General features: G+C 39.3%; 1 protein-coding gene across 2 annotated transcripts; it reads right to left on the bottom strand.

The window, feature by feature from the left end:
- Nucleotides 1-27,820: 27,820 nt before the first annotated feature.
- CXIP1 (CAX interacting protein 1) lies at nt 27,821-127,794 on the bottom strand. 2 transcript variants are annotated; one of them, XM_089403009.1, is made up of 4 exons: nt 127,421-127,790; nt 95,140-95,409; nt 28,379-28,443; nt 27,821-28,121 (listed from the first exon to the last, which is right to left on the bottom strand). In XM_089403009.1, the coding sequence occupies exons 1-3, from the start codon at nt 127,665-127,667 to the stop codon at nt 28,388-28,390; spliced, it is 573 nt and encodes a 190-aa protein (XP_089259135.1). In that variant the 5' UTR covers nt 127,668-127,790; the 3' UTR covers nt 27,821-28,121; nt 28,379-28,387. The 2 variants fall into 2 exon arrangements, with proteins under 2 accessions (XP_089259135.1, XP_089259136.1); XM_089403010.1 differs by lacking the exon at nt 28,379-28,443 and having other exon boundaries at nt 127,421-127,794.
- Between the last annotated feature and the right edge of the window lie 16,385 nt (nt 127,795-144,179).

The following is a 144,179-nucleotide window of genomic DNA, read 5'->3' as shown; positions in this document are numbered from 1 at the left end:
CTATGATCCTATGATGACATTGATAATAATGAATAAGACAAAGAATGAAGAAGCCACGTTTTCCCAAACATTCATCATGTTGTCCCAAACTTTTTGTGCATACAATTTAAGGACAGTCACAAAGAAAAAATATTTTGGACACCTTGGAGGCATCCTTTCAAAATGGATCCTAGACAATCTTAAAAAGGATTTTTTCCTCTTTCTAAGGAGCCTTTATTTGCCCTAAAAATCCCAATTGTTCGTGATATATTTAATTTTTAAGTTAAGGAAATTATTCCTAGCAGTGAGCTAACCTACACTCAATCATACTAGTTTGCCTCACATCAAATAGAAGTGTCCCTTCAATTATAAACGAAATCTCTATAAATAAACGTCTAAAAACTTCATTTTGATTAGCAATTCGGGTAAGAATTCATAGATACGAAGTACAAAAGAAGAAAGAAGGCTGAGGAGAACAAGGAGATTGTTGTTTAGGACGAAAAAAAAAAAAAAAGATAATCCTGTTTGGGCATAAAATTGTTGCCGTGGTTGTCGTGGTTGAAGTTGTCGTAGTTGTCATGGTCGAAGTTGTCATAGTTGTCATGGTCGAAGCTGCCATAGTTTCTGTGGTCGAAGTTGTCGTAGTTTCCGTGGTCTAAGTTGTCATAGTTTCCGTGGTCGAAGCTGTCGTAGTTTCCGTGGTCGAAATTGTTGTAGTTATTGTGGTCGAAGTTGTCGTATTTGTCGTGGTCTAAGTTGCCATAGTTGTCATGGTTGAAGTTGTCATGGTCAAAGTTTTCCTAGTTGTCATGGTCAAAGTGTTGAATTATTGGGATTGGACAAATAGAGCTTGTTGAAGTCTTCTCTTGGGAACAGAATAGGGCAGAGTTGGAGAAATTTGTGAAGCAACATATTGAATATTTATGGAGATCATTGAAGACCATGATGCATTGAAGCCATCATGAGGTGAACTTGAAGAAGTTTTGTTTGGTTAACATGAAGAGCAGTGGTGACACCTTCATGTGAAGAACAAGGTTGTCATTGATGACGAGACATGGAGACTAAAGTGAAAGGATAGCTGAAGATTGATAGGGCTCGTTGAAGAAGACATTGGGAGCAGTGAAGTATAACCAATCATACCTTGACAAAGTGAAGTTATAGGATTAGATCCCTTAGGGTTGGTGCCTCAGAATTGACAAGGTTGGTGCCTTGGAAAGTCCAAGTTGGTGCTTGGAAAATATAATATTAGTGTCCTTAGAGTTGCTGCTCCTAAATTGAAGTTCGGTGCCTTGGATAAGATAGGATTGGAGTCCTAGAGATCGGATTCCTCAAGAAACCAGCTCGGAGCCTGTACTAGAGAAGGGTTGGTGCCTTAGGGGTTGGAGCCTCTAAACACAAGGTCGGTGCCTTGAGAAGATAGGGTCAGTGCCCTAGAGGTCGGAGCCTCACAAAAGTCCAAGTTGGTGCTTGGCAACAGGTTGGAGCCTAGGAGATTGAAGATTGGTGTCTTCATCTAGGGTTGGAACCCTATATATATTGTACTTGATTTATTGTGAAAAAGAAATTAATAAAAGCGTTTATTATTATTGTTCATTTTGTGTTCTAAATATAAATGATCTAATTGGTAAAAGTAACAATTGAAAATAAATATTGATTCACCCCCCTCTCAGTATTTCCAACAATTGGAATCAGAGCCAGTACCTTCACTCAAAGCCTAACAGCTTGAAGGCTGATCATTAGAACACAAATGGTGAAGCCAAGGAAGAAAGTCTCCAATCCTCCTAAAGATGTGTCTCCCTCAACCACCGAAATTGAAGGCAATCAACTTTTGAAGGCTCCATTGTTAAATGGAAAATTTTATATATGGGAAGCAAGAATGAGGAATTTCTTAAAAACTCAAGGCATTGAAGTCTGGAAATCAGTGATTGTTGATAGCATGATGGATGGAGAATCCAAGGAACATAATACAAGAGAAATGAAAGTAATCTTGAATGGGCTACCTGATTCTATGAAGGCCAATTTTGAAAAAATTTCGTCATCAAAAGGCATATGGGATAAGCTTCATGATCTTCACTCAAAAGGATCAATGACAATGATCTCTAGTCAAGAAAATGATGGAAAACAAGAAGGAAATCCAAAGCCCATCAAGGAAGCTGAAGATAAGAGTGACAGCATCAAGGCTAAAGAAGACCTAGAAGATGAAGAGAATGAAAAATATTTTGAAGAAGATCTCCTCACTAAACTTTTGGCTTCCATGGAAGAGATTAACAATTTAAAAAGGAAAATGAGGAACTTAAGAAGAAAGTGCAAGTTGGTGACCAGGACAAGACAAGGAAGGAAGTTGAACTTGTCAAGATTCAAGTACAAGAAAGAGATGAGGAGCTCGCCAAGACTAAGGAAGAATTTCATCAAAACAAGAGAAAGCATCATGAAGAATTCATATCCATGAAAAATCAATTGGATAAGGCAAAGGAATGGGAATATACCTTGTCAAAACACCTTGAACAAAGGCACAAAATCTTGAACAAACTTGCAGTAGAGATTGGTCAATACAAGGAAAAGGTCTCCTCCCTTAGATCTCAACTAGAAGAAGCAAGGAAACAAGCACAAGGAGCTGAGAAGGTGATGGAAGCTTTGACATTCATAGAAGGACAAGTTGATGAAGCAGAAAAGGAAAGAAACACCATGATATGCCAACTAGAAGAAAAGGATGATGACATCACCAAGTTAAAATTAGAAATCACTTCTCTTAAGGCCCAATCATGTGAAGCAACCAAGATGAAGGAAGAAATGGAGATCATTCTATCAAATAAGGATGAAGAATGCAAGAAAATGAAAGAAGAAATTGTCTTTCTTAAAAAGGAAGTTGACTTACTGAATAAGAACTTGAAAAGTTCTCAAACCCTAGATGACATCCTAAGTCATAAAAGGTCTCCCCTTGATAAATGAGGTCTTGTTTATGCAAGTGAATCCTCAAGAAAGAATTATGAAAACCCTAATGCTTCAAACAACAAGGATGTGAGGAGGCCTATAAGAAATGTTTATGCTCCCAGTTCCATCAAAGGCAACGAGAAGAGTCAAGACAACTATGGAAGAAACCCTCCTCCAAAAAGAAATGCAGATGGTGTCAAGGATGCAAGAAGCAATGGTTATCATCAAAGGATCCCAAGGAAAAATGACTTCAGAAGTATATCAAGAAAACCTTATTTTCCCATGTACCAAAGTATATTTCTTGGTTATTTCTATTCTTGTACAAACTTTGGGCACATGGCAAAAGATTGTAGGGCATATCACAAAGATAAATATAATGGTCCCCATCAATCTCCGAGAAGAAATTTTGCAAGAAGTCATGAATTCTTATTCATGAAAAACATAGAGTTTTTCAAGTGTCATAACATTGGACATATGGCATGTGATTGTAACTCGACTTGAGCCCCTACACAAGCTAGAACCGCGCCAGAGAAGAAGGTACACAAGTATGGAGAAGGAAGCAAATTTAATCTAGAATTCTCTTGAACACTCCAACCAACAACACATGTTGTTTACCTAATGAAGGTATCCTTGATATTCCTAGTATTTGATGGGGAGACTCTGCCAAAAGGAAGACCATGCATACAGTTAGGGGGATCTTATGATGATTAATCATTCTTGTAGAAGCTATATGTGAATGGGCCTTATGAAATCCTTAATGAGCTATATTGACAATCAATCTTTGATAGATCATTTCTCAGGAACACTCCATTGAAGAACATGATCTCTTATCTATCTAATGGATTGTTGTTGAAGATGTATTCCACTTGATCACTAAGCGGGTAATCTTTCCTAAGCTAGAGGAGCTTCTGTAGACAGGGGAAGTTGGTTCATCATAGAAAGGAATGTAAGCACATATATCATTGGCATAAAGAAGAGCACCATGACAGGGGGAGTAATATACCTATGAAGAACTACTATTCGTGAAGAAAAGAAGCAGATTGACTGGGGGATTATTTGGGCACCCTGTTTGCCATTGATGTCAAAAGGGGAGAGAATGTTGGAAGGGAAATAATATTGCCATCAATGAAAAAGGGGAAGATTGTTAATCAATGTTTTCATTGATGTCAATATGGCATTGGCCGAGATGGAAAATATTCTTGAGATGCCTACTGAACATCATGAAACCCTAGAATGTGATGATAAGTTTGAAGACAATAGATGCATGTTTCTAGATGATGATGTCATAACTCTTGTTTGATAATAATTTCATCAATTAATATTTCAAGTCACTAATAAACAACTCTTAAGAAGTGCTACATGCCAAGTATTTAGAAGCCCTTGATGACATATGGAGGACTACATTTGATGATGTCATACTCTTGATGAATGACCACAATTGATGATGGAACTTGATGAGGTCTTGATAACATGGTTGAAGATCATTTGATGGTTGGAAGAATATATTGGAGTTCTCCTAATGATGTTGCACTATGGATACACTAGTATATGATGACATAGTTGATGCATCATGCTACATGGATGTTGCTCTCACACATAATGACTCTATGATCCTATGATGACATTGAAAATAATGAATAAGACAAAGAATGAAGAAGCCACACTTTCCCAAACATTCCTCATGTTGTCCCAGACTTTTTATGCATAAAATTTAAGGACAGTCACAAAGAAAAAATATTTTGGACACCTTGGAGGCATCCTTTCAAAATGGATCCAAGACCATCTTAAAGAGGATTTTTTCCTCTTTCTAATGAGCCTTTATTTGCCCCGAAATTCCCAATAGTTTGTGAGATATTGAATTTTTAAGTTAAGGAAATTATTCCTAGCAGTGAGCCGACCTACACTCAGTCATACTAGTTGGCATCACTTCAAATAGACGTGTCCCTTTAGTTATAAACGAAATATCTATAAATAGATGTCTAAACACTTCATTTTGATTAGAAACTCGAGCAATAATTCATAGATATGAAGTACAGAAGAATAAATAAGGTTGAGGAGAACAAGGAGACTGTTGTTTAGAACGAAAAAATAAAATAAAAATAAAAAATAAGGAAGATAATTCTGTTTGGGCATAAAATCGTTGTCGTAGTTGTCATGGTCGAAGCTACCATAGTTGTCGTGGTTGAAGCTATCGTAGTTGTCGTGGTCGAAGCTTCCATAGTTGTCGTGGTCAAAGCTATCATAGTTTTCGTGGTCGACACTGCCGTAGTTTCCGTGGTCAAAACTATCGTAGTTGTTGTGGTCGAAGTTGTCGTAGTTGTCGTGGTCGAAGTTATCGTAGTTGTCGTGGTCGAAGTTGTCGTAGTTTCCATGGTTAAATTTTTCGTGGTCAAAGTTGTCCTAGTTGTCATGGTCAAAATGTTGAATTGTTAGGATTGGACAAATAGAGCTTGTTGAAGTCTTCTCTTGGGAACAGAATAGGGCAGAGTTGGAGAAATTTGTGAAGCAGCATATTGAAGATTTGTGGAGATCATTGAAGCCCATGATGCATTGAAGCCATCATGAGGTGAACTTGAAGAAGTTTTGTTTGGGTAACATGAAGAGCAGTGTTGACACCTTCATGTGAATAACAAGGTTGTCATTGATGATGAGACATGGAGACTAAAGTGAATGGATAGCTGAAGATTGACAAGGCTCGTTGAAGAAGATATTGGGAGCCGTGAAGTATAACCAATCATACCTTGACAAAGTGAAGCTATTGGGTTGGAGCCCTTGGGGTTGGTGCCTTAGAAAGTCCAAGTTGGTACTTGGAAAATATAAGATTGGTGTCCTTGGATTCGGTGCTCCTAAACTCAAGGTTGGTGCCTTGTATAAGATAGGATTGGAGTCCTAGAGGATCGGAGTCCTTAAGAAAGCAGGTTGGAGCATGTACCAGAGAAGGGGTGGTGTCCTAGGGGTTGGAGCCTCTAAATGCAAGGTTGGTACCTTGAGAAGATAGGGTCAGTTCCCTAGAGGTTGGAGCCTCACAGAAGTCCAAGTTGGTGCTTGGAAACAAGTTGGGGCCTGGGAGATTGAAGATTGGTGTCTTCATCTAGGGTTGGAGCCCTATATCCATTGTAATTGATTTATTGTGAAAAATAAATTAATAAAAGCATTTATTCTTATTTTTCTTTTTGTGTTCTAAATATAAATGATCTAACTGGTAAAAGTAACAATTGAAAATAAATACTGATTCACCCCCCTCTCAGTATTTCCAACATAAACGTCCCCAGAAAAACCCAATGCGGGAAAACCGGTGCAGCAACTCTGAGGATTTTCTATTATTAAGCAGAAGTTATGAATACAAATGTTGGTTGCCCTCCCGGAAAACCAGTGACAAAGAAATACAATGGCGGAAAACCTGAGAAAGTTTTACCTCACTTCACCCAGCAGAATCTAGCTTATCCGACAGCAAAATTGGTTGGCCTCGGCTACAACTGTGTTGCCCCTTCACAGTGATTGCATGAACCTGCGTGGAGCTCTCTAAGGCTTTGCATCAGCTCTTCTGCCCATTGCGTCAGCTTTCCCAGCTGTTTCAGCAGTTTCGGCTCAAGGCTGCGTGGGCTCAGACTGGCCCAGCGTCAGCTCTCCTAGCTACTGCGTTGCCTCCAAAATATTCTCTCCACCTCTATGTCAGTATTCTCAAACTATCACTACCCCTCAGTTGCAATATCTCCCCAATCATTTTTTCTCCTGAGATCTTCTCACCTCAAAAAATCGATTTCTTCAATCTCTTTATGTGTCTTCTCCAACTGACCCCAAGCCTCCATTTATATTTTTCCTATTGAGAAATCAATGACCGAGATTAAGTCTCTAGTCAACGACTAAGCTTAAATTAGACTTGATCCTCGTCTCTTAGAAGCTTCTCACCCATATTTTTATTAATACCCATTAATATTTTAATTTTCTTAAGTTTAGACTTAGGAACCCCATTAAAAATATTGATTATTTTAATAAAATAAAATATGGGTGGAAATTCTCCAAACGATTTATGGGTCTTGGAGATCTCATGTGCTCTATCCCTTCCACAAAATTTTGGAGCTAGAGCACATCTAATGCTACCCAAAAATCAACAAAGAGGAACTCCTTGAGGAATACTACTAAACACCTTGCTATGTTTGGATAGGAACCCCTCAATATAGAATGGTAATTGTTCTTTTTATGGTCTGACGTTATAGAGACTATTAGCATGATGAGAATCTCTATTTCCCACTCTCCCTAGTCATGTCTGATTAGCCTCTCCATCCTCAAGTGAAACCACTTTAAGCCTCCATTTGAAAGTCCTTGAAGTACTACTTTCCTACCTTGATGTTCAAACTTCCTTTTTAACTTCTGTAGATTTAAATAAAACTCTACAAGGTACACCATCCATGCCATTCCAAGAATAACATCATTGTCCCCCATGTCTACCACATAAAATTCAACTTGCAACTAATAATCACCCATATGTATACTTAGATTTGAAATTTTATGAGTACAAGGATTCTTATACATGTTAAACCTACTATGTTCTTTTTGCAAGCCCCTCTTAGTCACAAGCCTTTCATCAATGAAATTATGAGTTTCCCTTATATCAATCAAATCAACAACTTGCTACCCCTATACTACACCTCTTACCTTGAATGTGATTTCCTTTTGTGCACTAGATAGTTGTGTTATGGTCCTATCATCCTAGGACTCTTCCTCTGAAGTGTCCTCCTCATCACTATTCTCCAAATCATATTATTGATATGATTTTTATAATGCAAATTCTTTAGCAAAAAATTACTCTAACTACTTATCTTTTCATTTCAAACTACATTTATGTGATGGGTCCCATGGCTCTCTACAATGGAAACACAACTTCTTCCTTCTAAGGTCATTTAGCTACTCATTATCTAACCTATTAGAATCATTTCGTGGTTGTTTTGATTCTCTTTGAAATTGTTTCTTGTCTTTATCCCTCTTCTGTGGGAACCCTTTGGGCTAGAACTTACTTCTAAAAGTAGAAGCCTTCATGTCCCTTGCTTTTTTTATGGCTTCCTGCAAGGTAGGTGGATTGAGGGCCTTAATCCAACCTCTCAAATGTTATGTCAAACCATCCATGAATAGCACCATGAGTATTTTTTCTGAAATATCAATGAATAGCAAGCCTCTAAAAAGCTGCAATATAAGTGTTAATTGAACCCCACTACTTAAGTTGTTCCAACCCTTTTAAACGAAGCTTTGAATCATGCTTATCAAATCTCTTTATCAACTTCTCTGTCAAATCTGTGTATGAAGTGATCTTGTCATGTCCATGGTGATCACCCCATGATGCCACCACTCATGTGTTATGCCATCAAGGTGTATAGCTACATATTTGATGGTCTCTTCCTCTAGCATTGGGTTGAGTTAGAAATAGGCACAACCTTCTAAACCCAAGCTCATGCAAATGTCTTCGCTAGACCATCATAATATGGAAGGGTCAATTTTTCCACTTTCTTCTACAAATAATAATTTTGTGCTTTGTCACATGTGCAAGGGATATGTTTCATCTTGACATCAATATGATCTCTAAGTCATATAGTTGGCTGAAACTATAGGTCACTATTTGTCCAATATTGCATAAATTAATTATGGAAATCAGATACTTGTGGCTCATTTTCAAATGGTGTTGGTGCTCTAGGTGGGAAGGTAGGCATAAGAATCCTCGAAATAATGGTTCTAGTTAGTTTATTTTGACTACCCCCGTGAGCGGAATTCTCTCCCTAACCTTTTTTGCCTCCATTATTTGCATTGTTACCACCTATATTAACTCCTAGTTTTCCAGCCATCAATTGTATCAAAAGGACCAATCGTTGATTCTATGCTTGGGATCTTTTCTCTACAGCTTGTTGCCCTCTAACTAAGGCATCCAAAATATTTAGAAAATGTTCTTCACAGGTTATGATTTCCAAGGTCTCTATCACCCATATTGCCTATATTTTTTCCCTCAACTTCCCTCTATTTTTCTGCAACCAAATTTGTAGCAAGATTATTTCTATAAGTATTGTAATGGTGTGTATAAGGTTGTTGGTCAAATCCTGACATATCACTATACTATCATATTGAACCCTTCAAGATGGAAGGATGCACTGCTCTGATACCACTGTAACATACGTCTTTTTTTCATTTTTCATTTTTTTGGTTTTACGTTTGAATGTGTTTATAGAATACAGGGATATGTAGAATATTTTTTTGACAATGATAGTACTTGCAACAATGAAATAACTCAAATAATAATATTTAGGAAATCCCCCAAACTTATATAGCTCAGATTTATTTTTAGAGTTGGGATTACAATATATGATCAAAATGAACAATACCCAAATAACCAAAATGCTTTAAAAACACAATTCAAACATACTCATTAAATCCATAAATGCATAACTCTAATTCTGAATTAAAATTTGCAAAAGCATTGTAGCAATAATATTATAGTGAGCTCTAAAATCCTTTTTTTAGCCACAAATATCCTCAAATATGCTCTAAACTATAGGTATCAAACCAACAGTGAAGCCCAGCTATGATCTCTATATTAAATCACCAAGATATTCTTCAATTATATATCTCAATAACATGGAGAATGTCACCTCCAAGGAGTTTCATCCTCACAACCAAGAAGAAGTAATCTCCTCCAGAAAATGGCAATATCAAATATCAAAACCAACTTATGAAAACGAACTCCAAAAATTTACCTTTATAACTCTCCTAAGACTCTTTCGCCCTCTTCATCAAGCCATGTGGGACTAAATAAATCACTTTTAGTCTGTAAATTAACGGCCTCATTATTTTCTTTTATTTTTTCTATTATTTTTCTTAAAAAAAACATTCACTTTATAACTAGCCCTTATAGTCCCTTCAATAAAAATATTAAAATAATAAATTTTATTAAATAATAACTTCTCGTTATTTTATTAAAAATCGCCAGAATATATTCCCAATTCATGGATCTAACCATTGGGCCATCTGTCTTAGCATGGACATACAATCAAGACCTCACAACCAGCCATTCTGCTTTGAAAACTTTTGGCTTCAACATGTTGATTTTCAAGAGAATATCAAAAAATGGTCAGAGGATAAGCAAGACCTAGAAGGATACTATATGTTCAAGTTGCAGCAAAAAATAAAGTACATCAAATGGAAATTGAAAGGTTGGAATAAGTCTAAATTTGGAAACATCCTAAAAGAGAAAAACAAGCTCGAGCAAGTGGCCATTCAACAAGAAGCTATCTCAAAAGGTAGATCTAACGCCCTCATTGCAGAAGAGGCTATCACCCTCACTCGGCTAGAAGAGCGTCAAAAATAGGAGGAACTCCAATGGAAGAAAAATTATAGAGTTCATTGGTTATAAAATAAGGCAAAATAAATACCGCCTTCTTTCATAAATCTATGTTGCAACATCGGCACCATAATAGAATTGCCTCCATCAAAAACCTCATCGATGAAAAGCTACACAATTTTTGGGACATCACTTAGGAACTCATCCAATACTTCCAAGGAATTATAATGGAGCTTGATATTCACAAGACAGAAGTGATACGCAACATCACAACTCAAATACCAAGCTTGGTTACTACGGAAAAAAATGTTTCCATGCTCCGGGAAATAAAAATGGAGGAAGTTGAGGCTATCATCAAAGGGATGTCGTACAAAAAAATATCTTCGGCTTGATGGTTTCACCATTGAATTCCTCCAAGCCTAATTGCCAATAATAGGTGAAGAGGTATGGTTAGCAGTGGAAGAATCTCGATAATCCTAATCCATCTTAAAATCCCTCAGTGCCACATTCATTTCCTTGGTTCCGAAGTAAGACAATGTGGAGGAACCAAGTAGCTTTAGACATATTTATCTTTGCAATGTTATTTATAATATTATTACAAAAATTATTTCTAACAAGTTGAAGCCCCTCCTCTCCAATCTTATATCTCCTAAACAAATAGGGTTTGTGCAAGTGTGACAAATCCTTAACGAGATCCGGTAGCTCACAAAGTCATACATTCTTTAAAGTTGCAACGAAAACTAGGGATCATCCTAAAGCTTGATCAATCGAAGGCGATAAGCTCACTTGGAGTTTTTTGCTCCAGATTCTTTGGGTCTTTGGCTTTTCCCCTAAATGGAATATGTGGATAAAAAATCTCCTATCATTTCCTTCCTTTTCGATCCTTGTAAATTCCTCCCCCTTAGAGCAATTCAGACCTACTCGAGGTATTGGGCAGGTGATCTACTATCCCATTCCTATTCATTTTATGATGGAAGGTTTAGGACAAATCCTCAAAGAAATGGTATGTGAGAACTAGCTCAAAGGCCTCCAACCATTTGGTGATGACATACTTCTCACCCACCAGCAATTCATATACGACACAATGGGCATGGGAACGACTATTGTCTCAGAAGTCGGTGCTAATCTTCGTTTATTGGGGACTTTCTCTCTTGCCTCAGGTATGGAAGTCAACAATTCTAAATCCTTAATTTTATTCTTTAACATGCCTATTCATATTCAATAAAATATTTCCAATCTTATGGGCTTCCAACATGGAAAAGTCCCATCAAAATATTTTGGCACTCTGTTGGTCGACAACTCCTTGAGATGATGAGTATGGGAGGATATCATGACAAAGATCCACAGTAAGTTATCTGTGTGGGATTTTATATCTCTAAACATTCGAGACAGATCGATTCTTCTAAAACCAATGCTTCAATCCCTCCCCATTTACATGTTCTTCACACTCATAGCTCCATCCTTAATCCTCCAGTAACTCAAGAGAATCAAATGTAAATTTATTTTGGGAGGTCCTAACCTAGAGCTCAAATGGGCTTTCAATTTCTTGTGACAAAATATGAAAACGAAAACTAAAACTAAAAGGTGGTCTTAACCTTCAAGACCCCACCACCATGGTTGTGTTCCTTGGGGCGAAAATCTAGTGGAAATGGATTTAGGGAGGAGCGGACCTTTGGAAGCGAATCTAGTAAAAAAAATATGCCCTCCAAACTCGAATTCAAGATTTGATAAAGTTAAATTCCTTAGTAATTGGCTCATCCATTTGGAATTTGGCTAAAAAATGTGCATCCTTAATCCAACAACACTGCTTTTGGGAAATAAGGATGGGAATTCTACATTATTTTGGGATGACTCTTGGTAGCGGCTCCCTAAACTGAGGGATAATCTGAAAATGCATGAAATGATGGAATACTTGAAAGCCCAAGGATATAACACAGTTGCACTTTATTGGTCCCCTGATGATACATATTCCCAATGGCATCAATGGAATCCCTCATATTTCTACTGTCCTAAGCTAGAGGAAAACCAATGGCAATGGTTTTGGAATTCCCTATAGCACAGAAAAGTCTCCATTTCCATTCAACCAGACAAGCTCAAATGGGGTTACTCTTCAAAAGTTACCTTCTTTGTCTAGGAAGCTTATCATTTAGCATCAGGGTATCATGCATTACTAGTGGAGGAATTCTGGACAAAGATTTGGAAGCAACACTCATGGCCAAAAGTAACCTTTTTCCTTTGGTTGCTTTTCCAAAATAAAGCTTTGACCTAGGATAATCTTATCAAACATAACAATGAAGGTCCATATAACTTCCCCTTATGTTTGCATCACTCAAAGGACATGCAGCACCTATTTAACAATTGATCTTATACTCTCAGGCTAGGGACGCCCTCAACCAAATCCTCTCATGCTCTGACAAAGACCCCCTTAGTATCCAAAATACTATTGCTAATTGGGATAAAGGAATATTTTCCAATCCTATTCTAAACCGCATATGGACTCTCACCACTAGTTTCCTTCTTTGGGTTGTCTAGAAAAACAAGAATCATCTAATATTTAAAAACTTCTATATGCCTAAAATTTCTCTCTGGAATATCATACACACTAACATTAAGGAATTGATTCTTGCCTCATCTTAGTCCCCTGTTGACTAGAAAGCTCAGGGCTCTAAAACCATTATCCTCTAGCATTGGCATCTCGCTCCATCCTCCCTTCTTCCTCTCCCTTCCTCCCCTCCCCCCCCCCCCCAAGGGATTTCCTTAAACTCAATTTTGATAGAGCATCAAAAGGTAACCCAAGTCTTTCTGGTTTTGGTGGCATCATCAAGGACCATCACGCATCTCCCCTTCATCGTTGCCCTGGCTCCTTGGTGTTGATACACATACACACACACACATATATATATATATTTATTTATGTGTGTGTGTGTGCGTATATATATATATATATGTTCATATATATTTGTCTTTTACATTGATAATTTCTTTTGATGAATTTATTCCTTTACATATTCGTATCCATGATTTCATCATTCAGTAAATTACACAAAAGACATCAATAGTATAATGATTAAGACATTATGATTATAAAGACACAACCACACAATGAACACAAGAATTTACCCATGGAAAACCCACATGGGGGAAAGCACAACAACCTTTTCAATAGAGAAATTCTTCAAGTCAATAGAGATACATCCCAGTCAAACACTAGGTCAAACCTAGTCCATCCTCCTAGTCAAGTCAATTAGTTGGCCCATGAAACTTTCTCTGGTCTGCTCTACTAGGGTAAAAATTTTCCTTCATCTTTAGTCATAAACTTGGTCCTTCATTTCCATTGTACCTCATAAATTCGCCCTTAACAAAAGAGAGTTTCCTTATAGATTTAAATAACTTCATCAGAAAGATTTGGTCTTGTATTAGGGCTTCAACAAAGGGAGATATAAATTTTCCTTCAACAGAGGGAGATTTGAATTTTCCTTCAATGGAGAGAGATGTGAATTTCCTTCAAGAGAAAGAGAGACGAATTGCCTTCAAGGGAGAGAGAGAATTTCCTTCAATAGACAGACTTGAATTGCCTTCTTAGTTTCTTCGCTAGCCGTAGAGAAATATATCACAAAAAACCAAAATTCATCTTAGAGAGGAGGCCAATGCCTTAATATATAGTGTTTCAATGAGCCGAATGGGTGTCTTCCTTTAACTGGGCCAACTTGACTAGGAGGAGGCTGACTTTAACTTTTTGGAGCCAAAAAAATCAATTTCAAAATTTCAAATTTATTTCTTTTGAAAATAATATTTGTATTTTGACCCAATAATGAAGAACATGTTATTCAAATACATCAAGGACAAAAAATATAATTATGAGGATCGACCATAGTGACAAAAATCAACACTTGGGAATAAATAGCAATAATGCCACAGATGGCTTGTTTCAGGTTTAGAATTAGCTCGGTCTCTAAGATTCACTAAACTCGTAGAAGGAGAATTTCAAATTATCAGTAACATGCTTAGGGAAATTCATAATGGTACCCTTGTTTCCAAAATATCCACTAGCTAGAGATTGAAGGACCTTCTCTGCCAAGCCTCCTACCCTCATAGTCCTTGTTCCTGTCACCATCCCTACACATGTTTGTCACACAAGTAACAAAGTGGTGGATTTGTTGGCTAATCCTGGATGGGTGGCTTACCAAGCCACAATCTCTTCTCCTTGGAAACTTCTAATTGAATCCCCTCTCAAAGAATATTTCGGGCAATTTATTGAAAAGGATATGGAATCCCTAAATGACATATCTCGGCCCACGGATGGGGTGGCACATGCTTACAAAATGGCGGGGGGGTTCGACTTGCCACCGCCCCACCTGGAAATCACACAGGAAGCAATGGCAACATGCCCCCAACTAAAGTAAATGTTGGTCTGTGTGGCCATTAAGCCCACCTTCTAGTTGCAAATGATGAGGTTGTGTCTAGGATTAATCAAGAAGCTTAAGGAAGTGAAGTGCGTGACTCCCATGGTGATTTAGCTTAACTGTCTCAAGCTTGATGGGGGGCTTGTAAGTGCAGGTCTCCAAGTGGGATGTAGTTTGATGGATGGAGATCGTTATATTCAACACACTAGCTTTCAAATTCTTATGTTAATTGGGATTAATTGCAACAATCTCAGTAAGAATTATGGTCTTGGGCAGCTGCAGGGGATGTTTCTATTTCTTTCTTGACTTCTGGTGTGCTATTTTTCCTTAATTCTATGGTCTACTTCTTGTTAATCATTTCAAGCCCTAAGTTCTCCCTTGAGAAGTGTGATCCTATTTTGATTTTAGTTCTAGTGGTGTTCTTTTCCCTTGCTGGAAAGCAATTTTTGCATGGGCTCTCTAGGTGGTTGTTTGTCAGCCTGAGGCAAGGTTATAGGAAGTTAGTCGAAAGATAAGTACTTCTAGCTCCCCCTCATCTTGTGTGCATTGCCTTCTCATCACGATTTCGGGCACTTCCTTGTTCACCTGGTTCCTGAGAAAATTTTCCTGCTAAAAGGTGGTTTGTTGCAGCGTCAACAGTGAGTGGTATTATATAGTCCTTATGTCAGTGCACATGTGACTCTGTTGGGCCCTTAGATATTTCTTCCTTTGCAAGTTGCATGGGGATATCAAGATGCAAATTTGGTGCCTCGGTGGTGCAGAGAGGCTTTCTGGGTAATTGAATATGGTGTTGGTTCGGGTTTCTCCCTCTGTTATTGTCCTACGGGACTAGTTTCACTATTGTATTGTCATAGTGGCTCTACATTAGATAATTCTTATGTTGTGCATGTGCTACATGGTTGGGCCCTTGGAAATTTCCTCCTTTACCAATTGTGTTGGTTTATGAGGTGAATTCATATGCCCCTCTGTTTGAATTTGGTATTTGGGTTCCTGAGTGGTTCCTCTTTTGCAATGTTTGTAATTCAAAGCCCTAGTGGTGCAAAGAGGCTTGGCAGTTTAATCAATCTTGTGTTAATTCAGGTCTCTTTTTAATATTCGAGTCAAAGGGGTTTCTTTTATTATTTCCTTTTCATAATGTCTTTTTACTTACACTGTTTTCAAGGGAGATATTCAGGCAAGGGGCTAACAAGTGGTCTACATCATTTTGGTGGAAAAAGGTGCGGCTATAGACATTGTTTAATTGGGTTATGGTACTAATTTATGTTCTAGCTTACTCATGTAACCTCTACAAACACTATGTAATTGGGTTAATGGATTGGTTTTCATTGTGTTGGTATCATCCTTCCCAAGCCCTCTAGTGTCATTACTCGTTGGGCAGGCAAGATTGCTCTTGGTTTCTTGGCAGCTATGTCGCGTCAATGAGCTCAAGTTCGAAGAGGGGCTACTTCTTATCATGAGCGAGTCTACTATGGGAAAAATCGCATGCACCATAGGATTCAAGGCTTTGCTTCTCGTTTTCCGTAACTGACCCCCAGCCATGTTCAAGATGAACTCGCGAGTATGGAGGATGAAACCTCTTCTCATTGGTCCTGCTTTTCAAACATAGAAGCCATAGTTGAATGGGATGACTAGGCCCTAGACACGGTGTTAATTTTAGATAACAATGGCATGTTCTATGCTTAGCTCAATTTACTTCAATGTTCCTTTAGTAGCCCAATAACAATTTCTAATTATTTCGAGTAGCAGTCACATTAACCATTAATCACATTGACAGTAAATGCAAATAGAACATAAAACAAACGAAGAAGACAAGCCAAGACAAGAGGACACCAGATTTGGCGGATGCCAAGGAAAAACCCTAACGTGGGGAAAACCCTTTGATCAAATCTTCTTATTATTATTCAATAGTTCAGTGGAGAGAGAGTATAAAAGTCAAATAGACTATCCCAATACAAAGTCAAATCAGCCCTGTCAAATTTTGCAATCAACTGCAATCAAACTTCAGCCCTAACGAGAAAGTCAACGTCGGTCAAAACAACAGAAATTCTTCCTTGAAGCAGCTCGATCTTCCTTGGTCAAACTCGGTCAAAGGAGAGAGAAGGTTGTTATAATTTTATGTGGTCAAATAATAGTCAAACCTAAAGTCAACGCAGGTCAACCAGCCCAGAATATCTCAATTTTTGTGCCAGCAATGCGGCTTGAGAAAATCGAATCTTTGGCCCAAAAACTGAAGTCAAATGCCCATTGGTCAAGGCTAGTCAAAATTTCCCCTAAAGTCTGAAATTCAGCCTATAATTTTCTGCCCAGAAAATCATCCTCCTTGCCACACGTGTGAGAGAGAGAGAAGTTACCCAAGTTGTATGAACCAATCTGATGAAGAGAGAGAAGAAATGTGTGAGTGAATGATGTCCAAATGAGGCGTGAGGTCTCTTCTACTTATACACTTTGTTGTGGGTTAATAGACACATCCATTGGGCTTCTTGAGCTACATTAAGCTAAGGCCGACCTAAACAATTTACACGTGTTGTCGTAAATTCAAAATAACACTTTTGCTTTTCCGAATGAGATGATATTTATATCAATCTTGGACCTCTCGAAAAGAGGAATCTAATGCAATCATCTTCTCCATCAAATGAGTTGTCCCAAGGTGGAATTTAACCCTAGATGCGAATTTTAACACTCCCTCTCAACTAGGGAGAATTCCTCTTGCCAATCCATTTGTCATCATCATGCCATCATGTCGTCATGTACCATATTTTTCATCTCTTCTCTACATTGTTGAACCATGAATTAATAATGAAGAAGAAGTGCACGAGAGTGACTCACAAGACCTTACCACTCTCCACTAACAAAAGTCAGTCTAGAGGTAGAACCTCAAATGATCCCAAATCAAGTTGTTGAACACCATGCATTATAGCCATAGGGAGTACAGAAGTACACGATGTGTCCATAGGTAGTGCTATGGTCCCTAACCACTTTTCCCAACTCATTGGACAGATGAGAGGTACTTCCCATGAGTCCTGGACTCCATGGGTAGGATGTATGTTGGGCATCGACAGGAGAAGGCGAACCACTCATCCTAAAGGTGAACCACTCACCCTACACACATGTCAACAATTATGGGGTATCACAAGGGCAGGTGAACCACTCACCCTATACATAGCACACAACTAGGGAAAGTTGAACCTCTCACCCTACAGTCGCTCATAGCTCCAAGAAGTATCCCAAGCCCCGTGGAGCACCCAAAGCTCAATGTCCAACTCATGCGGGACCCCCATAGGAGGGTATTTCCACGACTCCAAGTCTCTCTCGAAAGGTTAATAATTTGACCTTCCCTAAGGGCTTCGTGAGAATGTCTACGACATGCTCATCCATCCTGATGTGTTGGAGCCTTATTTCTCCTCATTGTACCATATCCCAGATAAAGTGATACTTGATATCAATGTGCTTGGAGCGGTTGTGGAACATGGGATTCTCTAAAAGGAAAATCCCACTTTGGTTGTCGTAGAAGATCACGGTGGTATCTAGCACATGCTCAAATAGTTCACTGAAGATCTTCCTCAACCAAACAGCTTCACAACAGGCCATACTAGCAGCAATTTATTCAGCGTCAGTGGTGCTTAAAGCAACAAATTTCTACTTCATACTCATCCAATATATTGAAGCAGACCTCAAAGAGAAGAAAAATCCAAACTTTCTCTTACAATCCACCACACTGCCTGCCCAGTCAGCATCAGTATATCCAAGTAGCCTCAAATTCCTGGCAGTGTATCTCAAACCATAGTTGATTGTGCCATGGAGATATCTCAACAGATTCTTGGCATCAATCCAATCTATGTGATGAGGCTCGACCATAAATTGACTCAATATATTCACAGCGAAGCAAATGTTCGGACGGGAGTTTACCAAGAACATAAGGACCCCAACAAGTTGTCGATACTCGGAAGGATTTGTCAATTCGGGCCCAACAGTACTTCCACATAGCTTCTTCAAATTGAGTTCCATCGGAGTAGACACGAACTTGCATTCCACCATCCCACATCTCTCAAGTAGCTTCACAATGTATTTTCCTTGAGAAAGAAAAATCTCACCTGGATTTTGCCAAACCTCCAAGCCTAGGAAGTAGTGCATCAAACCTAGGTCCTTCATCTCGAATTCAGAAGCGAACTCCCTCTTGCATTGATAAATGAGAGGGTATGCACCTGTTAGGGAAATATCATCCACATAAAGGACCAAAATAAGAGGCATGTCCTTTTCAACCTTGAAGTATAGGTTCGATTCAACTTCACTCATTATAAAACCCAACTTCATAAGGTAACTATCAATCCTCTTCTACCAAGCCCTAGGGGCTTGCTTCAACCCATAGAGGGATTTCTTCAACCTGCATACATGTGTCTTTCGGTCTTGAACTTCGAACCCCTTAGGTTGCTCTACATAGACTTCCTCCTTAAGCGAGTCATCCAAGAAAGCAGTTTTGACATCCATTTGGTGTAGGATCCATCCTTGAGAGGCAGCAAGAGCAATGATGGACCAAATAGTGGTGTATCAGTAAACCGATGCAAATATCTCATCATAGTCCACTCCTTCCTTTTGAGAGAAACCTCGAGCAACGAAACTAGCCTTGAACTTTTCAACACTCCCATCAACTCCATGTATGATTTTATAAATCCATTTTGAATTGACCACTGACTTGTCCTTGGGACTAGGAACCACATCCTAGACATCATTCTTCATGATCGGTTCATATTCTTCATTCATTGCATCCTTCCATACTTGGTGCTTCGCAGCTTCTTCAAACGTACATGGCTTAGATTGAACAGTGGTACTCATAGCAGCTAAGTACCCTTGGTACCTATTCAACTTCTTGCTTTCACGAAATGTACCCCTTGGCGCAACATGTCTTTTATCATCTTCCAGACTATCTTTGAGCCACAAAGGTCTTTTCCTTGAGGTAGAGGGCTCACCAGGAGGCGGATCAATAGGATCCATCAAGCCTTCAATATCGGCATCGGATCATTTGTCGGAGATTCACCCTTCTTTTTTGCATCATCATCATTGTCCTTCCTAGGGATAGGAAGATCTCTGACTTTTCCAAGGGTAGAATCTTCATCGAAGGTGAAATCATGACTTATTTCCACTTATCTTTGCCAAGCACGTAGATTCTATATGCCTTTGAAGTTTCATTATAATCCACAAAAGTTCATTTCTTCCCATATGCATCTAGCTTGTTTCTCTTCTCTTTCGGCACATGAAAATATACAAGACAACCAAAAATTCTAAAATGAGAAACATCAAGTTTCTTATCGGTGAAAACTTCTTCGAGTGTCTTGAAGTCCAATGTCAATATCGGGCATCGGATCATTTGTCGGAGATTCATCCTTCTTTTTTGCATCATCATCATTGTCCTTCCTAGGGATAGGAAGATCTCTGACTTTTCCAAGGGCAGAATCTTCATCGAAGGTGAAATCATGACTTATTTTCACTTATCTTTGACCAAGCACATAGATTCTATATGCCTTTGAAGTTTCATTGTAATCCACAAAAGTTCATTTCTTCCCATATGCATCTAGCTTGTTTCTCTTCTCTTTCGGCACATGAAAATATACAAGACAACCAAAAATTCTAAAATGAGAAACATCAAGTTTCTTATCGGTGAAAACTTCTTCGAGTGTCTTGAAGTCCAATGTTTTATGCGGGCACCTATTTTGAACATATACAGCAGTGTTGGAAGCTTCTCCCCATAAGAACTTCGGTAGGCCTTGGTCATGAAGCATAGCACGGGTAGCTTCTATGATTGTTTGATTCTTCCTTTCAGCAACTCCATTTTGCTCAGGAGTATATGCAGTAGTGGTCTCCTTCTTAATGTCGGCTTCTCTACAATAGTCATTGAATTCATTTGACTCATATTTGTTTCCATTATCGATCCTCAATATTTCGATCTTCTTCCTTGTTTGATTTTCGACCAAGGCTTTGAAAGAGCGGAACCATTTGAACACTTCGTCCTTATTCTTTAAGAAGTAGATCCATGTTTTGCAAGAGAATTCATCCACAAAAGTTGCATAGTACAAGTATCCTCCTAAAGATGTTACAGGAAACATACCTGATAGATCAGAATGGACCAATTGAAGAATATCGGTAGTTTGACTTTCACTTCAAGGGAATGGTCCCCTTGTATGTTTTCCAGTGGTATGTGACCATCTTTTTTACATCGGGTAAGGATTTTTAATGAAGGTGAGCAAATCTTCAGTGCCATAATTCAGATTGAAGAGAAGTATCGCAAGTCATAGCTTCCAAAGGACTTCCTCCAACCTAATAGAGATCTTCAACCCTAAATCCAAGTGTAAATGCATCTTTCGGGTTCCTTTGCCAAACATGTACCTTCCCATCAACGAATGTCACCTTGAAACCTTTATCTTCCATTGCAGAAATAGATACCAGATTTTTTTTCAGATCAGGTACATACACTACTTCTTGTAGATGAAGGGTTTGACCTTGATTTAAGTGAAGAGTGACAGTCCCTATCCCTTTGAAAGTATGATCTCCAAATTTGTTTCCTTTTCAGTCAAATTTGAGAGGGATTCCTTATACCCAATGAAGTGCCTTGAGGCATCACTATCAATCAACCAATGATCCAATGTATCTAGAGGAGAGGCAGTGGTGAGGGCAAAAATAAGATAAAATTATTTTTGCTTATCTATAACATTAGTTTCCTCATACCTGGAATTTCTCGATCTTTTGGGGGGATAATCATTTCCATATCGAGCAGTGGGAGCATTTCTCTTTCCTTTGTTGTTGAACTCGTTTTCCTTTGATTGTCATTGCCTTTGAAGTTGTTGTGGTTGTTGTTGTCATCATCCTTTGGAGTATCCTTTTTGTGAGGACACTCTCTAGCAAAGTGGCCAAACCTGTTGCAATTGAAGCATCTTCATTTTCTTCCTTCTTTGAATCCCAGCTTAAACCCTTGACCTTGTCTTCTTGGACCAGCATTGTTCTTCCTTTTAGCATGAGAGGAGAAAGCGATAGGATTATTTCCATTTGAGAGCTTATCTCTTTCCATCATCCTTATTTCTTCTTGAGTGCATCTAGTCAATAATTCATCAAAACCCAGAGTCCTGTCATTGTTGAGGATGATGGTGTTAAACACGTCTCATTCTCTTGTAAGACCTCCAAGTGAAATAAGAGTAAGCTCCCTATCACCAACAACTTCTCCAATAGATAGGAGATCATTCTTGATTTCAGTAATCCTCATGAAGTAGGATTGAATGGACTCTCCTCTCGCCATCTTGATGTATTTCAACTTGTTCTTGAGAAAGAGGACTTGATTTGCATTGTTTACTTTGAACATCCCAACCAACTTGTCATGCATCTCCTTAAATGTTTCCAAATCAGAAATATAGGCAACCAAAGGCTTGTGAATGGAATCAACAATAATTTTCTTAACTTTGACCTCACCTTTCTTGTACTTTGTTTTTGCAGCAATAGGTGCATTTGAAGGAGGATCCACCACTCATCCTTTGACATAGTCCATAGCATCATTCTCTTCCAAAGTCAAATCCAAAGACATATTCCATGCATGATAATTGGATTTCTCCTTAATCTTGTCCTCAGATTTGAAATATGATGTAGTCGTCATTAAGGCTAGCTCCAAATTCTTGTCCAACAGCGTCCCTTAGTGATTTCTTTTCTCACTCTTGCTTGGGCTTTTTCTTCACCTAGGCTTTGATACCATGTTAATTTTAGATAACAATGGTATGTTCTATGCGTAGCACAATTTAATTCAATGTTCCTTTAGTAGCCCAACAACAATTTCTAATTATTTCCAGTAGCAATCACATTAACCATTAATCACATTGACAGTAAATGCAGATAGAACATAAAACAAATCCAAAAGACAAGCCAAGACAAGAGGACACTAGATTTGGCGAATGCTAGGGAAAAACCCCAATGTGGGGAAAACCCTTTGATCAAATCTTCTTATTATTATTCAATAGTTCAGCACAGAGAGAGAGTACAAAAGTCAAATAGACTAGCCCAATACAAATTCAAATCATCCCTATCAAATTCTGCAGTCAACTGCAGTCAAACTTCAGCCCTAACCAAAAAGTCAACGCTGGTCGAAACAATGTAAATTCTTCCTTGAAGTAACTTGGTCTTCCTTGATCAAACTCGGCTTGATCAAGAGGATAAATTCAGCCCAAAACAACTCGGTCAAACTTGGTTAAAGGAGAGAGAAGACACTGTAATTTTCTATAGCCAAACTTGAAGTCAACGTAGGTCAACTAGCCTAGAATTCCTCAATTTTTGTGCCTAGCAATGCGGCCTAAGAAAATCGAATCTTTGGCCTAAAAACCGAAGTCAAACTCAGTCAAATACCCCTTGGTCAACGTTGGTCAAACCTGTTCCTAAAGTCTGAAATTCAGCCTGTAATATTCTACCCAGAAAATCATCCATCTTGCCACACATGTGAGAGAGAGATAAGATGCCCAAGCTGTACAAACCAATCTGATGAAGAGAGAAGAAATGTGTGAGTGAATGACGTCCAAATGAGGTGTGAGGTCTCTTCTATTTATACACTTCGTTGTGGGTGAAGAGACATATCCATTGGGCTTCTTGAGCCTACATTAAGCTGAGGCCAACCTGAACAATTTGCACGTGTGGTCGTAAATTCAAAATCACACTTCTGCTTATCCGAATGAAATGATAGTTATATCAATCTTGGACCTTTCGAAAAGAGGAATCCAACGCAATCATTATCTCCATCAAATGAGTTATTCGAAGGTGGAATTTGGCCCTAGTTGCCAATTTTAACACATTGTCCACACAAGAGGGAGGTACAATCAGTGTATACAAGCAATTGATGTATATTGGAAAATGAAATTTCTAATGGGTAGAACTATCATAGATCACCATGAATCTCATTTGGACATCCTCCAATCCCCCGAGCATATGCACAAGCATCTCAACATCTGGACAGAAGAATGGAGCAGATTGAGCGGCACCTTGGCATACCCCCTGTAGTAAGCAAAACTTCAACTAACCTAGCATCACCCATTCTAGTAACAAGATCTGGTTTGGACCCCTTAGCATGATGCCTAATGGTTTTGATGTGTGAACGAATTGTTGTAGTTTCTTTTGTGATTCGTCAACTAGGCCCGAATATTAGTAGTAGCTTGTTTATTTTTGTAACTTTCAAGTTTCAATTGGATCTCACTTCCTTAAGGAGATTCTATTTTTGGCTTTGGACTGGTCTCCGTTGTGAGAAACTAGCCTGAATTTTGGAAACTGCCATTTAATTCCCAAGTTTTTCAATTATTATAATTTACCTCACAAAAAAAGAAGTCACCACACTATATAAAATGTTGATACGGTCATCAAAATCGAACCCACCGACAATAATAAAAATAGTAACTCTGCTAGCTAACCCTGTCGATGCTCGAAACTAACATATTAAAAATAGTAAGTATTGGAAAATTATCCTGAAATCATTCCAAAAAAGGCATCCTGCTCATAATCCCTATGAGATCTCAATTAACCATCAAATATTGCCAAATTGTTGGATTAATTTCAGAATTATAAATGTAACAATACACATGAACTAAGGAAGAACCATATAGAGATTATGCCATATGGGCTAAGAACCATGTGGGGCTTAAGCCATATTGACTAAGGAAGAACCATTTAGGGTTTATGCCATCATAGGGATGAAAAACATGCCAAGGGTATTGTGCATTTTTTCAACACTCTATTTTAATGTAATTGAATAAGGTCAACATCAATTTCCAACACAAGGCATGCATTTTTCTTCATTCCCTATTTTCACGCATGTTTACATATGCATTTTTGTGCATTTTTTTATTTACAAGGTAGTTTTTTATAAGCCATGCCATAGTAGCATCATCATCTCATAATGGTTACCATTCATATGGATAAGAAAGAAGCACTTAGAGTTTATATCATTTTGCACAATATTTCAAGGACATGTATTTTTATAGTGTAAGCATGCATTTATCCTTATCAAGGTGTGTATATTATTCCTTAACATGTAAGGAAACCATTCCATGCATTCATCATGCATTTTCACTTAAGGGTGTGCACTTTTACATGAAAGGGCATGCATTCTCCTCAATGCCCTATTTGCATGAAATTTCATAAGGATGTTGTGCATATTGTGCATAATTCATGTAAAGAGATGAAATTTAAATAAGGCTATGATTTCAAGAAGTTATCATGGCCAACTAGATGGGGTGCACAAGAAAAAGGTAATCAGAGGGTCGAGTTAGTGACATAGGTGCATTGTAATGGGGTTAGTGGGTCCATACAAAAAGGCTTACAAGAGAGTTGTACCAATGTGATTAGTGCAACTTTCTTGGGCTATTGAGATAGGTAGTTGGTTATGGGACGACTGGATCCACACAAAATAGACTTATAATAGAGGGGGACCACTGCAATCAATGTGAGATAAAGAATCTATTGAGATAGGTCCCTAATAAAATTGTTGGTGGGACCATTTTTTTTACTTCTTTGGAATTATACTCTTCTCTGAAGAATATTGTAGAAAAAATGATCAAATTCTAGATATTGAAGATTATGCAAAATTTCACAAACTAGATGTAGGGAGCAATGTTTCTAGTGACTGAACATTCAAAATTTCAACATAGCCCCTTATTTTATAATTTTATAAATGGATAGCAAGGAATAGTGATTCAAGGGTCATAAGGACAAGGGAGTACCCCATGCTATAGATCTATGATAAACTTATAATGTCTAACAGTAGTACTTGACCCAATATCTCAAGGCTCTAACCATGCAAATTTGACCATACCCTTAGCCATACTACCTAATTACCTAGATACAACAGGGTAATCTTACTAAGCGTTGTTCTCAGTGCCCCTATAGCAATGAAGCAGTTGAGTGGTTAATCTAAAGTTAGTTTCAAGACAACTATAGGACTTTCAATATACATGAGGGTACGTGGAAGTGAAATTGCTCATATATGTGATATTGGATGTAGTACTACTCGAAGAGGTACCAACAAGTGGTTACAATGGTTTCCAACCAGAATAAATCTCTTGCATTTCTTCCATGTATGCTTCTCCAACCATAGGTTTACCTACTAAATGACATATCTATATGTTATTTATAGATGTTGGAACATGTCTCTAACCTAAAGAGGTTTCTCTAAGAATATGCTAGGAAAGAGCTCTGATACCACTTGTGATGTACCAAATATAAATATTCATAACAAAATATTACAAATATTACTCAGGTATATTGCAACAAAATAAGAATTATGAATGCAATAGACAATATGATCTAAAATATTATACCTTTATTGATATGGAAGCAAAGTTCACTTGCCTCTTTGACGAGGCAACCTCTAATAGAGTAGAGCTTAGATTACAAATGATTTCTAAGACATGTTATACAATGTTTCTACATCTTTATATAGTACTTTCTATCCTCTAGGAACTTTCTAGTAGGCAAACCCTTCTAGCAAACCTTCTTACAATAATTATGTTTGCACTACTACATACGTCTTATTTACAAGTGACGACCTCCATACATAGCAACACATAGTAATCTATCTACTTCGGGGGTTTAGGACCCTAACACGTTCTTAATGGGACCAAAGTAACCAACTTTGCATCAAATCTATTCCATACCTTTACAATTCACAAAAAATGACTACCCCACTTCTTGCAAACACATTCTTGACATCGCGAAGGTATCTGTTTCTAAATTGCATCTTTCAATCTTGGAGCACTAGCGCCTACCCATATAACTATTTTCTCACTAAAGCAATTTTTATATTTTGAATGTTTAGTTTCTTACCATGTCCAATAGCTTAATGTGCTTGCCTAGTTCGTTGTTGATATTACAACTCAATATTAAAGAGAGATGGTTAAAATATTTCGAATCCACTATTAGCCATAAATAAAATATCTCGATGTCCAAATGAAGTAAGATAATTTTATACCACTTTAGAAAGAGAAAATAATTTAAAAAAAAAAAAACATATTTTCTCACTTTCAAATATGAGAAAGTTGTATAATTCTTATACTTTTTAATATTTTAATGTTAAAAAACAAAAAGTAATTGAAAGTAAAAAAATCAATTACTTCTTAATAAGAAAGAAGGAGATGTGGAATTCATTTCATTCTTATTATTAAAAAATAAATAAAAATTAATGTCACCTTTAAAAAATATTATGAATAATAAAAAAATTGAATGTAAATAATAAATAAATTATTTCAATATGCAAGGTTAAGTAATATTACCTGTATTTAGAATATATTAATAATAAAACAGCATTTAATATGGAAAATGTAATTCATAAATAAAATATTTCATTACCTATGTTAAGCAAAATATTTCAATTTGAAATATAAATATATATAAAGTAATTAAAAAAAAAATCTTAGTAATTTCATTATTCTACATTTTGGTCATTTTAAGCTTATATTTTTGGATCAATTTTTCAAAAATGGAATTTAAGCAATGAAAAATTAGATAGTGTGTATGTATATAGATCCATCTTAACCATGGATCTAAAGGGATCAAATCTTTCAAGGCACAAATCTTTAAATTTTGCACTCTAAAAAAAATTTACATGTCAAAAGATTTGATCTTCTCAATAAATCCTTGATTAACATGAATCTATATTAATTATAAAAAAAAACATAATTCTTCATGAGCTGCTCTCTGACTATAGAGATCATTTGAAGCTCTGCTCTCTGACTATAGAGATCATTTGAAGCTAAAATTAGAGGATCTGTTAACGATAAGCTAGTTTATAAAAATCCCACATATGCACGACATCAAACATGTTGTCATTTTCACAAGTTAAAATTTGCAAAGTTGTACTCCAATCATCAACGATAAGTTGCTTTCATCCTTTCACCAAGTTGACGAGTGCCAAGCTTTCTCTCTATTTTTTACCGCTAGTATATTTTCTGCTATCTACTGTTTGGATGCTTTTAGGAAAATCTGCAAGGAAGGTACTTCGTATATCCATCACGATGCTTTTATGACACTACATATATCCATCACGATGCTTTTAGGAAAACCTTTCAAGAGGAAGGTACTTCAAAGTCCATATATCCATCACGACTTATAGTGGGAATGCGCTGCGTACAATTGCATCAAGCCCATAATAAAGGAACACTGACAGATTTCGCACAACGAGGGAATTAAAGGATTCTGAAAGTAGCTTCCTAGATAACTTATAAGGAATGGACATCAATTATTTAGTACTATCGTTACATGTGTTTTGGATCATGTTTATCAAAACAGAGAGAACAACTACTGTATAGAAGAATGCTGTCTGAAACCAATTTCAACGAATTCAGACATCAGATTCCAAAGATGTTAATAAATCGACAAAAGATGTGTAGAAATAGTATGTATGCATAAACAACATGCCAGATATTATCAAGAGCATATTGCTTTCTCCAATGACTCCTGTAGCTCTCCTGATTTATATGCTTCTGTTGAGAAAACAAGAACAGATTCAGAAGTTACAACATGAATAGAAATATAACCAAAATCAATATTTTCAGCTATTGACTTGAGGATTATTGCTAAAGTTAAAGTTGTGAATATTGTAATAAAACAGAGAGAACAACTACTGTATAGAAGAATGCTGTCTGAAACCAATTTCAACGAATTCAGACATCAGATTCCAAAGATGTTAATAAATCGACAAAAGATGTGTAGAAATAGTATGTATGCATAAACAACATGCCAGATATTATCAAGAGCATATTGCTTTCTCCAATAACTCCTGTAGCTCTCCTGATTTATATGCTTCTGTTGAGAAAACAAGAACAGATTCAGAAGTTACAACATGAATAGAAATATAACCAAAATCAATATTTTCAGCTATTGACTTGAGGATTATTGCTAAAGTTAAAGTTGTGAATATTGTAATAAATAAAGGCGTTGTCTACTGAAGCAACAAATTGCTCGGAAAGTCATTTTTCTCTGGAATCTAGCGATATTTTCTTTTCAAAAAATATGATTCAGTGTTTGAATGGTAGAAATGGATTGAGCACCATCAAAAACTCCAGAGCATCAAAAATCCTGAAGTTCAACAACTGTAACCCAAATTTCTCAGAAAAATCATGCTGGAATTTCCACAATTTTCTGGGCAAATTTGTGGCCTCATTAGACTACTCTATAAATAAGTACAAAATTCCAGAATAAGTCACAAAAATATTTTGTAAGGCTTTTTCCCTTTGCATACTTTCTGCTTTATTCTTTTACTTCAGAAACACACCTAAGAATTCAAACATTAAAAATAAAATTGAAAGGAATCAACCATAAAAATAGTCTAATCTATGCTAGCAATGTTATTTAATTATCATCCTAACAACATACCCATTTTATTGGAGATGTAATAGAACTGCAGGTTATGGAATTTTACTTCGACATAGTTTAACTTATAGATGAAAAAGCTTTTTTTCACCGAAATCTGGCTATACAATTTCAATCAAGAATATGATTTTTTGTTGCTTAAAATACATTTTTGAATGTATAGATGGATTCAGCACCCTGAAAAACCTATGGGACACTTGAATTTTACAAATTAAACAACTTAAACTCAAGTTTTTAAAAATCTCTGCCAGATTTTGGTTGAAATGAACCAGGAAAAATGTCCTGAAAAGGCCATTTCGTCTATAAGTTAGACTAAGTCTTTTAATTCTCTAGAGATCAGACACAGGAGATGGACATTACATTCCAAGAAAAGGATGATAACTTATATAAGACTCATTTAGATGAAAATAAATACAGCGCTTATTAATGTAGGCAACAAAATTTTCAATCCTCGGGCTCAGGAATGGATCACGAGATCAAATTTAGCTATTCAGCCATGCTAGAATAAGTGTTTTTTATAAAACATATGAGCACTCACACAATGGTTACTGTTACCCATACTTTTCTCTTGCACAAAATAGGGTGATCAGGGGCAGTTGAAACATTCATCCTTTGGCAATTACATAAGGGCTCTCCAATTACAGTACGTCAACAAACAGAGAAGTCCATGAATTGATTCTGCAAGAAATGACCTATATTAAAAAGAGCTCTATGACCAGCCCACTCTGTTTTGTCAAAACTGAGTTGAGCCTGTAGAATGCTAACAGACAATTGTTCAGAGAAATAGCTGCAGTCCTGGTCAGATCACATGGCACAACTGCTTGATAAAGATAATTTTGGTGTTTGTTACTGTAGATACTGGAGCTGTAAATGTTCTACAGGAATAAGAGCCATAAATCCATGGAAGCAGGCAGTAAAATGGCACTTTTGTATAGGGACAGATTCCTGAGCATTTACTAACAGCCTCATATGCCTACACAGCAACGAGAGACATGATATATATGGAAACAGAGCTGGTGCAGAATGGCCTTGTAGAACCTCAGCCTAAACAGCAGAGGTGGATTGCAGTCTAAAATTTGGCTGTGGATCACTCCCAACCTCAGAACAGCACCCTCACCCCCTTATCAGAGCAGGAAAGTACAGATAGCAGCACCTCTCCCCTCAGAATTTTGACCAGGCTGTAATACAGGTGATCAAACTAGTTTTCGCAGGTGTGGAGCCTAGATAAAGGTTCAAATGATTATTATGCGCATGTGTGTGTGTCCACATATGGTTTAGCCAATCCCAACCTTATAGGGGCAATTTAAGGTGATTTCAAATGAGATAGGGGAGCAGAGCCGACTTGAATATGTTCTAAAATGATAATTATACAGCGTTGGAAATAGGGGAGCAGAGCCGACTTGGATATGTTCTAAATTGATAATTATACAGCGTTGGATATAAGGAGCCAACCAGTGGTAGCTTTCAAAGATTGTTTTACTGCTGAGCAGATCAATTGTTTGGGTAATTCCAGGCTGAGGAGCAGCACCTCTCCCCTCAGAATTTTGACCAGGCTGTAATACAGGTGATCAAACTAGTTTTCGCAGGTGTGGAGCCTAGATAAAGGTTCAAATGATTATTATGCGCATGTGTGTGTGTCCACATATGGTTTAGCCAATCCCAACCTTACAGGGGCAATTTAAGGTGATTTCAAATGAGATAGGGGAGCAGAGCCGACTTGAATATGTTCTAAAATGATAATTATACAGCGTTGGAAATAGGGGAGCAGAGCCGACTTGGATATGTTCTAAAATGATAATTATACAGCGTTGGAAATAGGGGAGCAGAGCCGACTTGGATATGTTCTAAATTGATAATTATACAGCGTTGGATATAAGGAGCCAACCAGTGGTAGCTTTCAAAGATTGTTTTACTGCTGAGCAGATCAATTGTTTGGGTAATTCAAGGCTGAGGCTTGAGCACTGGTTTTGAAGTACCATTTGTCCACTTTAGAGTATGCCTGCATGCTGGATATGCATGTTTTGTGGGCAGCGTTCTTTTATGTGGTTTGGAAAGCCCTCCTGAATGGTGTTGTCGGAGCATCAGGGGTAGTATACTTTGGAGGCCAATTGGGTGCTTTTGAAGTCACCCTCAAAGGGAAGGTCACACCCTTTGGGGCTTCTGCACCCACTTTGAGGGCTGCTTGGCAAGGATTAGAAGGCATGTTGAAGATTCTTGAAGCTGAAGTATGAATTTGGGAGGCTCATGCACCCACCTTGGAGGGCCATTTGGATAGCCTTTATACCTGCTTTGGAGGATGCTCTTGGAGCACTACTAGCTGATTTGGTGGGAGTGCCTGTTGAGAAATGTAACTAGTATTGGTCTTTATAATTGTATTTATAATTGTATTTGAGTCATGATGTAATGTATTTGTCAAAATGAAAGAAAAGAAAAATTATTTATAAGCATGGGTTTCATGCTTTATTTATTTTATTTCTATGTCAAAGCACCCATTGTGTGCTTCTAGGGTTTATGTCATGAGTCATTGTCCATGTCATCTCGTCCTAGGCCCTTCTTGGGCTCATTGTGTCAAAGAAAGAAAATTATTTTATGTAATTTGGTCATGCAATACTCCACCAAGTCAGCCTGACCTTCTTTTCATGTTGGCCTAATAAAGGAGCTTCAAACCACTATAAATAGTTGAGCATTCGACCTATTGAGAGATCATTCATTCATGGAATTCGATCTGCAACTCACAAAGTGAAGAAGAGTGCAAAGAACCAAAAAGAAGGAAAATCATAAGCGAAGAAGAGGAGACACTTATCTAATCAAAGGAAGCTGAAATATCTGTCATTCTATGTCACACATGTGAGAGATCTGAAGTATTGCAGGGATGAAGGTGCAGGATGGAGACAATGGACCGGAAATTGCAGAAGTAGAAGAGAGGGCTGAGACCGTAGTTGACATGACTTTAGATGTTTTCCTTGACTTGATTCTGGAAGTTTGACTTGTCTTCATGGGAGGCTGACTTAGTGGATTGGAGGAGGTCATTTGTCTTGGTCTTAGGTCTTGGTTGTCTCATTTGATTTGGTTCATGAAAGAAGAGAAGAAATTTTTGGGTTTTCCCCTAGAAGAGGGATTTTGCCCTGGCTGAGAGCCTACATTTTGTGTCCGCGATCTTCATGTTTATGGTTTTGATAGTTGCTTGATGATTAGAAGTTAAAGACATTAAAATTTTATAAGAATTTAAGAACATCACAAGTAATTATCAAAGATAAGAAAATCTTTCTGCCTTTATGATTTTCTAACAATGTCCACCATTTGTGGTTGTGTGCCTGAATTTAGAGGATTTTGGGCAGCAGATTGGAAGACTTTTAGAGCAAGTCAAACAACTGAAGGCCCTTTGGAAGCTGGATACTACAGAAACGCCCTCTTTTTGCCCTTCATTTGTGGAAAGGGGCCATCTTTTCAGGGCTTATGCCCATAGATTTTGTACAAGGGGTTTTAGAAGCCCCAGTTTGTATTACTGTAGATTAATTAATTTGTACAGAAGGTCTTTTGCCCTTAGTTAGGCTAATTTAATGGATTTTAGCTTAGAAAATTAGTATTTTATTATGAGGGAAGTTGAGCACCTCTATCATTTGAGTTGCACTTCGTCTCATTTTCTCATGGAGTTTTGGGGGAGAAATCCCATAGCAATCCAAAATTTCTGTGATTTTTCCTTGTAAGTTTTGGCTTTGGATATTTTCAGTGAGGCAAATTGTCTTGGTGAGAATATGTTTTGAATGGAGGAACAATTTGTGGATTGACGAAGTGACGCTTGGATGAATAGTGTTGTTTTATCCTAAGTATTATCTTCCATTTTGCTACAATTGTTGAATTGGGGTTGTCATGTGCCATATTAAAAATTGCAGCATCTCTTATGAACTCTATTTTCTTCATATGCAAAAGTTGTCAACGAGTATCCATAAAGGAAACTAGATTTGCTGTCCTTGACCTTAAGTCTCCTAATTTGGAAAGTTGCTAGGGTTAAATCAAGAATTTAGCATCTCCCTTTCCCTCTCCATCTAAGGTCTTCAGCTATTGACCTGCTCCTTGTCTAACTCCATATACACAGAAATTCATTGATAAATCAAGGCACTGATCCCTCATCCTCTATCACTTTATATTTTTGTAAATCATTAAATCCAAAGTAGCATGTATTTGGAAATTTGTTTGAGCATGTTCCAAAGCCTATCCTAAGCCATCAGTTCTTTGACCTCACTACTTCATTTCACCAGGAGCAATGCTTTATTAAAGATCATTTTGGGGTGTCTAAATATAGCAGGATCCTTGCAGGGTATTTAACCCCAGGGACCCCTGGGTTACTTAATCTCTGAAGTCTGCCAGGGAAGCCTCCCTTGTGGGGATAACATCCACCCACAAAATAGCAGGGGAATTCGCTGCTAAGGTGAGAGTGGTGGTGGATCCCATTGTTGCCAAGGATCTAGTGTGGCCTATCACTAGGGTGCTAGAGGTGCTAGATTTTGTAGTAACAGTTACTAAAGCAGATATGTTGGCCCTTCTCTCCCATGTTGGAAATGGAATCTCTCATGTTTCTGCTGTGACTCAACAATGTAAGAATGTATGATGATATGATCTATTTCTTTTTGCATTAACGAAGTAAAAGATGCATTCTCTCCAAAATGGTGACAGTGAAGATTCATTACTTCATGGTTGGCCCAAATAAAACCTAATTTATAGTCCAAAGTTTCAAACTAACCCAAAAATTGGAGTGGCAATCTGAAACAATCAAGTTACCACAGTTGTGCCTATAAAGACTAGAAGAGAGTATTGTCTCGAGATCTGTCCTAATAAACAAGCAATTCCTGAGGCTGGTCATCTCTGTGGTCTTGTATATGGTAAAATTCTGGAAGGACCTGAAGATTTGGAAGGTGAAGATGGTATGGTTCATAAAATAGCAACAAGGCATGACGCTGAAATATCATTTTGCAGCTTCAGTTAATGAAGTGTAATGAATATTAGAGCATTAAACAATTGTCAGGAGAGGTAGTCATATTTGACAGTCCCATCTGAGGAATGTTGGAAGAAGACATCCTTTGAGATCCTTTGAGATTTTGAAGCATAGATCGAATTAGTTTGAGTAACCATATTGAAGTATTATAAATATCATGGGACAAACTTCTGAGTCAAATCATTATGTAAACTTGTTAAGATGAGAAGATGTTCAAATATGGAGATGATGAAGGTCATCATGAGATGTGATGGTTAAGTTACTACTGCATACACTGGTCAGGTAGACTGTGGTCAGTTACTCTAAATGAGTCCTTTCACCTTTGATAGTTATCATATAGATGCACAAAATACGCACTGTACTAGGAGACTTCACATTTCGAATATAGTTTGAATTTAATGAGATATGTTTCTGATTTCTATTCATGTGTTGTCAAGGACAGTAGGGAGATACCCTTAATTACTAGGGAACAAGAACTAAAAAAAAGTAGAAAACAATAAAAATATATCCGTTTGAATATCTAACAAAAATAGTTGTTTAAAAAAATACAAACCCTAAAACAATTGAGTGATGAAAAGATATGACATCAAATTAAATTATTAGAAACTGAAAGTACGATAATGGATACACCATTGCTTCTCTCATACATATAAAAAGAATTGCAGTGTGAAACATCAAACCAATCCATAGTGATAGAACTATGTCATGTTCCTTTTTCCTGGTTTCCCTTATGCGTGGTCAGAATGGACTTCTAGGGTTGGAGGCAGCTAGGTCACAGGAGCAGGTTTACTCCATTAGAAGGCCTAGGGGCTTCAAAAGGTATTTGATGGGTTTTGACGAGTTTCTATGGGATCTGTTACCCACCATTTTTTGGGTGATATCCCTAGGAGAAATTTTTTCTCCAAGATGGTCCTCAACCAGCAGCCCCTTGCAGCCACCAACTAGCTCATTGTGCCATTTCTCCACCACCTAAGCCAACCATGTGGTCCCTCGCCCATCTATCATGATCGTATGTTTGAAGGTGGGCCTCCCGAACCTAAAGGTATGCCTTGTCATTTGGTAATTGAATATTGGAGCTTGCTTATCATGGACTCTTTTGGGCATGGATTAATGGGGAGATTCGGTGGAAATAATGGGTTAGGTTTGTGCCCTTGTCCCCTAGCCCCCTTTTGGATATTAACCTTGCATCCTAGTCTCGTGGGATCTCTTTTACTGACCATTTGGCTTTAGGGATGGTATTTCATGGGAAACCTCGATTTTGGTTGCGTGGTCCCGCTCCTTTATCCGCTTATATTGCCCTCTTTCCACTCATTATTACCCCATTCATCATTTCTCCCCCTGGGTCCGCATTCCTCCACTGGGTCCACATACAGTTAGCTTGCCCCTTCCCCTTGCCCACACCTTGGGTCATGACCTGGAATGAAGCCCGAAGGTTGATGCAACTAAAAAGAAAGATAAAAGCATATTTGGCCAAAGTCAAAAGGAAAATGTACCACAAAATACAAAATATGGTTGAGACAAACACATTTAGTACGTGGGCAAAAGCCAATACATGAGCTCTAGCCCATCCTCACGGCCATCACCCTGGTTCCTTTAGGTTCTATGAACTTCCTTCATCATATAGGAACCCATGATTGTCCCAACCCCTGGTGGGCAATGAACTGTTGAAGAATCTAGGGCATCTATGTATAGTGAGATTCTTCTGACGATGATAACAATTTTTGAAGTACTTTTTACTTTTTTATTGACACAATCTTCTCTTATTATTATTAGTGAGTTTTTTTACTTCATCAAATAGTTACCAAAAGCAAAACAGACAAGAACACAAGATGTTGGCTCTCAGCCAGGGCAAAACCTCTCTCTCCTAGAGAGGAAAAGCCTTCTGCAAATTTCTCTTATTGAAGCTTCAATTGACAAATGCCAAACCCTAGACCCTTGACAAGAAGATCCTTCAAGCACAAGTCAAGCACTCCCTTCAGATCTGAGATAACTTCCTTAGCACTTTGTCCTCCTTCTTCCGGCAACTGATAGCTTTACTGCAGCAACCCTAGATTGTATGCCCTAGAAGAAACCTTCTTCTTTTCTTCCTTCGCTTGAGATGATGACTTTATTTACAAGGAAAAGGACCTTATTTTTAACCCAATCAAGCTCTTTTCTCTGATGTAGTTGCAGATCTCGGACAGCAGTAGTATGACCCTTATTCTTTGCACGTGTGAGAGGAAAACTTCAATAATTGTTGTTTAGTTTGCTTTCTTTCCTTCGCTTGAGTTGTCTCTTCCTTCGCTTTGAGTAAGAGGCCTAATTGACCCACTTTTCCAACCCAAACAAGTCTCTTCGTATGATTGTCCTAGTAGGTCTGTTATAGCAACAGAATGAGCCTCTTTTCTTCGCACGTGTGACTATAATTAGGCATGAAATATGCCTTGCAAACTCGGCCTTATATTCCTCCTTCGCTGCGATAGAGATACCTTCTTTTGTCCTTTTCGTACCTTTTTCTAGCCCTACTTCTTCGCTAATTTCAGAGATGACTTGTTGCTCCTTAGGTGAGGACAAATGGCTCTATATATAGGAGCTTGTCCCTCCTTTTGAGCCAACTTGATCACTTTAGGCTGACTTGTCCTTGAAATTCTGAATTAGTCCTTTTTATGAAGCCGAAGTGTGGAGGCTTATGACTTTGCTTGGAGGTCATTCCTTGACTCTAATACATAAATTTACATGGTGTAACATGCCCATAAGGATCTTCAACAATTACATTGACTCTTTGACTTTCCTATAGCACTTCAACATGTGCTAGACCTATTGAATGAGCAAGAAACTCATTGACAAAAATAATAATTCTTTTCTTTGACAAGTACAAAGATCAAAATTATATTTATGAAGACCGAACCTAGGTACGCTTTCTTAAACACTCCCTCTTAACTAGGGAGGTATTCATAAATCATTACAAGGTGTTTGACCATTTTCAATCTGAAGAATTCACATAAGAAAAATCGGATTGGCAATCCATCTGTTATAGCATTATAGTAACCAACACTGTTTCCATAGCAAGGCCTTCACTGACAACTCTATCTCTCATTAGATCAGACAACACTGTTGGCGAGACCAATGACTATAGACACCTTCATCATTGTCTCTCAAGGTACATACCCACCCGGGTGTTCACTGAGTGTGACCTTCTAGGACTATTCTTATCTTGGGTTCCCAACCCTCAAAGAATATCAATCCTCTTGCCTACTCTTATCTTGGATGCCTACACATCCTCAAAGAACATCAGATGCCAGATGATTACCCAATCCTTCCATTCTTTCTTCCCAAGTGAAGACAAGAATGTTGTGTCTATCTCTCCCTCTTAACTAGGGAAGATATTCCCATTCCTGTGAAGGAATATATCCAAGTTCCCTCTGACCAGGAACTTGCCCAAGCTCCCTCTTAATTAGGGACTTGTCAGAGCTCCCTCTCAACTAGGGACTCTCCTTGTCCATCAGCAACTTCTTCTTGTGGGTTCTTCAGCTACTTGATCACTTTCTTTCCTTGATGTCATGAAATTCAATTGAGCTTCTTCTTTGTAGGGCATCAGCCATCAATCACTTTCCTTCTTAGTTTGTCATGTCATTCCTTTCTCCATGGAAAGTGGCATTCTTAATACATATCTGGAAACTTCGTCATATAGCTACTTCTTTCTCATCATGCTTCTTTCTGGAATTTCCATCCACCACATGAATGCTAGTTGTACTTATACTTACAACTTTTGTTGCAATAGCCTTGCATGAACCTATCCAGATATTATTCAAGAAATCAAAGCATAGCATTAAATCAAATAGTACCTTACGAGATGGCTTTCCATCATGACATCTTGTTGTCTTGAATCATTAGCTCTTGTATTTTCACATCTCCAAGGCCTTTCCAGGTGTCAAGGGTCTTTTGATCTTTTACTTCCTTTGTCAAAATTATCGTGCCTTCTTCCGAGAGATGCCTTCAACGAATCTATCGGATGTTGATTCCTAGTGTTCATGGTGTCCTTTTATCCCTGATCTCTTTTCTCATATATTTATTTATAGGTTTCTTAGTCAACCTCCTCATACTTCTTATGAGGACAGATCTCATGTTGACCTTTATCAGTGTGTGAATCATGCCTTCAAGCATATTCTTGATGAAAGAGATCTTCCCTATTCTTGACCATGCTTTTAGAGCCATTCCCCATGCTCATTACCACATATGATGACATGACTTTTAAACTAAAAACATAGATGCATACATACCTCATCTTAGTTCTTTACTTGATCATCTCAGCTTCCTTTGATAGCTTCCTAGATTGAGATTACCTCAATCCCCTTTGCTTTTCTACATCTTTCCGTACCTACATATCATCCTTTCTTGAATCCCCACAAGTGGAATTCCTATCGAGACATCTACTTTTCCTGAAAGTCATGAACCTTCTATTGAAGATTCCACCGAAGGATCCTAGTAGTCCTCATCCTGCAAATGCTCCTTTCTACTGATGATAGTGGCCTTCCAAGATGATTCTTCTTCAACATGATCATTCCTTTATGCCTTGATGAGGTTATCCACTGGCTACATCCTTCCTACATGAATATCTTTATCTGAGCTATCTCTACATAATGATCCTATATTCCTGAAGATGCCATTCTCATAAATCATGCATTCTTTCCTACTGCTACATGTTCCTATGATACCCAAAACTTTAAAGAAGACTTATGTGAAGAAGTTGATTTCAATCATAGTAGAGATCTAGAGGGTCCTCCTTCTTCTGCTTCTTATCTTCTTCTTTCACTTCTTGGGTAATGTGGGCTTCTTCTCGTTTCCTCTTATTGTTGTCCTTCTTGAACTTAGGACAATCCCTCTTATAGTGTCCATACTCTTGGCAGCCAAAGCATTGGACTTTGGACATATCTCTTTTACCCTTTCTCTGTGGACCAAACTTGCCAAATTTTCCTTTTCTCTTGGCCATAGCAGCAAATGCCTGCTCCTTTGATCCCACATCATCTTTGGCTTTGAGTCTAGTTTCCTCAATCTTGCATAGAGACCAAAGTTCATTCAACGGGGTGGCTTCCTTCTTGGCATATATACTTGATGTGAAGTTGCCCCATTCCTTAGGTAATGCATTGAGCACTACAATTGTCATCTCTCTGTCTGACATAACTTCTCCCAGTTCTTGTAGTTGGTCTCTCATCTCAGAGACCTTCATGAAGTAGGAGTTATTCCTTCTTCCTTGGATATCTTCATTTTATATAACTCATTACGCAATGATATCACTTCTCCAACTGTACTAACTAAGAATAGTTCCACCAGCTTATCATAGATTTATTTAGATGTTTCAAGTTTGGAGACATAAGGAATGAGAGGGTCCTTGATGGATTCTATCAGAATCCTTTGAGCCCTTGTTTCATCCTTATTATACTTTGCTAGGGCTTGAGTTTGTTCCTTAGCAGGAACAGTGACACTCCCTTTGACATAGTCTAGAAGTTCATTCTCTTTGAGAAGTAGATCAGTCTTCTTTTTCCATGCAAGGAAATTAGCAGTCCCAACCAATTTGTTGCTTTCCTTGCAAAAAGACATTTTGATATTTTCAGAGGACATAAAAATACTTACTTGAGAGTGTTAGAGATCTTGTTGCTTCCTTGAAGATTTTGATGATTTGACTTCTTGGATCTTGGAGTTCTTCAAGATGCTTTCTTCAAGGTGCCTTGTGAGAGATTGCTTGGTGATGAAAACTTCCCAATGTGTAGATGAGGCTTGATCTAGAGTGCTTTCCTTTTGAAGATGAGGAATCTTTGATGGAGACTCTTCTTGGATGAACCTTCTTGTAGATACCTTTAGATGGAAGGCTTTCTTCTTTCTTTGTTCCTAGGATGGTAGTCCTTGATGGATCTAGGAGAGGAGATGGTAATTCTCCTTGTCTTTGATGGATCTAGAACCCTTGCTTGTGGATGATGCTTCAACCTTTGTGTGCCCTTGCTTCTTGATCTTGATACTTCAAACTTCTATGTGTTCTTGAGATGCCCTTCCTTGATGTGTTACCTTAGCTCTGATACCATGTTGAAGAATCTAGGGCATCTATGTATAGTGAGATTCTTCTAACGATGATAACAATTTGTGAAGTACTTTTTACTTTTCTTATTGACACAATCTTCTCTTATTATTATCAATGAGTTTGCTTACTTCATCAAACAATTTCCAAAAACAAAAGAGAAGAACACAAGATGTTGGCTCTCAGCCAAGGCAAAACCTTTCTCTCCTAGAGAGGAAAACCCTTCTGCAAATTTCTCTTATTGAAGCTTCAATTGACAAATGTCAAACCCTAGACCCTTGATAAGAAGATCCTCCAAGCACAAGTCAAGCCCTCCCTTCAGATCTGAGATCACTTCCTTAGCACTTTGTCCTCCTTCTTCCGGCAACTGATAGCTTTACTGCAGCAACCCTAGATTGTATGCCCTAGAAGAAACCTCCTTCTTTTCTTCCTTCACTTGAGATGATGACTTTCTTTACAAGGAAAAGGACCTTATTCTTAACCCAATCAAGCTCTTTTCTCTGATGTAGTTGCAGATCTCAGACAGCAGCAGTATGACCCTTATTCTTCGCACGTGTGAGAGGATACCTTCAATAATTGTTGTTTAGTTTGCTTTCTTTCCTTCGCTTGAGTTGTCTCTTCTTTCTCTTTGAGTAAGAGGCCTAATTGACCCACTTTTCCAACCCAAACAAGTCTATTTGTATGACTGTCCTAGTAGGTCTGTTATAGCAGCAGAATGAGCCTCTTTCTTCGCACATGTGACTGTAATTAGGCCTGAAATATGCCTTGCAAACTCGGCCTTCTATTACTCCTCCTTTGCTGCAATAGAGACACCTTCTTTTGTCCTTTTCGTACCTTTTTCTAGCCCTACTTCGCTAATTTCAGAGATGACTTGCTGCTCCTTAGGTGAGGATGAATGGCTCTATATATAGGAGTTTGTCCCTCCTTTTGAGCCGACTTGATCACTTTAGGCTGACTTGTCCTTGAAATTCCGAATTAGTCCTTTTTATGAGGCTGACATATGGAGGAGGCTTATGACTTTGCTTGGAGGTCATTCCTTGACTCTAATACATAAATTTACATGGTGTAACATGCCCATAAGGGTCTTCAACAATTACATTGACTCTTTGACTTTCCTATAGCACTTCAACATGTGCTATACCTATGCAATGAGCAAGAAACTCATTGACAAAAATAATAATTCTTTTCTTTTACAAGTACAAACATCAAAATTACATTTATGAAGACCGAACCTAGTTACACTTTCTTCAACATAAAGAAATCGAGTAAATGAGCTTACCAATCATGGACCACAGGTGGGGACTTCATAATGGCCTGCCCTTCCATAATGGGCTTCAGGATGTGCCAATGTTTCCTAAACTCCAAATGGGGTTAACCAAGAATCCTATTAGATGGTTTTTACTTCTAAAGCGGATAATATATTCAAGGTACATCCTTCGAAAGGTGGTGGCATGTGACAGATAGGTGAATGAAGTAGGGGATGAGAAGGGGCAGCCCCGGGTCACATGTTGGGTCACACGGGTAGCTAATAAGAGGGAAGCCCACACTTGGGTTTATAATGTATAGGAGGGAGACCCTTCTTTATCTTCCTTTTGCCTTTTTATGATTTTCTTTGATTAACTGCTTGGGGCTCAAGGGGTAAGAGCATGATGTAAAAGATATAACAATGAATAACCCCTTTAAAGTTAGGGCAGTTCATGTGCTATAGGCTAGTCAAAGAGTCAAAATAAATATTGAAGACCCTTAAGGGCATGCTACAGCATGTATATTTATGTATTAGAGTCCAAGAAATACCTCCAAGCAAAGTCACAAGCCTCCTCCATATGTCGACATCATAAAAGGAAGCAATCTGAATTATAGAGATCAAGTCGGCCGAAAATTCATCAAGTCAGCCTCAAGTCGGCCTAATAGGAGGGGCAGACTCCTATATAAAGGGTCATATGACATCACAAAAGAACCATGATCTCATCTCTGAAATCAGCGAAGAAGGAAGACGAGTAAAGGGTATAAGAAGGACGAAGAAAGGTGTCTCTAGTGCAGCGAAGAAGGAAGGAAGAAAACCGAGTTGTCTTAAGGCCTATTACAGTCACACATGCGAAGGAAGGGAGGCTCTCTCTGCTGTCATAACAGCCCTCCTATTGCAATCATACAAAGAGAATTGGTTGGGCTAGGAAAGAGTGCCTATTAGGCCTCTTACTCAAGCAAAGGAGACTACTCAAGCGAAGGAAAGAGAAGGATTCAAGCACCATTTCGTGAAGAAATCCTCTCACACGTGCGAAGAATTAGGGCCACACTGCTGCCACATCAGATCTGCAACTATATCAAAAGAAAGAGCTCGATTGGATAAAGTATAAGGTCCTCTTCCTAAGTGAGAAAGTCTACAAAGGAACAAAGAGAAATATCTCTTCTAAGGCAAGCATAACTAGGGCTGCTATCAGTTGCCGGAAGAACATAGTGAGAGGATGAAGTGCCGGAAGAAGGAGGACAAAGTGCTGCAAAAGGAAGTGATCTCGGATCAAAGGAAAAAGGCTTGACTTGTGCTTGGAGGATCTTCTTGTCAAGGGTCTAGGGTTTGGCATTTGTCAATTGAAGCTTCAATAAGATAAATTTGAAAGGTTTTCCTCTCTAGGAGAGAGATGTTTTGCCCTGGCTGAGAGCCAACATCTTGTGTTCTTGTTTCTTGTGTTTTTGGTAACTGTTTGATGAAGTTAGAGAACATACAATAATAATAACAAGAAGAAGATCGTGTTAACAAGAAAAGTAAAAGTACTTCACAAATTGTTATCATTGCTAGAAGAATCTCATCATAACTCAGATGCCCTATATTCTTCAACATGGTATCAGAGGTAAGGTGACACATCAAGGAAGGGCATCTCAATAACACATACAAGGTTGAAGCATCAGATCTACAAGCTAAGGGTATTTGTTGACACCTAATCATGGGGATTGGATGAACAGTTGTAAATAATGTAAATAATAAATAATGGAAAAGGAAGAGTAATCGGGAGATGAAACTCAAGAGTCACTCCCTCATGTATATAACTATGAACAATCTAAATGAATAAACACAATTTCATTTGAGGAGTTACCTCCTGGCCTGACATGGTATCAGAGCCAGCACCATTTTTGGCTTCCCTCTCTGCCTTGTAACTCCTAGTCTGTCATATCTGCCATTATTCTATCATCTGTCCTCTGGCCAGATTACTTCTCTGTCCTCCCACTGCGCATACCATTCTGCTTGGCCCTCCGCTGCACAGTCGGCCCCAAATAGTACACAACGCACAGTCCCAATTCCCATGCCATGGTTTTGTTTCCATTCATTGCTCGACTCCAAAACGCATCAACCTTGCTTCTGCCATACGCTCTGCTTTGACTCTGCTCTGCTCTGTCGAGAACAATGCTCCACGCATAATCCTCCATCTAGTTATACTCCCAAACGCTACGGTTATACTCCTAAACTGCCCTCCGTGGGCTCGTCACCCACTAAGACGTGCTCCCGACAGTCCGGCACAATTTCCTATTGCACTACGTTTTATTCACTGCGTTGTTGCTCGAGCCCAAGAGGACCTTGAATGTAAAGCAATCCGAGGAGTCGTGGTCCAATATCCGACAAATCGTCGCAAGAACAAAGCGCAACGAAACATTGAATTACCTTTGGTGCGGTGCGGTGATACCTCTGGAGCGGTGAGCGTGGATTTGTCTACCAACTCCCAGTTTATATAGCTGCGTTTTTGGTAGTTATATGATAGTTGTGTTTTTTTTTTGGGTGGTTTCTTACATACCACTGCATTCGTAGGTTTGACAAAAGCATACACAAAAGCTCAACTAATACAGTGTTTTTATCTGCACTCTCTCCACTGGTTGCCATACCCGGTATTGTGGTGTGGTATCACACCGCTCCACCAGGCTTGAACCCGCCTCCTCCAAGCACCGCTTGGTCCTATTACTGCTCACACGTTGTTATGTAACTTTGCCTTCACATGTACCGCCTCCCCCATATACTACCTCCCCCTATATAACCCCTCCCCCATACAATACCCTCCCCATATAATACCTTCCCCAAATATATCTCTGTTATATACATATCAAAATTATATTTTCACAATGTTGCTACTACAGTGCATTTTTTTTTACACAAGGGCAGAAGTACAATTTTTTTTTACAGTACACAGATTTTAAAATGCATTCATTGATATCTATTGTGGAAGTGGTTCTCACCAGGAAGGAGAATTATCCAGATGGTCGCGCAAAGATCAAACACACTCTCATTTTTAATGAGCTGTGGAAAGGAGTGTGTGTTGGAGAAGGAGACAAAGAACTAGAAAAGCCTAACTCAGACAAGGAATTCGCCATTTGGGAAAATAAGAACAGCAAGGCTTACACCTTGATTGCAGCATCCGTAATGAAGAGGTGAGTCGCCATATTTCACCATTTTCAAATGCTTTCGAAGCCTTACAAAAACTGAAGGAACTCTCTGACTCACACTCTGCGCTTGAAATTGTTCAACTCATGATTAAATTATTCAGCCTTGAATTACAAAATGATGATCCTCTTGCTCTTGCATCAAAAGTAAAATCTAGTATGCATGATATCAAAATCACTAATGTTGAACTGGACATTCCTCTAATAGCTTTTGTCAAGGCACTTTACCCCACTTACTCAAATTATCTTGAGTCATTGCAATCAAATGGAAACCTCAACGAAATTTCCTTTGACTCCCTTGTGAATAAATTTGCTGAGAGAGAGAAAGCTTTTGGGAAGAAGACAGCTCCTCGGTCTTCTGAAGAGGCTGTGTGTCTTGCACATAGAGAAAAGAATCTTGCTCAAGATTCTTCCAGAGGAAGAGGTGGTCGAAGAGGAAGAGGAAGAAGAAATTTCAAAGGCAAGGGGGGCAGACACTCTCAAGGAGAAAAGTCAGATTTGCATTGCATATGTTGCAATAGAGATGGATCACATGATGCATCCACATGCAAGTTGCCTTGGGACAGAATTGAGCAGGAAAGAAATCAACCCAAAGGTAAAACTAATGACAAAGAGAAAGGTAAAGCACCTAAATCTGCTCACTATGTTGTGGCACATTGTAATATTGGAGTAAATGAAGACTTGTTTAATGCTTCACTTACTTCTTGGAAAAATGATTGGTTGCTTGACTCAAGAGCAACTTGCCACATGACTTTTGGAAGAGATTTTTTTTAAGAATTTACTGACGATGTTGATGGAGTAGTATACTTTGCAGACAAATCAAAACTCAAGCCATCAGGGCTTGGCATAATCAGGCTCAATTTGCCTGGTCTTCTAGACTTTCTTCTGCATGATATTTTATATCTCCCACAGCTTAGGAGAAACTTGTTGTCCTTGGTCCACATCCGCCAGCAAGGACACTCCATTCATATGTCTGATGGCAAGGTTGAGGTGAGAAAAGTATCAGATCACTCACTTGTCATGACGGGGATTGAAGAAGAAAGGCTTCTCAAGCTATTAGCTACCTCTGCTCATGCACAAAATTTCTCATACAATTCTCATTATGATGAAGGTATATTTCCATCAAGTTTATTATGGCATGCTAGATTTGGACACTTGAACTATGACAGCCTTCGCTTATTAAAGAAAAATGGTGTTACTGGTTTGCCTACAATTCCTAAGAAACTTAAGCAATGTGATGCTTGCATTCTAGGAAAGCATAGCAAACAGTCTTTTCATGATTCAGATTCTAGAGCACATAGAAAACTTGAACTCATTCTTTCAGATTTATGTGGTCCAATGCCTGTTCCTTTTGCAAATGGAAATAAATATATGATGACATCTATTGATGATTACACCAAAATATGTTGGGTTTATTTATTGAAGAACAAATCTGATGCTTTTCAAACATTCAAGAACTTTCATACATGGATTGAAAATGATACATAATCTCATATTGGCTCTATTCACTGATAATGGAAAAGAATACACTTCAAATGAATTTGAAAACTATCTTCGCCAACATGGGATCAAACATCAAACAATTGTGCCTTATAATCCCTAACAAAATGGAGTAGCTGAAAGAATGAATAGGACAATCTTAAATATGGTGCACTCCATGATGTTTTTCAAGAATGTAAAATTGATGTTTTGGGTTGATGTGGTTCTATGTACTGTATATGTAAAGAATAGATGTCCATCTAATGCTATTAGAAACAAGACTCCTTATGAAATGTGGTATGGGCACATTCCTTCGGTAAAGCATCTCAAGGTCTTGGTTCCACTTGTTATGCCTTGATACCAAAGGTACATAGAAACAAACTTAGTGCAAGGAGTTGTAAGTGTATCTTCTTGGGGTATTCAAACACCTCCAAAGCATACCATCTCTATGATGAAGTTAATAAAAAGTTTGTTGTATCTAGAGATGTAATCTTTTTTTAATCTTCCAAAGTTGACAATGTTGTTGAGCGGCAACTTGATCGCATGGATAGATTTGCAAATGCAAAATCATTTCAAGAATTTGATAATCAGATTCCACATCTTGAAGGGGGGATTCCTATACTGGATCAACCTGTGGAATCTTCTTCTGAAGCACTCTCTCCCTGGCATGAAACTCCAACCACTGATGATACTTTAAGTGATGTGATTGACAGAATTGGGAGACTCAATCTTGATTCAGTCCCAACTCAATCAACTGAGCAGCCTGGACCATCTCAAAAAGGTCCCCCAAAGTGGCTGACAAAGACACTTGAAAGTGTTCATCCTGATGAGGTTGGAAAGACAGGAACAAGAAATTCAACTAGGCAAAATGGAGGTGATGTAGATGATTCTGATTCACCTGTTGATATGGATGTTTCTTATGATTGTGAATTGAATTTGTCTACAGATTTTGAACCAACTTCCTTCAAAGAAGCCGCTTCTCATGATGAATGGAAAGAAGTGATGCAAAAGGAATATGATGCCTTGATAAAGAATGGCACTTGGAAGCTGGTTGATCCTCCATTGGGAACAAAATCAATTGGTTGCAAGTGGGTCTACAAGAACAAGTATAAAGTTGATGGCTCACTTGACAAGCACAAAGCCTGGCTTGTGGCAAAAGGTTTTGCACAAAAGGAAGGGGTCGATTATGAGGAGACTTTTGCCCCCACAGCAAAATGGGGTACCATTCGGACACTCTTTGCACTAGCAGCTCAAAATGGTTGGAAAGTCCATCAAATGGATGTAAAAACTGCTTTCTTGAATGGAGATCTAAAAAAGAATGTTTTTATGTCTCAGCCTGAAGGAATTATTGTGAAAGGACAGGAACATAAAGTATCAAACTTGTGAAATCCTTGTATGGCCTCAAGCAAGCACCACGAGCCTAGTATGAAAAGTTAACTGAGCATCTTCTGAAACTTAATTTCAAACATTATGATCTTGATGATGCAACTTTGTTTGTCAAGAAAGTTGGCAAAACAGTTGTATATCTTGTGGTATATGTAGATGATCCTTTGATGACAGGGAACAATGAGAGCTACATTGCATCCATAAAGAAGGAATTGAGGAAAGGTTTTGAAATGACCGATTTGGGCTATGTTCATTACTATCTTGGTATTGAAGTAACTCAACATCCGAAGTCTATATTCCTTTCTCAAAAGAAGTACATTGGAGATCTGTTGAACAAATTTGGCATGGTTGAGTGCAATCCTCTAACCACTCCAATGGAACAAAACTTAAAGCTCACATCCATTGAAGGAAAAGAATTTGAGGATGCAACAAAGTATAGACAACTTGTAGGAAGTCTCAACTACCTGACTACTACCAGACCAGACATTTTGTTTGCTGTTGGAATCCTCTCCAGGTTTATGCAAAAGCCTTGTGAGGGACATTGGTCTGTTGCAAAAAAAGTTCTAAAGTACTTAAACTTTAAAAGGAACTTAAGACTTTGGACTCAACTATACACAGGTGGGCAACTTCAGCTTGATTGGATACTCTGATTCAGACTTCGATGGAAACAAAGAAACTAGGGTATCTACTTCTAGTTATGCTATGAGTCTTGGATCAGGAGTTGTCTCCTGGAGATCACGCAAACAATCAATCCAACAGATTGCACAACAGAGGCAGAATATGTGGCAGTAGTTGAGGCAACAAAAGAAATTGTGTGGCTCATGAAAATTTTGGAAGATTTGCAGTTAAAACAAGTACATTCGACTCCACTCATGATTGACAACACCTCTGCAATAAAATTGGCCAAGAACCCAAAGTTTCATGATTGAACGAAGCACATCAATACAAAATACCATCTAATTCGACATCATGTTGAGGCCAAGACAATCCATCTACGCCATTGTTCCACTAATGAGCAGATTGCAGACATCTTCACCAAAGCGCTTGGAAGAGAAAATCTTGAAAGATTCAGAACAATGCTTGGACTCACCAACATCCCTTCAGATTAGGGGGGGAATGTTGACACCTAATCATGGGGATTGGGTGAACAGTTGTAAATAATGTAAATAATAAATAATGGAAAAGGAAGAGTCATCGGGAGATGAAACTCAAGAGTCACTCCCTCATATATATAACTATGAACAATATAAATGAATAAACAAAATTTCATTTGAGGAGTTACCTCTTGGCCTGACAGTTTCAAATCCATCAAAGACAAGGAGTTCTACCATCTACCATTCTAGATCCATCAAGAAGGACTACAAAGAAAGAAGAAGAGCCTTTCATATAAAGGCACCTACAAGAAGATCCATTCAAAGAAGAATTTACATCAAGATACATCATCTTCAAGAAAAGGAAGCACTCCAATTCAAGCCTCACACACTAAGAAGTCTTCATCACCAAGCAATCTCTTTCAAAGCACCTTGAAGGAGGCAATTTGAAGATCTCTAATATCCAAGAAGACAAATCATCAAATCTTCAAGGAAGTAGCAAGACTTCTTCATCACCAACAATATCAAGTAAGTATTTGTATGTCCTCTTCTGAACATATCACAACGTCTTTTTGCAAGGAAAGAAACAAATTGGTTGGGACTACTAATTTCCTTGCATGGAAAAAGAGGACTGATTTACTTCTCAAGGAGAATGAACTTCTAGACCACATCAAAGGGAGTATCATTGTCCCTGCTAAGGAACAAATTGAAGCCCTAGCAAAGTATAATAAGGATGAAACAAGGGCTCAAAGAGAACTATTAGAATCCATCAAGGACTCTCTCATTCCTTATGTTTCCAAACTTGAAACATTGAAAGAAATCTATGATAAATTGGTGGAACTATTCTCAGTTAGCACAGCTGGAGAAGTGATATCATTGCGTAATGAATTGTATAAGATGAAGATATCCAAGGAAGGAATAGCTCCCTACTTCATGAAAATCTCTGAGATGAGAGATCAACTACAAGAGCTAGGAGAAGTTATGTTTGACAGAGAAATGACAACTGTAGTACTCAATGCTCTACCTGAGGAATGGGGCAACTTCACATCAAGTATATATGCCAAGAAGGAAGCTACCCCACTAAATGAACTTTGGTCTCTATGCAAAATTGAGGAGACTAGACTCAAAGCCAAAGATGATGTGGGATCAAAGGAGCAAGCATTTGCTGCTATGGCCAAGAGAAGAGGAAAATTTGGCAAGTTTGGTCCATGAAGGAAGGGTAACAGAGATATGTCCAAAGTCCAATGCTTTGGCTGTCAAGAATATGGACACTATAAGAGGGATTGTCCCAAATTTAAGGACAACAATAAGAGGAAATGAGAAGAAGCTCACATTACCCAAGAAGTGAAAGAAGAAGAGAATCAAAAAAAGGAGGACCCTCCAGATATCTACTATAATTAAAGTCAACTTCTTCACATAAGTCTTCTTTCAAGGCTTTGGGTATCACAGGAACATGTAGAAATAGGATAGAATGCATGGTGTTGTGGCTAAATTTTGCACCTACAGCACAAGTGAGTAGGAGACAAGGAAGCTCCCTAGAGACAGCCTACGGTTGATTGTAGACCAGTGCCTAGGACATCTTAAATAGAGGAGTGCTTGTAAGGTTATATGTGAGGGGTTTGCATCACTCCAATTGTCACGTAAAAGGTAATAGGAGGGGCTTTGTTCAATTAGCTTTCAAAGAGGTAGATTCAAGCCAACTCATGGATCCAAATGTTGGGGGTATATGGGGCAATCTTCAAAGAGAAATGTCTTCTCCTGGTGGCCGACACACAACAATGAGACAGCTTAAAACTGAAGTTGGAGTAGTGGTGGAAAGGAGGAGAAGGAGGAGGGGAATATATGCATAGGGTTGTAAACAAGTAGAATCCTTAGCGATAATGTCCCAGCAGAAATATGGAAGAGGAAGGAGGTGAAATGGTAGAAATAGAGGAGTGTTGATTAAGGGTTCAGGCTAAATATACATGGGTATCATTCTCTGCTTAACAGCCAAAGTAAATCTGAGCTACCACAGGTATTGCAGGCTAATCAAATACACAAGTAAATCTGTAGTTTCTACAGGTACTGAGTGCTAGTGAATAACACAAATAAATCTGAGATATGCATAGGTACTGTTCTCTTATTAAGCAGCCTAGATAAATCCATGAATCAGCAAGAAACCAACAGCTTCATTAATACTATTTCAGGGAAAGAAAAACACAAATGAAATGAGATTACCGAGGGGAACATGTTGCACATCTATCATGCTTGGAATCAACAAGGAGTTTCATTAGTCTTAAGGGTCCAAATAACCAGTCCATACATTCAGCACAACATTAGTTAAGTCCCCCATGAAACAGCAAATAGAACCAAAGTGGCATCTCAGAAAGCAGACCCTCTCGGGTGAGAAATTTTGGAGCCCCTTTTATAGATTACTTCCCCTTATTTATAAGAAGAGTCGGACAGCCGGAGTTACAATCAAAATATTTCAGAGTACAGGACTCCAGCTGCTATACTAGACTAGCTGTGTCAGCCTCTGTCAGGATCTGCTACCACCTACCTAAAGATTACAACAGGGATCGAGTCCCTTTCTTGGAAAAATATAGAAATAAATGCACAGAGAAAGAAAATCGAGAGAGGAAAGAGGAGGTGTCCCCTTGCTGCTTCAGTGGAGGCCTTGAATTGAGCCACGTCCCTGCTGTCATCAGGCTTCTTTCGGCTATTTGAGGTGGTTCACTGCTGCCTTGGCCGGCTTCTGTCAATTCCTTTTAAATGTTTTCTGCGTTGGCTTATGGAGGCGTGTTGTAGGCTGAGTCCTTCCATGAATGCGCCCATACCTTCATTAACAACCCCAGTTGTCGACCCATCCATCTTTTAAAGCTTTGCGCAGTGACCAGTCCTTTCAGCGCTCTGGTTGCCTTATGCTGTAGCGAATAGTTGTGTGGTCGTCGGCCTCTAATGTTTAAAACGAATGAACATGCGAGCACTTTTGATTTTCTCTTTGGCCCCTTTTATTACAACCCCCTCTGTAGTCTTTCGCATGTGACTAGGAGCTAGAACCAAGAGCCCATGTGTTTTAGCGCTAAAGCTATCAACGGCTATGCAGGGACCTTTTCTTTTGTTACTTGAAATGCCTTTGATTTCCCCTTACACCGTGCTAGCTGATATCCTGGACCCAAAAACTCTATAGATCGCAGCTCATAATATATCGCATCCGGGGCCTTTCCTTATCGCAATAGCAATCGCCGATAAGCCCGAAATCAGGAACCACCAATTGCCGATAAACCTGCTTATGTTATCACTGCCACGTCACTGCTAACGTCATCACTGCCATATGTCACCCTATGAGTGGTGACACGTGGCAACCGAAAACAGCCCCATAGGACCCCTAAAAACGCCAAAAACGAGTGACACGTGTCCACCTGCCACATCATCATCCGTACGTGCCACGTTATTGTTGAGGTCAGCTGCCATGTCAACTCGGAGGACCAATCAGAGGCCACCACGTGACCCCCTAGAGGAGAGAGAAAAAGGCTTGCCCGGCCCTGTATTTTCATGCTTTTCCTTTGTATTTGGTTTTCTCGGCCCCCCGTCGTTGCACCACTTAATCGCACTATCGGCAATTTGCAGGTCTTTTTAAGTTGAAACCCCGCTGATCACCAATGCCACATGGAGGAGAGAGAAGGAGGGCAATCCGCCTTGGTTTTGCAGGCATTTTCTTTGTTAAAGTGTTTTAGCCCTCCCCCGGCGATACAGCGTTATATCACAGATCAGCCCCTGCAAAATCTTGTGAACCACGGATAATCCTTAAGCATGTGCCCTGGGACACTGCCGATAGCCAATCGCCGATAAAAGCTGTGCCCGGACCCACCGACTGCCGATATGCGATATCAACAATCGGCGGATTGATGCTTTTCATTCCGACGCTACTCCTTACCTTCTAGTAAGCCCGATATGCGATTTGCGATGCACCTGGACCCGCCGATAGCTGACTTCAGATATCGGTGATCAATTGATCGTCAATTTCGCTGCCTTCAACGTTGCTACTTCAGAAAACCGCCAATTTACGATTGCGATGAGCTCCCTAACCTCCAATATGCTTGTCTTCTTCACTTTAAGGGCAACAGAACCCCTGAACTTTAACAGGCCATATCTTATGATCCAGAAGTCCATTTTCGGACTTCCATATACCGTTGGAAAGCTCGTTCCGAGCACTATGCAATGGAAAGGGTCCGATTTGGCTTTGAGTGTTTCTATGGTCTGGAAGATGGCTTCAAACTTCACTGCTCTTTTACACTTTTTTCACAGTTGTAAACATATTCAACAATGAGTGACAACACATGGTTTATGAAAATTGACATCTTCAGGAATATAGGAGCATTATGTAGAGATAGCTCAGATAAAGATATTCATGTAGGAAGGATGTAGCTATTGAATGACCTCATCAATGCAGAAAGGAATGATCATAATCAAATCTTAGAAAGCCACTATCATCAACAAGAAGGAGCATTTGCAGGATGAGGACTACTAAGATCCTCCGGTGGAATCTTCAATAGAAGGTTCATAACTTTCAGGAAAAGCAGATGTCTCGATAGGAATTCCACTCATAGGGATTCAAGAAAGGATGATATGCAGGCAAGAAAAGATGAAGCAAAACAAAGGGAATTGAGGCAATCTCAATCTAGGAAGTTGTCAAAGGAAGCTGAGATGATCAAGAAAAGAACTAAGATGAGGTATATATGCATCTATGTTTTCAGTTTAAAAGTCATGTCATCATATGTATTAATGAGCATGGGGAATGGCTCTAAAAACATGGTCAAGAATAGGGAAGATCTCTTTCATTAATAATATGCTCAAAGGCATGATTCACACACCAATAAAGGTCAACATGAGAAATGTCCTCATAAGGAGTATGAGGTGGTTGACTAAACAACATATGAAGAAGCATATGGGAAAAGAGATCAGAGATGAAAGGACACCATGGTCACTAGGAATCATCATCCAACAGATTTGTTGAAGACATCTCCCAGAAGAAGGCACGAGAACTCTAACAAAGGAAGAAAAAGATAAAAGGACCCTTGACACCTGGAAAGGCCTTGGAGATATGAAAATGTAGGATACTGATTCAAGCCAACAAGATGACATGATGGAAATCCATCTAGCAAGGTACTATTTAATTTAATTTTTGAGTAATATCTGGATGAAGTCATGCAGGGCTACTAGAACAAAGAATTGTAAAGTGCAAGTACAACTAAGCATTCATATGATGAATGGAAATTCTGGAAAGAAGCATGATAAAAAAGAAGTAGCTATATGACAAAAGTTCCAGACATGTACCAAGAAGGCCACTTTCCATGAAGAAAGGAAGGACATGACAAACCAAGAAGGAAAGTGATCAATGGTTGATGCCCTACAAGGAAGAAGCACGACAAAATTCATGACATCAAGAAAAGAAATTGATCAAGCAGCTGAAGGACCCACGAAGAAGAAGTTGTTGATGTAAGAAGAGTCCCTAGTTCAGAAGGAGCTCGGTCAAGTCCCTAGTCAGAGGGAGCTTGGATACATTCCTTCACAGGAATGGGCTTATCTACCCTAGTTGAGAGGGAGAGATAGACACAACATTCTTGTCTTCACTTGGGAAGAAAGAATGGAAGGATTGGGTAATCATCTGGCATCTGATGCTCTTTGAGGATGTGTAGGGCATCCAAGATAAGAGTAGGCAAGAGGACCGATATTATTTGAAGGTTGGGAACCCAAGATAAGAATAGTCCTAGAAGGTCACACTCAGTGAACCCAAGATAACAATAGTCCTAGAAGGTCACACTCAGTGAACACTTGGGTCGGTATGTACCTTGAGAGACAATGATGAAGGTGTCTATAGTCATTGGTCTCGCCAACATTGTGCTCTGATCTAATGAGAGATAGAGTTGTCAATGAAGGCCTTGCTGTGGAAACAATGTTGGTTACTATGATGCTATAACAAATGGATTGCCAATCCGATTTCTCTTATGTGAATTCTTCAGATTGAAAATGGCCAAACACCTTGTAATGATTTATGAATACCTCCCTAGTTAAGAGGGAGTGTTGAAGAAAGTGTAACTAGGTTCGGTCTTCATAAATGTAATTTTGATCTTTGTACTTGTAAAAGAAAAGAAATATTATTTTTGTAAATTATAAAAATGAGTTTCTTGCTCATTGCATAGGTCTAGCACATGTCAAAGTGCTATAGGGTAGTCAAAGAGTCAAAATAAATATTGAAGACCCTTAAGGGCATGCTACACCATGTATATTTATGTATTAGAGTCCAAGAAATACCTCCAAGCAAAGTCACAAGCCTCCTCCATATGTCGACATCATAAAAGGAAGCAATCTGAATTATAGAGATCAAGTCGGCCTCAAGTCAGCCTAATAGGAGGGGCAAACTCCTATATAAAGGGTCATACGACATCACAAAAGAACCATCATCTCATCTCTGAAATCAGCGAAGAAGGAAGACGAGTAAAGGGTATAAGAAGGACGAAGAAAGGTGTCTCTAGTGCAGCGAAGAAGGAAGGAAGAAAACCGAGTTGTCTTAAGGCCTATTACAGTCACATGTGCGAAGGCAGGGAGGCTCTCTCCGTTGTCATAACAGCCTTCCTATTGCAGTCATACAAAGAGAATTGGTTGGGCTAGGAAAGAGTGCCTATTAGGCCTCTTAATCATCGAAGGAGACTACTCAAGCAAAGTAAAGAGAAGGAGTCAAGCACCATTTCGTGAAGAAATTCTCTCACACGTGCGAAGAATTAGGGCCACACTGCTGCCACATCAGACCTGCAACTATATCAAAAGAAAGAGCTCGATTGGATAAAGTATAAGGGCCTCTTCCTAAGTGAGAAATGTTGAAGAAAAGTGTAACTAGGTTCAGTATTTGTAAATGTAACTTTAATCTTTGTACTTGTGAAGAAAAAGAACTATTATTTTTGTAAATTATTCGAATGAGTTTCTTGCTCATTCCATAGGTCTAGAAACGTCAAAGAATCAAAGTCATGTTAAAGAGCTCTTCTTGAGCATGAATATGGGTCAACCTAGTGTCAAGTAGCCCTCCAAGAAAAGCACCATCCTCCAAAGAAGAAGACTGCCAGCAAACGATGAAGAAATAGTCATATAACTGTCAAGTCAGCTCATAAAAGGTGACACACTAGTTCAGTAGTCATGTCGGCTTATTTATGGAGACTAACTACTATATATAGGAGTGGAAAGTATCTGCATTACAGGCAGACAGAACTCGGATGTCTCTGAAGTTTTCGGTGATGATTACAATGAGTAATCACAGTCTAAAGAATCTCGCATTACTCTGTGACTTCGGAGAAGGCAGTCTCGATGATAACCACAATGAGTACCCTCGCATTCCTCTCAGAAATCTCGGTCAAGTTAAAGGTTACAAGAATCTTGGAGGAAGACTTTATTATAGAATCTCGGTTGAGAAAAGGGTCTATGGTTCTCGGATGCAAATTATAAGAGTACAAACTCTTGGCATAAATATCACAGTTGTGTATGCACAGCATGACAAGGACGAGGATAATCTCTGAACACAGTCACATACTCGGTGAAGTTCTCTACGTTGTCATAGTCATGGTAACAAGAATGATCACAGTCTCAACATAAAGGAAGGATCTCAATGTACATCAAGGTGTCATCGTAGGCATAAAGGATTAACATGAGGACTTCGATGCAGCAGTCACATGTATATATCTATATACATGTCTCATCATAGAAACCTCATCTACATAATGATGATCTTGGTAAGCAGTAAAGAACTAAGTAAAGATAGAGATATGGTGCAGCAGTCTTGTTCTCATGGATATCTCAGTGATGTTGCAGCAGTAATGGATGTCTCAGTGGTGCAGTGACTACGATGATCTCAATAGTATGAAGAAGAGGATTGGTGGCTTGGTCTTGGAGTGGCTCAGTTAGTCAAGGGTCATGGTCTTGGTGTTCGTCAATTGGAATCTCTATAAGAAGAATTTTATGCAGGTTTTCCTCTCCAAGAGGGAGAGGTTTTGGCCCTAGCAAAATGCCAACTTATTGTGTTCTTGTCTCTTTGTTATGGTAGCTATTTAATGAATAAAAGAAGACACACTAATGTTAACAAGCTAAGCATTAATAGTTATCATGTAAAAAAGAATCTCATTAACCCCGTGCCCTAGATTCTTAAACATGGTATCAGAGTTATGGTTAAAGTCTAAAGAAGGGCAGAAAAGAGACATTGAAAGAACAAGTCTACAACAAGAAATCTACAAACAAAACTTCAGATCACTCTAATCGGATGGTACAGGCTCTCAATGACACAGAACAGTGACATGTTCAAACTCCTCATCAGTCTTGATGAGCACGGCAAAGTATAATACCTCAGTATATGAAGTCGGTGGATACTTTGTTTCGGTAAAAGAGGAGAATACCCTGTCCCGACACTCTTATGATTTATGTACAGTCTTGGCATCAATACAATCATTGTCTCACGATCATAGTCCTCAACATACGAAACGTTGTCACTACATGCTCATGATGGAGAGATACACTAACAAGTCTTGAGACATCTCTGTCTTGGTAACCTCTCGGCATAAGAATGATGGTCTCCAACATCCTACAGCATCACTCAATTTCGATGGAAATAATCATGGTGATCCCAATTCTACTTATGATGCTTAGTTATTAAGGATCTCGGGTAAAATGCAATCGTTTGAGTAATTTCATCTCGGCATAAATTATAATCTCAAGCAAACAAAATATTGTTGGTGCTCAAAAACTCAGGAAAAGAAGGCAGGTTTGGTGATCACAGTCACATCCTCGGTAAATATTTTTGTGCAATCATGATAAACACAACTTACATTCTCGGTCAAGGTGCATAACTTATGATCTCAATAAAAACTATGAAGAGACAGCCATGATCTCGATAGGTCAAAAAGTAGATATCCAATACATATCTCAATAAAAACACAGTGATGAATTCGGTGACAAGTTTGGGCTCACAACACAGTGCACAATTCGAATGAACAACACTCATGGACATCACTGTCTCGGTACAGTATCAATATACTTGTCACAGTTTCGAATCTGGTCTATAAACATGATCTCAATAGCATGATGCTCAGATCAGAGCATGAATTTGTTGATGTTGAGTGTAATAAGGTCCACTTGTGGGATGGCAGTATCACTAGCATGTCAAATATAGGAGTCAAAAACACCTTGAAGATGAATTAGAAGTCAAGATGATCTCAAGATCACAAAGCAGTTTTGATGATGACAAGATCACAAATGTCATGATGCTAGAAGGTCTCCAAAGAAGTTTTGGTAAAAGGATATGGTTCATGATTAGCAGCTCAAGCAAAGGAAGCATCAAGGTGAAGATCTCCTCTTCACATGCCAAGTAAGTATCTCTCATGTTTAATCAATTTTTGGTTTAATGACTTCGGTTTGCAAGGTAATGGAAATGCTAGAGGATAGTCATAATCCTCATGAAAAGGTCCTTGCATGAAATAAGGACGATAGTTATGGTCCTCATAGATGAGTGAAGTCATTGAACAAGGTCTCCTTTGAATTCATAAAGGTAGACATTAGGAAAGATGGTAGAGAAACTATGAACATTATGTGAAAATTCATGTCACCGGATAGGATGAAAGCCCATGGTAAGAGGGAGTAGAATTCATTGAATTAGTCTCTCTATAAGTCTCTTTTTGGGCTCCTAGATCCTACATAGAATGTGACTACAATATATTATAGGATGTGGTGCAACATTATGGAAGTATTAGAAACAAGATCTCGTGACATCATCACAAGGGTGACTATGATCATGACGATAAGTAAGATACCTCAATCAACAACTTAGGGTTTCTATGAAAGAAGGCAAGTTGTAGGAAACAACTTTGCAGAACTTAAACATTTGAAGAATGCTCATCGTGAAACAAAAGGGAAACATCTGCTAAATAGGGATCTTTAAGATCCTCAATATTCTCTAATGGAATCTTCACTAGAAGATTCGTTGATCCAGGGATGAAGCAAGTGTTTCAATAGAAACTCCAACCTATGGAGATCATGAATAATGATGTGATGACGTAAGAGCAGTTCAATGGGTTGAAAATCTTTCAATCAAGGAAGCTGTTGAAAGAAGCTTGGACAACCTAAAGGTAAAAATGAGGTATGTATACTTGTATTTAAGTTTTATAATGTCAAGTCGCATGGTTGCAGATCAATACTTCTATCTTGAAAAGCACGATCAAAGGAAAAGGATCTCCTCCTCTGAAAGGATGCAGAAAGACATAAGTCACACCAGATGAAATCAGTACTAAGTTGCATGAAACGCCAAAACATTTCGGAGTTTCTGAAACAGATACGTTTAGAAACGTCACCTCCCAAAAATGGAAAAGTCGATCGAAACATCAGCTGAAAGTTGAAACATCATATATGTATATATAAATAAATAAGTGAATAACACATTATCTTTGCAAGAAAAAAAGGGAATAAGACCCATAGATGACAATTTAGAAGGAAAAACAAGTCTATATTAACTCTCATAGATGATTATATGATGGTCGAGTTTCAGGCAAGTTTCGGAGTTTCGGGTACGGGTATCAGAATGGCCCAAAACGTCGGGTTCCTAGAAGTTTCGTGCAACATCGAATCAACAAAATATGTCCTCATATGAAATATGAGGTGGTTGACTACAATTACATAACTCTGATTAGAAAACTCTAAAAGACACCTGGGAATATGTAAGGAAGGAAGAAATCGTGAGATATGCAACCCTGATGAAGGAAATCAACATCCAAAAAGAATCAAGATCAAGAAGACTTGACTAGAAAATCTCCCGAAAAGATATGAAGACTCTGATAGAAAATATGTAGACCCTTGACTATGGATATCTTTGGGAGATGTGTCAACATGAATGCAAGATGTTGATACCTACAAAAAGATGCCATGATGAAGAGCCACCTAGTAAGGTACAATTTGATTTAATGATATATTTGATTTCTTCAATAATATCTGGATAAGTTCATGCAGAGCTACTTACAAACACAACTAGCATTCATGTGATGAATGGAAGAAACATGATGAGAAAGAAGCAGTCATATAACGAAGGTTCCAGATATGAATAAGGCCACTTTCCATGAAGAAAGGAATGACATGATGAACTAAGGAGAAAAGTGATCGATGATTGTTGCCCTACAAGAAAGAAGCTCAACTAACTTCCATGACATCAAGGAGAGAAGTTGATCAAGCAACTGAAAGACCCACAAAGAAGAAGTTGTTGATGTATAGAAGAGTCCCTAGCTAAGAGGGAGCTCTGACAGGTCCCTGATCAAGAGGGAGCTTGAATTAGATCACTCCTGATTACAAAGGAGTGACAGTTGTGTTTTTCTATTTCATGCACTAGACCAAGACTAACAACCATAAGTCTAGGTGAAGGCCATGAATGGAAATGAAGACACGTGATAGACACAACATTCTTGTCTTCACCTGGGAAGAAAGAATGGAGGCTTGAGTAATCATCTGGCATCCAATGCTCTTTGAGGATGTGTAGGGCATCCAAGAAAAGAGAAGGCAAGAGGATCGATATTCTTTGAGGGTTGGGAACCCAAGATAAGAATAGTCCTAGAAGGTCATACTCAGTGAACACCCGGGTGGGTATGTACCTTGAGAGAATGATAAAAGTGTTTATAAATCATTCGTCTCGCCAACAATGTGATCTGATCTTATGAGAGATAGATTTGTTAGTCAAGGCCTTGCTATAAACAATGTTGGTTACTATGATGCTATACAGATGGGTTACCAATCCGATTCTTCTTATGAGAAATTCTTCAGATTGAGAATCACCAAGTAGCATTGTAAATATGTTAGGCCCCTATACTACTAGTGTAACCCCTTATTGTTATTAGTACAACCCACTTATTATATTGATGTACCCATGTAGTGCCCATTTTGTTACTAATGTGCCCCATAGAAGCCCACTATTGTTGTTATTGTGCCCTTACATTATTATTGTTATGTCGGTTCTGATTATGTTATGACCCCTTAGACTCCTATATATAGAAAGGAGGTCTTTTCATTTGTATCATCCAAGAATTGCTCATTTATGTAATGTAAAGGAGGTTGCCCCCTCGAAGAGGCTGAATTCTAAGGCGTTGATCTATCTTTTCTATCTTTTCTTGAGCTGGTTCCATAACATTTGGTATCAGAGCTTTGGATTCTAGGGTTTCGCTGTTCCAAACAGGTCATCGTGGCATTTTCACTATAACTTTTTTTTCTGTGACGTTTCAGAAGTCGTAAAAAAAACCCATTTGAGAAGAAATCGCACTGAACCTTGGGTCCGAATTTCAGATCGTTTCGCGCTATATTTGCGGAGATATGATCTCAGGAAGTTGGTCTTTTTGCAGACTCCTGAATTACATTTGAAACAGGTGACCTGGGGAAAATCGTCATAATTTTATTTCTGAGCATCGGATTGAAATTTCGTAAGGTACAGAAAGAGGACAGACTGTAGTTTTCGTTTATATATTTTTCAGAATCAAAGGTTGAAACAATGACACGTGGCACTTCATACAAGTTCGCTCTACTGAACTAGTCTACAATCAGGTCACTGCGGGATATTGTGTATAAATCTTTCTTGGAGAATCCAATTTGGATCAGACTAGTGGCATTGGAAAGAGAACATAGAAGGCTACTACAGGTCACAATTTTAGAACTTAAAGATCCAAAAGTACAGAGTTACAGTCGTTTCAAGGTCGAGCTCCTAAAATAAAGAAAAAGCAAGATGAGGAAGTTTGATGGCAAGGATCCGGTAAATTGGATACTTCAGATGGAGAAATATTTTGATCTACATGGTGTACAACTGTTACAAAAGGTATGTATTGCATCTTCATATTTAGAACCAGATCAATTTTTATGGTACAAAGGGCTTTGTTCTCGTAAACAACTTGTTACGTGGTCAATTTTCACGGAGGAAATGATAGCACATTATGAGGATACAAAGAGCAACACCACAACAATTGGAAAGAGTAAAAGGGCTTTGTGACATGGTGGAAAGAAAAATTATGGAAACCAGGAAGCGTACCCCTCACAACTATAAAGATGGAAGTGTTTTTTCTCCTAGCCTTCCACAACCTACAAGGGTTATACCACAACAATTGGAAGAAAAAAGAGAAAAAGGGCTTTGTTACAATTGTGATAGCAAATGCACTAAAGGTCATAAGTGTGTTGAGAAGAAGTTATTTTACATAGAATATGAAGAGGAGGAAGAAAAGGATCAAGAAACATCAAAAGAAGAAGATATACGCCAGGACCCCACCCCAGAGAATGAAGAAATGAATCAGACCATATCTTGTAAAGCATTGGCAAGAATTACCACTCCTCAAAACCTCAAGATAGAAGGACATATCAAGAAGAAAAAGGTGCAAGAAGTGAAAGATCACATCGAGAAAGAAGAAATGAATCCAACCATATCTTGTAATTCATTGGTCGAAATTACCACTCCTCAAACTATCAAGATAGAAGCACATATCAAGAAGAAAAATGTTCAAGAAGTGCAAGATCACATCGAGCATCAAGATATGAATCCGACCATATCTTGTAAAGGATTGGAAGAAATTACCACTCCTCAAACTCTAGAGATAGAAGGACATATCAAGAAGAAAAAGGTTCAAGCAGTGAAAGATCACATCGAGCATCAACAACAAGTTCTCCAAATTTTAACAGATAACGCCACTTTGGTGCAAAATCAAACGAAACGACAGGTAGACCAACATCGTAGTGAAAAATGTTTTTATTGGGTATTTTTACTGCTACATCTCAAGCAAACTATTTATGAGAATGAAATGTTGGAAATACTACATGCACTTAAAAAATGGCGACCTTACCGAATGGGAAGACTCTTCAAGGATGAGGATGTGGAAGCATTGTTTTGTGCTATTTATATTATCCAACCAGATTGGATAAATGAAGCAAGGGATGAATGGAAGAAGGACAAAGAAGTATGGCAACTTATTCAAAAGTTGCAAAAGATCCCAATTCAAACAATATTGCCCGATTGAAGAGGAAGGAAAAATCATATTGGAACCTGGAGAAGTCACAGAAACAAGAACCCAACATCTACAAAATCGGTCAATTTCAGAGTATCTCATCAAGTGGAAGAACTTACCCGCTGAATATTCCACATGGAGGACAAGAATTTTATACAGAAGCATCAAGAACTACTCAAGCGTTGAGGACAACACTTTTTGAAGGAGAGGGGCATGTTAGGCCCCTATACTACTAGTGTAACCCCTTATTGTTATTAGTACAACCCACTTATTATATTGACGTACCCATGTAGTGCCCATTTTGTTACTAATGTGCCCCATAGAAGCCCACTATTGTTGTTATTGTGCCCTTACATTATTATTGTTATGTCGGTTCTGATTATGTTATGATGACCCCTTAGACTCCTATATATAGAAAGCAGGTCTTTTCATTTGTATCATCCAAGAATTGCTCATTTATGTAATGTAAAGGAGGTTGCCCCCTCGAAGAGGCTGAATTCTAAGGCATTGATCTATATTTTCTATCTTTTCTTGAGCTGGTTTCATAACAAAATACCTCCCTAGTTAAGAGGGAGTGTTGAAGAAAAGTGTAACTAAGTTCGTTATTTGTAAATGTAACTTTAAACTTTGTACTTGTGAAGAAAAAGAAATATTATTTTTGTAAATTATTCGAATGAGTTTCTTGCTCATTCCATAGGTCTAGAAAAGTCAAAGAATCAAAGTCATGTTAAAGAGCTCTTCTTGAGCATGAATATGGGTCAACCTAGTGTCAAGTAGCCCTCCAAGAAAAGCACCATCCTCCAAAGAAGAAGACTGCCAGCAAACGATGAAGAAATAGTCATATAATTGTCAAGTCGGCTCATAAAAGGTGACACACCGGTTCAGTAGTCATGTCGGCTTATTTATGGAGACTAACTACTATATATAGGCGTGGAAAGTATCCGCATTACAAGCAGACAGAACTCGAATGTCTCTGAAGTTTTCGGTGATGATTGCAATGAGTAATCACAGTCTAAAGAATCTCGCATTACTCTGACTTCGGAGAAGGCAGTCTCGATGATAACCACAGTGAATACCCTCGCATTCCTCTCAGAAATCTCGATCAAGTTAAAGGTTACAAGAATCTCGGAGGAAGACTTTATTATAGAATCTCGGTTGAGGAAAGGGTCTATGGTTCTTGGATGCAGATTATAAGAGTACACACTCTCGGCATAAATATCACAGTAGTGTATGCACAGCATGACAAAGATGAGGATAATCTCTGAACACAGTCACATACTCGGTGAAGTTCTCTATGTTGTCATAGTCATGGTAACAAGAATGATCACAGTCTCAACATAAAGGAAGGATCTCAATGTACATCAAGGTGTCATCATAGGCATGAAGGATTAACATGAGGACTTCGATGCAGCAGTCACATGTATATATCTATATACATGTCTCATCATAGAAACCTCATCTACATAATGATGATCTCGGTAAGCAGTAAAGAACTAAGTAAAGATAGAGATATGGTGCAGCAATCTTGCTCTCATGAATATCTCAGTGATGTTGCAGCAGTAATGGATGTCTCAGTGGTGCAGTGACGATGATGATCTCAACAGTATGAAGAAGAGGATTGGTGGCTTGGTCTTGGAGTGGCTCAGTTAGTCAAGGGTCATGGTCTTGGTGTTCGTCAATTGGAATCTCTATAAGAAGAATTTTATGTGGGTTTTCCTCTCCAAGAGGGAGAGGTTTTGGCCCTGGCAGAATGCCAACTTATTGTGTTCTTGTCCCTTTGTTATGTTAGTTATTTAATGAATAAAAGAAGACACACTAATGTTAACAAGCTAAGCATTAATAGTTATCATGTAAAGAAGACATGGGGAAATGTTAACCCAGGTGTCCTCCCGTCCCGGAAGCATGGGAAACATGGGCAGCATGTCCCCTACCCTACATGATGCATCCCTGTGGAACACTGCTATTAAATATATTTTCCCCTTTTTGTATAGCTAAAAATATCTTCCCTTGTATTTGCAGACTCCATCTCGTATGTTGCTTTGAGACAATCAAAATTATCCCTATGAACCCGCATACAGCATGCATGAGATACCACAAAAATGGCATACAGAACTTTAATTAACAGCTCTTTTTTGCAGACAAATCCTGTGAAGTTTGAAGCCGAACTTCTTTTCTTTCTTTCGCAGACCATGCAGCAGCAGTGTGCAGAAGAATTCATGAAATTTGTCAGAAAAGAAATCCAGAGAGAGCATACCCAAAATGAGGAAAAACAAATGTTCGAAAACCATGTCTTACCAGAGCAAAATCTGAACCTTTTAGCAGATATTCAATGTCTAATGGATAAATTCCAGAATTCTATCAAGAGGTATTTCTTTGTTTTGGGGAGTTTATTTATGGAAATTGTTATTTAATGAACAAAAAATTATTCAGGACAAAGTGGTCATTACAAAAACTCTAAGATTGCTGAGAAACAGGGGAAACTTGAGGGGCTACATTTTGTCCATGGGTTAATTTTATTTCCAAGAAATAATTCGCCAATTTTCATTTTATTTGCCCAAATTTTATAACATAAAAGCATTTTACTCCAAAAATCACCAAAATTTTCTAAAAACCAATATAAAATTCTCAGAAACTTTAATATTTTTACAAAATAATAGCCAAACATTTTATGGTTGCCATTTAAGAATTAGTAAAATTCGCCAAAGTTTCCACACTTAAAGATTAGTAAGGATCTTTAAAATTTTCCCTGCTCAGAAACCGTACAGAAAGAAAAGAGTTTGAAGATTTTATTCTATAGAGGCACTCATGCCAGATGCTTACCCCCTAGCCTACTTTCTATTGGTGGACTCTAAAAAATACTTCAGGCAAAGGGTGCAGAAGTTGGAATGCTCAATTTGATTGACATCAAATTGAATCCAACTAAATTCTGCCCATCAATGTAAAGGGACAACGAACTAATTGAGTTGGAAGATTACTTATGTGGATTTGGTAGAATTCTCCCTAAAATATGAGGGATATGACAGTCTGATAGAGCACTGATGAAATCCTGACATCAGAGGATAAAGACAAACAAAGGATACAACATGTAACCAAGTCACCATCGTAGAGGGATATGACATTTTGATATAGCACTGATGAAGTCCTGACATCAGGGGATAAAGACAAACAAAGGATACAACATGTAACCAAGTCACCATCATGGAGAAGCAAGAAGCACCATGGCTGGTTATATAAGTGCACTGATAGATGGTGGAGGACCCATATATGGTCTTCAAAACTCTGGTAGTTATCTTTGCAAAAAAAATTAAAAAGGAATGTTTTTGAGCTTTTGAATTGAGGAGTAGATAATTGAAATTAGTATTTTTACGTTAAGGGGGCTGTTGAAGTATTAACACTTCAATACTAAGAGTCGAATTTTAGTGTGTACTAGAGGTCACGTATATTTTAAATGACCCAACTATAGGTTAATAAATTGTCATTGGAATTAAGTGATGGTCTTTATGTTAATTACGTAGCTCAGTTACTTAATGTGTTAATATGGTAGATCAATTACTTAATGTACAAATAAAAGAGATGTAAATGTTCTTCTGTAAATATATGATGTATTTTCCAAAAAAAAAAAAAAGTAATTGATGACTTCACATCATTGTAATGACTTCATTTTAATAAAGTATCAAATCCCACATCTCCCACTCATTGGTGTATATTTTTCTCCAATTGCTATGAACAAAGGTTTTTATACAGTATCCCAATGGGTTAGCTCAAGTGGTTGAATGCTGCTAATTACTATGTTGCATGGGGACGTGTCCCCCGCAAAAAAACCTGCATATCTTGCGTGCCCACATTCCCGGGACTTGTGGACCCTTAGGAAACGTCCCCAAACAGCTGGGGACTACATCGGACTCTTCGGGACTTGTTGACTGTCCCCAAGACATTCTAAACACATTTCATGGATGTCCCAAACAGATTTGATGGATGTTTTGGACAGTTCTCAGGGATAATCCGAGCATATATCTTCAGTTCTGACAATCATGGACAATAATGATTAGACAATATGATCATTTTTCCCATCCACTATTTTCTTATTGCACTGAATCTAAATCTGTTGTACAAGCTACAGCTGAAAACATGTGTTTCATATGATGGGATTCAATTTGGGTTTATGGTGATTTAAATATGTATTTTCCATGACAAAATTACAAGCAGCAAAGCCTCTGTGTCAGGAAAATAGAAAATGCAACATGTCAAAGGGTTGATCCTTGTGGTTATTGCTCTTGTTCTTTCTCATTTTCCTGGTTATCTCAGCTTTTACATATTGTACATGGGTTTCCAGGATTCAGTCAAGTCAGTCCTTCCACCATCCCAACCTCAAGCATTGCGAAAACAATCAGATAGTAGTGACTCAGATAGGATACTGAATATTTGAATAAACTTCTATTCAATCACCTTCTTAACCTGAAATTTGAACCTAATCTCTTTAGAACCAAAGTTTTTATGGTGGTTTTCAAAGCAGCAGTAAAAATCTAGAAAACCTATTGAGAACGGAATGTCTTTTATGTTTAACATAATCATCATTAACAAGAAAAATGAGAAAGAAAAGTTGCTATAGAGATATTTGTCTCGCCCATGGACCCTTCATGGACCTTGTTACCCACCAAAAGTGGGTGATTCCATAGGAGAAATTTTCCTCCTAGATCTCTCTTCAGTCGATAGCCAGCGGCCCCTGACAAAATTTGGTAACCTGGAAGAAGGAAGGGCTTTGACCATAGTTTTGTTCCCTCACCTTAAATGGGGGGTTAATCCTCAATCCTAGTCCCCTGGGATCTCCCCTATTTGCCTATGGCTTTAGGAAGGACACTACCTGGGAATTCTTGATTTTGATGGCGTGGTCATGTTTTCCCGATCCACATTTTTTCACTCCCCTCCGCGCATTACAAGCCTTATTTCATCATTTTTCCTCTCTGGGTCCACATGACCATTGGGTCCACTGACCACTAGATCCACAAGGCACTAGCACACCCCCTCCCTTTGTCCACATGTCTGGGTCGGGCCTGGAAATGTTGCCCCAGAGGTTGATGCAGCTAAAAGAACATTAAAAGCATATCATGGCCACTAGCAAGAAACAAAAGAAATAATATTATAAAATGCAAAAGGTGGTCGGGACTGTAGGAATTTATAGGGTAAGTTCCTCAGACAGAACACCAAAGGACACCGCTCACAAACAGATCACAGATCAATACACCAGTATTTTGACGTGGTTAAAACCCGATTGGTCCATGATCTCTATTTAAAGAGCATGGAGGGTCATTTGTAGGGTAATCCGTCTATGAGAGAAGCATATGTAAATTTTCATTCTTTTATTAATAAATTGCCTGAAGTGGCCGCATTGGCTCAGGCCGTGGACTATTTCCCTCTTTGAGGGTTTTAACCACGTCAAAATACTAGTGTATTGATCTGTGATCTGTTTGTGAGCGGTGTCCTTTAGTGTTTTGTCTGAGGAACTTACCCTGTAAATTCCTACATGGTATCAGAGCTATTTGAGGGCCGCGTCTGTTGGTGATCCAAATCTGAAGCCGGTAGAACTGCATCCGACAACCGTTTCCTAGATTTGTTGTTTCTAACTGCTTTCGGGCCAAGAGGACTGCTCTGTTGTGTTGGGAGCATCTGTTCCAGTGAGGAACCCCTTTCGTTTCACGCGAAAAGGTTTCCGGTAGCCCTAGCTGCGTCATTTTTAAGATCTGGAAGTATACAGTGTTTATTTGCAGTTTACAATTATTTTCTCTCTGTTTATTTCGGTTTCGGTTTATTTAGCCTTTTTTATTACCGGGTCTGAACCTTTCATTTCTGCATATGCTCTTTGCCCCGCGACTCTGTGCGATCTGGGCAAATCAGAAACAAAAAGGAAGGATTTTTCTCATGCGTATGCTCTTTTCCGCTGCGCCTTAGTGTGATCTCGGAAAATCAGAAACATTGAGGAAAATATTTAGTTTCTGGCTAAAGCTAACTTCGAGCCGCAAGGTTCGTTTTTGAAAATATTTAGTTTTCAGCTAAAGCTATCTTCGAGCCGCAAGGTTCGTTTTTTTTGTATGTCCGTGTTGGGTTTTGTGTTTTTTTGTTTTGTAGGGAAAAAAAGCTTTCTCAAAGAAAGCACGCAACCCAAAGCATCAACCCCCCCCTCTCTCTCTCTCTCTCAAACTTTTTGTATAGCTCACTTGGTGCAAAGCTAATTTATGAGAGTAGAGGTCTTGGGTTCAAGTCTCCATTTTGTGGGGGCGGATTTTTCATTTCCGCACATTCTCGCACTTCGTCAGTGACTTCATCAAATTTTCTTCAAAAAGCCATAACTTCTTCATCCGGAAGCCGTTTTCAGAACCGTTTTTTTTGAAACAGCCTAATTTTTCAAGATCTTTCCATTGCAACACTTAGTTTCAGCATCTATAGCTTCAGTTTTTTTTTAAATGGAAAGTCCATGCCAAGTTATTCTTGACAGCACCAACTACTTCCAATGGTGGTCCTACATTGTGGATTTACTTAGAAGTAAAGGTCTTTACAGAATAGCCACAGGCCAAGAGACCAAACCGAAAGATGAAGACAAGGCAGCTAAATGGGAAAATAGACAAGACCAAGCATGTGGGTTGATAGGGATGTCTATTTCTCCAGATCTTAGATTCCATATTGCAGAACTTGATACTCATGATGAAGCAATGAAACAGATTACTGAAGTCTTTGGAATTAAAAATGAACTTAAAGCCCGTCAACTTGAAAATGAATTGCTTACATTGGACCCCAATAATTTTTCTTGCATTGAAGATTTTTTGTCCAAGTTCAAGACCCTTAGACTTCTCTTGGAAGGTGTTAAGATTAAGAAAGAAGATAGTAGCCTTATCTACTCCATTCTTACTAAGTTGGGACCAGCCTATTCTGTGTTTGTTTCCACCTTCCATTCTACAAGAAAAGCCTTCATTTCTCAAGGACAAACCTACAAGTCCCCTTCCTTTGATTCCTTTTGTGATTCTTTAATAAGAGAACAAGAAAAACTCTTACACCTTGGTCTTCTTCATCTTGGAAACTCTTCTAAGAAAGCGTTAGCCGCCCAGCAGCAACCAAATCCAAAGAATCCTAAGAAATTGTATCCTAAAAAGAATGGTCCTAAACCAAACAAGGGTCCTAAGCAATTTCAGCCTCAAAATGAAAAATCATTTCAACAAAATGCTAAGACAAATAAAAACAAAGGGAAGAAGACTGATAGACATTGCAACTTTTGTAATCGAGATGGCCACTTAGAATCCAAATGCTTTAAGAAGATGGAAGCCTTGGAAGCAGCAATGAAGAAGCATAACATCCATTTGGAGCACTCTTCAACTTCAACTTCATCTTCAGGAATGGCACTTTCTGCATGTGGTTGTCAAGCATCTCGGTCTGGCTATGCACTAAATGTATCTTCTTCTCATTCTCATGAGTGGCTCATTGATTCTGGAGCTTCTTATCACATGGCCAAAAACAAAGCCATGTTTTCTTCTTTAAATGATTGTAACACCAAAATTATATATGTTGGTGATGATAGATCTCTTAGTGTTGTAGGGACTAGAACTGTTCATATAGACAATGGTCAGTTTAATGATGTATTATGTGTTCCAACCTTATCCTGCAACCTTCTATTTGTATATCAGATAACTCATTCAGGTGAAGGTAAAATCGTTGAATTTTCACCTCACGATGTTGTAATTAAGGACCTAAGAGATCCTAGACAGATTTTAGTTACTGGCATTGCTGATGATTCTACAAGGTTGTATAAGTTTCACAACTTTGGGTCATCAAATCTTCCCTCAGTATTTGTTGCTCATAATGATGAAGTGAGCAAACTTTGGCATGAGCGATTTGGTCACTTAAACTATCGCTCTCTTCAGAATCTATGTAAATAAAATATGGTGACAGGGTTTCCAATGGTATCTTGCAGAGATGGTGTTTGTTCCGGATGTGTACTCAGAAAACATCATCGGGACATTTTTGAAAAACGTGCTTCTTGGCACGCCTCAGCCCCTTTACAGCTTGTGCATAGTGATTTATGTGGTCCACTTCCAGTTGCTTCATTCTCTGGCTACAAGTATTCTTAACTTTCATTGATGATTTCTCCATACGCACTTGGGTATACTTCTTAAAACTCAAGAGTGAAGTATTTAACATGTTCTTGGCCTTTAAGGCCTTTGTTGAAAAACAATCTGGACATCAAATTCTTAAGCTAAGATCTGATAATGGCAGAGAATATATTAAAAACACATTCATCAACTTTTGCACTGAGAATGGAATTCAAATGCAACATACTGTTCCATATACTCCACAACAAAATGGTGTAGCTGAAAGGAAGAATCGCACCTTAAAGGAAATGGCTAATTGTATGCTTCAATCTAAAGGACTTAGTCTTAATTATTGGGCACAAGCAATTAACTGAGCAAATTACATAATAAATCGTACTCCTACTAAGGTTTTAAAGAATATCACTCCAAAAGAAGCATGGAGCTCAATTAAACCAGATGTAAGTCACTTTCGTGTTTTTGGAAGTGAAGCATGGGCCCATATTCCAGATGAGAAACATAAAGCTTTAGAACCTAAGAGTGAAAAATGTATTTTTGTTGGATATTCTGAAGATGTCAAAGGATATAGACTTATTCCACTTAAGTCCAAAAATGTTATCATTAGAAGAGATGTAAAGTTTGCTGAAAATATATCGGCCTGCGAGCCTAGTTCGGCGGATGTGCCACCTCTCCCTATCTCTTCTACTTTTGAAAATATTTCTTCTTCAGATGATGAAAGCGAGGATGAAACTCCTCCCCCACCTTCTCAGGATCCTCCTTCAGCTCCTCAGCTTCCAAAATGGGTCTGTGCTACTCGGGATGCAGCAGGTGATCTTGCCGGTGATCCTACAGATCAGCAACGTACACGTTATCAGTTTGATAGAGCCTCTTTTTTACTAGCTCAAGCTTCAGTGAATTATGATCCTGACACCTTTGCAGAAGCTTCAGGCCATCCAGATTGGGAAGCAGCTATGAATGAAGAATATCATTCCTTATTGGCAAATGATACATGGGATCTTGTTCCTCTACCAAAGGGACGAAAACTTGTTAGATGCAAATGGGTTTACAGAACCAAGTATGGACCAAATGGGAAAGTTGATAAACATAAAGCTCGTCTTGTTGCTAAGGGTTTTTCACAAGTTGAAGGCATTGACTACACTGAAACCTTCTCCCCTGTTGCCAAAATGAACTTTATCCGCCTTGTTCTTTCCCTTGCTGCTTCTTTCAAATGGGAAGTCCATCAGATGGATGTTAAATCCGCCTTCTTGCATGGGGACTTGCATGAAGAAATCTATATGGAACAACCTATTGGCTTTATACAAACAGACTCCAGCCTTGTATGTCGGCTTAAGAAATCCCTTTATGGTCTCAAGCAAGCTCCTTGAGCTTGGTATGCCAAAATGGATAACTTTCTTTTAGAATCTGGCTTCTCTAGGTGTCATTCTGACAATACTGTCTACACCAAGAAAGTGGGCAAGTCTCTTATCATTCTTGTTCTTTATGTTGATGATCTTATCCTGACTGGTAGTGATCCCAACCTTATAAACCATGTGAAGTCTAGCCTTAAAAGGAAGTTTGAAATGACAGACTTAGGACACTTACATTATTTTCTCGGTCTTCAAGTCTTGCAATCCAAGGAAGGTATTTCCCTTTCTCAGTCCAAGTATGCCTGTGATATTCTATGCCATTTTCACATGGAAAACGGTAAGCCAGCCCCTTCTCCCTTTCAGTCTGGAGTCAAACTTTCAGTCACTTGTACTTCTCCTGAAGTTGATGCTACCTTATACCATCAACTTGTAGGAAAACTTTTGTATCTAACCCATACTCGTCCTGACCTTTCCTTTGTCGTTGGCCTTGTTGCTCGGTTTATGCAAAACCCACATGAAAGTCATTGGAAAGCAGCTAAAAGAATACTTCGTTATGTTCGAGGTACAGTTCAGTTTGGGATTCATTACAGTGCCGAAGCAGCTCCTCTATTGGTTGGTTTCACTGATTCCAATTGGGCTGGTGACCCTGATGATCAGAAGTCTACTGCAGGTTATGTGTTCACTCTTGGTTCAGGACCTATTACATGGGCTTGCAAGAAACAAGGTGCCATTTCTCTTTCTTCAGCAGAAGCAGAGTATCGTGGTGCCGTAGAAGCTAGTAAGGAAGCCTTGTGGCTTCGTCAGATCCTGTCAGAGTTTGGCTTTCCGCAGCAGCGTCCGACTACACTTTGGTGTGATAATCAAAGTGCCATTCAGCTATGCAAAGATCCAGTCCAACATCAGTGCAGTGAACACATTGAACTGCACATGCACTTCATCAGAAAGCTCATTCATGACCATGTTCTTGAAGTGCAATATTGTTCAACAGATGATCAAGTTGCAGACATCTTTACAAAGGCTCTCACAGAGGCGAAGTTCACTAAACTTCGATTTATGGTTGGAATTCAAGAAGTTGTCACTAAGGGGGGATAGGCTCTAGTGCCTCCTTCCTTCTCCTATTGTGTCATATTTGTAAATCCTTCAATCCTATCCCAAGTTGTTCTTAAGGGGGGATGTTAGGATATTCCGACACATAGGAAATAGTTAAGTACAACTTGGTCTAGTATAGAGTTAGGTATAGAGTTAGGTAAAGTGTGCTTCTTTACTATGTACATTTTGTAACTTACAATCCGACGGTCACAATATGTAGTGATCCGATGGTTCATTCTCTCCTCGGTATTACCGACACTTGATCCGTGGCTTAACACCCGATTGGTCCATGATCTCTATTTAAAGAGCATGGAGGGTCATTTGTAGGGTAATCCGTCTATGAGAGAAGCATATGTAAATTTTCATTCTTTTATTAATAAATTGCCTGAAGTGGCCGCGTTGGCTCAGGCCGTGGACTTTCTCTCTTTGAGGGTTTTAACCACGTCAAAATACTAGTGTATTGATCTGTGATCTGTTTGTGAGCGGTGTCCTTTGGTGTTCTGTCTGAGGAACTTACCCTGTAAATTCCTATGGGGACATTAATATAGCATATGGGAAAATCCAAACATGAGCTCTACCCCTTATTATGGCCATCACCCTAGTTCCTAAGGCCTGTTAGTGCCCCCAGATAATTAAGGAACCCATGCACATCCCAACCCTTGGTGGGCAACGAACTACCCCACCTTAAGGGTGTACTAATTGCTTACATCATACACAGCATGCTCTCATTTCCCAGAGCCCCGAGCAATAATACATAGAAAAATCAAGAAAAGGAAAACGGCTAATGAAGAAGGGTGGAAAATCAAAAGCCAGGGTAACTCATGTATCCACAATTGCTCCCTCTTACATCTATACACCCAAATATGTGGATATCCCTCATTATTGCCATCCTGGAACCCATGATGGCATTTGGCCTAGAGATCCCTATGTCCCCATGCATTCATCATCATTCACATGACACTATCAATTGAAGGATGTACCAAAGACCTGTCGTTCACCTTAGGGGATGAGAATACTTAATAGAGTTGTTTATTAATCACTCCTACCTAGGGAGGTAACACTATTACGAGCTTGAAGCCCCAAATTTGGAAGGGAAGCCAACTACAAAGTCTCAATTTATCCTTAACTAAAAAGCTTGGTTCACTTAGATGCACTAATGAATTATTGTACCTAATGGTGAGGAAGCACATTAGATCTTATATGTAATTGGCAGGTAGTTTCATCATGGGTTGGGCAACTTAATTGGGGCCCATGTCCACCAAAGGATCATATTGACACCCCAAGGGATGTGTTGAGAGCCATGGGACTCCCATCATGTGCAGAGCATCATTTCACACCATGGGCAGCCTCAGCACCTTCAACAATTTGTTTATTTCCCCACATTATTCACAAGATGATGCACTTGGACCAGTGTGCCCAATTGGCATACCATATGGAGTGGCAGATCCAAGGCCCAGAGGAGGTTTGTCTCACCCTTAAGACATGGGAGGGCAAGCACCATCATCAGATCCCTTATTTGGAGCATCATACAGGCTATTCTATCATCAGGAGACCCATGAGATCAACATTTGTGCCCCAAACCCACTTTGGGGCCCCACATGATGACTTGCATGGAGAATTAGGGGCCATCCCCTAGTTTGTGATTTATGGAGCCCTCTCTCACATCTTGGCACCTAGAGGACTCAACGTGGCCCTCCAACAGCCCTACATCAACATGACATCATCAACTCAGCTAGCATTTGGATGGCTAATTCATAATTTGTAAAAGCTACTTGGTCGGCTTGTGACCAAGGCATGTATCTTGTTCATTATTATAATATTTTGGGGGCTAATAGGCTAAATTCGATTTAGGAGGACTCATATAAATAGAACTTAAGTTCATTTGTGAGAGATCATCATCACACTTGGGAATTTCGGCCTTCTTGGCAAATTCGCACTTTTTCTTTGGTTGGCTATTGGATGATCTTAGATGCATTTCGATATTTGGAGCTGAAATTTGATCTTCTTTGGAGCTATCTCTTGAATTGTGGATGGATATATCATGTTGTCATCTTGTAAGTGCTTTATATTGAATTTTTTCTTTTGGAATATGTCTAATGTATGGAATTGTTGCAACTAGGTTAATGTTATTGTGCCCTAATTTATTGAAGATAATTTTGAAAGTTATTTGGTTGACAATTGCATATGTTACTCATTGTATGGCAAATGATGAATGTTCCTAGTGGATGAAATATTGTTTTTCTCCATGAAACTCCATAATTCTTGAGTGGGTAATTGTTGAGGGTTGGTAGCTAGGGCATCAATTCTTGACCTCCTTAAGGACGATTTTGTAATATAAAGCATCTAGGACTCCATATGCCCAAAGGACAAGGCATTGGTCCAAGCCATTTGGTGATCAAACCTCTTTCTCTCCATAATTTTCTCCTTCTAAATTTCGGTCCCCTAAAGGTAGGGTGGAAATCTAGGGCTTGCAACAAAATTTTAGGGAGGTGATTTTTTGGGAATTCGAGAGCCCAAACATCAAGCTTAGGGTCTAGGCTACCTATGCTCCAAGTTTGGTGGGCATCCGCTTGAGTTTCATCCATAAAATCTCTTGCCCTAGCTGTTGGTGTTGTAGTGTTTTCTTCTCAAAGATGTACGAAAAGAAAACACTTAAGACTGTGGATGACAAACAGTCTCAACCATATAAATGGTTGTTAAACATTGTAGATCTGCAGCAACTGATAGAAACAAAACCTGCCAAATTCCTGACCTATGCCACAATCATAGTTAAACAACGAAAAGAAACAGTGATAAGTTAATAACTTCAATCATCCAATGGAAACCAGATATACAAAGAATATATTTTATTATAACACCTGCGAAGGGAACAAATAAATGTTACCAGTCCCCCTCTATGGGATGGGTTCTTGGCTATTCTCAAACGTCTTCAGCTTGTGTAGAGTCTCTCTCCTCTATAATGTGTAAACCCAACAAAAAATGGTGTGCAACAGTGAAAATAATCAGAGTTACAGCAGTGAGTGCAACAATGAAAATAATTAAAAGTGAATAATGAATGGAAAACCTTCTATTTATAACAAAATATTGAGTTATCATCGAATAATGAGCAATAATAAAATATTATTAACCCCATTCTTGGAATAACCACTTGGAATATTTTATTATATTTGGTGTGGAGGGAAAAAGTATTTAAACTTTTATTTAGAAATAATAAATAAATAAATAAATGATTTATTTATCATCTCAAGAAATTGGTTAAGGAATAATAAACAAATAATGGTTTATTTAATTATTCCCAAGGGATTTAGTCAAATTTGACAAGGAATAATAACTAATTAGTGATTAATTAATTATTCTTAGCGAAAAATAAGATAATTAATCATTTATCTGTTGATTTTTCATAATTGGGTCAAATATGACAAGGAATAATAATTGAACAATGGTTTAACTTATTATTCCTAAAATAAAATCAAATAAATAGTGATTTATTTAATTATTCTTCATGGGTTTAATTATAAATTACTTAACAAAGGTGGTTTATTAAGTAATTTCTCACAGTGAAAGCAATTTTATTATGGTAAAATCGGCTTTACATGGTGTACTTCAATTCATCTAGTAAATTAGGCTAGATGATCAATTTTTTGGTGATAACAGATTGCCCCCCAACATACGAGTGTTAGGAGCAGAACGTATGACCGAAGTACGTTGTAAAGACGCAATCACTAGACAACACAGTGCAGTCAGAGAGAGAGAGAGAGAGACCAATAAAGCTGAAGTGAAAGAGGTTAGGCACAGAGGGGGCACGACTAATGCAAGTCTCCTTTTATGTTGTGGTATCGGACCTCAATGAGGCGGGGGAGGCATACCCATACTCGTCGAGATAACTTAGTACAAAAATAATGGTGCGCCTAAAAACATAAAACTGAGCAATGAAGTACATGTTGAATGGTACATGACATGTTGGCCTAACAGAGCCAAAAATAATACAATGTGTCCCATATACATAATGCACCTAGAAAAATATGAATCAGGACTGAATACAATAATGTCTGAGTACATGGGATATAATAGCCCTTCCCTCAAAAAAATGGGTGGGAGGGAGGGTAGAACAAACGGAGAAGCCCTGTTGAACGGAGAAGGGCTTTGCAAAACTGAATGGATCATCTAAAGGAGACGTGCATGCTATGAACACTGCGATCGGCAGGAACCGAACCCGTCAACTCTACAGAACTACATCTGAGGCTGTAGCATAATAGGAATGCATCCAGGCATGTGGGGGGCTACCTGAAGGGCCACCCCCCCATGAGGTCTGGAACATCTCACACATACCTGGGAATCAGTGGTACAATCTGCTACATCACTGGACCATCAAGTGTATGAGTCACGAACATGAAACAACCAAGTCAAAGGGCAATAATGAGTCCCTCTGCTCGATCCAAGGCATCAAACAAGAATGGAAGTAGGAACCAAGATACACGCCCTCTAAGTCGTACTTCTGGAATGAATAAGCTGATGTCGACAGAATAGGGCCCGCGATAGGTAAGGCAATGAGGATCCTCAATTAAGGCACGAGGGAAAATAGTAATGTGACTAATGGACTGACACCAGGGACAATGGAAAATGTGGGACTGAGGGACAAACAGACGACTTCCCTTGTCAGAGAATAAAGAGCATGGTTGACCTGGCAGCGACTGACTCAACTCTAGAGGAGATGGGGATAGTATGACTGGAGGCCAAAATGGGCAACACAGGATGAACGGTATGCAAATATGGATGGCTACATGAATGCAAGGGTGACTCATCGTGGATGCTCTGAACAAGGGTGACTCGCTGACGCTGCCACACAGAATAGGCTCGGTGGGGACCATCAAAAACATGAGTAAATGATGGTTACTCATGACGAAAATCGACACGTGGTACGACAAGTATTAAGAGGAGGTGGACCTCAAAGTGAAAGTGTCGCTTTATGAAGAAATTCAATTTTGAGAGACGATGAAGTGACCCTTCTTGGAAAAGTGGCTTCCAAGTGAAGTGTCAAATCATCAAAAACTGAAAAAGACCCATTATAGTACTCCAGTAGAGCTTTCCAACGGTGCTGACGGTTCTTCAAACTGAGCTACGTTTTGGTCGCAATGTGCAACGGAAAAACTGTGGGTTTTCCTATAAAAGGGTCTTTTCCCTCCAATTTGAGAGGAGGAGAAGGCCCAAAATCTTATGGAGATCGTAGCGAACAAACCAACCATCAGAATTGGGATCTACGTCTTTCAGGCAAGTGGCCTTACTTGTCTAAAGATGGTGTTAATGCTTCTTGGAACGATGGTTCCTGGTGAAGAATTAAGGGCATTCTCACCCACTAAGTCGAACATGGGGACTATGAGGAATAGAGTAGAATATTTGAAGATATGGTATCAAACGTCTACGATATGCGATGTGCATATGGCTCGCCGAAGAGGCCAATAGGGACAAACTATCCAATGAATGGGAGGATAATCGACCATACCTAAATCCAATGGGATCTAGGCCGAGACTTTAATCAATTGAGAAGATGGCCAGGGAAAATCATCATGCCCCCAAACATTGGATACTGCCCGCAAGCATATGTGATGAAGGGGACTAATCTGGTATACAAAGGTGCGAATGATGCCCCCTAGCAGGAGGAGTTTGTGGAGCACCATTGTGTTCTGAGTGCTCAAAAAAGGGATTCAAGTATCTTAGCCCAACTTGGCACGAGATCCTCGAAAGGAGATGTAGGGGCCTATGTGCCCCCCCAGTATGTTATGGGCGTACTGGATGTGAGTGGTTGGACTACAAATACTTATATGTTTTATGTGATACATAATATGATTATGCATTTTATATGACGATGATGGTTTGCCATGTATTGTGTTTTATGGTTGTCTTTTGTGGTATACATGTGATAAATGCCAATCTAGAATGTTATTTGCAATGGTATCTACATAGTTATTTTGGGCTCTAGAAACATGACTGAAAATAATGGTTTCAAATTCACATACCAATAGCTTAACTCGTAGGTATTTTCTAAATAGGACTTGGTTATGCCCATGATACACATCATTGAATTGCATGACAAGTAGCAAGGAATCTAAACGAACATGAAGATGAAGGATGCGATGAGCGAGGGCATCGACTAACAAACCTATCATTGCATCATATTCGACTTGGTTATTGGTGGCAGATCCAATGCACACGTCGTTCGAAAGGACTAACGTATGCAAGGGGGTAAAAATGGCCCAGGCTGCCGAGGCTAGATTCCTGGAGAAGCGACTCACACCGTCGGCATGACCGATATACGGTGTGGATGATGGATCCATCTGAAAGGTGCAAAAGACAACGGATGAGATGATGCAACCTACCTAACTTCATGACAGAAATAAAGACACGCAAATCAAAGGGATATGCTATGAGCAAAATTTCTTGAGGTAGAGTGCATTGGGAGAATTAGGAAGGGAATGGCCTTCAGAATCCTCCAAATAAATATGCCCCCTTGCCTAAGTGCAAGGGTAATCAGGGGTAGACATAGCTTCCATGATGTCCTCATCAGAATGGAAGATGGGCGGATGGGAGGAAGACTGACTACATGATGTGGCAGTGGTACCTGGTGCATCAACCTGAGAAAGAAGGTTCACATACACATCATCTGGAATGGTAGACGACGAGCTAGTAGATGGAGGATCTACAGATGTTGAGACCTGGGATTTTGTCGAAAGAGGTTCGATAGAAGCGCGCGCAAAAACCTCAGAAAGGTTTGCCTGCGAGGAACTCAAGGATGACGACAGGTAAAGGATATGGCTTGTGGTGTCTGTCATCTCGACATCGGGGGGAGGGATCACGATGGTGGGACCAGAGTCCCCCTGTTCTGGTTGATTAGTGGTACTAGAATCCACGGGTAGAGGAGTAGATGATCCACTACGAGTGGCCTCATATTCGCGAAGCGGCTCAAGGCAATCGCGAAATTCATCGAGACGAGGGCAACAATGGGAATAATGACCTCACCATAATGATCACACAAGGCACAAGGGTGGTTTGTGCATAACGTTCGGAGTTTCTTGGGTGGACCCGACAAGTTAATTGGACTCCAGGGATATTTGACTCAGGGAACATTTCATGAACCAAAGGTTTGAGTTGAGGAAGTTCAGGACAATTATTGATGGCATGCCCAACAATTTTACACAAAGCGCACAAAGGTGACGGCTTTGGGGCCTTGGGGGTTGGAGGAGCTTGGGGAGCCTTGTCTTTGGTTCTTTCCTCTTAGCTTTGCCCCCCTGTCCGAATGCTTTCACAACAGGAGTGGGTTCCTATTGAGGTTGTGATGGAACTGAAGCAGTGGCAAGGGCCGTAGGGACAGATTGGACCGAGGTCAAAGCATGATAAGGTCTTAGCTGACCAGGCGGAATGGTTGCATGGCGGTCGATGTACCATACTGGAATCCCCAAAGTCATGTTAGGAAGGACTAGCGAAGCCATGACAGGGACAGAAAAGACTCCCGAAGGGGGAAATAAGAAAGGTATCTAGCTTGTAGGGTAATGTCCCGGTGGAATAGCTCCTGGATGGTTGAGACTTCGAGGAACAGTTCTTGGTGGAAACATAGGAGAGGCACCCACAAACGGAGGAGGAACTGGGGGATGAATCCAGAGGGCTCAGCTAAGATGGCAACAACAAGGCGCTGAGGAGCTAGCTATTGATCGGATGTACTAGACAGCTTGAGAGCAGCCTGTGATGCTTGTAACATGCAAACACTCATAGAGTTAGGCTCTGAGATGAGAGGGGGAGGACTAGGGAAAGCACCCAACAATGAGGAATCTTTGTAGACTCCGGGTGAAACACCAGTGAGAGGAGTTTAAGACTACTTATCCGACATTGATGAAACAATGGACTCGGGGGAGGTCACGGATGTCAGTTTGCAGTAAGTCAACTAATCGATGGTAACGATCTTCCCTTCATGGGGGAAGCACATCTTGCGAAAAATCGCAGATGCGACAGCTGACATGGCATATGTGTAACTACGACCCAAGAGAATGTTGTAATCTAAAGGGGCATCAATAACCTCAATGTCTACATGGACAGTCTTGCCCGCAAGGGTCACTGGACAGTTGCAGTACATGCCAAGAGGTTGGGAGGAGTATCCGTCCCAAGCACGCAAAGTGATGGTGGAGGGGGACAACTCAGGTGACTTAAGTTGTTTCCAAACGGCAGCAGACATCACACAGGTGGATGCACCTTCGTCAATAATGCATCAGGAGATGATGGCATTACAGACTCAAACTGGTATCTGGAAAGCAACGGATGAAGGAAATGGGGGATGTTCTAATGTATCAACTAGGAAGACAATCAAATGATCGTTAGAAGGATCTACTGCGCCCAAAGCAATTAGTAGAGCTTTCTTTTGAGATGGGCACAACTGGAGTACTTCCAGCATCAACATGGCAACAGGTGATTGCGCCAAGTCATCTACTATACTGTATGTATGGGCAACTCAGTTAGAAGCCGCATTACGGCGTAATGGTCCCTTTGGGATCTTGGGAATGGCCTCAACTTTAGGTTGAGGGATCTGTAGCGGACCATTTGGTGTCATAAGAGGCTCAGTAGATGCTTTGGTTTTGGACTCAATGGCGGACGAAGTCGATGGCTTGTCATATTGACGCGACCGAGTTTGCAGGTTGATATCGGAGGGGTTAACCTCATCAGAATTCATCATAAGGATCTGGTAGTCACCAGGACCAGAAGGTTGGGGGGGATGGGCTGCTTGACCTGGTTGAGGTTGAGCAGCAACAAATCCTTGCTGAGGGAAAGGATTTGTGAGCACTACCAGTTGAGATGGCGCAGGATTCTGAGGTGATTGTTGACCTCTAGAAGCTGCTTGAGCTTCCCACATTTGGCGCATCTGGGGTAAGAGAGGACACTCATGTGTATAATGGCCATGTACACCACAACATGCACAAGGCTTGTTCGTACGAATAGCCTTGTTCTGCTTGGGTTGGCTGCCCTATTGCTGGTTGTTGGTGTTAGGCTGGTTCCCCTGGGGTTCACTAGGTTGATTACCTTGATTACCCTAGTTACCCTTGTTACCCTTCCCCTTATTCTTTTTCTTCGAATTTTGGGGATTGGTCGCACTCTGTTGCGCAAACACTTGACCCTGAGGGGGTGGTGGCTGCTAGGGCTGAGGATGCATGGGAGGTTGTGGCGCAAATGCTTGAGGGGCTGGAGCGCTCAGCTGTGCATAAGGAGGAGCAATGGTTTGGTAGATAGGTTGGGGCCCTGAAAACATGTTGCTAGCAAGAGGGGCATAAGTGTTGGAGGAACTGCTGCCCCCTGTGGATAGCCATAACTTTGTTGAGTATATGGCGAAGGATGTGAAAAGGTTCCAACGATACCGTCGGCGCCGTATGATGCCCCCAGTGCATTGGCACTTCCAGGACGAGGAAGGTCTAGAATGACAATATAGACATAATTAGATTGCGCATAAATCAGGTCATATCTTAGAGCAATTTGGAGAGCTTCTTCCTCAGTCTGAGGAAAATGAGACGCGACATCTTTTCTAATGGGTGCTAAAAGGCTCCTAAGAAACCAATCTAGATAGACACGGTCTTCGAAGGGCGGGCACGGCATGTGCTCCTCCTTCTACGCCACTCTTGAACATGGTCGGAAAGGCAAGTGGCGGAGGACTGACAGAATGAGGTCAATAGCTCTGTACCAGTGTCGTATCGGAGAGGTAACTCGAAATATGAGAGGACCACTTTAGCAAACATTGCGAAAATCGAATGAGATGCGACCGACTGGTCTACATACCATTTTGCAGCATCTCCAGTGAGCATACGTTGTAAGAGCCGAAGATGAATAGAGTCATCGGTAATGGAGTTGGACAAACACCGCATGTGTAAGGAGCGGACATGGTTGGTAGGATCCTCTCCAACATTACCCTCAAACGTTGGAATGTCTGAGCAATGTTGATTTGGGGTAGCATCGGATGTGCTCTAGCCATGAAAATTGGTGGAGAGGCTAAATCACATGAAATCTCCAAGACCCAGAAATGGTTTGGGCAGATTCTAACCGGTTTGGGAGGTATTAAAATAATTAATATTTTTAATGGAGTTCCTAAGTCTAAACTTAAGAGAAATAAAATATTAATGGGTATTAATATAAAACTGGGTTAGAAGGTTCCAAAAGTCATGGATAAAGCCAAATCTAATCTTAGCGTTTATTAGAGATTTAAGGCTGTTGAAGGACCAACAAGAAAAGTATAAGAAAAGGCTTGAGGGTCAGTTGGAGAACACACTGAGGGAGACCAGTCAGTTCGATTTCTGGAGTGGGGTTAGGTGAGAAATTCGAACTAGTGGTCTAGAGACCAGCAAGAGGCAACAAGTACGGAACAGAGAGTCGGGAACAGCACCAAAAGACCAGCTCAGAGGTTGGAGAGGCAGAGGCAGAGCCTCTCAGGCAGACGCAGAGGCAGCAGACTGCGAAGTCACTGGAGGGCCTGCGTGGGTGACGCAAAGAGGCCCAGTGCTAACGCAAAGAGGCAAGAGCTGACGCAGAGAATCTGAGAGCTACGCAGAGATCAGTTAGCCTGATGCTGAGACTAGGAGAAGTGCTGGAGAATTTTCTCTCTGTTGGGTAAGCCAGTTTGGCACCTAGTTGTACTGAAGAATTGTTGAATAATAAAATCCTCGCTTACTGCACCGGTTTTCCCACATTGGGTTTTTCCGAGGATTGTTGTCCAAAATATCTATGTCGATGTGTTGATTCTTGTGCATATGTTTGTTTTTGTATTATGGTGTGATATCTGCAGTAGAATTTATTTTAATGTTTACTGAAGGATTTTCATAAATAACTTATTGGGAAATAAGTAGGTAAAATAAATCAGTTGTTGCAGCGATAGAATTTTCACATGTTATCAAAGGAAGTAATCAGAGACAGGAAGGGAAAATCAATTATGGGTCGAGACCATGATGCAAAGGCATCTACGTCAGGAGACTCGCACAGATTTTCAGAAAATTGCACAAGAGAAAGTGAAAGTGATTTCGATTTCTCTATGTTGGCTTCCAGGGTGAAAGAAGAAGTGGCTTGTGTGACTAGCTCTGCATCATCAGAGGTATGGTATATAGACAGTGGAGCCTCTTGGCATATGACGGGAATCTGGGAATGTTTTTCAGATTATCAGGAGGAGAAGATGAACAATCACCATGAGGAACAAGGCAAAATGTACTCCAGTAGGGAGGGGTACCATAGTTTTTCAAACAGAAACGGGAGAGCAATTCCGTGCCACCAATGTTCTGCATGTACCAGGATTGGGGATGAACTTACTTTCCGTGTCACAACTTCAAGGCAAAGGCTATGATGTTTTCTTCATCAAGGAGAAAGTATACGTCAAACACCCGAGCTAGAAAAAGAAAGTGCAGATTGGGATCAAAAGTAACAAGTTGTACGGACTACAACTGGAATCACCAATGGCACTAATAGGCAGTCATGGAGACAAGGATTTGAACGAACTATGGCACAGAAGAATGGGACATTTGCACCATGGGGCTCTGAGAATTCTCAAGAGCACTGTAACAGGAGTTTCGGATCTTAGTACGGAACGAGATGATGTATGCAGAGGATGTGCTCTAGGAAAGTATGCCAAAGCAACATTTCCTAGAAGTAAAAACAGGGCCAAGAGTGTACTAGGATTGATACACTCAGATATCTGCGGACCCATGTCCACTAAATCTCTTAATGGTGTCGAGTACTTCTTTACCTTCATTGATGACCACTCAAGGAAAACTTGGATTTATTTTCTGAAAACCCAGGACGAGGTTTTCTATCGATTCAAAGAGTTCAAGGCTCTGGTTGAGAATCTGACCGGGAAGAAAATAAAAGTTTTGCGCTCAAATAATGGTGGAGAGTATGTCGATAAGGACTTCACTGATTTTTGCGCTAAGGAGGGCATCCGAAGAAAGTGGACAGCTCCTTACAATCCGGAGCAGAATGGAGTAGCAAAAAGAAAGAACGGGACTATTGTAGAAGTATCTAGGGCCATGATGTATGATTAGGATATGCCAAAATTCTTGTGGGCAAAAGCATGCAACACAGCAGTCTATGTTCAGAATAGGACTCCTCATCGGGCATTGGGCAAGATTACTCCAGAGAAAGTCTTCACAAGGAAGACGCCTGATCAGGATATTTGGGAGCTTAGCATATTTCCGCACACCCGAGGAAAAGAAGAAGAAGCTGGATCAAACTGCAAAGAAAGGATATCTAGTGGGATATAGTGAAAATGCTAAGGCATACAGAATCTATCTCCCAGGGAGCAGGAAGGTAGTAGTTCGACGAGATGTGAAGTTCATGGAGGACAAGGCTTTCAGAAAATCTCGAGAAATGCCTTCCAAGGAGCAGTCAAAAGAGGAACAGTTGGTCAAACCTCTTCAACCAACAGAAGAAAATAATTCTTCCTCGAGTTAGGAAGAATCATAGGAAGAGGAGGAGCTAACAAAAGCACCTGTTGGTAGAGGAACAACGAGCAGGGAACTTCGTCAAATTCTGCGAGATGCAGAGGACTTTATCGATGCACCAAGGAACAATAAGAGGGAGCGAAAAAAGCCAGATAGATATCAGGAATTAGTAGCTCGGGATGGGGAGCCTGCCAGTTTTCAAGAGGCAGCTCAACATCAGGTTTGGCTGGATGCGATGGTAGAGGAGTACAACTCCATAATGGTGAACGATGTTTTGGAGGTAGTGCCAAGGCCTCAAGACAAATCAATGGTAGGTTTGAGATGGATCTACAAGATCAAATACGTTGCAGACGACAGTGTTGAGAAATACAAAGCCAGGTTTGTGGCTAAGGGGTATGTTGAGAAAGAAGGAATTGACTACGAAGAGACCTTCACCCCGGTAACCAGGTATACATCTATTAGAATCGTGATATCTCTTGCAGCACAGATGGGGTGGGAGATTCATCAGATGGGTGTCAAAACGGAATTTCTAAATGGAGTGATAGAAGAAGAGGTATACATTGAACAACCAGAGGGCTTTGAGACACATGAGAAGAAGTCTCATGTATGCAGATTGAAGAAAGCCTTGTATGGGCTGAAACAAGCACCTAGAGCATGGTATGGTTGAATCGATGGCTACTTGCAGAAAATGGGATTTGTCAAGAGTGACGCAGATCCAAATCTCTACTATCTGGTTGTAGAGAATGAGCCTCTAATCTTAGTATTATATGTGGATGATCTCTTCCTGACAGGATCATCCAGGCTCATCGGGGACTACAAGAAGAATCTAGCCACGGAATTTGACATGAAGGATTTGGGACGAATGCATTATTTCCTGGGGTTGGAAGTTTGGTAGCAAAAGGGGGAGATCTTCCTTGGGCAAGGGAGATATGCTACAGAAATCCTGAAGAGATTCAGGATGGAGGACTGTAGACCCATGGCTACTCCAATGATCACCAACTGGAAGAAGATTGATGCATCAGAAGACAAGGATGTTGATCCCACCTTATACAGGCAGCTCATAGGGTCCCTGATGTATCTCGGCAATACCAGGCTAAACATTTGCTATGTTGTCAACACCCTCAGTCAATTCATGGTGGAGTCGAAGAGGGCGCACTGGGCAGCAGCTAAACATGTTCTCAGGTATTTACAGGGAACAGTTGATTATGGACTCTTGTACACCAGGAGTAAGGATATCAGATTGAGTGGATTTACTGATGCAGATTGGGCAGGAAGTTCAGTGGATCGGAAAGTACATCTGAGTATTGTTTTAACACTGGATCAGGAATGACCTCCTGGTGCAGTAGGAAAAAGAAATCTGTGGCTCTGAGCTCAGATGAGGTAGAATATATGGCTGTGAGCACAGCGTCGTGCGAGGCCATATGGCTTAGAAAACTGCTTGTGAACCTATTCAGAAGAAAGATGGAGGCAACCAGAATCATGTGTGATAATCAAGGTTGCATCAAGCTCTCTGAGAATCCAGTGCTTCACGATCGGTCAAAGCATATTGATATCCAGTGTCACTTTGTCAGACACTGTGTCCAACAAGGCGCTATACAGTTGAGCTACACTCCTACAGAAGAACAGGTGGCAGACATCCTGACGAAGGCCCTTAGAAGAACCAAGTTTGATTATTTCAGGGAGAAGATGGGGATGATAAAGAATCCATTTCACTAGCATAAATGAGTATGATGTTGCAGTGCAGTAGCAGTCAGCAATAGCACGATGCAACATGATGAGAAGGAGTTTGTAGTGTAGATGCAATGTTGGGAAGAAGGACCAGCGATAGCACGGATGCAGAGGGAGTTGCAGTGTTGATGCAATGTTGGGAAGATGGACCAACAACAACACGGATGCAGAGGGAGTTGCAGTGCAGATGTAGTGTTGGGAAGATGGACCAGCAGCAGCACGGATGCAGAGGGAGCTGCAGTACAGATGTAGCAGTGGCAGTGATAGAGCCATGGGCAGCAGTACAGGATGCAGCAGTGCAGAGGATGTTGGGCAGGGAGGCTTAGCATCAACACAGGTACCGATGCCATATGATCAGAGTAATGCTCAGTGTGGAGTATTACTAGAGCACAGTCCTCGCTAAGAGGGAGTGTTGATTTGGGGTAGCATCGAATGTGCTCTAGCCATGAAAATTGGTGGAGAGGCTAAAGCACATGAGATCTCCAAGACCCAGAAATGGTTTGGGCAGATTCTAACCGATTTGGGAGATATTAAAATAATTAATATTTTTAATGGAGTTCCTAAGTCTAAACTTAGGAAAAATAAAATATTAATGGGTATTAATATAAAATTGGGTTAGAAGGTTCCAAAAGTCATGGATCAAGCCAAATCTAATCTTAGTTGTTGATTAGAGATTTAATCTCGGCCGTTAAAGGACCAACAAGAAAAGTATAAGAAGAGGTTTGAGGGTCAGTTGGAGAACGCACTGAGGGAGACCAGTCAATTCGATTTCTGGAGCAGGGTTAGCTGAGAAATTCAAACTAGTGGTCTGGAGAGCAGCAGGAGGCAGCAAGTACAGAGCAGAGAGTCGGGAACAACACCAGAAGACCAGTGCAGAGGTTGGAGAGGCAAACACAGAGCTTCTCAGGTAGACGCAGAGGCAACAGACTGCGCAGTCACTGGACGGACTACGTGGGTGACGCAGAGAGGCCCAGTGCTGACGCAGAGAGTAAGGAGTTGACGCAGAGGATCTGAGAGCTACGCGAGGTTAGTTAGCCTGACGCTGAGACTGGGAGAAGTGCTGGAGAATTTTCTCTTTGTTGGGTAAGCCAGTTTGGCACCTAGTTGTACTAAAGAATTACTGAATAATAAAATCCTCCCTTGCTACACCGGTTTTCCCACATTGGGTTTTTCCGGGGACTATTCTCCAAAATATCTATGTCGATGTGTTGATTCTTGTGCATGTGTTTGTTTCTGTATTATGATGTGATATCTGCCGCAGAATTTATTTTAATGTTTACTAAAGGATTTTCATAAATAACTTATTGGGAAATAAGTAGGTAAAATAAATCAGTTGTTGCAGTGATAGAATTTTCACAAGTGAAGCTTTTACTCGGCATAGCAGGCCAACCAGCATTGTGGTGTATGGGGTCGTTTATCAACTGTCTAAAATCCAGTAGACTTAACCCAGCCATAAAAGGGAGCATGGGGGCTGCTGAAACGGTTCTTGAGACTGTTCCGCTTGATGTGACTACCAGGATAGAACTGGAGCCAACACCAGGTTGGGTTCCTACACCAACTGTGGGTCCAGACATGGTGACGATATGCGGTGAAGGAGGCTCAGAATCAGATGAGGAATCAGATGAACCAAGATAAGAGTCGATATGGGGACTCGGAGGGCTATGAACTCGAACCCGACGGGGAGGGGTAATATGCCCAAGCGGAAATTGGGGGTGAAGGACTAATAGTCTCCGCGACAAACGCCTTGGTGGCGCAATGGTGAAACGACACACGCGACACGGAAATGGTGAAGGGAGATCAACAATATGCCTTTGTCTCGATGAGGGGAGATAAATTTATTATGTTAAGTCTTGGCTTGGCGGTGTAAACCAAGCGCCCTTCGCTTAAGGTGTGCTTGTGTGTGCAAGTGTATTTATTAATTAAGCCCAAATCGTGCTTGTAAAAAAGAAAAAAGCTTGCTGAAAATAAACTGAAATTAACAACAGAAAATGAACAGCAAAATAATTAGCTAAACCCCACCGAAATTGGGTTTGCAAACACTGTGATGGTTAGTGGCAAAATCGACTTAAAACACACTAAAAAGATCAAGAGAAATGTTGCACAAAGCGGGGACGTGGAAGCGTCATTTTCCAAAAATCTAGGAAGCGAAGCGTCTACTATATATATATATATATATATATATGCATTTATATTAAAAAAAACATCTAAAATACCAAATTAGTTGTAGAAGACATGAAAACATGCATATTTTTACAAAAAACAAGATATATATGGCATCCTTTGTACATCAATGATAATTATTCCAGCATCAACCATCTACAATCTAGATTCCTCTTCTCTTGTCTAGCCTTTGCCTCTACTTCAATTCTATAGGGATTTTAGTCAACATTGCCTAATTTTGATCAAACAGCTTAATCCAAGTCTTATAATATGGTAGAGAAAGCTTAACATGCCTGATCAATGATTTTGACTTGAGGGAAAGGTACATAATTGTTAAGGCCATGACAAAGGAGTTCAACAATCAATAACATCAACACTAGGGTACATATAGGGCTTGTTGCTCTTGATTAAATGCCAATCACATGCCCTCATACATGATATAATCCAATGAAATGCCACAATCCCATTGATCCTAAAAACTAAGTCTGTTGAATTTTGAATGGGATGTGAAATTCTATTTTCTCCATATGAAGTCTGATGAGGTTGGAACCACTCTCAAACATCCTAAGTCACTTCATGGTAATGTTAAAAATTTTAGTAAAAGGATGGAAATGAAAGATAAAGGAGAATGTCACTTTTACTTTAAGAATTTAACATTACCATTAGGGAGCATCTAGGAAGCGTCTAGGGAGCATCAAGGGGCACCTTGAGAGTATTCAGAAAGTGTAGTTCCTCAGAGAACAGTTCGGAATTTCCAAAAACAAAAACAAAAAAACAAAAAACCCCGCGGAGCCGTCCACCTTCTCTCGGATCCGCGATGGATACACGCCCGAACCTCCACAGATTCGCACCCGATCCTTTCCGAATCCGCGGATTAGGAAATAGGAACCGCAAATCAGGCAATAGGAGCCGTGGATTGGGCCCCCACGAATCCAATTTTGCAAGAACAGCCAAAAAAAGGAGAAACAGCAGATCCAATTTTCTTATCCGCGGCTCCGTCGAAGGATCGGTGGCGGATCCGTACGGGACGCGGATCTGCCTTTGGATCCTTGGGGGGGACGATTCCTGCAACACTGGTCAAGAGATCTAACTATCGTTGTGACTGAGATCAAGTGACACTAGGCTGCTGGAAAGTGGTGCAACAACAGCAAAAAATTAGAGAGGAAGATCGTTGCAAAAGATAGGGAGATGGGTGAACAATCTAGGGCAACCGATGGGACCCTAAGGCCAATGACCAAACAAGGTTTAATATGAAACTATGGATGGTGACAACCTATCTTTATAAATCTGAAATAGAAGGGTACAGATCTAGAAAATATGGCTGAAAGTGCTGCAGAAACTCAGACTACTCACTCAGCTAAACTCCTATAAAGGTGGAAGCGTACTAGAAGCCCTAGGGGGCTAAATTCCACTTCGACGAGTAAATCAGAGTAGATCAAGGCCTAAGTGGGATGAGACAGAGGTCAAACAACCCAATAGACAACTCTCGGCAAAACCCAGAAACAGATCTGATAAAAACCCGAAAACCCTAAAATCACAAGTACTAACCTGTTTTTAGGTGAGATCACACTTTTTGGGCTGAAAGGTGCGCTCTGGACTCCAAATTGCACTTTTTGGGCTAAAATGTGTGATTTTTGCTCCTTGATTCTCAGTCGGCAAATCTCGGAAAAAACAATCGTCTCTGTCACGGCTGGTTCCTGTGACCCGCGGAAAAGACCAGAAAACTTGCGGAAGTTAGAAATTTAACAGATCTAGGGTTTAAAAGCTAGAAAACAACATTAAGAGATAGGAAAAAAAGAAACTCTAAGCCGAAAACTGAAGGTCACCGAGGTTTCTGGATCTGAAGTATAAAACCAGCGGAGTCACCAATTTTTTAACGACAATTAGAATTCCCTAGCAGAGTCGCCAGTTTTGTTGTAGTGATTTCTTCTCAAAGATGTACGAAAAGAAAACACTTAAAGTTGTGGATGACAAACAATCTCAACAATATAAATGGCTGCTAAACATTGTAGATCTGCAACAACTAATAGAAACAAAACCTGCCAAAGTCCTGATCTATGCCACAATCATAGTTAAACAACAAAAAGAAACAGTAATAACTCCAATCATCCAATGGAAACCAAGAATAGATTTTATTATAACACCTGTAAAGAGAACAAATAAATGTTACCAGTCCCCCTCTATGGGATGGGCTCTTGGCTATCCTCAAACGTCTTCAGCTTGTGTAGAGTCTCTCTCCTCTATAATGTGTAAACCCAGCAAAAAATGGTGTGCGACAGTGAAAATAATCAGAGTTACGCAGTGAGTGCAACAATGAAAATAATCAAAAGTGAATAATGAATGGAAAACCCTTCTATTTATAACAAAATATTGAGTTATCCTCGAATAATGAGCAATAATAAAATATTATTAACCCCATTCTTGGAATAACCACTTAAAATATTTTATTATATTTGGTTAGGAGGGAAAAAATATTTAAACTTTTATTTAGAAATAATAAATAAATAAATGATTGTCCCCGATCGGGTTGATTTCGATGGGGTACAGAGCAATAAATTCCAATCAGGTGAGAAGGAAGGACGGGACAAAGGAGGGTCAAGTAATCATGAATAAGGGTAGAGAGATCATCAGAAGAGAGCGCATCTCAAGAAGGAACGTTGATGGAGTGGTGACAGAGGGAGGTGGAAATGACAGAATGTCAGAAATCAAACAGGAGTATGACAGTACGAAGGAAGGACGAAAGGACGCAGGCGGTGATGGTGGTAACAAGTGGCAAGCAGAACGGGCAAAGGAAGCCACGAGAAATCGGAAGAGACGAAGACATAAAAAAGGAAAGCGGGATAAAGGTAAGCAAATGCGAAAGGAAACAATAGAGAGTTGGCGAAGAGGCAGGGTGGCGAGGGTTCGGACCAAGATAGCAGGAGGACAGAGGAGCTGGAAAATCCAAACAGACAGTGCAGAAGGTAAGGGTCGAATGGCGACAAGAAGAAGGCCGAGGAACGATGGGAGTGAAGCCAATGGAGAACGAAGCAGCCAGGAAAAGAAAGGAAAAGGAATAGCGGAAGAAGAAATGGCTGAGGATATCTTAATTGTCCAGGAAGATTCAGAGGATGATATAGAGATGTATGACTCGGACCAGGGCAGAGGGGAGCAGGCACGAGAGAAGACCAGGAGGGTAGTAAAGCCCGGGACGAATGACAAGCAGGAGACCAGGGAAGATGAAGAATGGAGAGGTCAAGGACGAGAAGGAGGTCGTGAGTTCGGCAGTGCCTCGGGCACGAAGAGTCGGGGAGGCAGAGGACACTACAGGAATAGAGGAGGCACAGGAGGGAGACGGAGACAACGCGGAAGGGGAAGGGGAAGAGCAGGAGTTTACCGGGAAGAACACGCAACTACATCTGCTAGAAAATCCAGAAGATCCATAGGAAAAAAGATTCAGTTCGCAGAGAGAGCTTATTGTGAGAACACCAACAAGGACAATAGAAGGATAATTCAGCAACTGGAAGAGGAAGCAACCCAGGGACAATCAGACTCTGAAATGGAAGATTGGGAATATCTCCTCCCGGATCCAGGAAACACGAGAGGCCGTATGACTCTATATAAGCAGGCTCTACACGTATACTGGGTAATGAAAAGACTGCTCGCTAAGGCAATGGAGCAAGTAGCGATGGAAATGGCAGAGCTTTCTCAAGGAATTCCAAATCTAAGGAAAGAACTGAAGAACATCCAGATTACTCTGTTAATGCAGGACCGAAAAATGGATAAAATACAACAGCAGATAAAGGACTGCCACCCAGACATCAAGAAAGAAGTGGAGCAGCAGACAGACATTGCGGCGCAATAATGGAAGATATGTATATATGCTGGTTTCAAGAAAGTTTAAGTCAGTAGAGCAGCATCTTTAGTTCCTTTTTGAAATTTAGAATGCAGAGTCGAAACAATAGAAATCTTTATGACTGTTTAGTATATTTAGCATGGACAAGAAGAATTAGAACTTTCTATTTTTGGATGGCTGTTAAAAATTTAAGGTGGCCAATAAACTCGGTTTCCCCTTGGGGCGAGTTGAGGCCACCACAAGTATGTAGTGGTTTTGATTTGCAGTAATAGAAAAAGAAAGGTTCCGCCGTAGTTTACAAAAAAAAAAATGATTTATTTATCATCTCAAGAAATTGGTTAAGAAATAATAAACAAATAATGATTTATTTAATTATTCCTAAAGGATTTAGTCAAATTTGACAAGGAATAATAATTAATTAGTGATTAATTAATTATTCCTAGAGAAAAATAAAATAACTAATAATTTATTTGTTGATTTTTCATAATTGGGTCAAATATGACAAGGAATAATAATTGAACAATGGTTTAATTAATTAATCCTAAAAGAAAATAAAATAAATAGTGATTTATTTAATTATTCTTCATGGGTTTAATTATAAATTACTTAACAAAGGTGGTTTATTAAGTAATTTCTCACAGTGAAAGAAATTTTACTATGGTAAAATTGGCTTTACATGGTGTACTTCGATCCATCTAGTAAATTAGGCTAGATGATCAATTTTTTGGTGATAACAGTTGGCTCCAAGAGGGAGACCCTAGATTCTTCTCCCTCAATTTGAGGACTTCTTTGAGGGTTGTATGAGCTTAGTACTCGGTAGAGTAAATCATAAAAAGCCCTTTTTTTCTCTCGGGCCTTGACCTTGTGAATACCTATTACCATCGAAAAACCTCAAACCCTAGGTCTTGTGCCTTCGTTTCTAGGGCTTTTCTTAGAAAGCAATTTGCTTCTTTGAAGCCTCGTGCCTTTATTGAGCCTCTCTTTGAATGAGTTCTAGCTCCATCACCTTGTACCTTCAAACTTAGAATATCTATCATAGGTGATCATAATCATATCGGGACTCCTCCCATTAGTGAAAGTCCGTAAAGAGCAGGGGGACTTTGGCTGTGGTGACAGTGGACCATTGTCCCATTGTTAGCACTTAGTCTAGCTCTTCATCCTATAGATTTTCCCTCCCTAGGACCTGCTAGATTGTGTGGTAACAGACCTTACTACAAACTGAAAAATAGTTACACTTGAGTTTCCTAAAGCTAAATTGCATTCTGCTTATGTCTGACAGCCAATAATGGAATGTCACTTAGCCCTTTTTTAATTGCTCAAGATTTTTAAAATTTAGCAAAGTGTAAGGGTTGTGCATAATACCATATACTATATCTTGCTATGCTTAGAAGTTTGAAGCAACTACAAATGTTAATAGTTAATTCTGAACTTCTGAATTATATATATATACTATTGCCATCCCCAACCTGCCTTCCCTTGAAAAATTTGAGGTGCGTTCTAGGCGTCGCGCGTATGCATCCCCATCCCATAATGATATAGAAGGTAATGATAATAAAGCAATAACTGACGCATTCCCTCTTAACCTATCGTATGTGTTATTACCAATTATTCTCGATAAATTCCAATAACCAACCATATATTGAATTGAAAAACCTCTAAAACATTATAAATTTTTCAGCATGCTGAGAATGGAGGAAATCATCCAACCTGTCAGGACTCTCTCCAAAAAGTGGGGACTCTGCCTACCATTGGATTTGTACCAAGCACAGACTGGGTTATCACCTTAATTGAAAACAATTAAATTCGTTTTCCTTTAATGCCTACTTCCAGACAATGAATAGAATGAAGTATAAACATCTCCATAAAGGTTTCATAAATATTAGTACATATATAGAATTCCAAAATTCAAACCATCCATAGTGTCAAATTCACAGAAAATTCCTTCGATTACAATAACAAGATAAGCCAGCATAACTTACCAATAGTAATGTCACATCCACCAAAAAACTCTCCATCAATATAGAGTTGGGGAAATGTGGGCCAGCTGGAGTATTGCTTTAATCCCTGGCGCAATGTTTCATTCTCAAGAATATTGAAGGTTTCAAATGGCACATTCAAAGACTTCAATATCTGTACAACAGTGTTTGAAAACCCACACTGGGGAAAATCCTTTGTTCCTTTCATGAAAAGAACCACTTTATTTGATGTAATGAACTTGTCCAGGGTTGCCTTCAGCTCAGGTGTCAATGCTGCACAAAATCCACAAAATTTCAAACTTCTTGAGAACTTAAATTTATCCATCACTAAGCAACTCAAAAGTTGGGCCTTCCTAAGACGTATTGCAGGAATTCAAAGTTGCAGATTGAAGCATTGGAATGAACACAGCTAAACATACAAATACTGTTTATGCTTGTCAATCTCCAAAACTTAGTACTAGTTCATGTTGATCTCAAATCAAGTTATTTTGAACATACAATAATAATGTTAGTTTACTTTTTAGTATGCTACGAGAAGCATCGGACATAGGCCCTTGTATTGATTTCAATGGAGCTAATATATCCAAAGTCATGTTCTGTGGTGAAGGGAATAATCAACAATCATACAATCACATTGTTCCCAGATCAGACGAGGCATGATTTTATGTTATTTTGACAGTCCCACAAGGGTAGAGGGATAGGACTGTAGGACAAGAATATTAGAAGAGTGCCCTTAAAGGCACTAGTGATATTAGGATTATTATATGGTAGCAGGGTGAAGGTAGAGAATTTGATGACAGAAAAAGGGAATAACATTGAGAAGAATTGAGAAAGGCCAATGACAAGCTAAATGAAGGACAATTTTAGTGTCGATATAAAATTATGCTAGTAAAATACACACAGAATAATGCCACAAATTGAGTACACCTATACAGTCAAAATATTGACAGGCTCGAAGAAAAAAGGGGTCCGCAAATGAGCAACTAACAATAGCTATAGATTACAAAATTGAAGCGGACACAACTTGGACCCTTTAGCCTTTAAATGAAACAGTGGTCGATCCCTAAAAGCATGGAAAATGTGAACTGGACTAGACAAGCATATCTATGTACATTGTAGAAGTCACCATAGAGGGCACATAGACACTAACATTCCTCTAAGAAGACTCCAAAAGATATATTAAAATAAGTCATGAAGCAGTTATTTTGCAGCAGCCCCCAAACTCAACGAGCAACAGCTTGGCATATAATCAAATATATTGATGATTTGGCATCTTCATTTTTTATGTTTATATTATTTTAATATACCACCCTTATTGCAAGCATTGCTTCAGGGAGCACCATGAGAATGCGAGACTCCACACGTGATGTTTATAATATGGTTGAGACATTTCATGTGATTCTATTTATGATCCTACTGAGAACAAAGATATTTGGCCTATTTCCTATTCCCCAAGCAATTTGCATGTGTTTTTCATGGAATATAGGACCTTAGTTGGAGAGTACATGAGAAATAAATATAATTAATATATTTTTAATCGGAGATGTAATTGATGGGTCAAGAGAGAATAATGAAGGGTCAATAAATAAAAATTGAGGAAAACCCAAAGGGCATTCCCCTTGGCCTATAAATCCGTGTTGATTGATAGCTTGGGTGCTAGTTAGCTAGAGGTTAGTGAGAGATCAGCTTGATCTTGAGATTCTGACTTGTTTGTGTGATTGTACTTGTTGACCATCATGGTCAGATAGCCATGAGTGTTGTAGCTAGTTGCTGGATAGCCAAATTGTGTTGTGTCTGGTTATACAGATTGTGATGGTGGCTGCATAGCCAGATTATGTAGTGGTTGGATGGTTAGATAGCTAGATTTCGTTGGTTTCGAGACTGATTAACTTCAGAGTGCGTGTCTAGAATGCTAGACTCCACAATTGATGTTTATTATATGGTTGAGACATTTTATGTGATTCTATTTATGATCCTACTGAGAACAAAGATATTTGGCCTAATTCCCATTCCCCAAGCAATTTGCATGTGTTTGTCATGGAATATAGGACCTTAGTTAGAGAGCACATGAAGAAATATATATAATTAATATAAGTTTAATCAGAGATGTAATTGAGGGGTCAAAAGAGAATAATAAAGGGTCAATAAATAAAACTTGAGGAAACCTAAAAGGGCATTCCCCTTGGCCTATAAATCTCTGTTGATTGATAGCTTGGGTGCTAGTTAGCTAGAGGTTAGTGAGAGATCAGCTTGATCTTGAGATTCTGCCTTGTTTGTGTGATTGTAATTGTCGACCATCATGGTCAGATAGCCATGAGTGTTGTAGCTGGCTGCTGGATAGCCAAATTGTGTTGTGGTTGTGTTGTCGCACAAAGTGTCCAAGCACCGCGACAATGCTCAGAATAAGGGTTGTCACTCTTATCCTTACTCACTCCGTTTAGACTCTCTCCTAGACAAGTCAAGGGGGGTAGTCGTGACTCCCTAGGGGTAAATAAATGAAGGAAACCTGTGGAACATAGGCACTAGGAGACTTATGGATGAACAACTTGTAGAATATAAAACAAGTCCTAGTTAACCGAGATGGATGGATCAAACAATTAAGACAAATACAACCTCAAGATAGAAATGATTTTAGACCAGTGCCTTAATATTCAATTAACCATAAACTAAATGAAAACAAGTTATCCAGAGAAATTTATAAATGTGATGAAAGTGACGATCATGAACGATTAAATGTAAATGCTCAAAACTTTATCATGCAATATTTTCTAGTAATTAAATACCATGAAGAGCTATGAAATTTAACTGCTAAGCAATATATGATTCTAGAATTAAAATGATTTTCTTCAATAATCCAGAACTAGAAAAAGTTATCTTTGTCCTATTGTCAATCTTTAGATACAATTCTAAAACATTAATCATGTTTGACAATAGAGAAATCAATACCACAAAATTTTCCCTTTAAAATTCTACACTTAACACAAAAAAGATAGCAAGGAACTTTAGATTAGAGTTTAATTATCCCTTAGGTAAATTTTTAATGTGCTAAGTTTGTGAAGCAAATTTAATGTGACAAATGTTTAATTAAATTTTTTAATGTGAAAAAGATAAAAATCAAAAGACCTTAATTAAATTTAAATTTTTAAGGGGCCGCAGGCCACATAAAAATTTAATTTTTTAAATGTGAAAGCTTAGATCTTCTTTTGATTTATTTCATTCACAATTTCAATGTCACCAAAATGTCTTAAATTTTTTAGTTTTTTAATGTTTTTTAAACAAAAATCAAAACACAAATCTAAGTCCTAGGTAAAATAAAAAAATGTAAAACAAAAAATCAAATCAAATCAAAATAAAAATAAAGATAAAAAATCGAAAAAACAAAATGAATTAACGTAAAGCCCAAACCTAAAATAAAGTTTAAAAAAAAATGAGATTGAAAAAAAAGAAACAAATCCTAAGTCATAACAAACAAAAGGATTAAAAAAAAAAAACGAAATTGAATTTTTTGTTGGTGTTGTGTATGCAGGCTCTGGCGGCAGCGGAGAGGAGAAGAGACAGACGAGAGCGAGAATGAGGAGAAGGGATACGCGGGTCTTGGCAGCGAGAGATGGGAGGAGTGGTTGTGGGTTAGCAAGATGGAGAAGGCAGTAAGCAAGGGAGAGAATTGCAGGAATTTCTAAAAAAACAAAAAACAAAAAAAAACACCCAGACAGTGACATGAATTTCAAAATTTTTCCAGAGTCAAAACGCAGCGAAAAATATGGAAAAATGCAACAAGAGACAGCAATAGAATTTTGAGAGGCTTCCAGGCAAAAAAATGGTAGCTGAAAAACTCCAGAAAAAACCCAAAAAGATTTAAATTTCAAACCAGTATATCTCTACTTCAAAAAAAAAACCAGAAGACCTTAGATCTGAATTTAAAACCCTTATGCTATAAAAATTCTTAATAATATCCCTGTCAAGTGATATTGAGGCCAGATCTTACCCTCCAGGGCCTAGATCTGGTTTCAAGCAAAAAATTTCTTTCAGATGTGTACTTGAAATGACAAAAACAATATATACAATGATGAAATTAAAAACCCAATTAAATAGTTAAAAGTTGAAGGCTCTAAGTAGCCAGATCTATCATTATGCCACAAAAAAAATAATAAAAAAAAATAGGAGGTGCTAACTTGAAACCCTCATCCATCAATAAAACAAAAAATCTTATGATAAGCCCGGAATTAATTTAGTTGGGTTCTTCAGGAAACACAAATTGGGAGTTGGTTGGTTTAACTGAAAACTTCCCCTAATGCCCAAGGATCTAAATCAAGATTTCCCTGCAAAACTCGATCCAACCATTAAAAATAAAGCAAAAAAATAATAATAAAACTTAGACAAATAGAGATACCTGCTATTACGTTCAAAATTTAAATTATTATTCAAACCCTAGTGACTGAGCAAGATACTTGTACTCAAATCACTCTTCAGAAGCTATCGTCAATGGCTTTAGAAAAAATTATGCATGAAACAAAACATCTTATAGCATTCCCATGAAGAGTAATACCAGCAGAATTTAACCCCAAAGTCTTTCTTTATTATCAAAAAAAAAAAATTACATCAGAGCTTCTTGTTAAGCACGCGACTCAAAGATCGGATCAATCAACTGACAAATGACCTCCAATTTAAAGATAAATCCTCCAACGGCTAGTTTGGGTGATCCTCGTCGAAGTAATCTCGACCGTTGATGAAGATCAAAATTTCTTTTAATCTCATCCGTTGAAATATTTAATTTTTTAGGAAATTCAAAATTTTTCATTTAAATGCATTTTAATTAACTCAAAAATTAAATTTTTGAGTTAATTGCTCCAAAAAATTGACTTTGACTTAACCTAGGGATCAAAGGTTTAAAATTTATCAAAATAATTAATTTTCCTTAATCTCTGGACCTCTTAAAATTTAATTTTTTAAGGCCGACGAATTTTGCCTTTGGAAAATTTAAATTTACCTAGGACCTAGAATTAATTAAATTTCTGGCTTAGGATTTTAATTAATTTTGGGCCAGAAAATTTAATTAAATAACCTATGAGGGGATAAATTATTTTTCCAACCCTCAAGACACTTTACATCATGATTTTCATATTTTTTTACATCACAAGGGGGAAAACCCATTTGTAATAGACCCTCACAAATTACCCATTTCTGCGACACAAGTATAATCTAGCAGACCAAGCAACTTGTAATAAAATAATCTAACCAAATAGTTAGGATTATTCCCAATTACTTTTACATAGACTCGATCTAGAACACTAGGACTCGCCTAAGATCCTAATGACAAAATCCATTCCAGCTTTGGGGTAAGATTGGAGAGAAAAACTTTGCCGATTATTCGAAAATGAATCGGTGAGATGAAAAAACCTCCTAAAATGGAGATCATCACTAGAAAGGTAGGTTTACCCAGGTCATTACATACATGACACAAGGCTGCTGAGATTATTTACATTATACATATGCAGAATGGGTTTACATAACATCTAGCCACTTGGAAGTCAGGGTGATGATGATAGCTGGATGGCACGGACACATCGATCAGGCTCTATCCCTTTGCGAAAAAAGGGGGTGAACTACTATGGGTCATTGACATGTAGCGGTCAACAGGTTGGATATACAAATTGTGATGGTGGCTACATAGCCAGATTATGTAGTGGTTGGATGGCCAGATAGCTAGATTTCGTGGGTTTCAGGACTGATTAACTTCAGAGTGCGTGTCTAGATAAGATAAGATAGATAGATAAGAGTGAGGAGGATCCCAACATGTACTACATACTAGTTGGTGATGATCCACTCATTCGAGTACCACATGTGGATGACCTCTTTCTCACAGGGTCAGAGAAACTCATAAAGATATGCAAGAGAGACTTAGTTGCAGAGCTTAAGATGAAGAACATTGGCATGATACACTATTTTTTGGGATTTGAGGTGTGGCAGCAGATAGGTGAGATCTTCCTTAGACAAGAGAAGTATGCAGTTGAAATTTTCCCTATTTGCACTTTCTAGACACCTCATTTTTCATGCCCACTTCAGATTTTAACTCAGAAAATTACACAATCTACTTCAGCAATTAATGTTGTATGACCCTCTCTCCTTTTGTGCCTGAAATCCTCAATTTTTGTGCCTACCAAGTAGTCTAATACAACAATTAATGCTATACAATTTTTCATTGGAAAACATGCATGAATTTTGTTGTATGGCTTGTTGTTGTATGGCCTCTTGTTGTACGATTCTGCCTTGGGATGTGTGCTTCCCTCCTTGAAGTTTGTGCCCTTCTTTGCTAACCTTCTCTTCCTCTCAACTCTCCTCCCTCTTCATTCAATGAACTGAATGCTCTCTCTCTCTCTCATGAATCTCTCAGTCTTTCTCTCTAAAAAGTCTTTTATACTTTTTATCTCAATGACCCAGCCGTAACTTCTCTAACCACCTTTTCAATTGTTGAATTTTCGACAAGTATGGTAGAATCTGATTTTCTGATCTGATAATTACTTCCTAATAATCTTCATCAAATTATCTTTTAAGCCATTGATATCATTGAGCAATTATACACTAAATATCTCAACAGTAATATAATGAAAAACAGTAGGAACATAAAGAGACAACAAATTTTCCCTGGAAAACCCAAACTTGGGAGAAAACCCGACAACTTTTCTTCTAAGAGAAATTGTTCTTCAGCAAGGTTCACAATTACGTAAATTCTATAGATATCTGTGACAAAAACCAAACCCAAAGTACCAATCAAACCTAGTCAAATACTAGTCAGTCAAACCACCCAATAACAGAAAAGTCAATGCTGGTCAACTATCAAAATTTGATGTGGTCAAGTCAACTCGGCCTGCAGACAAAGTCTACGGTTAGAAATCCATGCGATTAACCTCAGTCAATGGTAGTCAAACTGGAATTCAGTCAAACTTCAAACCCTTTGCTTCCATTTTGTTCACACGCGTAAATATCTCATGTAGAAGATGTTGTGTTGTTGGATGGTCGAAATAATGTTGACTTCTTGTGTATTTATACTTTTCAAGTGTGTTTGACCAAGGGTCACACCCATTCATGGTGGGGCCGACCTGTCAACTTGGAGCGTACATAAACTCCAAAACTTAAACTTTCGATTTTATTTTTTATAATTTTCCTTGGTTGAATTGGGAGGCCTCTTAGCATGTGGAAATACCTCCTGATGCTACATAAAAATCAACACTCCCTCTTAGCGAGAGAGGTATTCTTTACAACATATTTCCCCTTCGCTGAAATTTCTCCTACATAAGAAAAGTTCATGAGCTTGCCATATTGATGCATGTTTATAGATAACTCCATCCTAGAGTGGGCAATATAACTCCTTATATAACCAAGGTTGGCCAAAATCCTTTATGGCTCCCTAGGCAAATGTATCAATCTGCTTTGGTCATGACCTAACCTAGGCATCCAAATTATTCTAGCTTCTTGAGAGAGAATTTGCCTTTGGACCATTGACCTTTCTGGTCAAAGTCCTTTATGACCTAGCCAAGTCTTTCAGGCTCAAAAGGTGAATTACATCTATCTCTTTTGGTCGATATAGCCAAGTCCTTTTGGCTTCTAAAGAGAAGATTGTTGAGAAATCTAGGGCAGTGCTTGATTAGAATTTTATTAATGATTTCTCAAACTTTGACAAGTTCTTGTGATTAGATTAATTCTTCATTATCATTATAAAGTTTTGTTCATCAACAAGATAAATGCCAAACAAGAAGAACACAAAATAGGACACCGGATATAGGCACACAGCCAAGGTCAAAACCCCTATGAAGGGGAAAACCCAGTCAAACTCTTCCTCTAGTAGAATCAAATCGAGTTGAGACAAACCAAGACCTTTTTACCATGACACTGTCTTTCCTATTGATTTGTGTAGCTTGGGAGGTACTCCAAGCCCCAGGGTTCAGGGTTTGGAGGGCAAAGCACCACAAGGGCAGCTTGTGGGCTTGGAACCCAAGTGTGGGGTTTTGGCACCCATCGAGATTTGGGACAAAACGATGATGGATTTACGACATGTGATGGATGAGGATGATAGTGCTTGGAAAGACGATTCCAACGCAATGAAAATCGTCCGAATCCGAGTTGTCATTAGAGAGATATTGATTTTTGAAGTTGACAAATTAATTATTGGTTGTCAAGTAGGCCGACTTGATGTAAAAGAGAGCCAATGGACGTGTCACTTCAAGATTAGACATTGAGCCTTCATATGTGTATAAATATGAAGTGATGTGGAGTCATTTAGGCATCCAAGACAGCGATACATCCTCTAAAATTTTGGTGGAGAAAAGGAAGTCTAGCCGCAGCAAGGGGAGCCAAGAAGGGACGGCATGGAGGAGCCAAGGACAGCGTGGGATTTTCTGTGGTAAGACTGAATTGTTGTAGGTGACAGCGTGGAGGTCTTAGGGTTGTTTTGAAGCGTGATTAGGGTTCTTCTTGGGTGCGGATTGTTGGGCAAGGAAGGTTGCAGATTTGGAGGACAAAACAGAGTTGTTTAAGGGCTGGTTGGTGGAGTTTTGAGGGGGCCGTAAGCTACAGCAGTTGTTGTGCTAGGCCGCAGGCCTTAGCCAGCAACTAGGAGGCCTTTAGGAGCTGCGTTCAGGGAGGATAGCAGCCCTATAAGGCAATGTATGCATGGAGGATCTCTTCTAGGATGAACCGTTGTCTTTGGAAGCTGTTTCGTTGAGTTGTGTGGAGGTTGACGACAGCGTGGTGTGCCCTGACCAGTACTGCAGGAGCAGCAGCTAACAAGTGAAGGACAACAGTGTTTTGGAGATGTGTTGGGTCAAAGATAGTTGACCAGACTGGATCAGATGATTGTGCAGCCTGCTAAAGCCAGGTGTATGACCTTCCGAGGTGGTGAAGCATCATACTAGGAGTAGATTCAGCAATGGCGATATTGGGTATCATAGAGTTGGGTGGAGGGTAGCGAGTTGGCTACCCAAAGTAACCCTACAACCACAAACAAGGACTTTGTTGGTGCAAGATTGGGTGAAGTATTAGTGTCGAAGTGCATCACTTTGATGGACGAAAGTTGCTGCTAGCTTGGCAGATTGGAGCTCAGGAATTAGGCCTACCCAGAGAGCAGTTGATGAGCCCATGTTCATTGTAGCAGACGTGACTTGCAGCAGTGATAGGAGGCAGCCCTCTTGGAGTCTCGAAGTGTAGATGCCTTGATGGACTAAGGCACTACTAGTGAGCAGTACAAAAGCAAAGGACCGACAAGACGAGACACGACATAGAAGTTGCAGCAAAGATTGTCATTGTATCTTGTAAACCATAGACTATTGTATTACTCAGTTTGTTTAATATAACGAAGATTGGGATTGTACATATTGTACAATTTTGTTTAAAATTGTGTATATTGTGCAAAGTATTTTATGGTTGAGATTCTTGCATAGGTAGCGTCAGTGATTTTTTAAGACACTAACCTAGACCCAATGTCGTGGAAATTCAACATGGTATCAGAGTGTGTCTGAGCTACTTTGGAAGTAAGTAAATCAAAGTTGTACGCAACGAAGTACAGCGTGAGAGGGAGTTGGTCACATTGTGAGTGAAGGGTTCACTACAATGTCGAAGTTGCAAAAAGGTATCCGATAGGGGTTGTCCAACTATACTCCATGGAAGGAAAGGATCAAGTTGATCTTGCAGGTCAACAAGATCTGGGATTTTGCCGAGAAAGAGATCAAGAAGCCAACCGACCCTAAGGAGCTAGAAATATGGGAAGATTTGGATGCGAGGGCGAGACTGATCATCCTAGATGGTGTGAGGGATGCCCTAATACCTCATTTGTCTAGGAAGAACACCGCACATGAGATGTGGGTGTCTCTTCAAAATTTGTTCCAAAATAAGAACGAGAACCGGGTATTGGTATTGGAGGATAAGTTGAAGTCCACCAAGATGTTAAAGGGTGAAAGTGTGACCTCGTATCTAACGAGATTGTCTCAGGTCAAAGATGAGCTTGCTGCCATCGATGTGACTGTCTCAGATGGAGATATGGTAAGGATTGCCTTGAAAGGGTTCACCAAGGAATGGAAGCCCTTCATCAAAGGGATCGTTGCCAGGGAGAAGCTACCAGAGTAAGATAGGCTATGGGATGACTTCATTCAGGAAGAGTTGCGAGACGAGGATCTTCAGCCGAAGCAGAAAACTTTGGATGATGACGTGGCACTTGCATCATAAATGAAGGGTAAGCAAAAGAAGGACTTGACTAAAGTCAAGTGTTTCAACTGTGGCGAGGTGGGTCATTTTTCATCGAGATGTCCGAAGAAGAAGAAGGGAAATGATGAAAAGAAGAAAGGAAAGCAGGTCGTCGGTGTTGCCACTTCAGCAAAGATGGATGATCTCTCCAGGAGATTGGAAGAGGAGGACTTTGCTATGATTTCTCATTTCTCGCAGAGTACTATCACGGAGGATGGATGGTACGTGGACAATGGTGCGACGAAGCATATGACAGGGTCACAGGAGGTTTTTGAGACTCTAGCTGGATGGGACTCGAAGTTGCACATGGTGTTGGGCGACAAGAGTCAGTTGGAGATCCAAGGATCGGGTGTTGTGCCATTCAAGATGGAGACAAGACGTATGATGCGGGTCCAAGATGTACTGTTTGTACCAGGACTCAGATATAGCGTGATTTCCGTCTCGATGATCAAGAGGAAAGGGTTTGAGGTCTTGTTCCAGGATGGGAAGGCAAGACTCAGGCTCAGAGGCTCTAAGTCTGATGGGATTGTACTCGGAGTTAGAGAGCATGGTCTCTACAGGTTAACGGCCAAGCCTGTGGATCATGGAAAGAAGCAGGCAGAGCAAGTACAGGTTCCAAAGAAGCAAGAGTAGGTGCAGGTGCAGATGCAGGCTTCAAAGGAGAAGGTACAGGTTCTCGAGAAGAAGGTACACTTTCCCGAGAAGGTCCAGGTTCCAAAGACTCAGAGGGAGTCTAGTTCGAGAGGGAGCTTGCAGATTTAGAGGGAGACTCTATAACCCAAGAAGAGCGTGTGGTCAGTGGTGAGCAAGGGTGCTCCTACAACTGCCAAGAAGGAATCATGGAAAGAGTGGAAGACTTACAAGATAAGAAGAAGAAGCAGATTGCTTCCAGCGGTGACAGCGACAATTCCGAGAAGGGCGTAGTTCACTGTACAGGTATTGCTGCAATTGTGAGAGCCATGAGTTGGGCAAGTGTTGTGAGTAGTGATGATCATGACGAGATACATCCTAGTCTTGGAAGTACCTCCCTCACTAAGAGGGAGTGTTGATTTGTGTAGCTTGGGAGGTACTCCAAGCCCCAGGGTTCAAGGTTTGGAGGGCAAAGCACCACAAGGGCAGCTTGTGGGCTTGGAACCCAAGTGTGGGGTTTTGGCACCCATCGAGATTTGGGACAAAACGATGATGGTTTTACAACATGTGATGGATGAGGATGATAGTGCTTGGAAAGACGATTCCAACGCAATGAAAATCGTCCAAATCTGAGTTGTCATTAGAGAGATGCTGATTTTTGAAGTTGACAAATTAATTATCGGTTGTCAAGTAGGCCAACTTGATGTAAAAGAATGCCAATGGACGTGTCACTTCAAGATTAGACGTTGAGCCTTCATATGTGTATAAATATGAAGTGATATGGAGTCATTTAGGCATCCAAGAGACCAATACATCCTCTGAAATTTCGGTGGAGAAAAGGAATTCTACTCGCAACAAGGAGAGACAAGAAGGGACAGCATGGAGGAGCCAAGGACAGCATGGGAATTTCTATGGTAAGACCGAAGTGTTGTAGGTGACAGCATGGAGGTCTTAGGGTTGTTTTGAGGCATGATTAGGGTTGTTCTTGGATGTGGATTGCTAGGCAGGGAAGGCCGCAGATTTGGAGGACAAAACAAAGTTGTTTAAGGGCTGGTTGGTGGAGTTTTGAGGGGGCGTAAGCTACAGCAACTATTGTGCTAGGCCGCAGGCCTTAGCCAGCAGCTAGGAGGCCTTTAGGAGCTACGTTAAGGGAGGATAGCAGCCCTATAAGGCAGTGTATGCATGGAGGGTCTCTTCTAGGATGAACTGCAGCCTTTGGAGGTTGTTTCGTTGAGTTGTGTGGAGGTTGAGGACAGCGTGGTGTGCCCTAACCAGTATTGCAGGAGCAGTAGCTAACAAGTGAAGGACAGCAGTGTTTTGGAGATGTGTTGGGTCAAAGATGGTTGACCAGATTGGATCAAATGATTGTGCAGCCTGTTGAAGCCAAGTGTATGACCTTCCGAGGTGGCGAAGCATCATACTAGGAGCAGATTCAGTAGTGACGAGATTAGGTATCATAAAGTTGGGTGTGTTGAAGAAAGTGTAACTAGGTTCGGTCTTCATAAATGTACTTTTGATATTTGTATTTATTCAAGAAAAGAAATATTATTTTTACATTATTTGTCAATGAGTTTCTTGCTCATTGATGTAGGTCAAGCACATGGTTAAGTGCTTCTAGGAAGTCAAAAGGTCAATATATTTATATAAGACCCTTAGAGGGCATGTTACACTATATATAAGGTCAAAGGAATACCTCCAAGACAAGTGCAAGTCCTCTCCATGCAACAACATCCTCCAAAAGAAGCAAAATGAAGAAAATGAAGATATGGTCAAGTCGGCTTGAAGACAGAATGTCGGCCTAATGTCGGCCTAGAGGAGGGACAGTCCTCTATATATAGAGGTTGTCCACTCCCTCATAAAGCATATAATGCAAGCTCTGAAATCAGTGAAGAGATAAGTCGAGAAAAGGAAGGAGAAGCAAGTCTAAAGGGTCTCCAAAAGTGCAGCGAAGGAAGGAGGAAACTCAACGAAGGTAGAGGACTGTTTCTAGGGCTAGAAATAGTCACACGTGCGAAGAGAAGGAGGACAGATTGCGGATATAACAGCAGTAGCATTTCAGTGCAAGATTTGTTGGTGTTTGGGCTAGATATTAGGCCTACAAGGCCTCCCAAATCAAGCGAAGAAGTCTCTCTCTCTAGCGAAGGTGAAAGGACCCTAATTCACTAAGAGTACCCTCCACACGTGGGAAAACTAGCGCAACAGAACAACAGCACAGTCATACACCCATATCTCAAGAAGGATCTCATTTGGTCAACAAAAGAAGAAGTCTACTTGAGCAAAGGATAGAAGAGGAACATCTCATCTAGAAGACTGACTCAAGGAAGATCTATCTCTAGACAAGAAACAAAGAAGGAGGATGAAGTGCTGCAAAGCAAAGTGCCAGAAGGAGGAAGTCTATGCGCTGGGGAACCAAGTGCACAAAAGAGGAAGGACTTTACTTGTTCTTGGAGGTCATCCTAGTCAAGGTTCTAGGGTTTGGCATTGATCAATAAGAAGCTTCAATAAGAGAAACTTACCAAAGGGTTTTCCTCTCTAAGAGAGAGAGGTTTTGCCCCTCACAGAGAGCCAACATATGTGTTCTTGTCTTTATGTTTTTGGTAGCAGTTTGATGAAACACACTCACTAATAGTAAGAAGAAGATCAAGCTAAGATAATTGTAAAAGTGCTTCACAAATTGTTATCAAGTCAAGAAGAATCACATTACACCTAATAGCCCTAGATTCTTCAACGTGGTATCAGAGCTAAGGTGACACATCAAGGAAAAGGGCAACTCAAGAACACTCATCAAGGAAAGGCATCTACAAGGTTGAAGTATCAAGCCAAATCTACTCAAGGAAAAGAAGGCCTACCATCTATCAATGAAGACTACAAAACAAGAAGAAGAGCCTTACATAAAGGCACCTACAAAGAACATCAGATCAAGAAGGGACCTACACCACAAGCCAAGCCATCAATCAAGTCCACTTGGAGAAGGAAACTTGAAGAACATCAAGATCCTAAAAAGGCAAGCCATCAAGTCTTCAAGGAGAAAGCAAATCCACAACATCTAAAAATCTATCAAGTATATGTCCCCTTCTGAATATACATCAATGTCGTTTTGCAAGGAAAGCAACAAATTGGTAGGTGCCAATAACTTTCTTACATAGAAGAAGAGGATTGATTTACTTCTCAAGGAGAATGAACTCCTAAAATACATCAAAGGGAATGTTAATATTCCTCCTAAGGAACAAATTCAAGCCTTAGCCAACTATAATAAGGATGAGACAAGAGCTCAAAGGATTCCAATAGAATCTATCAAGGACTCTCTCATTCCTTACATCTCCAAATTTGAAACATCAAAAGAAATTTATGATAAGCTAGTAGAGCTATTCTCGGTATCCACAGTCGGAGAAGTGATATCTCTAAGAAATGAACTGTACAAGATGAAGATATCAAAGGAAGAAATAGCTCCCTACTTCGTGAAGATCTCTGAGATGAGGGATCAACTTCAAGAGCTTGGAAAAGTCATGTCTGACAGAGAAATGACTACTGTAGTACTCAATGCTCTACCTGAGGATTGGGGCAACTTCACATCAAGCATATATGCCAAGAAGGAAGCAACCACACTAAGTGAAATATGGTCTCTATGCAAGACAAAAGAAACCAGATTTAAAGCAAAGGAAGATGTCAGATCTAAGGAGCAAGCATTTGCTACCATGGCCAAGAGAAAGGGAAAATTTGGCAAATTTGGTCCACGAAGAACAAACAACAAAGACATGTCCAAAATTCAATGCTATGGATGTCAAGAATATGGACACAAAAAAAGGAATTGTCTTAAGCTTAAGAAGGACAACAACAACAAAAGAGGGAAGAAGCTCACATGACTCAAGAGGTGAAAAAAGAAGAATAGAAGCAACAGAAGGAAGACCCTCCGGATCTCTACTATGACTAAGTCAAACTCTTTACTTCAAGTCTTCTTTCAAGGTTTTGAGTAGGATAGGAGCATGTAGGAATAAAATAAAATTGCATGGCTAGAAACATCTTCTAGAATCTAGAAGCATGAAGTACATAGAGTTCTAGATACTCATGAAGAAGTAGCATTTATAATGAGAACAAAATGCATGGTTAGAAATATCTTCTAAAATATAGGAGCATGGTAGATATAGCTCAAGATATTCATGTAGAAGGAGCATACCTAGGACCTCATTCACGATGAAAGAAAATTGATCATGATTAAGAATCTTAGAAGACCTCTATCATCAAAAGAAAAGAAACATTTGCAAGGCAAGGGTCTTTAAGATCCTATGATGGAATCTTCAAAAGAAGGTTCATGAACCAAAGCAGATGTCTCATTGGGAATCCCATTCATGGGATTCAAGAAAAGGATGATATGCAAGCAAGCTAAGATGAAGCAAGAAGGGCCACACCAAGGGCAACCAAATGAAGTTAAGATGATCAAAGGAGAATCAAGATGAGGTATGTATGCATCAAAGTTTAGTCATGTTATCATTTGTATATTATTGAGTCATGGGAATAGTTCTATAACATGATCAAGTAGAAAAGAATCTCTTTCACCAATGACATGCTCGAAGGCATGTACTACAATGCAATAAAGGTCAACAAAAGGATATGTTCACATAAGGAGTATAAGATTGTTGACTAAGAAGCAAGAAGAAATGTTGACTGGAAGCAAGCAATGAAGAAGTGCTCTCATAAGGAGCATGAGGTAGTTGACCAATTTATCCAAAGAGAAGTAAATGAAGAAAGAGATAAAGCATGTGAAGAACACCATGATCACCAAGAATCACTATTTGACGAGATACTTTGAAGATATCTCCCGAAAGAAGGCAGGACAACTCTGACAAAGGAAGGAAGGACCCTTAACACCTATGAAGGCCTTGGAGATATGAAAGATGCAGATAATTGATTCTACTCTATGAAGATGATGAATAATCCATCTAGCAAAAGCACCATTTAATGTTGAAGCAATATCAAGATGGAGTCATGATGGGCTACTAGGTCAAAGCATGTAAACAAGAAAGTACGATGAAGCATCCATGAGAAGAGTATTCTGAAGCATGGACAGATTACAAAGGAGTAGCCAGATGACAAGAAAACCTGATGTATGACAAGAAAGCCACTTTCCACGAAGGAAGCAATGACATGACAAACCAGGAAGGAAAGTGATCGGTGGATGGTACCCTACCTAGAAGAAGTTCAAACAAAGACTTCATAACATCAAAGAAAGGAAGGAGATCAAGCAGCTAAAGGACCCACGAAGAAGAAGTTGTTGATGAATAAAAGAGTCCCTAATTAAGAGGGAGCTCTGACAAGTCCCTAGTCAAGAGGGAGTTTTGGATCACCCTTGATTACAAAGGAGTGACAATTGTATTTTTCCATTTCATGTGTCAAGCACTAGACCAGGACTAACAGCCGTAAATCTAGATGAAGGCCATGAATGGAAATGTAGACACAAGATAGACACAACATTATTGTCTTCACTTGGGAAGAAAGAATGGGAGGACTAGGTAATCATCTGGCATCTGATACTCTTTGAGGATATGTAGTGCATCCAAGACAAGAGTAGGCAAGAGGACCGATATTATTTGAGGGTTGGGAACCCAAGACAAGAATAGTCCTAGAAGGTCATACTCAGTGAACACCCAGGTGGGTATGTGTTAAAATTGGCAACTAGGGCCAAACTCCATGTGGATCACCTTATTTATGGCTTCTGATATTTTTCCTAGATTCCTCTCATCGAGAAGTGTATGATTGATCTAAAGATCATCCAATTCCGATAAGTATTTATGGAGATATGAATTTATTTTGATTATGGACAAATTGTCAAGGTCGGCCAGCAAACTTATGTAGGCTCAGAAGCCCAACAGTCATGTCTATTCAACCTCAACGTTTGCATATAAATACAAGGAGCATTCTCCTCATTTGGACAATTCAATTCACTCATCTTCTCTCTCTCTCCTACGCATAAAAGGAGCTTCTCTCTCTCTCACACGTATGGCTGAGAGGAAGACGTCCTAGGGCAAGGAAGACGCAGAAAGACGCTAGGGCAGCAGGTCATTTCTTTGACCAAGCATTGACCTTCCAGAAGTGCGGATTGGGTGTGGTTGCCTCTCCTAAGCAGGCCGCAATTTTTGGCACGAAAATCGAGGTGATCTGACCTCTGGTTTGACCGATGTTGACTGCCCTAGTTTAGGGCTGCAAGTTGACGTTAGAAATCTGCAAATTGACTGAACTTTTGGGGTTGTTCAAAGGTTGTTTATTCAGGCTATTCGAGGACAAGTTGACTAGAAATTGACCAAGTATTTTAGAGGTCAATTTCAGCTAGTTTGACCAAGTTTGACTTTGCTGATCTAAGGTTTGTTGCTGCTGATATAAAATTACAGAATTCAGATTTTGTACTATTTCTCTCTGCTGAACTATTGAAGATAAGAGAAGATTTGATCAAAGGGTTTCCCCGCATTGGGGTTTGTCCCTGGCTAGCCGCCACATCTTGTGTCTCTTGTCTTGGCTTGTTTTCTGTTGATCATTTAATGTTCTATCTGCACTTTACTTAATGTATATGTGATTGCTAATCTGTGGCTAATAAGAAGAAAAATAAGTAAACTGTTCTAAGCATAGAACATAACATAATTTAACATGGTATCAAAGCTGAGGTGAAGACAAAGTCCAAGCAAGAGCAAGAGCAAGAGCAATCACCAAAGTGAAGGTTGGCAACGCTATCATAAAAAGAAATCATGGGGTCCTCAACACACTTCCCTGCTGAAGACAAACTCCATGAGAAGTCTGACTATCACGGATGGAAGATGTCTCTTGATCTAACATTAGAAGAGCAGGAAGTGTTGGACCATGTGAGAGGTGGAATTGTTGAGCCTCCATCAAATGCATCTGCTGCTGCTAGGAACAAATGGACAAAGGGAGAAGTCAAAGCAAGGAAGATCATCCAGGACTCTATCGACAAGCGCTTGGTGGCCTATGCTTCCGAGCTGAACACCTCCAAAGAAATCTACGATAGACTAGTGAGTTTATTTAAAGTTAATGATGCAAATCAAGTCTTGTTTCTTAGAAATAAGCTGAAGGAAATTAAGAAGGGCAAAGATGAGAGTATGCAAGCATATTTCTTAAGAATCACCGAAATCAAGAACGATCTCCTATCTATTGGGGAAGTAATTCCTGATAGGGAAATGACACTTACAACTCTTGGAGGACTGCCATCTGAATGGTATATATTCAGGACTACTCTTCTCAACAATAACGTAATTCCTGGATTTGAGGAATTAATGGCCAGATGCATTCAAGAAGAAACAAGGATGGAAGAGCAAGAAATGCCCATACTTAAAGGTCATCCCTCTGCCTTTTCTTCTCATACTAAAAGAAGAAACAATTCTGAGGCTAAATTCAAAGGAAAGGCTGGACCAAAGGGTGGAAGAAAAGGACGATGTTACAATTGCAATAAAACGGGTCACTATGTAAGGGAGTGCCCTGATAAAAGGGACTCACACCGGGATGATGATCAAAATCCCTCTCAAGGCAACCAAAGGAATGGCAGGTCAAATGGCAAAGGTAAAAGAAGTGCCGAAAATCAAGGAAGAGGACAACAATTCAAGAAGGCAAGAAATTCCAGGTATGAATCTAACATTGTTAACAATAAGCAAGATGAATATTATCTACCAACAGGTCTATCTACTACTACTCCCCCGGACTCGCTGGGAAATTGGCTTATTGATAGTGGTGCCTCAAGGCACTTCACTGGTTACAAAGAAGCTCTCTATAATCTGATAGAGAAGGAAACCAACCTGGAAATTGTTCTTGGAGATAATTCAAAATATCCCGTGAAAGGCGTAGGAAATGTCACTCTTCAATTGAATCAGGGTAATACCATCCACTTACAAGATGTATTATATGTACCTGATCTCAAAAAGAACCTAGTGTCCATTTCGGCAATGGAAGACAAAGGCTACAAGGTGGCCTTCAGCGATGGCAAGGTACGTGTATGGAAAAAGAACTTTAAAGATGCTTTTACTCTTGGGTTTTGAGTTGATTCATTATATTAGGTCAATGGAAGTCCACTAGGTGTCATGTCTTGTGACACATCTCTTCAGTTCGAACTATGGCATTGGAGGTTTGCTCACCTTCATTATAAAGCTCTACCCGATGTAAGAAAAATGGTGACCGGGATGCTCGAGTTCAGATTAGAGCAAGAAGGTGTATGTCTAAGATGTGTCGAAAGGAAGCTCAAAAGGGGACCATTCCCCTCAAGCCAAAGCAAGACCTCCGATATATTGCAGTTGGTTCACTCAGACATATCCGGTATGATGCCTGTGAACTCCTTGGGAGGATATTTATATTACCTCACTTTTACAGATGATTATTCTCGTAAGACTTGGATATACTTCTTGAAAAAGAAGGATGAAGTGTTCTCCTGGTTTCGGCACTTCAAAGCCTTGATCGAGAATTAAACCGAAAAGAAGATCAAGACCTTAAGGACTGATAATGGCACTGAATATGAATCCAATGAGTTTCATGACTTTTGCAAAGAGGTTGGCATTAAGAGGGAGACTACTACACCATACACTCCTGAACAGAATGGTGTGGCCAAAAGGAAGAATCGTACAATTGTGGAAGTTGTCGGTGCTATGCTCCATGATCAAAGACTTCCGAAGTTTCTATGGGCCGAAGCTGCAAATACCATCGTATATGTACAAAACCGATACCCTCATCAAGCATTGGGTTCCAAGACTCCTGAAGAAATGTTCACTGGTAAGAAACCTGACATATCTCATTTTAGAATTTTTGGAAGCCCTGAATATTTTCATGTGCCTAAAGAAAAAAGGAATAAATTGGGTGCATCTGGAAAGAAAGGAATCTTCGTGGGCTATAGCGAATATACTAAGGGCTATAGAATCTATGTAGTTGATCAAAGCGAAGTCGAGATTAGTCATGATGTCACCTTTGACAAATATATGGCTCTTAGCAAGGTAGACAATCTTCCTACTTTAAGGGGATCTTAAGAAGCTGACACCAGGGAACCGAAGGAAAAAGAAGATGAGACGATGCTCGATGTGGAAGAACCTATGGATCCTATTGATCCTCCTCCGTAAGAGCCTTCCTCTTCCAGGAAGAGGCCTTCATGGCTTAGGGGACACTTGATGATGCTGAAGGACACAATGCACCCCGAGGAACCTTCCGTGAAAGTAAGAAGCTGAATAGGTATCAGGGATACCTGACCATCATGAGAACGATCATCCAAAATGAGCCTTCGTCATTCACAGATGTCGTCAAGCATCAAGTATGGAAGGATGTTATGACCGAGGAATATGAGTCCATTATGAAAAACAATGTTTGGGATGTGGTCCCCAGACCCCAGGAGAAAGCAGTTGTCACTTCAAAATGGCTTTACAAGATAAAGCATGCAGTTGATGGAAGTGCAGAAAAGTATAAGGCTCGTTTTGTTACTCGTGGCTTCTCCCAAAAGGAAGGTATAGACTATGACAAGATATTTGCACCTATTGCCCGATATACCATCATCCTCTCGATCATAGCCCTTGCTGCTTCGTAAAGATGGAACCTACATCAGATGGATGTCAACACTGCGTTCTTACATGGTTCAATCAAAGAGGAGGTCTATGTGGAGCAACCCGAAGGATTTGAGATTTATGATCAAGAATCTCATGTGTGCAGGTTGAAGAAGGCCCTCTACGGGCTAAAGCAAGCACCCCGAGCATGGTATGAGAGGATCAATAGCTACTTGATGAAGCTGGGATTCACTAAAAGTGAAGCCGACCCTAACCTTTACTTTAAGGTTATAGATGACAAGCCTCTCATACTGGTGCTATATGTTGACGACCTTTTTCTAACAGGTGCAGATACTCTCATTCACGAATGTAAGAGGGAGTTGGCTTCTGAGTTCGAGATGAAAGACCTAGGACTTATGCACTATTTCCTAGGACTGGAAGTCTGGCAGAAACCAAGGGAGATTTTCCTATCTCAAGAAAAATATGTGGTGAAGATATTGGAGAGATTCGGCATGGTGGACTGCAAGCCCGTAACTACCCCGATGGAGCTTGACTTCAAGAAGTTAAGCAGTAGTGTTGCCGGACCTGTTTTACAAAATGCTACTGAGTATCGTCAACTCGTCGGAGCATTAATGTTCTTGGTGAACTCCCGTCCGGATATATGCTTTGCAGTCAACACATTGAGTCAACATATGGTTGAGCCTCACCACTCACATTGGATTGGTGCCAAGAATCTGTTGAGATATCTTCGTGGCACAATCACTCATGGGTTGAGATACACTACCGGAGATGTGAGACTACTTGGGTATACTAACGCTAATTGGGCAGGCAGTGTGGTGGACCGTGTTGTCGCACAGATTGTCACGACAACGCTCAGACCGGGGGCTGTCACCCTGATCCCCGATCTCTCCGTTTAAGCCTGTCTCCCGCGGCTAAGGGGGGTAGACCCTATGAAATGATGAAAACCAACTGTGAACCAGTTGGGTTGGGAGACACGAAGGAGCAAGCACTAAATAGATTTTATTGAGTTAACTGACCAGTGCCTTATGAGATTGATGTTTAAACGATTACTTGCTAGATGTTGTAGAAATATAAACCATGAACACCAATCATTTATCATCAAATAAATCGAACAATGCAAGATATCCAGTAAAACCACAATGCTCTTATAATGATTCAGCGATTAAAGCTCAATAACGATATCCAGTAATTAAAAATTTTGAAGAGATAAATGCTTTTAAACAACCACGGAATTATGAATCATTAACCGGATATCACGTTCATGCAGTTAATTTTCAGATGAACATTAAATCATATCAAACATTAACTTCCACATCAAAATTTTAGCCTCAGCGTAAAAGATGAAACCTAAGAATTTCCCGAGCTAAGACTGAAATTGCAAAATTTATTTTTTGTTTTTTTATTTTTTTTATTTTTAAATAAAAATTTAAAGACTAAGGGAAACTTTAATTAAATCTAAACCACAAGAAAAATTTTATGAAATTTTATGATTTTTTTTTATTTCTTTATTTTTTTTTAACTAAATTTAAAACTAATATAAAACTAAATTAAAATCTAAATGAAAATAGAACCTAACAAATCCTAAACAAAATGTTAATCTAAACTAGAGTCTAATTAAAAAAAAAAAAAAAAACTCTTTATGTTTTATGAAATTTTTTTTATTTTTATATTTTTTTTTTTAATTTTAAATTCAAAATAAAATGAAACTAAAAGATAAAAATAAAATAAAATCTAAAACTAACCTAATCTATAAACAAAAAAAAACCATTTTTTTTTAATGCCTTTCTTTTTTGATTTTATAATTTTTTTTTAATGAATTTTTAATAAAATATAACAAAAATAAAAATTAAATCTAAATAAAACTCAACTCTTTTTAATCTTTTTTGTCTTTATGAATTTTTTTATTATTTTTTTATTTTATTCTTTTTATTTTTATAATTTTATAATTTTTTATTATTATATTTATTTATTTAATTTTTTAATTCATTTTTAAATGGATCCTCGAACTTAGCCTTTGGAAAAATCACCTAGGACCTAGGACTTAAAACTTATGAGGGGATTAAAACATCCTCAAGACACTTTTCATCATGACTTTTACAATTTACATCTTAAGGGGGAAAACCCCTTTATCATAGACCCTCACAAACCACCCAGTTCTGCGACACAACTATAATCTAGCAGATTAACACACTAGGATTCTCCTAAAATTCTAATGACAAAATCCATCCCGGCTTTGGGGTCAGGCTGAAGGAAAACTCTGCCGATCATGGATCGGTGAGACGAAAAACCTTCCGGGACGTAGATTACCATTAGAAGGTTAGGTCCACCTAGGCAATTTACATACACGACTCATATCTGCTAAGATTATTTACAATTCATACATGCAGATTGGGTTTACAATTAAAATGATCAAGCTGCTGATGACTGCTGAATGGCACGAACACGTCGATCAGGGGCTACCCCTTTTGCAAAGAAAAGGGGGTGTACTGCATGGGTAGTTGACCGGTAGTGGTCAACATCTGGCTCTACTTGGGGACACGTTGCTGCTCTGTAGGAATGTGAGAATCCAGAATCTGCATCCATACAACACAAAAATAAGTAGCGTCCATCCAAAAATCATCATATACATTAAGCACAGGAAAGATAAAAGCTCTTCATTTATTAACTATCTAGAAAAGTAAATCTAATCCTAAAACAGAAATAAAAATGCGGAAAAAACAAGGAGTAGGGTTAGAAATACAATACAAAGGATGCCCCATGGCATCAGATGTGTTCAATATAGTGTATACTGAGCATTTGCCTGCTTTCAGGCAAATCTGTCGGCTGCTTGTCGGATGTGCCATGTCCAATTCTGCATATGGTAGGACTTTTTCCTATCCGAAAATCAAGCTGCTTGCGGCCGTCTGATGCATCAAATCTTCTTCTCATTTTCTTTCTCTTGCGCTTTTTCTTTGTGGCAGGTTGTATCACTGATGACATGGAACTTTCTGTTTCAAAGCTATCAGATGAAGTATGTAAGATATGCGTGACATGTCTTTCTTTATCCTGCATCTGATCTTTATCATTTTTAAGTCTATCTGGATCACCTTCAATTAACCACCTTTCAATCGAACCAATGACCTCCTCATAATAAGATGGAGCTTGTTGCAACAAATGAGAAGGCTCCTGATCTGTTGATGTCCCCTGGTTTCTCTTATCCTCTGACCATTGTTGAAACTTTTGAACCTGTATTTTAATGGCATCCATCTGACTAGAGTGTTCAACCTTTATAGCACTGATTTGCCTGGCATGGTGTTCTTCCATATCTTTTATTACTTTATCGTTCTTTTCCTTTATGTTCATCAAGCAATGCTGCATGGAGTTTATTTCTTCTTTATGATTTGCTTGCATGGTGGTCAACTGATTATTATGATCGAACGTCATGATAGTCATTTCTTCATCCATAGTTAATAACTTGTTTTGCATAGAATTAATTTCGCTATCATGGTCAGCTTTCATGGTCGTCATATTTTCCTCTAAGCCTGATAACTTGCTTTGCATGAATTTAATTTCTGTGTCATGATTAGTCTTCATGGCCTCAATTTCTTTAGCATGCTGATTTTGCATAATCTCCATCTCCCTATTACGTTTTTCCAGGTGGGTGCATAAAGTTCTCACATCATTGACGTAATTAGTTTGATTAATCTCCATATTTTTTACCAGCAGCATTAGTTCTTGTATAATTTGCCTTTGATCTTCCTTTTCATTGTCATTTGTCCCTGCTTTTCCACTATCATGAATTTGATCTGCAATAGTACAGGTGGATGACACATTCTGATATGAAGAATCGTCTTGGAATCTTTCACCGTCAGCTGGACCTTTTATCAAATTACTTTTATTCTGTTGCACAATTTTAGGGGCAGAAGGCAAGCTGTTTGGATTACCATATCTATCTTTAAAAGCATTGACAATGTCTTGTAAAGAAGTGAAAGAATCCTTAGGAAAATTGTTAAACCAATTCAAAGCATCACCCTCTAAAGAAAAGACAAAAAGACGCATCTTGATATCTTCATGATTAAACTGAGGGGGTCTACAATATATGATCATTATGCGAGTAAACAAGCCTAGATGCCTTCTAACAGCGATTGAATCACCACCCGAGAACACAGGTAATTTAGAAATGGCCTCCTCCGGAAAATCATGGAGACGGTCAGTAAAATGACATGGTTTAAATGAATAATCCATGATGAATAATAAGGGATCAAATGGATGATAGAACGAGATCTCTGCTCAAGAAAAATAATAGATGAAAGAAGTGGAGTCGCCACTTGAACAATGAATCTGATTCTAAGATCCAAAAAGCAACAAACACGCTGATATGAGAGAGGTTTCTTGTCTGGGAAAATAAGAAAATGGAGTCGCCACCCAAACAAGAAACAAATCGAAGAGAAGTTTCTGATATGACGAAAGATAAGGTGATGAAAGATCCAAATGATAACCCAAAAGATTGAATCTGCCAGCTCAAATGAGAGATGAGAAAGATGAGAAGATGAATGTCGATGAAACGCCAGGAACAGAAAAACTCTGTCCCCGGCAACGGCGCCAAAAAATGTTGGCGTTGCCGGCTCAAACGAATGATAGAAAGATGAACGATGAATGATAAAAAGTCGTTGAAACACCGAGAATAAAGTATCCCCGGCAACGGCGCCAAAAAATGTTGTCGCACAGATTGTCACGACAACGCTCAGACCGGGGGCTGTCACCCTGATCCCCGATCTCTCCGTTTAAGCCTGTCTCCCGCGGCTAAGGGGGGTAGACCCTATGAAATGATGAAAACCAACTGTGAACCAGTTGGGTTGGGAGACACGAAGGAGCAAGCACTAAATAGGTTTTATTGAGTTAACTGACCAGTGCCTTATGAGATTGATGTTTAAACGATTACTTGCTAGATGTTGTAGAAATATAAACCATGAACACCAATCATTTATCATCAAATAAATCGAACAATGCAAGATATCCAGTAAAACCACAATGCTCTTATAATGATTCAGCGATTAAAGCTCAATAACGATATCCAGTAATTAAAAATTTTGAAGAGATAAATGCTTTTAAACAACCACGGAATTATGAATCATTAACCAGATATCACGTTCATGCAGTTAATTTTCAGATGAACATTAAATCATATCAAACATTAACTTCCACATCAAAATTTTAGCCTCAGCGTAAAAGATGAAACCTAAGAATTTCTCGAGCTAAGACTGAAATTGCAAAATTTATTTTTTGTTTTTTTATTTTTTTTTTATTTTTAAATAAAAATTTAAAGACTAAGGGAAACTTTAATTAAATCTAAACCACAAGAAAAAATTTATGAAATTTTATGATTTTTTTTTATTTATTTATTTATTTTTTTTTACTAAATTTAAAACTAATATAAAACTAAATTAAAATCTAAATGAAAATAGAACCTAACAAATCCTAAACAAAATGTTAATCTAAACTAGAGTCTAATTAAAAAAAAAAAAAAAAAAAAAAACTCTTTATGTTTTATGAAATTTTTTTTATTTTTATATTTTTTTTTTAATTTTAAATTCAAAATAAAATGAAACTAAAAAATAAAAATAAAATAAAATCTAAAACTAACCTAATCTATAAACAAAAAAAAACTTCTTCTTCTTTTTTGAATGCCTTTCTTTTTTGATTTTATAATTTTTTTAATGAATTTTTAATAAAATATAACAAAAATAAAAATTAAATCTAAATAAAATTCAACTCTTTTTAATCTTTTTTGTCTTTATGAATTTTTTTATTATTTTTTTATTTTATTCTTTTTATTTTTATAATTTTATAATTTTTTATTATTATATTTATTTATTTAATTTTTTAATTTTTTAATTCATTTTTAAATGGATCCTCGAACTTAGCCTTTGGAAAAATCACCTAGGACCTAGGACTTAGGACTTATGAGGGGATTAAAACATCCTCAAGACACTTTTCATCATGACTTTTACAATTTACATCTTAAGGGGGAAAACCCCTTTATCATAGACCCTCACAAACCACCCAGTGCTACGACACAACTATAATCTAGCAGATTAACACATTAGGATTCTCCTAAAATTCTAATGACAAAATCCATCCCGGCTTTGGGGTCAGGCTGAAGGAAAACTCTGCCGATCATGGATCGGTGAGACAAAAAACCTTCTGGGACGTAGATTACCATTAGAAAGTTAGGTCCACCTAGGCAATTTACATACACGACTCATATCTGCTAAAATTATTTACAATTCATACATGCAGATTGGGTTTACAATTAAAATGATCAAGTTGCTGATGACTGCTGAATGGCACGAACACGTCGATCAGGTGCTACCCCTTTTTGCAAAGAAAAGGGGGTGTACTGCATGGGTAGTTGACCGGTAGTGGTCAACAGACCGAAAGAGCACTTCTAGGTGTTGTTTCTCTTTGGGATCTGCCTCGATATCTTGGATGAGCAGGAAGCAAAATTCGGTGGCTTTGAGCACCGCCGAGGCAGAGTACATTGCTGCTAGCATGGCCTCCTGTGAGGCAGTCTAGTTGCGAAAGCTCTTCAGTGAGTTGTTTGGATTTACATTGGATACCACCGTGATTCTGTGTGAAAACTAGAGCGGGATCTGTTTATCAGAGAATCCCATATTTCATGATCGCTCCAAGCATATCGATATCAGGTACCACTATATTCAAGATATGGTGCGGCGAGGAGCAATAAGGCTCCAACATATCGGTACAGATGAACAGGTCACCGACATTTTGACAAAGCCCCTAGGAAAGGTCAAATTCCTGACTTTCTGAGAACGACTTGGTGTCGTTCAGAGACCCTCTTATGAGGGTCGAGTATGATGTATTGAGCTCTGGGAGCTCCAGGGGGGCGTGGGGTACTTCTTGGAGCGACATGTGACCACAGGGCGACTCACCATCCCCTGGTGGTGCACTATGTACAGGGTAAAGGTTCAACTTTCCCCTGTGACACCCGTGGCGACTGTGGAACAGAATGATTAGTTCTCCTGTGGGCCAGGATGATTCGTTCTTCGTGGCGACTGTGGAGTGGGATGATTAGTTCTCCTGTAGGCCAGGATGATTAGTTCTTCGTGGCATCCACTGGACAGGATGATTCGTTCTCCTATCGAGGCATCCTACCCATGCAGTCTGGGACTCATGGGAAGTACTTCTCATCTGATCAATGAGCAGGGAAATGAGGATAGGGACCATAGTAGTACTATTGATGGACGCATCATTGTATCTACCGTACTCCCTATGCTAGGATGACCTCCATTGGTCTGGGATCAATGATACTGGTTCACTCTCTGAGACTGACTTCGGGTCAATGGAGGATGGTATGATACATCCTCGATCATTTCTTATTCTTCATAGTTCGAGCAACGCAGAGCAAAGCAGAGTGGGGTCAAGCTGTATAGGACAGTGCATTTGATGGATGGATAGCAGCGACAGTCTGACGAATTGCAGATGAAGTTCTCCCTAGTTGAGAGGGAGTGTTAAAATTGGCAACTAGGGCCAAACTCCATGTGGATCACCTTATTTATGGCTTCTGATATTTTTTCTAGATTCCTCTCATCGAGAGGTGTAGGATTGATCTAAAAATCATCCAATTTCGATAAGTATTTATGGAGATATGAATTTATTTTGATTATGGACAAATTGTCAAGGTCGGCCAGCAAACTTATGTAGGCTCAAAAGCCCAATAGTCATGTCTATTCAACCTCAACGTTTGCATATAAATACAAGGAGCATTCTCCTCATTTGGACAATTCAATTCACTCATCTTCTCTCTCTCTCTCCTACGCATAAAAGGAGCCTCTCTCTCTCTCACACGTGTGGCTGAAAGGAAGACGTCCTAGGGCAAGGAAGACGCAGAAAGAAGGACGCTAGGGCAACAGGTCATCTCTTTGACCAACGTTGACCAAGCGTTGACCTTCCAGAAGTGCGGATTGGGTGTGGTTGCCTCTCCTAGGCAAGCCGCAATTTTTGGCACGAAAATCGAGGTGATCTGACCTCTGGTTTGACCAGTGTTGACTGCCCTAATTTAGGGCTGCAAGTTGACTTCAGAAATCTGTAGATCGACTGAACTTTTGGGGTTGTTCAAGGGCTATTTCTTCAGGCTATTCGAAGACAAGTTGACCGGAAATTGACCAAGTATTTTAGAGGTCAATTTCAGCTAGTTTGACCAAATTTGACTTTGCTGATCTAGGGTTTGCTGCTGATATAAAATTACAGAATTCAGATTTTGTATTATTTCTCTCTGCTGAACTATTGAAGATAAGAGAAGATTTGATCAAAGGGTTTCCCCGCATGGGGGTTTGTCCCTGGCTAGCCGCCACATCTTATGTCTCTTGTCTTGGCTTGTTTTCTGTTGATCATTTAATGTTCTATCTGCACTTTACTTAATGTATATGTGATCTGTGGCTATTAAGAAGAAAAATAAGTAAACTGCTCTAAGCATAGAACATACCATAATTAACAGTATGTACCTTAAGAGACAATGACTAAGGTGTCTATAAGTCATTGGTCTCACCAACATTGTGCTCTGATCTATTGAGAGATAGAGCTGTCAGTTAAGGCTTTGTTGTGGAAACAATGTTGGTTATTATGATGCTATAGCGGATGGATTGCAAATCCGATTTCTCTTATGTGAATTCTTCAAGATTGAAACATAGCCAAACACCTTGTAATGTTGTATTAATACCTCCCTAGTTAAGAGGGAGTGTTGAAGAAAGTGTAACTAGGTTCGGTCTTCATAAATGTACTTTTGATATTTGTATTTATTCAAGAAAAGAAATATTATTTTTATATTATTTGTTGATGAGTTTCTTTCTCATTGAAGTAGGTCAAGCACATGGTTAAGTGCTTCTAGGAAGCCAAAAGGTCAATATATTTATATAAGACCCTTAGAGGGCATGTTACACTATCTATAAGATCAAAGGAATACCTCCAAGACAAGTGCAAGTCCTCTCCATGCAGCAACGTCCTCCAAAAGAAGCAAAACGAAGAAAATGAAGATATGGTCAAGTCGGCTTGAAGACACAATGTCACCCTAGAGGAGGGACAGTCGTCTATATATAGAGGTTGTTCACTCCCTCATAAAGCATACAACGCAAGCTCTAAAATCAACAAAGAGATAAGCCGAGAAAAGGAAGGAGAAGGAAGTCTAAAGGGTCTCCAAAAGTGCAGTGAAGGAAGGAGGAAACTCAGCGAAGGTAGAGGATTGTTTCTAGGGCTAGAAACAATCACACATGCGAAGAGAAGGAGGACAGATTGCGGATATAACAGCACTAGCATTTCAATGCAAGATTCGTTGGTGTTTGGGCTAGATATTAGGCCTTTGTAGGCCTACCAAATCAAGCGAAGAAGTCTCTCTCTCTAGTGAAGGTGAAAGGACCCTAATTCACTAAGGGTACCCTCCACACGTGGGAAAACTAGCGCAGTAGAACAACAGTATAGTCATACACCCATATCTCAAGAAGGATCTTGTTTGGTCAACAAAAGAAGAAGTCTACTTGAGCAAAGGATAGAAGAGGAACATCTCATCTAGAAGACTCACTCAAGGAAGATCTATCTCTAGATAAGAAACAAAGAAGGAGGACAAAGTGTTGTGGAGCAAAGACCCGGAAGAAGGAAGTCTATTTGCCGGGGAACCAAGTGCAGAAAAGAGGAAGGACTTGACTTGTGCTTGGAGGACATCTTAGTCAAGGGTCTAGGGTTTGGCATTGATCAATAAGAAGCTTTAATAAGAGAAACTTACCAAAGGGTTTTCCTCTCTAAAAGAGAGAGGTTTTGGCCCTGGCAGAGAGCCAACATCTGTGTTCTTGTCTTTATGTTTTTGGTAGTATTTTGATGAAACACACTCACTAATATAAGAAGAAGATCAAGCTAAGATAATTGTAAAAGTGCTTCACAAATTGTTATCAAGTCAAGAAGAATCATATTACACCTAATAGCTCTAGATTCTTCAACAGGGTGGAGGGCAGTGAGTTGGCTACCCAAAGTAGCCCTAGAGCAGGAGACAAGAAGGACTTTGTTGGTGCGAGATTGAGTGAAGTTTTAGTGTTGAAGTGCAGCACTGTGATGGACGAAAGTTGTTGCTAGCCTGGCAGATTGGAGCTTGGGAATCAGGCCTACCTAGAGAGCAGTTGATGAGCCCGTGTTCATTGTAGCGGGCATGACTTACAACAGTGATAGGAGGCAGCCCTCTTGGAATCTCGTAGTGTAGATTCCTTGATGGACTAAGGCACTACTAGTGAGCAGTACGAAAGCGAAACAATTTGGAACAAAAATGGTTAAATGATCCTGTCTTCGTGCAATACAACCTTCGACTAAGGCATAACCAAATGATGAACAAAAGACCTGATCTAGATCCCATTGTGTTGGAAGATATTGATCCAACATCAAAATGGGTGGAGGAGGCTGAAGATCCTGAGTTTGATGTTGATTTTGATATTAACATGGCGTTAGAGGGGGATGAGGCAGATTTGGTAGCGCCTTCAGAAGCAGGATTAGTCGCTGCATCAACAAACAACCAATGGAAGGCACTAGTCGTGTAGCTCAACCAACTTGTGCTTCCATTAGGTCCACTTCTATTGTTATTGGTGGCAATGTTACTACTGAGGTTGCAGAGATGAGGCTAAGGCATCCACAGGCTCTGATCCAGATGATGTTTATGTAGCTCCTATTGATGATCCTGTGTCTAGTAATGGCGATGAATTTGATGATTGATCATATGTATACTTGTAGTCTTGTAGTTGGCCAATGGCCTCATAGCTTGTAGCATTGTTTTTGGACTTTATAGGCCATTTAGAGCCTCATTGCTTATGTATTTTGTCGATGATATGTATTGCACTCTATGCCATTTTGATATATTCACCTTTACATGATATATAGATGAACAAACTTTGTACATTTTGTCTCTATTGGCTTGGAATCATGGTTTTAAATTTTAAAAGTAATGTTTTTCATTAAAAATTGATTATTTAATGTATTTTTTTAAAAACCGGTTCATTGAGATTGCCCTATCCCAGTTGACCAGTTCCAGTTTGAAACCCGGTTTATTAGGTGGACCAGTCCGGTAACCGGTTCTGGTTTTTAAAACTATGTTTTCAGTCCTGGTTCTGATAAAATAGCTTTTAAAAACAGTAAAGAGTAAGGATAAACAAAACGTTTGCCTCAGTGTAGATAAGAAGGGCAAAAATTGTTTGCCTTTGGTTAATAACCTCTATTGAGGAAGACTGCAGCTTCTGTTTATCTTGTTATATTCAGAAAGACTCGGGATCCGACAGTTTCATATATCTGGCTCCTAGACATCAAGTTTCAAGGTTACTGTTAAAAAGTGTTAAATCTGCGGGAACAATACAGCAGTAGATATAATTGGGTTATTTTTGGGATATTAATGAATACGTTAAGGTAGACAAAGCTAAGATAGATCTGTTTTTAAAATATTGCCTGGAGGTATATGATAGTTTTTACTGGGGATAGGTTTTGACGATATTTTAGACTGCTTGTTTCTTCTAGGCTCCGAGAGTCGGATTGAAAATTTTGCTGATGTACCGTCTCGCCTATAATTTCGTTAATTTAGTGATACATGCGTGGTTTCTTTTACTTGTCCCATAAGATTTTAAAAAACACTTCTGTTAAGGTTGAAGTCAAGTAAGTTCAACTGAATCCTGCAGCTCCTGGGATATTTTGTAAACACATATGGAATTTGACTTAATTTGTTATAATCCAGATATTTCACTTCAGTCAGTTTAAACGACTTATAAGCCTTTGCGGAATGGCCCTAATTCTGAAAAAACCTGGACTGATCCAATCAGCTCTAACTTAATATTCCGAAAAATGAAAAATATAAGTTATGGTGGCCTGACCTCCTGTGCTGCCAGTTGGTCCATAACTAGCGGTGCATTGCAATGGGCTGCTTCGTCGTTTGAAGCTGGCTCTGTGCCATCTTGCAGTGTAACTAGAATTTTCTTTTACAAATAACCCACTTGGGCATACGGCAGCTTTGAAGTTGAAATGCCCAACAAAGGGAATTGTTCGTCTAAACTGCGAAATTGAATTTGTGGAGGTAACGGAGAAGGGAGATTGGAGAGACTGGGACATTGCCATTGGCATAATTCGACCCAGTTGACGAATTTTCGGCCACTGTGTTTTCCTCGGCTTCGTGGCTTTTATCCCCAACTTCCACAATTACTTTATTTGTGACGGTCACGTGCTCAAGAATAAAAAGAAGCAATGCGACCGTGGCGCATTATTTTCAGAGGATAGGGTCAGAAGAGATGTTGGGCCAGTTTATACGGATCCCGTGGATGGCATTGAGGTTGATGTTATGGGTAGCCTGTGACGTTAAAGTGTGAGCATTAACATTGTACCTAATTGAGAGAATTAACATTATACTTATTATTATTATTTATTGAGAGTATTAATATTATATTTAATTTTCACATGGTATTATTATTATTATTTAATTTTAAGGTCACAATTAAATTATTAAATTAGTGTATGAGACTCCTTGTTTGTAAGACAAGGGATTTATCTCTGCGTAGTGATTTGACTCATAAATCTACAAAGGCATACATACTCTATCCCTCTAGTTTTGAACTTCTGACCTCTTAGAAGGAAAGACATGTTCTTAACCATTAGGCCCACTCAAGCAAGTGGTATATATTTTTTTCCTCTTAGTAAATACCAAATTTATAGGTTATTTATTTATTATCTAAATCAAAAGTTTAAGTCGTTTACATTGACATTTAACAATGTATAGTATTTGTCATAAATTTATACATATAGGTTATTACTAAGTTTATACATATAGGTTATAGTGTATGGCTTGGTAGTGGTAGTGTCGCGTCAGCAAAGGTTTGGTGAAGTAGTAAATAAAAAAATAAATGAAATGATGTCATGACTTGTCTTACTCTCGTCCATGTACCAAGCAACTAGCTAATTCAAGTTCCCAACATCCTGTAGACCATAGTACATTCGACTTTGATTCACTCAACATTGGGTTTGCTCCACTCAAATGGTTCAACTCTTAGCAATGGAGGCAAATAAAGGGAGGGAGAACAATTGCCAAGCAATTGAAGCCAGCCTAATCGACTAAGCCAAGCCCCTTCCCACTCTTTGTTTTTATGTTACCTTGGTCTGTAGTTTACATCAAGAAATTAGACCATGTCATCCCATTTACAATAGATTTATATGTGAGTCAAACTAAGGATCACATTCCAAATATAGACCCATGATTTGCAACTTTGAACTAAGCACTTACCTGACTCTATTAACTACCAAGGGGTTTACTTGTTGTTGGATCTGATCCAATGGATTTGCTCTACTCTCTTAACTAACTTCCAAAGTGTTAACTCAATGTTGGGTCTACTCCACCCCATTAATTTCCAAGGGATTTACTCATTGTTGAGTTTGCACTGCTCTTGCAAGTTAGGCCACCTTGATGGTGAAGGTTCATCTTTTTTTTCCCATAAGGATAAATCATAATTTTATTAAAGATAACAAAATTACATTTTGTAGATGTTGAGGCGCATATGCAGAAAGTAGATCAAATGACTGCTATCAAAAGAAAAACCAGAAAAAATAATATACAATTAGGGAGGAGATCATGCTCTTCTTCCTTTTTTCTTCTCAACTTTTCGCCATTCCCCTTGTGTCGGTGAGGACGAAAAAAGTATGAGAGAAGTGCCCTCCTCAGGGCGAGGATTTGCCTCGTCATAATCGGAGTGATTTGGTGTATGCTGTCTTTTGGCTCCACTGGTGTCCGTTGTTTCTGGTATCTTCTCCGACAAAGAGTCCATCAGTTCCTACACTGCCAATTCCTCCGTTTCTGGCATCTTATGTGTCTGATTGTTTGCTTTGGGGATGGTTCCAATAGCATCCTCCTCAATAGGGACATCATCATGATCTGGTGGTGGGATAGATGCCTCCTCATCCTTTGCTGCTTCATATGGGGTCACTGTGCGCTGCCAGCCTCTTGGTTTTTGCGATTGTTTCTTGTTTCGTCTAGTTTCTTTTTTGGCTTGTGGGCAGTTATTGAGAAGGTGACCTGTTTTTTGACAGCCACAGCACCTGAAGACCGTGTTCTCATAATCTAGTGGTTGATTCCACTGAGTTTTGTTATGGATCAGAATTATGTTGTCAGGTAAACCTTGGCTAAGATCTACCTCTTCACAAATTCTGGCAAAAGTATGTATACCTCTTGTAATTATTTCAGTGTCTTGCTTGAGGTTTCTTCCTATCGCATTCCCCATTGCTTCGAAGACTTTGGGAAGCCAGAAACGTAATGGGAGGTTGTGCAACCTGACCCATACCAGCATCTTGGAAACCACCATAGTATTGGCGTCAAAACCTGGGAACCAGGGAGTCATGAAGAGTCCTGCATTGCCCCAGAACCATGGGCCCTCATGGAGGGCGTGTTCCCTTTGCGTGACTGTGTCGAATCTGACAATAAAGAAACCCTTGGAGCATAAATGGATATCACAGTTTGTTGTCCATGTGGAGTATATGCATTGTTGTAATGCATCAGTTTTGGGCCAAAAGCCATTGAATTTGCATATGACAGCGTTTGTAAAGAAATCATTATAAAATTTGTTTACCTCAAGCATAGCGATTATCAGTACTGGAGTCTGCATTTTTTGCTCCACAATATAGGGTCCAGGTAGATCTTGTGGTGGTGTTGGCTTGTTGTTGGCTCCCCCCTTCCCTTTGACGACATCCTTGAAAGAAGTTGTACCCTTTGAGCTGTATCGGGAGCTTCCACCTCTTAGCCTCGTGCTTAGTATGATGGTTAAGTCTCGCTCTATTTCATAGTCCTGCACTGTGTATTGGTCCTGTAAAATTTTTCCTGTATATATCAAGCTTTGCATGCTTGCTGATATGCCTGTATGTGCTTGTATTTCATACTTTATATCTTCTATCTGCTTCCCCTTCCAGGTTTGCTTGCAAATCGTTTTCCCTGACAGGGTTCTGATAAAAATTTGTATCAGTTCCTGGCCGGAAGAGAGCAGGGTGCAACAAGTTGCATGACCCTCGACCCTTTTCTCGTGCCCCTTTCTTGCTTATCGGCCTTTTCCTTATTGATTTGCCTGAGGAACGTGAATCGGTCAATACGTGATAGTCCGGAAGGGGACAAGGGTTCAGCAGGCCGCATTGCCTTCCACCCATCATGAGCAGCCCTACCCTGTTTGACTAATACTCCCTCGTCGTTTTGTACAACTGCTCAAGCAAGGGAAGGGTCCGATCGAATCCTTGCAGGGCTGAACCCTTGCATCTCTATTCCATTACGACATAGTTCCCTGGTTCCCTGAGCGGCGGCGGCACAAAATGTTTCCTCTAAAACCCTAGCCATCGCGCTTCTCCCTTGCTTTCTCTTCCTTTGGTGAAGGTTCATCTTGTTACAGTGAACCTGGGGATTTTTAATTAGAATCTTGCATTTTTTACAATAGTTATTTAACTTCTTCCACAAATATCACAAATTTGTAAAACAAAGTAAACTATTAAATGGGAATCGCATTGAGTACCCTTTTTTTAAGTCGCAAAAAATCATCCGCTTTTGAAAAGTGTTGATTCGAAATAAACTTTTTTTAGCATAATTTTGACACTTTAAATTTTCTTATGTATCAAAGTACGTTTTTTTTAAATGTTAGTGATTTTCATGTTAATTTTGAAAAGTGTTGATGCGACATCAACCCCTTTTTTTAGAAGGCTTATTTTTTGCACTTTAAATTTTCTAATGTATTAAGTGTAGATATTTGTTTTTAAATGTTGGTGATTTTCATGCGGATTTTGAAAAGCATAAACACTTTTTTAGAGCATATTTTTTACACTTTAAATTTTCTTATCTCCTAAGTATTCATAATTTATTTTAAATGTTGATTATCTAACTATTTTTCAAATTGTTTTATTCCTCATCTTGTTTTTAGTCTTAACATGTTTGTTCCTTTAAGGGTTTTCCAAACATGTGTTTTTTGTTTTTGATTTTTTGCAATATATTTTCATAATGAATTTTTTAACTATTTTTGCGAAGTTTAAAAAAAAATAACATCAATATTTTGAGGTTAAGATTTTTTATATATTTATGTCATTGATAAACACTTTAATATACATAAAATAATTATCACTAAAAAATAATAATTTTAAACATTGGATAAAAAAATACACATTTTGCATATAGATATAATTAAAACAAGTATAATATGCAGCATTGTTGCTTAGTACTTGTCTCTTATCTAAAAAGTAATCAATAGCAATTATTGAATGCTTGAACAAATTCATAAATCTAATAATGAAACACCTAACAATGCGACCCGCTGGAGCTGCGCGCGCACCTGAGCCCTAGGAGATCGACCCCAACCAGCAGCGCAGCGGCTTGGGCCTTGGCCCCTGCCATGGCCCTCCCCGATTTGCCTCAGGAGGATCATGATCCTCAAAAAGCCTTCTCAGATCTGGTAAAATCTCTTCCTCCCCAGCACCCCAGACCAGCAATTTCAAAATTTGTTAAAAATCTAGATGTTCTTCACGAAGTTCAGCTGCCTCCAACCCTTCCTCGCATGGCAACGTTATCCCTTGCTGAGAAAGGGCTCATAAGGCAATTTACAGGCCTTTGGCCATCACCAAGAACAGTTCAAAGATGGGTCGAACGAAACTGGTCAGACAAGATCCCAGGGAAAATATCAATAAGATTCTGCGGAAAAGGGTATTACACATTCCACTTCGAATCCAAAGCAGACAAGGACTTGATCTTCAGAAACGGGTCGTATTTCATGGATTCCAGGGGTCTCTACCTCAATAAATGGACCCCAGATTTTGATCTGGAACTGGATATCCTAGTGCCGTTCTAGTTTGGGTCCGCCTCCCTCACCTACCTCTCCATTGCTGGGGAGATGAGTCAGTTCGGGCCATAGGGAATGCTGTTGGCAAATACATTGATCGAAGCGAGCCCAAGGACAACATGCAAGCCTGCGCAAGGATCTGTGTCGAAGTGGATCTAGGTCGAGGACTGTCGGAAGCAATAAAGCTAAAAGTGGACGACTGGAGCCATATACAACAACTGGACTATGAGCAGATACCATTCAAATGTAAGGTATGTCACGAATACAGGCATTTTGCTAACAGATGCACTAAAATTGTTAATGCAGAGAATGATGAGCAAGATGGACACTGGGAACCTGTTAAAAAAAGAAATCAGTCCCCCCCCCAAGCCTTCCATGGTCTCTGACAATCCTGGGCCCTCTATCCAGCGCCCTTCCTCTTCCTCTCTCGTTCCATCTGGCCCCCTCCTTCCCGATCTGCCCCTCCCTTCATCCTCCAATCCCTTTCTTATTCTTTCCATTGATGATTCCGTCCCTGAGAATCCCTCCATAGAACCTCCAGACTCCCATCAACCTCAAATCATATCTTCCCAACACCCTCTCGAGCCCCTCTCATCAAGGATTACCAGAAGCTCTTCAAAAGAACATGGAGCATCCAGCGATACATTCAAAAAACCGGGACCTGGCAGAAAATCCGCTAAGCAACATAGGGACGAGAACGCCCAGAAGGACATAGCAATGGGCACACAAACTCCAATAGAGTCCTTCATCCTTGGACACCAAGAGAAAGAGACAAGTGGTAAAGACCAAGAGAGGCGAGCACCTCTCCGCACGCCCAATGCACCATGATGAAAATCCTTTCATGGAACAGCAGGGGTCTAGGGCACCCCTCAAAAATAGCTGCCCTCAGAGATCTAATTCACAATGAGAAGCCAGAAATTATGTTGATACAGGAGACAAAACAAGATCAGCATGAAATGAAAAAAATTATAGATCAGCAGAAACAATACTTGGGAAGTATTAGCGAATCTAGAGGAGCCTCGGGAGGCATTGTCACCATTTGGGACAACAGCAAATGGATCTGCACTGCAGCAAACCCCCACCAGAACTGGATCAGAACTACTCTTGACAGTAGAATAGGCAATCAAACAGTAATCATATATAATGTTTATGTACCCAACAATTACAGAGAAAAGGAGATTTGCTGGGAAGATTTGAAGACAAGCATTGATGGGGAACGAAATACAAATATTATAGTCGCAGGTGATTTCAACCTGATCTTGCATGCCAATGAAAAAGGGGAGGCACCTTCGCTTCAGATCCCTTTAGAGGCCGCCTGGAGACCATCATTCAGGGCCATGAATTAGTTGATATTATTCCCAAAAATCGCAGACACACCTGTAGCAATCGTGGGATTGGTAGTGGCAATATAATGGAAAGACTAGACAAATTTCTAGTTAACATCTCGTTCCTCTCATCTTTTTCTGTAGGATACACCAACATCCTCAATACCTCTGCCTCTGATCACTATCCCATCACCCTAACTTTGGAAACCCATTGTCCTCTTGGCCCCATCCCTTTTAAATACAGTCCCCTTTGGAATCGGATTCCTGCGGCCAGAGAAATTGTTAAGGAAACATGGAGCCAGCATGTGGAAGGCTCGCCATGTTTTATTTGGGAAACCAAATTAAAAAGAACCAAGAAGGCACTAAAAGATTGGGCCAAAGAAAGTTATCAGGAGCCAGAGGAGATCAAAAAGAAAGTTAAAAATGAATTAGAAGATGTGCAGGCAAGGATTGAAGAGCATGGACTAACGCAGCAAAGCAAAGAGCAAGAGAACGCATTATACGCACAGCTGAGCTACATTAATAGGGAGGAAGAAACCAAATGGCGCATAAAATCCAGACAATTATGGCTCCAAGGGGGAGATAAAAATACAGCTTACTTCCACAAACAGGCCACTGCTCGAAAGCTCAGAAACAATGTAAATACAATCTTGGATAATGAAGGAAATCGGCACATCACTCAAGAGGCCATAAGGAACACTGCATCTAAGCACTACAGGGACCTCCTAACTGAAGTCAAAGGGGCAAAAGACTATTCTGACTTGCTCCAGCATCTGCCCAAAGGAGTCACAAAGGAGATGAACGACAATCTAAGCAAAGAAATTGAAGAAGAAGAAATTAAAAGAGCAATCTGGAGCCTGCACCCTGATAAGGCACCAGGGCCTGACGGATTCCCCATCTGCTACTACAGGGAGTTCTGGACTTTGATAAAAAAAGACCTGATAAAGATGATTCGGTGGGTGCAAAGGAAAGGGAAACTTGGAGGATTCACCAACTCCACCTTTTTAGCCCTCATACCCAAGGAAAACCGGCCTTCCTCCTTCTCCAGATTCCACCCCATTTCCCTTTGCAGCTCTTCATACAAAAGTCTAACCAAAATCTTAGCCACCAGACTCAAACCCCTCCTCCCCTCCTTGATATCTGAAAATCAACGAGGATTTCTGCCCAACAGACATATCACTAACTCCATTCTTCTTGTCCAAGAAGCCACATTCAAGTCTATTCAGGAAAGAGAAAGGATTTGTCTTAAAGCTTGATCTGGCGAATGCCTTCAATAGAGTAAGGCACTCCTTCTTAATTGTTGTTCTAAATAAGATGGGCTTCGAAACCCCCTTCATTAATCTTATTGTTGCCTGTATATCCGGGCCCTGGATCTCCCCCCTAATCAACGGTAGACCAGAAGAAGCTTTCCAATCACCCCGGGGTCTCAGACAGGGCTGCCCCCTTTCTCCCTATCTCTTGATTCTCATGGAAGAATCCTTCAGTCAAGCCTTGGACCACAATAGAAGAGTGGGGCTCATAACTGGCATCAAATTCGGGAATGGAGTAAAAAATATTAATCACTCACAGTTTGCCGATGATACCTTATTAATTGAGGGAGCCTCCACTACAATCGCAAGACGATTCAAGAAACTGCTAGATCAATTTATGGAGTACTCTGGAGGCTTGGTAAATCAGCTCAAAAGTTGTATATACGGATGGAACACTTCAAACCATCTTACCCACAACATTGCAAACATATTTGGTGTCACATGCAATTTGGAATGGACCCATTTCTCCTACTTGGGCATGCTAGTGAGTTTGGGGCCTCTGAAGGCTGAAACTTGGAACGAGATCATAGACAAAGTAAAGAGGAAAGTGCAGTAATGGGGAACACTGTGGCTCGACCCTGCAGGCAGACTCATCCTCCTTAAATCAGGTATCACTTCCCTTCCCCTTTATCTCTTCTCTCTTTATCAGGCTCCTGCCATTTTTCACCACAAATTGGAAGTTGCTCTTCGCCATTTCCTTTGGCAAGGGGGGAAGAATGACAAAAGCAAGTTTAATTTAGTTAGCTGGAAGCAGGTTATCCAAACCCAAGATAGAGGAGGCCTTGGTATCAGATTGCCAAAACTTTTAAATCTGGCCTTTGGCACGAAGATTGTATGGAGGTTAATAATAGGACCCTCAACGTGGTGGAAAAAGGTGCTGGAGATCAAATATCTAAATTTCCCCAGACAGCATCTTCTTGACTCCAATATCCCCAACAGAGACTCCACTAAAATCTGGAGGTTATGCAAGAAAGCACTTCCTATTATGATCCAAAATATTTCGAAAGTCCCAGGGGGGGAGCCAGCATCAACTTCGGAACTGACAAAATCCTGGGACAACAACCCTTGATTATGAATAAAGAGGCCACTCCAGTCATCAAATACCTCAACAAGAGAGGTATCCATAAGCTGGCTCAAATTTCCAGCTGGGATCCTCATTCCCATGTTTGGACTGGTTGGTCCTTCCCAGAAATTCCCACTACCTTAGAACCTAGTCTCAGCTACCTGAAGACGCTTCTCCACAGTAAGGCTCCTATCAAAGAAGATGAAACAGATGGCTTTCGTTGGGATACAATAGGAACATATTATACAGTCAGAGCAGGCCACCAACACCTATGCAACAACACCTTTCAGATTAGTTTGTGGACTCATTGGAAAATCGCTTGGCGAACAGAATCTCTCCCAAAAATTAAATTTTTTATATGGCTTTTGCTGAAAGGCAAAATCCTAACAGCAGAGAACCTTAAAAGAAGAGGCATCAATGGCCCATCCAGATGCCCCAATTGTTGCAAGGCTGAAGAGACAATGTACCATTTATTCATCGAATGCCCATTTGCTGTAGAATGCTGGAAAAAGATGTCTTCCATTGGCAATCTAAACTGGGATCCTCAGCACACCATAGCTGAGACAATCTACAAATGGAGAAAATGTTGTCCCTGGAAAGAAAAAAGAAGTAACTTGGTGAAGAGAGTATGGAACACTCTCCCCCACACCTTGTTGTGGCGAATCTGGCTAGCTAGAAACAAAAAAAATAAATTCAAGACAAGAGCACAAATACACGAACAGCCTACAGCAAAGCCAAAATCCTTGCTTTGGAAATTATTTCAATCAACACCACTGGAAAAATCGATGCAACACAATATAGTGTCGAGGAGCGAGACTTAATAAGCTACATCTTGGACAGACAGCATAAAGTACAGGAAGGTAACAGGAGTGAAGCACAGAACAAAGCAGAACCTAGATCATGGAAAGTCAGACTAAAAGAACAAGAATTGGCCAATTGGATACAGAAGAGCAACTGCTATTCTTTGTTTTTCGACGGGGCATCCAAATCAAATCCTGGTATAGCTGGAGCAGGGGGACTGATTATTAATGCCAATGGGGAGTGTATCCTTCAATATGAGTGGAGCCTAGGGAAGGTTTTGAATAACAGAGCTGAAGCTCTAGCTTTGTTTCAGGGCCTAACTCAGTTAGGTAAACTGGGAATAAAGAAAGCAATGGTATTTGGGGACTCCTCTGTTGTAATTCGCTTAATGGTCCATCAGCAGAACTCTCCCAACACTCTGCTTCAACAAATTAATAGACACAACCAAATCCTCCACCAGGCAATGGACGACATCCAATATTACCATATACTTCGAAATCTTAATAAGAAGGCTGATGACAGCGCCAACAGAGCGTGTGGAAGACCAGTTGGCACCTTAAGATGCAACTCCAGGGAAACTCTTCAACCTTTGCCATGACTCCAAACGAAATCATCAGCGCCAAGCCCAAAAACATTGACAGGACCGAAACGAATCATTTTCCTTGGGCTGTCAATGGGATCGACCTCTGCAAAAAGATATCACAAGGACACGAAATCCACAAGCCACACATCAAGTGGGACAATCTCATCATGCTCGCCGGCAGATCTCCCAACAGATCTGATTCACGACTCATCTGGATTCTCTTCAGGTTTGCCAGCAGAACACCCTCCGGTATCCCGTGACTGGACGGCCCCTCTCCCGCCTCATCTCCCTTCAGCTCCCTCCTATATTACTCCCCCCTCCTTCATTCTCCAGCGCTATCTCCCACCGACGCTTGGCTCCCAATCGCTCCTGTTCTCAAGTGATTCCCTGCGGACAGTATTGCCTATGTCCCAGAACTAATCTCTGCCCCCTTAGGTCAGTTTCGAACCTCTGGACAGATTTCCTTTTATCTACTTATCTGAATGCCCTTTGCGCCTATAGGCGGTTTAAGACCCTCATAAAATCCACTGAGTGTTTTGCCTATTCCATCCTCTTTGTCCCCTGCGCTGTGAGCTTTATCCCTTCTCTCGTTCGCATCTACTTCTCTACCCAATCACCCTCAACAGCAACTATGGCACGTAACGAAGATTGTCTGCACTGTGCGGACTTGCAAGCTGAATTAGAGGAAGTCAGGGCCCAACAACACATTCTAGAGAATCAACAAAGGATTTTAGAGACGAGGCTTAAAGATCAGAACCGCATCCTGAACGAGAAATACCGGGCTGAAATAGATCTTTTCCTGCACAGGGTTGCCTCTTTGCATGATCAGTTTAGTCACCTATCAAATCGATGCAGCCATGCGGAAGAATCGATTTCAATCCTGCAGTATATGATGGATAAGCGAAATAAAGAAGCCCCCAGTTCCTCAAGTGCCAAATAGGATGAAGTGGACCCAAATCCAGAGGAATCCACCGCAAGGCAAATTAGTCATATTGAAATAGATTAAAATGTTCTGCAAATGTCAATTTTGGTTGTCTCAATTTGTAAGAATTTACAGTAGCTCAGGTAATTTTAGAATTAGAACAAGCAGAAAAAGGATCAAGGAGAGATCTCTATTTTGTAACTCTCCTGATCCAAGTTGCCATCGATATCTAATGTACTTCAGGAGATCTGACTCCTCTCCTTTTTTCAGCCACTAATATAGCAACCATAATGAAACACATTTGAATATGACAAAGGGAAGTAACGGAAATAATCAATGGACTAGATAACCTTGTAGCAAAATAGAGATAGGCGCATAGATAATTTTGGATGAAATATTAGCCTTGACATCATCGTTTGTTACAAAAGTTAAGAGTTTATTGAAATGTGTTTGTGCACATTTTATTCCATATTTAGCTTATGGGACCAAATAAGGAGGATAAATTACAATGTCTAGTATTTTTATATTAAATAATGTATATATACGATATAAATAAAATAAATATTAAAAAAAAAAACTAATTATTGTAACAAACTATTTATTTATCCCTGATCAAGGTGTGATACAGTGCGAAACCCTTCTCGGGATTTGAGAAATGATTGATACGACCCTTGGCAAGGTCGAAGGGCGGCCACCTCCCAGGTGTCATGTGTACGAACGGGCTAGTGGGATGGCAGACAATGGTGGAATGTTAAATGTTGAAATGACGAGCCACAAAGCTCATAAATCACAAGTGGAACACGCAACTCCCCTCATGCCCACATTTGTCATATCCTAGTGTGGGGTTTTAAGGAAAAGTGGCAGACGTTCGACTCTCTCATTCATGTTGGTTCGACCAAGTTGGTGAAGCTGCGTTCAGATTAGGTCCAGGCCCTCCTTGTTGTTGGCATTCGCAGCCGAGTATGTTTTCCTCTCTTTTCCTTGTCCTCTGGGATTGTGGCATGTTTGAAATACTCTCCACTACAATGACAATGACAAACTCTATAATTGAAATGTTGGAGGTAATGGAAATGGGTGTCTAGAAAGATGGAAAGTTCTTGTAGTGTTATTCTTTGTTGTGTGTTGTTTCTATGCTAGTGTCACTTTTCCTTGGCATTTTATTGTCTAGAATGGGCTTGTATTTTCCATTATGGGTAAATTATTGCATAATGAAGGACTGTATAGATGACAGTAAATGATATTCTGATGTTTTTCTCATCTTGGGCATAATAATGAAAGTACGCATTTTGTATTTGATTTACTGTGTATATGAGGTGGCCCGTAAAGGTTTTTGGTTCGGGGAGTTGGTCTATGATATATACTATCAAAATTGTCAACAAATGCTTCGTATCTCTTTGTATTTCAACATTCTTGAGCACGAGATGTTGGACAGTGGTATAGAATGGTGGTGGAGGCCACCCTGGTCAATTTTCCATCTTTTTGTCAGGATTTTGCCTAACTCAATTCATTTCTTGCTCCTCTTTAATGTTTCTACATCAGGTCCTTATAAATTGTGTTTACATTGTGGATGTGCGTTCAAAGACTGGTATTGGTTCTCAGCCTACCCTATCTATTGGCATGTCTACAGTCTATGTAATTTGAAGGTAAACAAGATGGCTTGCCCTTCCCTTGGTACTAGCTCGACTGGTAATGGAGGACAGGGCAGAGGTCGGAAGATTGGTAATCGTGGTAACAGGGATTCCCCGTCAATTCGACGACCGAAGCGAAGTGGGCGCAGGTCGAATGCTCAAATTATATAGGAAGCAGTTCAGGCTTATAATATTGGAACTCCAACTCAGGTGAAACAATTGATATCATCATGGGAAGTTGATCTCAATCAGTGAGCAGAAGTTGAAGTGCAAGTGGAGGATTGGTGAGTTCTTGCTCTAGATCCTGGTCATACTTGTGGGTGCACCACATAGTACAAACAAACAATGCACCTCTATTGGCTTATGAAGAGTCTCATGGCTAAAGCCATCATGTCATCATCGGTTGACTCTGGCAAAACCGGCCCAAGCCTTTAGGAAATCTAGAAGGAATTGCAGCTTATTCAATTCCAAATCCAAAAACATAATGTTCACCTTAGCCATATCGAAAAACACATTCCATGCCTCCCCCAGTCAGAATTACCCAGATCCAGTGCTAAGGACCCTGCCCCTGTGGAGTCCTCTAATGATGATTAGTTTTTAGTTCTGTTATGGTTGTTTTTTTGTTGAACTTTTTGATGTATATGTCAAATAGTATCATATATTACAGCTATGTAGATGAACACTGGTTTTTAGACATTTAGGCCTATAAGGCCTTGTTTGACAGACTGAAGTTATTAAGATTTTAGATGGCTTATAATGAGTTTCGGTGGCCAACATACTTGGTTTTCCAACGGGTAAGTTGAGGCCACTAAACGTCTTTCATGGATGTAACCTGCTTTTAAAAATGAATGAATAAAGAGGACCTACCAAGCTTACAAAAAAAAAACTATTTATTTAACTTTAAATTTATACTCATCCTAATTCAACTGCAAACAAATAATCTATTATAGAATTTCTATGTCAAAAAAATCAAATTAATATGAAGTATCTTATGTTGTCTTAATCGCGTGGCAAAGAATATATATATATATATATATATATATATATATATATATATTGGTCAAGTTATCTGCGATCCTCCAGGCTTAACTTGTGGCTTGAGGAGTCGTGACAAAGGGCATCTAAGCCGTCAAAGTCACTCGAGGATCGCATCCGTCCTGGGCCACACCAACCCTTAGCTGAACGGAATTTTTAGCATGTCCCCTCCCCCTAGCACAGGGCACAACCACTCCCTGTGAGGTTTGATCCTGGTTCGTCTTGCTTACAAGGCTCATCCTCAACCAGTTGTGCTAGTGGGACTTGACATCTAATATAAAAATTACAATGTCTAGTATATTAAAATAAAAAAATTAGTTACATAAAGGCTTAAATGTGAGTGTAAAAGCTTCTAATTTTTTTTTCTTTATATTTTCTCTTTTTAAGTTATAATTCAAATTGTGAAAACAAAAGAGAAAATCTTATTATACCTGCAGCAGGCATGGTATAACACATTCAGTTTTACCATTGTATGGGCATTAGTTTGTCTTTGACCAAAAATTCATGACGATTATCCTTAGTTTAACATTAATTTATGGGTTGTTTAGTAACTTCTTTTTCTATTAGTTACTAATTTTTTTTTTTTTTTTTTTTTTTTTTTTTTTTTTTAATTTAACTTTTTTTTTCTTTATCTATTTTTATATTTTCATTTTCATGGATTATATTTTTTTTCACAATATTTTCAATTTAAGTGACTTATTATTAGGAATTGTCTAATGAGGTGGAGGAATTGCCCGGACGACCAAAAGTGGCTGGAATTTGGGCAAAAAAAATTCAAAAAATCTTGTAGAAGTTGTGTTTGAATCGTGTTTTTGATGGTGGAAATGGATTCAGCACCATCAAAAACGTCTAAGACACCTAAATTTTTGAAATTTAACAACTATAATTTGGATTTACAAAAATCCTTGCCGGATTTTCTCTAAATATAACCGGAATTTCCATAACTTTCCGGGCAACTCCTTTGCCTTGTTAGACTACTCCCTTATTATTATATTAAAACATATTTTAATACATTTAATTATAGACAATTATATATATCACTAAAAATAAAGCACACATAAAGATATGTATTTTAATACAAATAATATCGGTTAATCATATTTCTTAATTTTTGGTGATGACACTCAACAATATGATATTTTATGAGTTGTTTTATTTTTTGACGAAATCTTTGTCTATGTTATTTTTTTGTTTCATTAAGCTATATTTAAGCTAAGCGAAGGTTACTAGCTACTATGTAGCTCTTGTTTATTGTAGTGTGGACTTAAATTTTATTTTTTATATTGCATCATGATTTAAAATTGAATTGTGAAAATATATAATATAGGTAAGGTTTATTGAGGAAATGATTAAACCAAATCCATTCAACAATAAAAATCAACAAGGGAAAAATATGAAAAAAAATCTTCAAGGGAAAAATCAGTGTAATATGCAGTGTTGTTGTTTTTGTTTTTTAAATTAGCCAATTTCCATGGTTAGTAAAAACTCGAAAAGTAATGACAACTTTTTTTATGGAAAGGAAAATATTAATTATGGAAAAATCCATGAATTTGGAAAAAAATTATATAAATCGATAATTAATTTATGAGGACACTCCTTGATCAAGTGTTTTGTTAATATACTCCTTGATGTGAAGTCACCAGTTCAATTCTTCGCCCTAATTGGGGTGATATATTGGACATGATGAAGATGTAGTCATGCCAAACTTACAAACAAAAATTTGCAAATTAATTAAAAGTGAAAGCATTTGGACCATAATGACTACAATATACTCTGCCTTCAGGAGGTATAGAAATACTTATTTCAGGACACTTTCGCTAAAAATTATATGTTAAATAAAATATCTTTATGAAAAAATTAGAAAATAGCAAATCTTATAAAAAAAATATGAATTTTATATGAAAAAATGATGACATTTGAAGAGTATTTTTTTGACAAAATTTTAAGTAAAAATAACAAAAAAAAATGTTAAAAAAATAAGACATGCAATTTAAAAAAACAATAAAATTATAAAAAAAAATAACAACAACAAAATCCTTAAAAATTAAAAAAGAAAATTACAATTAAATTTAAAAAATAACAAAAACATTAACACAATTTTTTACAAAAAACCCACACATAAAAAAACCAATTAAAATTAAATTAAAAACATACTAAAATAAAAACACAAAAAAAAACATTAAAAAAATAATTTAAAAGAAGTAAAAAAAAAAAATTAAAATTTTATAAAAAAAAAAAGAATATTTAAAAAAAAACAATTAAAAAAAAAAAAAATCGCGGTCCTAGGCGAGCCAAGCCTGATTTCAGGAATCGAATTTGGCTTGCCCAAAGCCTGTTAGCCGTGGGCTTGGGCGTGCGGGGGGCTACGTGGTTGCCCAAGTCGGTGGTCCACGGGCCCTAGGCAAACCAAATTTGACTCTAGGAATCAGATTTGGCCCACCCAGGTCCCGTGGGTCGAGGGTCTAGGAGTGTCACGCCCCCAAGCCGGCGGTAATCTTTCAACTGCTCTTGGCAAGGTGCGACACCACCAAACACTTTCTTTTCACCAATACTTATGTTCATGGACTATGCCTAACCATATGTCCTACTTAGTTTGTGTTTTTCAACCAAGTAATTATTATGTTTCCTTTATACCAATGAACACCCATACACATTCATTATCATCAACAATTATAAATGAAGAACACAATTGCACAGTATAAAGGGAGGGGCAACTCCCTGAACAATGAGTTTGCCCGAATAATATATTATACAATCTTTCAATGTTACAAAGCTTTACAAGTATACTTGGGAAACACCAAGTTTCATACTTAGCCAAAATTACAACTTCCCACACCTCCGTGTGATAACCAAGATCCTTTGCCCAAGTCGGGTGGGCGCACCCTCACACGAGCTGCCTACCAAACTTCACAACCGAACCTTGTGCCGACGGGCGGGTGACCTCACCCGAGTCACCCTTTGTTTACCTCCGCACGGTGGGCGGGCAACCTCACCCAAGTCCCCTTCTCCACCTTCGCGTTTATCTTCGCACGTCGGGCCGACGCTCACCTGAACCACCCAAGAACCCGTGCCAACCAAGCGCCCGGTGCTTTACCCATGCACCACTCCTTTGCCTTTGTTTCAA

The sequence above is a fragment of the Pinus tabuliformis genome, chromosome 2_1, assembly GCF_031772625.1.
Source record: "Pinus tabuliformis cultivar Carrire ecotype Pingquan chromosome 2_1, CPIR1, whole genome shotgun sequence".
Taxonomy (NCBI): Eukaryota; Viridiplantae; Streptophyta; class Pinopsida; order Pinales; family Pinaceae; genus Pinus; species Pinus tabuliformis.
Note: the sequence above shows the minus strand (reverse complement) of the source record. Positions and strands in the feature narration are given on the sequence as shown.

Bases quoted from the DNA above. Each gene is read 5' to 3' on its own strand.
- CXIP1 (XM_089403010.1), bottom strand. From the start codon at position 127,667: ATGCCAATGGCAATGTCCCAGTCTCTCCAATCTCCCTTCTCCGTTACC. The intron at 95,410-127,420 runs GTCAGGCCACCA...GATTTTGTGCAG, and splicing joins ACCAACTGGCAGCACAGGAG to CATTGACACCTGAGCTGAAG. The intron at 28,122-95,139 runs GTAAGTTATGCT...TTTTCTCAACAG, and splicing joins TGGATGTGACATTACTATTG to AAGCATATAAATCAGGAGAG.